Below are 111,511 nucleotides of genomic sequence, written 5' to 3' on the forward strand. Positions count from 1 at the left end.
TACAGCCAGCCCAGCCCCCCCCCCACCTCTGTCAGTAATAACGTAGCTTATAGTCATTTTAAGCTATTGGACATTTTATGACAGCCATAGTTATGATTGTAGACCAGGCAGCAGCAGCAGCACGGCCGAGCGCATAGAACAAGGTGAAGACTGACCCTGAACCAGCCCACGCCATTGGCTCAACCACGCAAGCAGAGGAAAGGTGGCCAGGCGCGCAGGCATGATTACGGCCGGAGATGTGCGAGTGTGTGGTTAATCTCAGGTGTTGTGAGCAGGTTTTAATATAGCTGGTCAGCGAGGATGTGATACGGGATAATTGCCTCTGGGGTTGTCACAGATGGTGCTGGTTGATCTGCTAACTATGGCCAGGCCACAGCTCTGTCAAGGACATTTTTACAGCTCTGATCTCCTTATCTCACCCTCACAATGTCAATCAGTAACATCCTTTAAAGGTAAGACTTTATGTGCTGTTCATTTCTTCCGTATTGGTTTGTTTGCTTGGAGGTTGTAGCGTCAAGTTAGCAATACTAAAAAAAAATCGAAATGTAAATAAAAAAAATATATATAAAACAAAACTACATGATTGTCTCAAGGGCTCTTACTAACTGCTATTATATCTATTAATCTGCCAATTGTTTTCTTGAATAATCTTTCTTACAGACAGACAGATAGATAAATAGCCTCAGTTTACTCATATCCATCATATCTGACAAAATGAGAAGCCATTGTACTTATAAAATTAATTTATTAACTGGTTATAAAAGCAAGTGTCTAAATTAATAAATTAATCAGTTAATTATAGCAGTTATTTAATTTTCTGCTTTCTGTACATTTGCAGTTTATTCTGAAAGTTTTTGAAGCTACAAAATTACCACAGCCATAAACTGGAATGAAAACCGTTTTAAAACCTTCATAAAGAAAAAATTGTGAGAGTGAAACGACAAATCCAGGTGTAGTTTTTTTTGTAGTGCGTCCAAACAAAACTACACATAGGTGTAAACTGCACACACCACATTTTACTGTAAAAAAGCTGGTAATGGTAAAACTAAGCCAATACATGAATTATCCTGATTGCAGCCAACGTACTGTATTAGATACAATGTGAGTCCTGTTTTTCTACTCACTGATGCAGCTTTTTTTTCCCGGATGCAATCGCACTTGAACAAAGACAACAAGCACAGAAACAAAGAGAGAAAGAAAGAGTGACAGGGAGCAGCAGCAGGATGATAGAGGTCTGCGCTCGCCTCTCATCAGAGCTATTCCAAGCGGCCGCCCTGTCAGAACACGCCCCAGATGAGGTCTCTCAAGGCGTAGAGTGAGCTGTCATAACAGGACGCCTGGAGGGCCGTTCGATCAGCCAGACAGCGCTGAGAGGTGTTAGACACACACACAGGACCTGTCGGCATGTGAGTGGTCCTGGTTATGGCCACGGCGTACAGCCCCGCTGACAGACAACCATCATTCAGGGCCCTTTATCTTACCTCCGCGTTCTCCCTCCCTTCTCTCTCGTTCTCTCCTCACCCCGAGAGAGGACTGGGAGTGAGGCAGCCCCACTGACAGGTTTACTTAAATATTTATGCTGACAGGGAAAAGACAAGAATGTTATCTCCAAAGACTGACTCAGCCACTCACATGAAACATTTGCTTCCTAACCCCCCCCTCCACCCCCATCTCCTCCTCCTCGTCCTCCTCCTTCTCCTTCTAGAGCTAGTTAAAAAGGTATGTGCAGAGAAAAGATTGAAAACCCAGATAAGACGGACCCAAACGTGCGTATAGCTGCTTTCATCAGGTTTTTACAAATGTTAATCTGCCTATGCAATAAAATGACTGCAAAAGTGTCAAGGCCGGAATCATGACACTAATAAAATGTTAAAACTCACCTCCCAGGCTCTGCCTCCGACCACGTGAACGCCCTCTCCTGTTGTTCATGCTCTGGTCGCCCACTTTCAAAACACAGATGGGCCAGTGCTGTTGCAGCGCTCCGGGCCCAGGGGATGTGTGCGCGAGGATGAGGCAGCGCTGCGCACAGACGCCACATCTCATGTGATGCACTTCCCATTAAAAGGAGGGAGGACAGCTTCTGCAATCAACAGATCAACTTTTCAAACAGCCCTTTGTTTCCTGACCCCTCAGCAGCTGGCAGCAATTAGCTGCCAGGACAGGACGCAGCCGTCCAGCTTGCCAGTCGCTCCATTAGGGCCGCGGGAAGCAGGCAGGGGAGCGCGATCGCAAACACTGGAGGGTATACATCTGAGCCGGGGCAGAAGTTGTGGAATCTCCGCTCCCCGTATCGTGCACAGCTAACTTTACGAGCTCTTGAGGGTGGTCATACACCAAGCAGCTCCGGACACATGCTCAGCCGACCACAGTGCCGTAGGGGATTTTGTGTGTCTTTCGCAGGATGGTTTTTGCTTTGTCAAGTTGGCACGACGGAGGCGATGAGTTAAGATCACCCAACAGACTGCCAAGTTTCCCCTTGAAAAGTCGTATTGCTGACAGCAATAATAAATTGCAATCTGACTAATCAATTGCAGACCAGCTTGAACCCCTTAAGTCCTTAAGAATGAGAGGCTGGGGAAAAAATCAATTTGCAATTTACATCAGGCTGATGAGTGTTGAAAAGACAGAGAAACAGACAGCTCCGAGTATAATTACATCGAAGCCAGTGCGGAGCTGTGGCCCTAACATCATCACAGGTTTGATAATCAATCAGGTACGGCGCAGGGGAAGTGATTTGTGTCGCATCAACGGGCAATAAGTGTGTGATGACAACCTCTTAGTGGCCCGTCTTCCTGGAGACATGGCTACCTGGCCGAAGCACAATGGGGCCGGCTGGAAGAGGACACCGCGGAGGTTAAGGAGCACACTGAGGCGGTACAGTGTCTCAGGTGCCAGAGGCTACTGCCGTGTTTTGTTGAAGCCAGTGGACTCACATGTGGTGAAATGAGATCTGTGGTAAGAGCGCTGGGCCGTGACGCTTTTATTTTATTCCTGCATGCAGACCGGGAAGAGGAGTGAAAAAGGGGAGTCATTTCCACCCACCGTCAATCTCTTCACTCGCCCTTCACAAACATACACGGCGCATAAAGAGGGGTTTTGACACGTTCATGCGGAGAGCACAGTGCACAGCCAGAGCTAAAAGTCATAATGAAAAACAGAAGCGGAGGGAGGTGAATGAATAGTCGCGGTTTCACCCGTGTTTTGTTTTCAAGTGGAGACAGAAAGAGAAGAGGCAGAAAAAGGAGCAGGCTCGGAGGGTTAAATGTTGGCAAAAAGCAGAGAGGGCACAAAAGGCCCATTGTAAGGGACAGAAGTGTCCCCGGAAAGGAGGGGAGAGAAAAGAAAGACACCACTGGCTGGTCCCCTGGACCCATTGTAAGCAAAGGGGAGTGCAGCCACGCATGACAGATGTCCCTGGCCATTGTTACCCCAGCAGCCTCCTCTCTGCCTCCTGCTCTGGCTCTGGAATTCCACGAGACGGCCTCCAACACGCCTCGTCTCTCGTAGCGCGTTCCCCATCCCCACCCCGGCTGTGCCGAACCAGAGGGTGTAAACATCGCCCCTCGTAGTGGGGACGGGGCGACACATCTCATGACGATTCCACAAGTCATACTTACAAGGCGCTGCTGTTTCCCGCCGGCCTTACCCGTGTGGCCGATCACTTGCCGAGACGTGCAAACATACTAACTACATGAGACACGGCAGCTCTGTGCGCGCAAAAAAAATAAATAAAAAATAGCAAGCTACCTAGAATACAACATGAAATCTGACATTCACCAACACAGAAATCAATAAACACAAGATCCATTGCATTTGTAATCCTCTGAATGGCTTCAAAAACCAACACACATTTGGCTTCGGGGCTGCGAGGCAAAAGCAATTACTAAAGTAAGCGTTAAGTGAAGCGCAGGTGAAAGCTTTCTGCAACATAAAGAGTTGAGGTAAGCTGTTTTTACAAAGCAGTGACGTTTTGCATTCCCCCATTCATCAGCCCACCATGTGGCAGACCTACAGAGGCGGCTTGTCGGCCTGTCAGTCACAGCAACAGTGTGCCAGTGGGAAGTGAACGCAACAATGGCCCTGTCTGGTTAATGGGTGAGAGAAATAGGCAGACAATCCTTCATTTCTATGTCTTACTACCACACTGTCTGCTCTCTGTCCCATTCTTCTAGCCCCTACCACATTATACCAACACTCGTTCAGTCGGGCTCCAATCAGCTGCCCCACCCCCTCCCGCCTGTTAACATTCAATTCAAACGCACCACACACACACACTTGCATTCCAATGCATACGCATGAGAGAGACAGAGAGAGAAAGATCTCTGAGCGTAGTGGAAAATCTGTTTGAAAGAAATGAATGTTTAGCGGGTGGATCAATGGCTGCCTGTTAAATCATTTGGTGAATTATAAGACTGCTGAGATTTAGCTTCTTCTTCTTCTTCTGCTGCTGCTGCTGCTGCTGCTGCTGCAACAACCCAGGAACTCTCCGGCGCATTGTCCGAAGCCCGATCGCGCTGACCCCAAAACAAACACCGCATCAGCAAAAAAGCGCCAACTTTGCCACCGGTGTGTGTGAGAGACACTTCCAGGTCATTATGAACACAGCTTGTTCCAGGTATAAGCAAAAAAAAATAATCTTTCCGCTGCATTTGCTGAGAGGTTCTCAACACCTAGGCACAATCTAAATTTGCACATATTATGCTTTGATTTCACAGCAACATGAGAGGACACCACAAGAGCAACGTGAGGTGCGACGCAGCGGTTTACTTCATTTAATGCAACGAGTCAAGCAGTTGCTCACCTGACTGAAAGGACATAATAAGGTGCATAGGGTATCAGTTATGGGCTGTATGTGACTCTTAAAACAAAACTTTTCATTCATTATATGTAGCTGCACATAGCCTTTAATTATATTGCTGAGACATCATCAGGAGGGTCTTCTGCACAATTGCTTGCAGCAAATTCCAATTCACGAGATAATCCTTGATAAAAGGTGATTTTATTTTTTCAAAACAGCTTTCTTGGCCCACCACACACATGACAGTTTGCATTTTCCCTCCTGTGTGATTGTGTGATGGTAGAATCCCTGCAGAAGTTATTTTTGTTGAACATTATTAGTTATTTTTGCGTGCAAGCCACTCTCTTGGCTTTTCACCTCTGCCCCACTTACTCAAAAACACATCTATTTATGTAACTTTTTTTTTTTTTTTATCCCTGCAGCTTTTTAGCGTGTTTTCGTCTCCATTCTTCACTGTCATTTGGCTGCCACGTGCCTGAAACTGTGAACGTACTATACTGTACTTTAATGACGCCAGAGAAGGACCATTAGCGCCACGCACGCTCCTTGAACTCACTCGCGTTAAGAGACGTGTCCATTGTCGCAGCTGAGAGCTTATAGCAAGTGAGGATCCGCCCACAAAGAGTATTTATTCTTCTTAACTAGCCTCCATAACCTGATGGTCTGACCTTCAGTCCAGCGGTGGAGAAAACCATAACATATGGCCTCGTCTGCCTGATCATGGGACGACCCCGGGCTGGGCCAGCAGACCCCTGAGTAAAGTTAAATGAATGCATGTAAACATTTAGCCCCCTGCGCACTGTGCCGTGATCCCCTGCATGGGCTTAGGTGACCCCAGTCAACATCAATCAGATACAATACAATGGGAAGAGGCACACAGGGGAAAAACTGGGGTCAACCGCACTTTTAATAAGCAGACGCGGATGGCATTGTGGAAGCAGAACGGTCCTGTTCTCCTGACCGTGGGTAAGCTGGGCACTCCTGCCCTCTAAACCGCAAGCTGCAATTATGAGGAGTCCTCAATGCATGAGCTTTAGAGATGAGTGGATAATCTACTTGGGCGGATTTAAGACTAATCTGCCATTTCTGCTCTCCAAACCGAAGCACAATGGGATACATATAGGGCTTATGCACTGATATGATGATTTCAAAGAGTGATGCACTGGATGACAGAGGGACAATTTGTAAGGATTTGGCAGAAATATGATATAACAACAAGATGAAATGCTTCTTTTCCAACCAAAAGTTTAGTACAAATTGTGCAATGACAGCCCACAACCTCTTTCTTACAAGTAAGCTCCACCGCTCAGGACATGCATCAAGCAAACAGACGGAGAAAGGCTGTTTTGAGAGCTGCAGGGGTAGTACTCCTCTGCCTCGAGAGATAAGAACCGCCAGTCGAGATGGAAATGCAGAAGATGGTCACGCCTTCTTCCCTGTTACAACATGCTGCAGATATGTTGTCATCCTGAGGTCTCTGTCCATCACGGCAGCACAAACCCACAGAGCTAATGACAGTTAGTAAACAGTCACTCATGGCGTCCTCTCTGGCTGTCTGACTGACAGCAAGGAGCAACGAGTCTCTGGAAGAAACGCATGTAATAATACGCATGCGTTCCTGCGTGCGTGAAAAAAAACATACACGGCGCTGTGCATCCTCCGTAGCTGCTGGCTGTCAGCCCCTCATTTCATTACAACTCCTCCACGCCAGGCACTTACAATCTCATTACATTTTACAGATCAGCTCTGGGCCGAGCCAGAGCTTCCCCACGCAGACAATAACACATTGATCAAACTTCTGAACCCGCAAAGAGCAAGGGCACAAGCAAACCTAGATTCACGGTTACACAATCAATATGGAAGGAAGGAATTGCCTAAGACTTCAAAACAAATCTGGAGGAGTTATAACAGTCAAATTTTTATCATCAAAGATTACCGGGGGATTTTACATAAGATTAAGTGCTTTCAACAGGCTGAAAAGATTATTGCAATATTTTGTTGTGATAGGGTGACTGACACAGAGTGAACTATTTCTAAGTCACTCTCTCGGCTCCAGTTGTGACAGGCTGTGTTTGAAATCCTGAAATTAAAATGACTAAGTCAAAAAACGACTCTGTAATAATCTTCTCTCGTTACCCTGAGGAAATAGCACGAGGCTATGAAAGGTTACGGGGCAATCACTTGGTGGCTGAGGTCTGAGACCACAGTTGTCCGCAAACATCCTCCAAAATAGAAAATAGACTTCCTCAGCTGCTCCACAACCACATTCACCAAAGGTGACTGCTTTCCAACCCCACCTCCCATTCCCCTGTGGAGAAGAGTCCTAAGTCCGTGCTGCAGAGCATTGTTCAGTACTTCAGATAATCCTATACAAGGCTGAAAGTCTTTTTTTTTTTTTTTTTTTCCTAACAGACTCATGTTTCGGTCTGAGAAAACACATGACTACTTTGCTTCCATTTTCATTTGCAGGGAAATTAAAAATGAGAGACAACAGATGGAGGAAAGGAAAAAATAATGGGAGGCAAGTGGAACATTTTGTGTGCATGGGAGCAAATAATCCACTGAGATAAAAAAAAAAACAGATAAATAAATAAAAAAATAAAAAAATAAATCACATCTAGCGATGCTGTGTTTTTGCAGGCTCCCTTTTGTTTCTCCCTTCTCCCCGCCCCCACTGCCAGCTCTGCCTCCTCCGAGGACCGTGGCCAAGCATCCATGCCCCGAGTGCGCTCGCTGGAGCACAAGGCGGCCCTCCCTGCAAGAATGAAGCCTATTCAACAGCCTGCCTCCAGATGCTCGCCAAAACAGTCCTCCAGGCTAAGGCAGGGAGCAGAGGAGGGGAGAGAGCAGGAAAGGGAGATAGGAATCTGATAGCCTCTCATTAACAGCCCAAATAAATTGAAGGGAGAATCTCAGGCTGAGCCACTGCCCTCAGTCATGATATGTATAAGTGATAGCCTGAATGTTTTGTCTCCTGTGGCGTTTCAAAGATCCGCTGTGCCCTGCCGGGGAAGGTGTTTGTTGTTGCTGATAAATTCTTTAATGTGTAGCATCCACTGTGATTCACACACATTTCCCTCAGACCCCAAGTGACGCACAGTCTATATAGAACCACTGAGTGGGAGGATCTCTTTAATGTAAACTACTCTGCGAATTTCCCTATTGTGGGATAAATAAAGGCTTATCTTACATCATCTCATCTTACTCATAGTAACATCCACCTCGACACTAGGCACATCCTTTTATGTTCTAATTCAGGTGTAGCTCGCATGTTCATATTAACCAGAAATGCACCATCTTCAAGTATGTACTCAGTCTTAATCTGAAACAAATAAATACGCACAATGAAGCACTAAACTGTGATAAAATCAATAGGAACTCAAATGGTGTATTAAGGACCTCCCCACTACCAAGATTTTATGTGATGCTTTGTAAAGAAGTGCCCCCGTGCAAGAGAAGGAGCAGATCAATGCAATATTAATGTATCAATCAGCACCACGTTATCAAGCTGCAGCTGAGAGAACAGCTTTGCAGCCCCTGTAAGCGTGATCCTCAGCTACATGATCCCTGCACTGAACTCCCTAGCTTCTTTTAATAATAATATATATTGAATATAGACTCGATCATTTATACCTTCTGTCGCAGAAGGAATACCAGCGAATCGTGAGAATAGTGAAGTTGAGCTGTGTGTATATTTCAACGAGGATCCAAGGAGTTCCTTGTCACCACTGTATTATTGCATCATCTTATCATATTTCCAGAGATTGTTTAATAGACCAAACGTATCATCAGTGCCTTTGTCTCATTTGGTCAGGCATCTAAACATCCTCTTTACAACCAAGATTTGAAAAACGTAGGTTGAATTTCTTAGTTCTGAAGTTTTGGAGCAACAGAGTTTGACTAAAATGCAGGGGGAAAAAAATTAAAATTGAGTCAAGTCAACCAGGATTCAGATTCTCAACATGGGAGCAGAAAGGAATCTGCTGGTTGCTGTTTCAAGCCTGACACCTGGTGGCCTGGACTAAGAAGTGCGTTGAATTCAGAAACCACAACAAATATTAAAAATATCCTTGTAAATATTCATAAACATAGAAGAAATAAATATCTTAAGCCAGACCATGATATCACCTGCTTGTGGGGTCATTTCAGTTAATCTACATCTACTTTATACTTTTATAACCTTAACTGAATAGGCTGTCTATCAAAAACAATACTGTGACAATATTTATTTTTAAAATCCAATACCAAATATGTAAACATGTGCTAGGTAACATGTAGATGTAGGGTATGAATCAGAATAGTTAACTTACACAGGTATGGAGATCTTCTGTACTGACCATCCTGATCAGTCCATGGAGGTCATGTCCCAAATAAACCACCATCCTTCACTGTGGTACAGGATGCAGATCAGAGGGAGTATGAGCTTGACCTGAAAAACAAAGCGACTGGTATCTAGTATCCACATTATTAAGAAAATGCTTCTAGTCAATACAATATACAGTAGTTTAAGATGAATCTGATTCAAATGATCAGCTTGCCATCAAGCTCTGCAGTTGTCTGATAAAAAGCCATTCATTTGAATCAGGTGTGTTGGAGGAGGGAAACATCGTAAACATGCAGGGCAGTGGGTCCCGAGGACTAGAACTGAGAAACACTGGTGTACATGCAGGAACCAATTTTACATTTTTGTTTTAATGTTTACATTAATCAATACTTTTCGTATACGTTAAACCAGGAGTGTCACATTGCTGTGGCAGGCTATTAGTAACAACAATTCCAGATTTGTTTTATTGCACAGAAGAGAATGTTTACATTTAACAAACAATCCTTCAGAAAAATGTATGTTTGACACCTTTGCATTAAACCATCAATCATCTAACCAATTAATCGACTATAAAAAAATAACAAAAAACAAAAACAAAACATGTGCAGGATAATGGTTTAACTTCTTCTAAGTTACATAGTTGAGGTACTTTGTTAGCTAAACATTTGCTACGGTAACTTCTAACGTCCCCGAATGACACTAAAGTGAGTTTGACACCGATGGTCTAGCTAACTAGCATAAATCGTAAACGCTTTAAAGGGCTTGACATGCGCGAGCGGCCTCAACAATGTCCCAAGATGGCGGCTCACGCTACAGGTACGCAGAAAAAAAGGCGCTAAGTTTCGTCAAACAATAAGATAGCATTTAATCACGATGAAAACAAAATAACTACTGAAACGACAAGTTTTGGGCACTCATGCTCCAGTCTACATAAAAAACAAACAAACAAAAAAGTCGATCTGTCAGAGTTTGACTTGAGTTTATTTTTAAACTCACTCTAATTTAGCTTATAATTAAAATATGACAATAGATACAAACCTTGTGGGCCACGTTTGAGGTTGTCAAGGCTTCAAACTAAACCTCTCCCTTGAAGCGTTTTACAGTTTAATATCTTTTTATATGTCAGGTTGTAGTTGTGTACAAGAAGAACACAAGCACCAAAAGTAGTTTCAAAATAAAACTCATCTGTTCAAAACAGGAAATGCAACAAGGCTGTGGTTTGTAGGACTCTTGTATTGTATTGTGTTGTGCTGTACTGATACATGTTTCTATTATTTTGACAACCCTATTTTAATCAGTGGGCTAGACTAAATAACAGAAAAACTTAAGTATTTAATCCAGTCCAGTTTAGCAGCACCACTAACTTTATCCTCTACAATGATCATTCAGTTGAGTTACCACCTTTCTGATACATAAACTGAGCATTATTTCATGTATATTAGTAGATCATCCTGTAATCCTTGAATTTATCCAACAGTATAATACTAGATTGCATCCATTTTCACTACTTATTGTTTTGTGAATTTATTGGGTTATGTACCTCAAAACAAAATTATGAGGATTCTGTTGCAAATTCCACCACTTAAAATTTTACATGTTTGAATGACAATATCCTTTAAGTCATTCTTTGTATATAAGAAAAATCCAATATATTACATAGAGTTCTATAAAGCTGCCATTATATTTGTTTTGCGGTGGTGGTCACGCTTAGAACTTGTATTTACCCTTATTCTTCATTTTAATACTTAACTGTGTGTTTTTATCTCCTGCTTGTTTATTATTACGTCTCAAACATTTCTTTGTGTGTGACTTTACAGATTTTGACCCGAGCTTTCATACTCAGCTTGTGATAGTTTTTTTTGCATTTTTTTCTTAAAAATTGTTCCTACTCTGCAAAGAATACCACAAATATCTACTTGGTAAAAGGTTCAACTGCAGCTAAACACACTCCGTAATATATATTGAGGTTTTAAAGAAGTGAGTTTTACAGGTTAGGAGTCGTGCTGTTGGCGTCAGACACTAGAGCGACGTTTCTTCGCACCTGCGACTGTCAGTGAGTGGGCTCTGACCATTGACCTTTGCGGAGAGTGCAGACGATTCGAGTTCAGCTCGGCTACGATCTGCAGCGTTGTAATGAGAAAGAGGGTCGTTAGCTGTGGCAGATGACCCGCGTGTCACACTGGGACACCTGCTGTTTTTATAAAATGACAGAGACAATCAGTAGGCGCAGTTTATCTTGAAGGTATTGTTTCGAGGCGTAACAGCACTTCTCCCTGGCTTCATCAACATTTTACTGCACGTGCACCAGGCAATTAACTACAGCACTTCACTGGAGACAGATTAAGTTTCCCCCAAGGTGAGTTTGATTATTCAAACCTAAACCTGAAACATAAAATTGTTTGTATGGCTATTTAAAATATATGTTGGTTGTGTTTTGTGTAGGTGATCTCAGGATGAACTTACTCCTGTGGTGTATGCTGATCTTTTTTCTTTGCTCAAGCACTAAAGAGATGGCCGTGGGTACACACAGACCATTAAAGTATTTATCTAGGTATGAAGAAAGGTTCACTCTACTTGTTTTGATTTTTTGGCAGCAATTATGAAATTTAATCCAAAAGATATGATTGAGAAAAAACAACTCCAAGAAATTTGTCATCTGTCATCTTAACGTATTCAGTGTAGCTATCTTTACAGGTAGTTGGCATTTATATACAGAGTATGTGAAACAATCTGTGGCACCCATGTCCGCTGTTTCACTTAGGTGGCATTCGTATCGGATGGCGAAAGGACAGAACATTATCCGAAACTTCAAAAGGCATTCAGATGGAACGTTCACCAGCGACCTGACCAACTATCTGGACAAGATGAAGGCTAAAGATTTTGTAGAGTGGTTGACCAGCACCAAACGAGAAGGGTGAGTCGAAGAGACATTTTTACAAACTACTACTTTTATTTGAAATGATGCTGAAGGTTTTAAATCGGTTTTAAATGCATTTTAGCCATCACGTTTGAAGTTTGACCATAATTCAAGCCAGAGATTAACTTAACCGTCTGTGACTGGAAGTCTTTTTTTTATTTTCCATTCAAAGTGAGAATTACTTGTGTCGTCAATATTAAAGTAGATGTATCTTGTAAGTAGTTACTCATATCTCTATACATGTTTTACAGATGTCGTGAAGAAGTGCTCCACATTGCAGCTGAAGTATAAGACACCACAGTTAAGATGTATGTTTGTCACTGCTTCATGCCATCTGGCAGCGTAAAAGACTCCTCTGCAACAACACAGACGATATCCATCAATTTATGTACTGAGAGGTATTCTTGGATAAAAGCTATAAGTGTGGTGTTTTTTGTTATTGTTGTTGTTGTTTTTGTAAGAAAAAAACAACAACACAGTATGTGATATTTTGAAATGTTCAAATTATTTTCTTTGAAACTGAACGTCAGCGACAGGTCTGTACAAGAAAATACTTTTTTTTAATACTGTTTTATTTATTTTTATTTATTTTCTTTGCCATATGAATAAACTCAGATGCACAATGAAAAAGTATATTTTGAAATAATCGATTTTGGGGTCTGAATGCATTGTGAATTCACCTACGAATGCCTTGGATAGTGTGTTGCACATGAATGTATTTTCAAATAACTTAAGATTGTAGAATAAAATCGTATAAAGCCGCCATGTTTTGGAGGTAGTTTCTAGTGGTCGGAGTGGGAAAAGGACACGTTTGATACATACACTGGGATGACCACGGGTGGGTGCTGTTGTTTGGCAAATCGAATGAATGAGACAACTCATGCTCTGCACAGCACTGATTTAGGGAGGGGGAAAAATAAATAAAGGATGTAAAGTACCATTTTTCTTGTGCAACGAAGCCTGTACATGGCATTTGATTCGTGCATGTGAATTGTGCACACGATTTAGCGGAAAAAAGGACAGGGACTTTATGTAGGTGGAGAAAAAATGTAGCCTGAACCTCATGATGGTGGTGTATTTATTTATTTATTTATTTATGTATTTATTATGTATATATTTATGTGTGTACTTTGGGAATGGATTGGGGGAAGGGAGCGGTTGTCCACTTCTTTATCATTGAGAAGTGGGTTGTACGAGGGTGCAGCTGTGGTGGGGGTGCTTGTCATCCGGTCACAGCCACGATGATGGAGAGCTTTTAGGGCTCTGTGCTCCCTCCTCCACGGTCTGGCTCTCTGGAGATAGAAGGAGACCGCGGGGGGAGGAGGAGGGGAGAAGGAGGGAAGGGGGGAGAGAGGGAGGAAATACCAGAAACACAACCCTCTGATCTGAGTCAAAGGGTTGAAATGGGATCAGATAGTAGGAAAACCCCCTTTTACTGCTGGCTATTCACACTTGGTATCTGACATTTACCAGCAGGGCTGCGGTGAAATGAGGCAGATGCACCGAAATAAACAGTGCAATGGATGACGAGTTCTCATTAGGGATTGATTTGTATAATAATATTCAACGCAGCCATCTAGAAAAAAAATCTATATATGTTTACCCGGAGATAAACCACATGATGTGAGAGGAGATGCGAGGAGGACGAGAGGGGAGTGTAGGTGTGGCTCTCTGTGAATTAGGTCGAGCTCCTCCGCACGCTCAACACATTTTATTTCGGGTTGAGTTCAGCTCTCGGCTGTCCTCCTGTGATCCGGCCCCACCCAGAGACCCTCGGAGCCGGGCAGAGGACGTCCGCGCTCCTGGTTCCACCTCCAGCACCAAGGACAGCTCCTCCGCGGAGCGCGCTCCGCCGCCGTCCGAGATTTTTCGGCTCTCACGTGTCGGAAACGAGACTAAATTTAGGGAACCGAAAATATTTCGGTGCGATTGTTTCGTGCGGGGGAGACGGTCTCCCGGGCCGCCGTGCACGGGCTCCAACCCACGGAGGCACTGGGCCAAACTGGGAGTGTGCTGCTGACTCAGCCTCGACTGCTGCATTAATTTATCTGCACTGCAGTGCTCCACCACCTCCCATCCCCTTCTCCTTTCCTTACCTCCCCCTCCCTTTCTACGCTCCCTCTCTGTCTCTCCCCTCACTCCAATCTCTCACATCCATTCCGTTACATGGCAGTGCAACGTTTCGAGAGACGGAGGGTGGATAGTCAATAAAGAGCAGGTTCTTTTCTTGCTTTTATGTGTGTATGAAACATAACGGAGAGACAGAGTTTAAGACATCATTAAAAAAATGTCCAGGGAGACAGGGGTAGGGCGGGGGAGGGGGAGGAGGAGGAGAGGCTGGGAGTCCACGTGACTTGAGGGGTGAGACAGGAAGTAGGGAGACAAAAATCTTTTAAGGTGACACAAAAATAACTAAATAAATAAATAAAAACTGATTAGCCTAAGAGACATAAGAGAGAAGAGACATAATTTGCATACACAAAAAAATAATTTGTCACCCTCCTCCTCCTCCTCCTTTTGGATAACACCAACAGATCAATACCTCCCATCATCTCGGCTTTGTTCACATCATGTGGACGTAATTTCATTCCTCTGGGCTATTTACTTTATGGTGAACCGCAAACAGGAGCATCCCAGGGCAGTTAGGCTACATAATAATGGGGCTGTAGTCCATCTCCCGCCAGCCAGGGGGAGGTTGACACGGGCCCCTTGACAAATTCAATAAGTCCATTACATCTGAAAGGCTGCCTTTCACGACCACTCTGCTCCGTCTCACTGGAGGTTTTTGTGATCCTCTCGCATCAATATACGCCACCACAAAAGTAACGAGATGCACACAAGACGGTTACCACTGCTTGAAGCCTGAAAGGAAGTTGAAAAGGGGGGAGTTTAAATCTCTTCAAACAGCAATAACAACAACAAAAAAACAACAACTCACACGTTGTAACTGGAAGGCTGCTTTATTGGTAATAAAAAGGTTCGTGCTCAAATGAAGACAATCTTTCATATATTCTTACCAAGAGTCCAAGTGGTTGTGCAACACACCATCATATTGTACTGTATATCCTCTTTTACCACGGTGTCAAATGATAACAACAGTTCGAAAAGCACTTTTTAATTTTTCAGCGAAAAAGAAAAAACGCCCATAGTAAACCATGCTAAAAAAAAAGAGAGATAGAGAGAGAGAGCGAGAGAATGAGTCCTCGAATCAAATATTGATACAAAAATAAATTTCAGATGGAAACAGAAATATCGAAAGAAACAAAATCAAAAGTATAGAAGGCAAGCTGCTTTTTCACAAGCCAAGTGGGTGACACACATAGCACTAAGAACAGGACATTTTTGAGTTAGCTGTTTTTCTGTTAACATCACACACTGTTGAATATTAAGATGAAGTGGGGTGTCTGGATGATCCTCTGGCAGTATTTCAGACTCGACGTCCCTGATTAATGCTGTGCTCACCCCCCAAACGCCCACCCTCCACAGTTTGGAAACATGTTTTGAAGTTCTTTTTTTTTTTTTTTTTCCATTTATGTCTCTTTTTTTTGTTAATCTTTTCAGTGTGGCATTGACATCCAAATTCGCAGAAAAAGCAGAAAAAAAGGCACATGCCATTGAGTGGAACACTAGAAACAAACCAGTCGACAAAAGAAAATGTGAGGTTGAGAAGCGAGTACATGATTGTTATGTGTGTGTTGAGCTGTAATGGCACTGATGTGTGAGCGGGGTGGAAAGAGTCCCTGGGGTGGGCAGCGTCTCAGGGCGCATGAGGCAGTCAGTCACACCAGCTGACGTCCTTCGGGGGAACAGATCACTGGTAAAGATGGAGGGCAGTGGTAGGAGAGTCACCTTTTGTGTGTTTGTGACGGTGGGTGTGTCCTGTATACTCCGAAGGTGAGAGATATGACAGTTAAGTGAGACATGTGCTGGTAACATTATCCTTTCGTCATGATCGGGCTACATCCAGTAACATCGCACATGAGCTATTCCCCAACATAGAAGGGTGCTGGAAACAACCAGTTTTAGACATCCACTGAACGTGTTGCACATAAATCAAATGTGACAAACAGTGTTCTTCTGTTTTATGTATATACATATAGACACATATGTATACATGTATATATCTTTTGTATTATATAATATCTATATTTCATTCAATTTCCGTCAACAAAGTGAAAAGTGTCTCAAAAAATCCAAAAGGTAACAAATGTGACAAAGGGCATAGCTGGAAGCCATTCTATATTATTGTTATTATTCATTTTTTGATTATTAGTAGTAACATTTTTAAAATTCCGTATTTACAAAAAAACACAACAAAGCATGCCGATAAAATAAAAGAATATAATACAATATTTATAGTTTCTCTCAAAAAGTTCGTTCTTTTTCAGCGATTGTGCCATTTACATCATAGCCTGCACTGTACATATATATGTTTTTGTGTTTTCTTTTTTTTGACTTTTTTTTGTTTGTTTTTTGTTTTTTTGTTTGTTTGTTTTTTTTTCAAGTGTGAATGTATCATTCTAAAACATTACATCCAAGATGGGCATGGGTAAATTGGATGACGTAACTCCTCCTGTGGTTCTCATTGGGAATGTATTTGGTTTTCGATGTGCAGCAGCCAAACTGATTCAGAGACCTCATATTGTAAACAGACCTCAGTTATTGTTGTACAGGGGATTCTGGTACAGGCAGTGTTAAGCACACCAAAAATGGCATTAGTGGTGTGACGGCAGATGCCAGATTCGTATCCTGTCATCCACTTATAAATAGGACCATCACTCCTTTGTAGAATAGAAATGGCACGACGTTATGGAGGCAGTTGTGTTTCATCTACCACTTCAAAAAGCCTCCTTTATTTTATGAAAAACACTCACAAAGCTTATTATACAACATAGCTGCGTCGATGTGAGGCCTGCTGATGCTTTTATTGTTTTTTTTGTTATTTTTTTTCCTTCCTCGACAAGTGTTAGCTTTTACCTCCGTCTCGGGCTAATTGTTTTCAAAGCAGGTGATGTGCATTTGAGAACCTGCGAGTATGTGAAGTTATGGTGTGAGCCTGGGTCCAACACCACACAGTGTTTAAGAGGTCCCACAAAAGCACAATGATACACTGACAGACATGGGACTTTCAGCACTCTGACTCAGACCAGCGCACTACTCCGCCTGCGTTTCTCTCTCATTATCATGGCAGTCAGACAAAAACCCTGAAGGGAGGACCTCTACCTATTTATTGGTCCACGTTTATGCTGTGTTATTCATCACCCTTACCCATTCACCTCCCTGAAATACCAGACAAAACCCATTTGATTCTACAGTCCAAACTACAAGCCCTTCATGGCCATCTACCCTCCACACATGCTAGGCACGACAAGGCATGTCCTTGTGATAATTCTCTGTTAACTCTACTGTATCAGATGGCCGGCGTCACTCTCGCTGATCAAAGCCTCTTCGGAGAATGATTGGATCACAAGGACATCAGAGAAGGACTTAAAGGCTTTTTTTTCTCTTTTCTTTTTTTTTTCTAAAGCTGGCACTCAAATTGTCTGAAAAGCACTGCCTAAGACATCCCTCGCCTGGGAAATTCTGATGTGGACCTGACAGAGTATAAAACAAATTAAACTAAAAAATTAGTCCCTAATGTATTCTCCTGCATTTAACACAGTTTTCAGTCCTTCCTTCCACTAGCAAAACACCAAAAAGAAAACCCGAACAAAAAGCTAAGACCATATTTCTGTCCCCTCTGCAGGGTCTACAGCAGTAGAGGGGCTAACTATCGACACTTGAGCTCGACGGACCCTCACGTATGGATTCCTTGGCGTGAAACATTACCTGCTCTCATGGTCGTAACGGGGGACCACAGGTAAGTAAGAAAAGTGACTGGAAGTGGATGGAAGTAAGCAAACAAAGAGATGTAAGCCCCAGATTTGGTTCAGGACTACTGACACGGCCTCTCCAAATCTGTGCATCCTCAACGTGAGGACGTCCTGCTTCCTAATACTCACACACTCCACACACTTTCTATGCTATTTAACATTCAGAGCAGCTAAAAAAAAATCCTCTCTTTCCGTTTTGCGTTGTTGGCTGATCCGACTCAGACGTTGCCTCTGAGAGCTTACATCTTTCGTTCACTTGGAATCTCGATTAAGGGTCGAATTAAAAGATCTGCCAGTCGAAAAAGCAAAACTAGTGAAGGGCAGGATCATACAAATATCATTCCACCAATATTCCTTATATCATTATCCACAATCTCCATTTTACTTTTATAGTTCTTTCCCCAGAGGACAGCCTCAAACCTATAGTCAAGCCACTGCAGTGGTCCGAGAACTAGTGTCTTGTGGACTATGATTACTCATGCATGATTCCTGATCAAAACATGCCTTCATGCAAGTCATTTCTATGCATTGGACGAGCACAATAATTATTATTTATCTGGAACTCGGTCTGAGCAAGTCTCCTTCAGCCCAAGTCAAAACAATGACTAGTGACCCCTACCCGGTCAGTGTGAAAGCCCATGTAGAAAACATCTTTTTTTTTAATGTCAGTATAACAAAGAGAAGATGAAAAGACCTGTGACATGGGCTAAATGTTATCTCCTTTTTTTTTTTTTTTTTTTCCTTTTTTGCTGCTCAAATAATGAAGTAAGATGCAAGTATACTCAGCACAAACAAACAGAAATAATCTTTGTCTGCGGTTGTGGGTTTCCCCCTGCCTTCATCGCTAAACTTGCTTGGTTGAACATTGTTTCCTTGTCGATAAAGATGATAAAGTTACAGACCCTCCTTTTAGACTGCTAATACAGTTCTATTGGGATCTGCGTGATCCGGTCCCGCAGCACTGGCGCTTTGCTGCGGGGTTCCACACTCGGTGGTAGCAGTGATTTTGCATTTCTCCAATCATCTAGCAGAGATTTCTGTGCCTCGGCACTTGGTCCCCAAAGTAATGTGTGCCACTGGCCAGCACATTTCGAGTTCACTGTTTTTCATTTTGTACTTGTACTCTTCATTTCTTTGAACTTGGTCTCTATGCAGCAAAAGTTCCTCGGTAAACTGATTGTGTTTGGTTCAGCTGTCTTTGACGACATAGGAAACCACATTGCCTCAGTAGTATTTGAGTATGTAAACATTTTTTTTTTGTTTGTTTTTGTTGTGTGTTTTTTTTTGTTAGTTTTTTTTTCTTACTTGCAAATGATCACTTTTTCTACATTTGTTGGGTTTGGACTCAGAGTCTCATCTCGCTGTGTTTTTATTGGATCACTGAATCCTAACACTTGGATTCCCACTCATCTTTTTGGTTTTTGTCCTTCTCTTTCCTGGCCCACTCCTCCTTGTTTTCATCCTGCTTCTCCTTGTCGGGTTTGGTCACGCTGTCGTAAGACGGCAGAGAGGCAGTGGATGGCGTGCTCTCCTTCTTCTCCTGGTTGGTCCCGCCGTTTTCGAGCTTATTGTTAGTAAAAGTGTGGCGTTTGAAGATGATGCCACGCTTGATAAGGTGAACGCGGTAGGCATTTTGGATAATCCTGGCAGAGACATCCTCCTGTTTGCGGCGGAGGGTGGTGGTGATGGGTTCATACGACACCTTGGAGGGGTTGGCTGCCACGAAGCGCTCCTCCATCTGCTGCCTCAGCATGTCCAACTCACCACTGTCACCCAGCACACGCTTAGTGAAGGCAAACAGGATGTCGAGGCAGTGAATGCGATCGCCACTCACCATGGGCATGTCCATGGCGATTAGTTCTATAGTGTTGGGCTTCGGCACGCGGAGCGGGTGCTCCAGTGCGTCGGCGAAGTCAGACAGCTTGGCGAAAGTGATGAACTGAGAGGCAGTGGGATCAAACTTCTCCCAGATCTCATAGAAGGTCTCAAAGTCATCCTCGCTGAGAGGATCGGCACTTTCCTCTGTGGCCACGCTGAAGTTCTCCAGGATGATGGCAATGTACATGTTAACCACAATCAGGAAAGAAATGATGATATACATGACAAAAAAGAAGATTCCCACTGAGGGGTTACCACAGTCGCCCTTCACTGATGTGCCAGGGTTCTCTAAGTTGGGATCGCAGTCTGGTGGGTAGTTGAGTATCGGCAGCAGCAAGCCGTCCCAGCCAGCCGACGTAGTGATCATGAACAGGATGATCATGCTGTTGCCAAAGGTCTCAAAGTTGTACAAGTCGTCAATGCCCGCCCCGTGTTTTACATAGCCAAAGTTGGACATGCCAAATATGGAGAAGATGAACATGACCAGGAAGAGCAGTAGGCCGATGTTGAAGAGAGCCGGCAGCGACATCATCAGAGCAAAGAGTAGAGTCCGGATGCCCTTAGCTCCTTTGATCAGACGAAGGATTCGACCAATACGAGCCAACCTGATCACCCTGAACAACGTAGGCGACACGAAGTACTTCTCAATGATGTCCGCCAAGAACATACCTGAGAGAAAGAGAAAGGGAAAAAGCATATATATAATCGGAGTAAACGGTGACACTCTCAAGTCACTGTCTTCCACTTCCGTTACTCACCAACAATAGACAGGATGACCACCACCACATCAAAGATATTCCAGCCATTGGTGAAGTAATAATGGCGAAGGGCAAAGAGCTTCAGCAAGAACTCTGTGGTGAACACTACGATAAAGATGAAGTTGACCCAGTAGAGGACGTTCTCGGTTTCATCCGACTGATCGTCGGTTTCCACCATCATGGTGACCATGTTGAGGCAGATGAGAATCATGATGGAAATGTCGAAGACTTGCTGCGTCACAAAGTCAAATACCATTCCTTGAATCTTGTTCTAGATGGTGAAAGGACACACAAAGGAATAGCATTATCGATTACTGAAGGTTTTTGTTCGACAATATAAACAGAAGCAGTAACCATAAAAAAGAAAAACATACCTGTGGTCGAGGAATAGGTTTTTGTGGCTTTTTGGACCCCAGTTTTTTCATGGCGTTGTAGTACTTCTTCTGTTCCTCTGTCATAAAGATATCCTGACCTCCAAAGTAAAGGGAAAAGCAGATATTTGGTTATAATCACATTCTAACTCTTTAAAAATAGCATCTCTCTGAGCAAAATACGGAATTAGGAGAAAGAACGTCTCTTATCTTTTTCTTCTGCTGGTTGAAATTGTCAATGATCACACCAATAAACAGGTTGAGGGTGAAGAAGGAGCCGAATATGATGAAGACGACGAAGTAGATGTACATGTAGATGTTGACTTCGTAGTCAGGCTGGTCTTCCACCTTAAAGGCAGTGTTGCATTTTAGTCACAATTAAAAAAATGTTTTCATCAAGAGATCACGCTCATCTCTGTGCAATAAAATGAATTACAATTCACCATTTTACATGGGGTCATGTAAAATAGTAACTGGGCCAGGAAATACTCTATTCTTTGTCCTAATCTATGTTACCTAGCTGCTGGCTTATATTTAGAAAGTCGAACTTTCCTAAAATGTTGAACGATTCCTTTAAGACATGCTTTCGCCAACTGGCATCGTGTGAGATAACATTCATCAAAAAAATCAATGCATATACCTCTCTGGAGTCCACAGCTGCATACATAATGTCCATCCAGCCTTTGAATGTGGCCTTTTTAAAAAAAAGAGACACGAGTAAACATGATTGTTTTAACCCAAAAACGACAGCAATCATACAAAGAAAATTATGAATTGAAATTATGGCAATCCTCAAAGAATACTCAAACTCAAACCGAAACTGACGCATGTCCCGTGGAACAGCTTGTGCATGGAAAGAAACACGTGGATGAAGAAAAGGACGGAGAAACACACGAATATGCACAGTGAGTGTGAACGACAGGCGTCATCATAGAACTGGGAAAGCAAATGGACGCAACGAGAGACCTTCGGTGAAGCTCAGAAAAGAAAAATGAGGAAAATAAGGAAAGTAAACAGGAAAGAAACCCAAGTTAGCGTGAAAGGAGAAATGGAGTCGAGAAGCAGGTTGCCGTCGGAGGCACGTTCTCACCACTTGCAGCAGGGCGAGGTAGCCGGCGCCCACGTTGTCAAAGTTGATTTTGACGTTCTTCCACCTGACCTCAGTAAAGTTTTGATGAATGAGTGCCAAACACTGGGTCTTGTTGTTGACCACGTCGACAGGAAAGTACTCCTCTGCCGTCTCATTGAAACAGAAGTAGTACTTGCCCGCAAACAGATTGACCCCCATGATACTGAAAATCAGCCAAAAGATGAGGCAAACCAGCAACACATTCATAATGGAAGGGATGGCACCCACCAAGGCGTTGACTACCACCTAGACCAGACCAGGGAAGACAGGATATGACAGTGTGAGAACCACGAAGCAAACTCAGGTCAGTCAACCCCCCCCTCTGACAAGACACTACATACTGTTATGGCATCCCACCAATTAAAAACGTTATACGCCGTTTATTACGGAGCAGCAGTTCAGTCGTACTACGACGTCGTGTCGATGTTGCTGTGCGTACTGAAGTGTGTGCAATCACTGGAATGGAGAGCTGTATCAGTCGCGGTTTAATTAGAGCAGCACTGATGTGACTCGGAGGTGTTCTTTGATCTGCTGAGGCATGTAGCTACGACTCACAAACACACACACACACATGAACACATGCTCCGAGGCAAACACCCCTACATTATCAATATGAATCACATTTTTTTTATTATTATTATTATTTAAATGTAATCAGTCTTCATACAGCTACTGCTTCGGACATGTTCTTAACGTGTAGGGAGAACTATATGACTCATATATGTCACGTATTTTAAAAGATCAAATGTACACTTTAAAAACTATACTATCCTGATATTTATTTAATTATAGGCCCACTCACACTCACATATATACACTCACACTTAGGTTTATCTGTTCAGCTGTTATTTCAAATTTACACACACATACACATATATATAAATTTAATATATATATATATATATAATGTAACGCATGATCGTATAAATATGAAATTATCACTTTGTGTGGCGTGTTTGCCATGCCAGTATGAAGTGTCCACTCTTACCACCCCAGCCTTAGAATACAAAACAATAATTTCTAATATAGCTGACTCTTTTACCATAATTAGCCCAACTTAAACAATATACATAACATTACATCATTATAATTCCCCCAAAATATACGCTTGTCTAGCCATCCTATCTGATGTCCCGTTGTTTATCGTTGCCAGTATAAAAAAAGCTCAGCACAGTGAACCGCTCACTACCAGTGTTAGGCAGGCCGACCAGCAGCTCTCAGGCAGACAGCTGAGCATGCATGTCTTTGGCAGACTCGTTTTGTGGAGCCATATTCCCTCCTCATTACAGACGGGCAGGAGGAGCTCTAGAGCAGGATTCTCTCAGTGTGTGCACGGCCTTCACAGGCCAACTCATGCCGAATGTGGATCCAGAAATTTCACATGCATCCCCACAGGGGCTGCTGGATTATAGCGCCAAATGTTTGTTTTAGGACTAAAAAAAGAAAGACATGTCGGCGTGAATGCACTCGCTGAGAGAATGACTCTTTGCTCGATCTGAGATAGAATTTAAATGCTTCCGAAAAGTCAGTGTTTTTTTAAAAAAAAAAAAATAATAAAGAATTAGGCCATGCTGTGTGGAAAGCATTCTCAGAAAGAGGGAAAATGGCTTTCAAAAATGCATAATGTGCATCGGCAGTTTTTTAATACATGCGTGTTACATGGCATTGTGCAATCTCAAGAACCGCTCAAATCAATACATAAATAAATAGAGAAATGTGTGGATAGAGAGATAGCGGCTAAAGAGATCATGAAGCTTTGCTTGCTTGTGTGTCAGACTAGCCATTCGATATTTAGTTTTTATGGGGGTGTCTGACAAATATCTACCTGTATCTACAATTTCATTAGCCTGCTCGCAGTGAAAACAGTCGATTAAAGTGACTGGGGTTCAGAGGTTACATCCAAAGCCCCCATTATATTATATCTAAAGCCTTCCATAGCCTGTAAAGCTAATATGATCATTTCCAATTCTTCAGCAGGTTCATCAGGAAAAAAAAGGGGATACATTGGGTAAAATGGCTAGAGGTGGTGTCATTCCTGTACAATGCATTGCTCAGAAAGCTAGGACTGAGATTACAAAGCAGCATTAAGAGAAAGAGAGAGCAAAGTAGAAAGTCAGAACAGCCCATAGTCATTGCATGTTAAGCAGTGCAATGTGTCCAATCGAAGCTGCACTGCTCGCTCGGGGGCGGCTGAGGTGCGTTGGGGACTTGGCGATGCTGTCGTGCTGTGGGGTCTCAACCAGCGAGGATGCAAAAGTTCTCATAGTTCTAACTCTCCAGAATCTCTTTCATTTGGTGTCATCTCTCCATTCATGTACTTCCCTATTCATTTATTTATTGCTTTGACCTCGAATTTTCCATTTACAGTCCAAACAAAATGATAACTCAATTGATGAACATAGACAATAGAGTAAAATAAACTGATACAGCAGGATCAAATTCCTGTTTTTTATTATTTTTTCTCGCTTTTTTTTTTTTTTTTCACCTTTGCATTACTGGGCCACCCTCGCCTCCCCTGCCACATACACCCAGTGAATGAGTTCATTCATAGGGGCATTGGTACTGGCATTAATACACACTACTGAAGCAAATGTTCGGCCTTTCAACCCCAAAAATGACAACATCGTATTACCAGGTCTAGCCCGAAGTCAACTCTTAAAATTTTAGTGAAACACCCATGACAACATCCATAAAGCCTATCCAGGGCCTAAAAGCATTGATGTCTGCTCGTGCGCAACGGCATCACATTTTAGTCGCTGGATATCTAGTATGAATGAGGCAAACTTGAAGGTTTCATTCATTTACAATCAATCCGCTCTGGTCTGTCATTTTTGGGACGTGCTAAAGAAGGGGCGAGACATCGTCTATTTAGGTTTGACAGCGTTGTCTAAACCCTGAAGCGCTTAGTGCTAACCTATGGGCCACTTTCCACCCAGAACTCTAAGTCTAAATCTAAATAGGCCCGTTGTTGCCTCCCAGTTTCACATCCCGTGGGAGTGGAAGGCAACAGGAAGCCAGGGCCTGCTGTATGCGCTACAGTATGTGGTGCCATGACATGACAGCAGAAATGCCTTGTGTGAAATGGCAGCCTAGCGTATTTGCTAAGCTTCTGCCTGCATTCCAAAAGGAAGGCGTGAAAACTGATTATAAGAGTTTAATGTGGACGATGTTGAGAAACTTCTACAGTTAAGAACCTGCCTCCAGAATGGAGCGGGCTAGCTGGTTAGAGGGCGCAACCCTAAAGAGCTGACACTGGCAGAAGCTTAACAAATACTGTCTTCCCAAAGCCACAACACTGAGAGTGTGTGTGGTTTCTGTCTCAGTCCCTGATGCAGAAAGATCCTGGACAAGCAGAAGAAGAGAGAGAGTGTGGCGACCCTGCAGCGGTCCGGCCCAGGCCGAACTGGGTCAAGGTGGGGTGAGTAGTGAGGAGGGACAGGAAAGGGGGAGGGAGTGCAGAGGAAGAGGGACAGGAGGGGGAGTAAGGGTGGGGTGAGTGCTGCACATGTGGGGGAGAGGAAGAGGGGGAGCATGAGGTGAAGCTCAAACTAGAAGACATGGCAACCAGTCCAAGAAGAGTGAGAGGTAAATGAGAGACGCAGAGAGTAAAGAAAGAGAAAGAGACAGAAGGGATCACGACTGACAACAACCAGGTGCAACCTAACGCTACCGCCAGTCACTGAAACGACCAATCAGATCTGGGTATTTAAGGGAGGGACGGCCGAAGCAACCAGAGGTCATTTCTGCTCTGTAAGCCACTGACTCTAAGAGATAAGACAGAGTCCTCTGAGCGGTTGTTTGGCAGCTGTCCTGTATGCAGAGTTTTACTGTGACTGGTCAGGCAGAGGTTTTGGTGTCCTGCAGCTCCCCGGTTCCTGCTGGTTGTTCTCGATGCTAGATGCACTGAGGGATGGTGTGAGCCGGGGGAGGGAGGGAGAGGAGGGAGGTTATGGGAGCAGGAGGGGGCATGTGGAAGGGAGGGTAAGGGGGGAGGGGGGCAGGTGGGGGTGAGGGGGAGGTAGGGGTATCAATTGAAAGCAGTGGTTGAGAATCAGGCCAAATGAACAGCTAACTGTTGATTTGAATGCTCTATGAGATGGCATGTAAGTTTGGTTAGCTTTGAATAAATTCACATACACTTCGGCCAATCAAGGAGAAACAAAGTAAAATGAAGTCATCAGAACTTGTAGTTGGTATCTTATGTGATGAGGCAGCTTTGTGAAATATTTCTGTTTCTGCTTGGGAATTTTTTTTCTTATTATCAAATCAAATTGTTTGTTTTTGTTAAGCAGAAGTTCAATTGAAATGTATTTTTTTATTCTGCTGGCAATACAACTTTACTGTTACTTTACTCAGTCTCCCAGCTGCATCATGACTTATTCTTTCGCTCTAACAAAGGCATGGTACAGGATTGCGCATGGAAAGGTGATTTTTTTTTTTTTTTTGGCTTTCATTTCCTGGTTTAAGAAAAAAAAACATCAATCCCCCATTATTTTGGAGTTATGTATATATATATATATATATTTTTTTTGTCCTCTTAGTTTGTTTTAGATCAGTTCTAGCATGCTTTAAACTGTTGAATGGGCATGCGGAAGGATCAGCTGCTTAGCTTTGGATCTTACCCTCATCCCTTCAAAACGTGACAAGGCTCTGAGGGGTCTCAAGGCCCTTAGTGTCCTGAGTGATTTAATGGGCCCTAGATCGGAGTAGCCCAGCGCATTAGCTACAAGGCTGACTATAGACACCTACACAAAAACAGAGAAGCAAAAGAGGTTCCAAACTGTTAGAAGTGAGAATATTCACTAGGGAAGAGAGACGGCCCTGGTATAGGCGGAGAGTTGCTTGACATACACACATAAATCTATGCATGTATATGCATGTATAATATTGCATTTATACATGTATATACACTGAGAGAGAAGGTCAGTGTTTAGTATAGGTTTTATGTGCGTAGTATTTTTTTTTTTTTTTTTTTTAGTAGTAGCAGTAGGCCATAGGGATTGTTTGTCTGTTATTTTGGGGCAGTTGACGAGATGTGAAAAGTCCTTTGTACCTGCAAAGAAATTAGTGGTTGAGAGAGACAGAGAGAGAGAGAGAGACAGAGAGAGAGAGAGGGAGAGAGAGGAGATAGAGACATAAGACTCAAATAAAGGGTAAATTAGGCAGAAAAGAGTGCTACATGATTTAGTAAAGATACAAGCGAAGGGACTGGGAGAGCAGAGGAAGAGGATTTGGGGAGGGAGGGAAGGAGAGAGGTTACCCTGTGGAAGCTGACAAAAAACCCAACAGACTTGAGAGCCTTACCCTTGCCCCTCTAACATTGTCTCTCCATGTCGCTCTCGGGCTGAGGCATAAAATCCCATATAATTTAAGACAGACAAACTAACGGAACCTAAGAGAAAGAATACAAGTAAACATGTACAAGTGTGTCATTTTGCCATTTTTTTTTTCTTTTTCTTTCTTCAACACATCAACTCAATTTGTCACACGGCATTTAAGAAGTCAAATAGGAGAGCCACAGTCACATGAAAACCACACACAAAGAAACGAGGGGATGGAGGTTAAGGGCACACCGGATATAGTTATTAGCACTGGATGGCACTGAAAGGACAGAAATACACGGAGTACAGTCGAGTTACACACAGTTAACCACGGTTAACAATAACAGCACACGACCTCAAAGGAACTGGTGCAGCCCCTCATCACGTCCGGCAGCAGCCGCCAAGGAACACTTCCTGGTCAGTTATCACTGGTTCAAACAAACTATGAATCCTTAGATAATGTGGAGCATTTTGAATCATAGATATAGAGGGTATGCATCGACGTCACGCCCGGGGCCACGCCCCCCCTGAGTGGCAAAAACACAGTGAAATGTAGCAGGAAAGTAAGACTGGAAAAAATGTGGATTATCACATGAAATTAAGGACAATTGGACAATGATCTATACAAAGAAGTATGGATTTCAAAAGGTGGAATAGCCTCAGTTTCAGTTAGTTTTAGGTCATTTGAGTTAAGTTCAGATAAATGTAGCTAAATAAAAAATGCTAACGCTAAGAGCTTTCCTGAGAAGTAATGCTAGCCATATAATACCGTAGCATCTGACAGGACGTTAAAAGGATGAGGAGGAGTGATTGCAAATATTCTGTTTATTGTTTAATTGTTATTTATTGTTGGAACTGAAATAGTTATTGTCGGCCGTAACTACGCCAAAGCAACAACATCGACAAACTCATCTGACAGCCCTCCAGAACACAACTAAGGTATGACTTCATCAAAAAATACCGCTTAAGTTAATATTACCTGACACTTAATGTGTAATCCAGTTGTTTCTTCGTAACCCATTTACTTCTCTTTACTTTGTCATTTGGGAGCCTGTGAAAATATACGTCTGACTGCTTTTCAAATCTACTGGTGCAGTCAATCGCATGACAGCTCCCTTTTATTTAGCTTTACAGTTTATTAAAGCCTATGACTCAAACTAATGCTGCTAATCTCCACGTTCAATTGTCACTTTTTGCCACTCAGTGGCCATAACCATGGAGACCTCGCTACCTGTGACGTCACGTGCACACCCTCTATACATCAATACAGTTCACATAGAGGGCTATTATTGTATTGTTGATGCTACTTATGTTTCTAGGCCATGTAGCTGATTTAAGCTGGACAAAGATACAGAGGCACATTATTAACCAAGGAGGAAATGGACAATGAGAATGTGGTCAATAAGCTGCACAATTGTTTCTAGAGGAGTGGTGAGAAGTGTAGGATCGACTTCGCCTTTAAAGAGCCCTGAATGGCTTTTAGAGGCTGTTCAGGAAGCTTTCGTTGGTCAAATGCACATTATTAAAGCTGCAAAATTACAAGTATAGATGGATAAATCAGTGAAATAGAGATGCATTTATCCACAGTCACAGGAACTGAATCATCAGGAAGTCATTTCTCATTCCTACACATCGTTATCTTGGTCTGGATGCTGGGAGGACCGAAACAAGGGGAGTGCCAGTTCCTTACAAATAATTAAAAAAAATATCAACAGTGAAGACGTGTGAAAGCACCTCCAACCAGCCACCGACACCAACCGGTCAAACTCACCGCAAGAATTACACAACATTCAAAGCTTACCAAAAATCACGGAGGGAGGTTTGTTACAGGCAAAATCTTCATTTTGACTGATGCCATTATCAAGACTACACAGACTACAAGAGGTGAACTGTTTAGACGTGGAGCCCGTCAAAACTGCACAACAGGACACGAGGAAACGTGTGAGCATTGATTTAAATTTACTTGAGAGTACTTACTTACACAGACCTTTTTTTTAAATCAATAACCTCGCCTCTTGAGGGAGTCAGTAGCTGCTCTGAAGGGGGAGACAGTAAAATAAAGATTTTGCCTTTGATCTACACTACAGTGTTTGGGGTAATTGTCACCTTCAGCCTGACCCCTTGGAGAGCCCCCCTTTGGGGTGCCTGCCTCTGGCCCCCCCGCTGGGCCAGCTGTGTGGTAGCGGCCTCAGTGTCTCAACGTCCTTCTCACAGAGCTCTGCAAGGCAAGGCCAATGACATCTGGGGCTGTGATCCCATGATGACGACAGCACATACCAAACAGAAATAAAAACAAACTAAAAACAAAAGAAAGGAAAAAACAAAACACAAAACAAAACAATGATAATAATCTGAGTGAAAAAGAAAGATGAGTGGAATATGACACCTAACAGCCTCACGCTCCTCAGTGCCGCCGCCAATCAAGAGCAGTCTAATTTAACAATAATTAAAAAGATGATTTCAAAATATAAAAGGATATTTATTCCCATTGAGTAAAAACATATCAAAACTATATTTATTTATTTAGATGTGTTTGAGTTATGAGACGCTAACACGATGCTAAACTCGCTAACAGCTCTGACGTAATAAAGACATAAAAACATTTTCATAACAAAAATCAGGAGGACACAAATCTAATGGAGAACAGAAAGATACGGTAACAGGGAAATGAGGAGGGACACTTTCACCCAAAGAGTCAGGCACATCCACACTCAGAGAAAAATAAATAAATAAATAAATAAATAAAGCAAACACAGGCCGGTCTAATGATGGTGCCCCCCCCACACACACGTTTCTGAGTCCATGGCAATGGTTTGACCCACAACACATGACACACTCAGGCCACAACACAGCCCAGACTCATCATCAAGCACAAGTATTAGTCTTGCCTTTTTTTTGTTTTTTTTTTTTTTTTGTGTTTGTTTGTTTGTTTTAAGGGGGAGCGCTAGTGAAGACCAAACTTACCGCCGGCCGCCTGTCACCCACCATCATTACATCTCAGCACAATATCACCACATTCCTGAGGTTACACTTCCAAGAGGGAACAAAGGGAGGACGGGGGGGAAAGAAGGGAGGGAAACATAGGGCTCCGCACTGCCCTGACAGGCAGGGAATATACAGTGGCAATAACCAGAATCAGCACAGCGTGCTATCATTATAATCAATACAAGGTCTGTGTGCGCTGCATGAGTGAAATCTAAAAGCGTGAGTTGAAAATAGCTGCGTAAATGCATGGGTGTGGAATTGATTTAAGTGTTCATTATGTGAAGAGTGTAATATGTGTGTGTCTGTTGTTGCAGGGGGGGGGATAAATAACAGGAGCTTATAATGACTCAAACTTCTGGCCATTGATAGGAGTCCATTCACAGGTATTGGCTGAGGTGTTGGACACTGCGGAGAGGTGGTTAGTTCAAGGAGAAAGTCAGAAGTCAGGGAAATTCTTATTCTATCCAACCATGCCACTCGGTTTAGATTAGTCCTTGCAAAATGCAAATGAAGCATTCAAAATTATCCCCTTTTTTCTTCCCAACATTACATTGAGGCTGAACTTTACACCAATCGGGCATAACATTATGACCACCTTCCTAATATTGTACAGGTCATTAAACATGGCCTTCTGAGGATGTGCTGTGGTGTCTGGCCTCACAGTGTTGTTAGTGGGGGGGCCTTTGGGTCCTGTGGGTTGAGGGGAGGGGCCTCTGTGCATCCTGCCGATACTTGATCAGCTTGGGATCTAGTGAATTTAGAGGCCAGGGCGACACCTTGTGCTGTTCTTTGTGTTTCTTTTGTTTTTTCTTGAGTTGTTCCTAAACCATTTTTGTGTGTGCCTGTGTCAGCCTGCATCCTGTTGGGGGATGGCGTGTCATTGCTTGGGGGTGGGGGCACATGTCTAAATAACATCCACACTAATGCCAGGTCTAAAAAATTTCCAAGAGGAGCATTGAATTGTCACAAGACGGTGAGTGATAATTATGTCCGCTATCAGTGGTTTTAATGTTATGGCTGATCGGTGTATATATCATATTAACTAAAATGAAATAGTGTTTTTTGTGTGTAGCTGCCCGAGAATAGAGTAAAGATTCCCTGTTCTGGACTTTCATACTTGACTGTCACAAGGAGCAGAGCAGTACACAGAGAGAGAGGACAAAGGCACATATCAAACATCTCAGAGGTCAGAAACACAGGCAGAGACAGCTGTACAGAAACATCCAGGACACATCCCCTGGCTCTGAGCACGGCTTGAACGTGGTGCTAATCGATACGTTCAGCTACTGATTGAATGATTCTATTTGTGCACGTAAACATTTATGTGTAAATGTTTCTTGCTTCTAGATCTCCCACACAAATAACGTTTAAATTCAGAGGAAGATATTTATTGTACACATTCAAGCGACTCAGAGAGATGATGGAGTTGTGAAAGGGGAGTGAGGCACATGTGCACTAGGCATGGACAGACTATAGTATAAATAGTCCTGTAAAACACTGTCCTTATAGCACGAGTAAAAGAAATAAACAAGCTTTTTTTTTTTTTATTAGCAACAACATGCCCCCTCACCTAATACAAGCCATGAAGCAGATATTCAATTAATAACCTGACCTTTCAAACCTAACCACACCCAAAAGGCAACAATAGGAGCAACACAGATATAGAATAATAAAAACATCATATGCTGTTCCTATAATGGACATAAAAGTGCATATAATGGGGTTCATGAAAATCTAGTAAATGAAGACAAATCGTTTGTGTTACAGTTAAAAATGGAGAAATTAGCGTTAGCTCAGCGGTTTAAGGGGATTTATGAATCGGTGTGTTGCTGTTGGACCAGGGTGTGATTGAGGACCAAGTAACTAGTCTGTTCTACAACACGTGATGGAGGACACAAGAGCTAGACTTACATCCACAATGAAGAAGTCCAGCCAGCACCAGGCGTTGGTGAAATACTTGACAAAGCCATAGGCCACCCACTTCAGCAACATCTCCAGGATGAAGATGTACGTGAACACCCTGTCGGCGTACTCCAGAATGATCCTGATGGTCTTCCTCTGCTCAATGTACACATCCTCGAAGGCCTGCGGGGGGGGGGGCAAACAGGGAAACAAGCCTCGGTTACAGCAAAGGGGGCGACGGTTCACGCGTGACATCCAGGATTTACGATTCCACTAATGAAATTGTTCACGGCGCCACAGCCCTGATCACCGCCGCTGATTTACAGGAAGGAAGAAGATGTGTTGTGCGTGAAAGATTTCTGCTCACTATGCCGGTAATATAGATTAGTGGCAGTCTTTACTCTTATTCGGGACCGTTTGACATGCTTGAGAAAAATGCACCTCCTCCACCCCAGGAAATAGATTCACAGTTTAATAAATGTTACAGTTCATTTATCACCTGCGCCCATGGCCCCTCTCTCCCAACACACAGCTGACTGCACCACTGATCAACTTGTTTGCCCTCCTCACTGTAATCTGTGAATTCTTATTTTATTCACTGAAATATTTTTTTTGTCCTAAATAATATATATATATATATATATTTTCAATTATTATTTGTTATTCTTACCAGGGCACCACTACTGAGAAGGATCATGAAGATAATGAGGGTCTCGAACCAGTTGTGCTCTACGATCAGGTAGCAGGTTTTTCTCAGGAACCACCAGCTCTTGCCCCAACCCATGGTGATGTCCACGTCACAGCACTTATACTTGGCCACACAAGCTGAGGATGAGGAAAAAAAGTGATTAACTGCAATATCATGTCTCTTTTTTCTATTTATCGCAAGTGGATTCCTTTATTTTTACACCTTTAAAGTCTGAATGTTGTTGTTTTGAGCATAATATGTAGTGTGTGTGTATCTGTATTCACTTTGGACGCCTAAAATGCCGTCTGACATAATATAGAAGGTAAGTGATATCTAATTTAGTTAATTTCCATTACCTTAACTGAAACGCTTCTCTTTAAATGCCGTGTACTTGTGCAAGCATCAGATATATGACAGACTGATAAGCACTCTCCACGGGTGAGTGATCTTTCATAATGAAACTATCCTTCGCCCTGCCTCCCTATAATTTCCACTCAGCCCAGGGGGAGTCTCTGTGTTGTGGAGTGGAGGTAATGGGTGCAGCGGGAGCAGCGCTCTCACCATCTGTCCAACATGGCTCAGGCTCCATGTACTCCTCCACCGGCTCCACCACCACCACCTCTTCCACGTCTGGCTTGATGTCGATGGTGCTGCCTTCTGACGAGCTGGTGTCGTCCAGCTGCAGGGAAAAACATGCAGGAACACACACACACACACACACACACACAGAAGCATGCAAGCATGAACACACATAAACACAGGCACGCAACAGCGACTCTGAAACTTTTCACTTCACGGCCGCTAACGAAGGGAAAAGTTGAACTCATTACGACTTCTGGGACCGGTCTGGAAATGGACGTTCTATGCCATTAGGAAATTGAATTGGCTCAATCTTTAAATGGAAAAAAAAAATGACCTTTGGTCACAGAGCTCTTTTTCCATTTTGAGATAGACATTGCAACAATCCTGAACGTGACACATCATCCACATGAACGCTGAAATGGAAGATCAAATGACAGCCCTCCTGCTCTGAAAGTCTTCTAAATGCATTTCAGCAAAATTATACATCAGTTGATAGCCATTGTTTCACACTGCCTGCCTGCTCTAGCCACTCTAGAGGGCTCTACTGAGTAATGGAGTTGTAGTTAGTGTCTGAGCGGTGCAGACAATCCAGCCACACCCACCGTTTTACTGTCCTGGAGAAGCTGAGCGTTATAAACAACGAAAACAACACCATGTGGAGCCGTATTATTTACGCAGCTGCTGCTTCAAAAAAACGTGCTTTACATTGTTAGGAATTCTTCTGTGTTACTGACCTCTTTGCTGTTCTCATTGTCCGACTCGCTGCTGAAGTCCTCCGTGTTGAGATTCTCAAAGTCAGACTCTCCCACAGCTATGGGCACGCAGACGGTCAGATTCGGGTTGTGGATGAACGACATGTGGTCCTCGTCGATCATGTACTTGCCCACGCTGCTGCCTATACCGCTGGTGGTGCCGTTACCATTCTTGGCATAGTCCAGGTCTCGGTTGATGTCCACCCCGGTGTGGTTAGCGATGCAGTTCAGCTTCTTGTCGTACATGTCGTCCAGCGGCTTCTGCTCGTCCTCCATCGGCGGTTTCTTCAGCAGGCTGGCCACCAGTATCCGCACCTTCGCCTTTATCCAGGCGATGCCTTTCTTGATGCGCATGACGGAAATCTGCAGGTTGTTGGGCTCGCCGTCGTCATCCGTAGCGGCCAAGTTGTCGGCGCTGAAGGAGCTCAGCAGCAAGGCAAGAAACAGGTTCAACACCTTTGAACACATAATGTTGAAAGGTTATGCCTTCGATCACTGACCACTTCACAACATTTTGAATGGAACCCTGCAGACTAGAACACTCACCACCAGGTTACCAATCACCATGACCATCATGAAGACGATGAGGCACATGCCCTGTCCCGCCACCTCCATGCAGTCCCACATGGTCTCGATCCACTCACCGCACAGCACCCGAAAGACGATCAGGAAGGAGTGGAAGAAGTCGTTCATGTGCCAGCGGGGCAGCTCGCAGTCAGCCGCGATCTTACACACACAGTCTTTGTAGCTCTTTCCGAACAGCTGCATGCCCACCACGGCAAAGATGAAGACGATGATGGCCAGCACCAGAGTCAAGTTCCCCAAGGCTCCCACTGAGTTGCCAATGATCTTGATCAGCATGTTGAGGGTGGGCCACGACTTGGCCAGCTTAAACACTCTCAGCTACAGATGCAGGGGTAGGAGGGAAGGGCAGAAGGATGTAATATACTCTCAATATCTTAACAGGTTTGAGACATAGTAACAGCTTTATAACAGAATGTGCATATGATACGAAGCTAACTCAGTATTTTATTTATTTTTTTCAGGAAGAAGCTAAAGGGACAGTTTACCAATCGGAATGACCGCAGCACAGACAGCCCCTCGACGTCAGCCAGAGCCAACTCCACCAAACTCAGCGTCACTATGAACCCGTCGAAGCAGTTCCAGGCCTCCTGGAAGTAGTAGTACGGATCCATGGCCACCAGCTTGAAAAGCATCTCTCCTGCAAAGATCCCCGTGAACACCTGGCAGGTGGGAAAGAGAACAGGTTTGACTAAAATAGATTTGGCTTGATGACATGTTTCATAGGAGACGTGTGCAGTAGTCGGCGGCGAAAGACTTTTATGATATTTGTTGTGCAGACTGAGGCAGACTATATATGTTGGAGAAAAGTCTATCATGTTATAAATGACAGTTATGGACGCTGCATTTCACCGGTAGGATAAATCTAATTATTTAAAGAGGCAGCGGCACATATAGTTAATGTCTGTAAGCGTGTGTGTGTGTGTGTGTTTCAGCTGCTCTGTAATCAGTAAGGATGAAATGGCACTTCTGTGGTCTCGTAACAGCTCAGATAAATTACTGATGGCTGTCCTCAATCATAGAGCTCACATAATGAATAAATACATAATGTAAGTGTGGGTGACTTTGTGTGTGTGTGTGTGTGTGTGTGAGAGGGAGAAAAAGAGAGGATGACTCATTTCATTTCGCTTCAAGGTGACCTAGAAATTTCCACCTGTAAAACACTTTGGCCTTTCCTGATAAATCATCCTGGGGCAGAAATGTGTCTGTCATTTGTGACTGATCTGATTTCACATGTACATCGATATCAAATGCCGAAAACTGTCACGTAGCAGTGCAAAGATTTACTCACTTTTCTAAAAATAAATACGTAAATAAATAAAATGTTTAAGTGAATGTAGCCCGGTTGAGTTATCTGAGCCATGATTCGGGCACCATTTTAGAGCAGCTCATCGATCAGGCACCATGAAATATTAATGCAGGCCTCCCAGCTGTCAGCCAGCCAGCAGAGAGTCGGCCTGGTCCCGCTGCAAACAAACAGCAGCTCCACTTAACCAGGGGAGAGGAAGAGGCAGAGGGAGGAGGAGATAAAAGGAACACGTGCGTGTGCACACGTGTGAAAGTTAGAAATCCACAGATGCAGGGGAAGGTTAGAGGTCAACACCCGTCTGTGAGCTGCTGGAAAGAATCTGAGAAAGTTTTAAGGTCAGATGAATCAGATAAAAACAAAAGAACACAAACGTCTCCACTCACCAGATTGCCTACAGACAGCATATCCTCAAAGTCAGTGGTCATGGGGTAGTGCTCCATGGCCATGAAGAGGGTGTTCAGCACAATACAGATGGTGATGGCCAAGTCCACGAAGGGATCCATGACTATCAAGTTCATAATCTCCTTGATCTTAATCCACATGGGGGAGCACTCCCAGATCAGGAATGTGTTAGAAAACTTATACCAGCATGGTGGACACTTTCGCTGAGACTCCTCCAGCTCTGAAGACATAGCGCGGATCACACATCAAAACCCAACATACTTGTGCACTTGAGCAGACAGCATGCAATGGTATAAATATGATAGAGAAAATTGTATGCATTGTATGTATCTGGTACTGTTGGATATGCAAAGCAGATAAGCAGGAAATTCATGTCAAACTAATCAACCAATGAGAGCAGCCCTAGTTAAAGAATAATGAGAGAGCAGGTTAAATAGCTGGGTTAAAGTGGCAGTACCCTCCACTAGTGTGTTGGTAATGACGCTCATGACACTGTTGGCCCGCTCTTTCCGCCCAAAGGAGGTATTGAGCTGGTCCACAGACACCATCAGGGAGCCCGACAGCTTCTTCTTCACCTCAACCTCAGTAGTTGGCTGTCAGGAGGAGAGGAAGAATCAAGCACCCATGGAGAGGACATGAACACCATCCCACATCACCACCGGTGGCCGGCGGAGGGAAGTGCACAACAGCATTGGCAGGAAAAAGTAGTTGAGGGTCAGATTTTGTTTGGAGGGATGGGGGGGGTGGGGAGGGGGTTGGGACAGGAAATGTTTCATTCTTTTCTATATCAATGCTGGTTTCAAGGAAGATGTGTGTGTGTGCTGTAGATGCATGCAGGTCTCAGCCAAAGTGGGAGCAGTGGTCTAGCGCTACTTGACCTAATTGTGTTTGAATGGAATTAGCTCATCCCAATTGGATAATAAATGGATTGTGAGATACTGTGCAAGGAGAACTGCTTCTGCATGAATGCATGTTCAGTCCTGTCATGCAGTAATGGAGGCTTTGCTGCTATTGCAATATAATCATTGGGGAAATTTAACAAAATGTCTCCCAAATCTGGCCATTTTTAATGTAACTTGCAAATTGATGCTACTGTATCTTCCTACTTTGAAACCATACAACTTATATTGCAACCATCAAGTCAAGAGCATTCTACAGAGATCGTATGGAGGCAGGTAGTTCAGATCCATCCAGTTGTCATGCATGGGCATGCTCCAAGTCAAAGAGAGGAAATTACAGACACCATAGCCATCGTTCTAGTTGTCTACAGTATGTCATGCTTGTTCTAGTTTAGGGTCTAAATCTACCATGCTAACTAGAATGAGACACAACTAGTTTACTAATGCTGACCAGGGAGAGTTTGGAGAACAGAGAAAGGTAAAGACAGACAAGGACAGCAGCCCTCCTTTGTGTCCTAAAGTTATTTATGAAGGCCTGATAGGATGGTGTGTGCTACTTATATCATAAGTATTATAGGTGAAGGGGGAATTGGGGATCCAGATCAAAAATGTTTGTGGCTCTACAGTGCTGGTTCCCTCTGTTTCCTACACCTGCTATTGTAGATCTACCCACACAGGCTAGCAGTGGACCTGGATGCCTGGAGGAACACATCAACACACTGGAGCCTGTTAATGCATCATTATATGCTGTTTGTTAACACAAATTCTTTTCTTTTTTTAAACTACAGTGCCTTTAACAGGAACTTGAAGCCAGTGTTAAAGTGTTTTTTTCTTTTTCTTTTTTAAATCTAACGGGCCAATGTTGAAGCAGTACAACGACAGAATTCTGTTCGATTCGTGTCTGTTCAATAAATAAAATCCATATCAGCATATTAAAGACATTCATCACTCAATTCAAACAACAAAATTTCCTGGAAGTCACTGATAGACCCAGTTTCTCTAACCTATGGATTTCACAGTTGGTTATGGTATATTTGCTCTAATCGTTTTCTTAAATTTCCATCCTTTGCCTATTGTCGGAGGGCAGCATACACTGCGGGGGCTGGGGGAGGGGAGGCGCGAGCGCTTAGCCAAGAGATACATACGGACTTGCAAAGATGACAGAGTAGAAAATAGAGAGCCAGAAAGAAACGTAACGGACGAGAGGGGGGCCATGCCTAGATAGGTCTACTCATTGACTTCCTTACACTGTCGTCAGTAGCTGCCTTATCTATTTTCACCTCAGGCAGAAGGCGTCCACCGGGCCCAGGGCCGATGAGCGACACCACGCCGTTGCAATCCACCGTGCTGTTCCTCTTTCCCTGGAAGCCGCTGTAGCTGCTCCGCCGGTAGGGGCTGAACAGGGAGCCGCGGCGCTCCTCGCACTCCTCCACCGTGCTGTGCTCGTCGTCGGCGAACTCATTCTCCGAGCCCACGTCCTTGCCGCGGCCCTTGAAGCTGAAGATGCTGCTCTTGCTGTTGTGGCGGGAGAGGAAAGGCGAGCCGGGGATGCTCAGGAGGGACTGGAGGAGAGGAGGTAGAGGAAAGAGATGCCCAGAGTGTCTCTCAACAACAATCGCTTGCACCGTCATTTTATGCTGTTTGTTATCAGTTATCATCTGCGGGAAATATAATACGACCGGGGCGCTTTCTGTGATTTAATAATAAGACAGAAAAAAATGGTCAAGCTCACACCTACACACAGGACAGAGATGCAGCCAACTGGAATAACACGCATGCAAACAGTATCACTGCACAAAGTATGCTAGCTGAAGTGTGAAATCACATCTTTTTTTAGAAAGGAAAATGGTCACCACTGCATATCACATGAGGGATTTTTCCAATTATGTTTGAAGTCTCACTTAAGGCCAGTGTGGCTTATAATGTTGTTTGGTGTATCTGAACTGAATGTAAAAACAAGTAGAGTCAAAGTGAGGCAGAGACAAAGCTGCAAAGCTTCCTCCCTCTGAAACATTCATGCAATCACTGAATAATTCAAGAGCTGGACATGTGCTTCTTTATCTCTGGCCACTATATGCTGCTCCCTACTTGAGATAGTGCAACAACACACTGTGCATTCTTAAACTGAAATTTTCCACATCAATCGACAGTCAAAAAAAAAAGAAAACAACGCCGTGCCCGCAGCTACATGATTCACTGACATCTACATTCTCTTCATACAGCCACAAATAGATCTGCTCTTGTTCTGTGACTTTTTGTCTTCCTCCACCCGAACACCTGGGCCGTTTTGTTGAGAAAAAATGACTGAACTGGTATTCTTCAGGCGGAGGGAATGTGGAGAAGTAGATCATGGACACATTTTCATGGCCATGTCATTTTATTCAGACCCTTTGGAAAGAGATCTTGGTTTTTAGCATCAGCGGCTGTCACAAAATCAGGACAAACACCTGGTGGGTGTTAACTAAAGATGATACCCATGTCTTAAAGTTACAAAAAAATGGCTCCAGAAAATGGCCAATCTGTTATTTTATTTTGACCTCTGTTCAGTTTTTGTTTGTTTTAGGTTAAAGTCTATTAGTCTTTTTTAAGTAGTATTCTCGAGGAATACATTTTCAGATTCAGGATCACGTCTAAACATTGCAATTATTATTTTCACATTATAAATCAATCTTTTTTTCTATTATCTCGCTGCAAATACTCTTAATTATGTTTAAAAGACGGACATTTTAAATTGTCTCGTGACAACTGAGATTGTTTTGTCTCACCTGGTTCATAATGGAAGACTTTCGACCCAGGCGGTTATCAGGGAAACGGAAGCGGCTCCTCTTGCTGCCGTCGTCCGACTCCGACTTGACAAATTTCTCGCTGTCGCCCTTCTCCTTCTCCTGCTCCTTCTGCCGCCACTTCTTCTTGCGGTTGCGCCGCTCTTTGGCACTCTTGGAGCTGAGCTTTGACATCTCGGAGGAACTGCAGGACAGGTGCCCTCCTCCGTCGTCTTCCACCGCATCCTCCGACACTGTGCCCGCAGAGGTTGCCATGGCAGCAGTCTGCAGAGAAACAAGCCCAAGAACAAAGTCAGAACAATGACACGGCGTGATTTGGGGAGCCTTTCGTCCTCCATCTTGCAGAGAACTTGACCTGGGCGTCCTCCTGCTGTTTCTTGAGCTGCTCCAGCATGGCCTTGAATTCTTCCTCCTTCTGCGCCGCCTCTTCCATGGTGGCCTGGTTCTGCTCCTCATAAGCCATGGCTACCACAGCCAGGATCAGATTCACCAGGTAGAACGAACCCACGAAGATCACCAAGACGAAGAAGATCATGTAGGTCTTCCCTGCCGCCCTCAGGGTCTGTTAAGAGGTCAGTGCATCAGAGGAAGAGGGGGGGCGAGAGGGAAACAGAAGAGACTCTCATGACATCTGATACACAACCTCAACCACTGACTCAAGCTCAGTGTCAACCTCATCTGCTCCTTATGGAAAAAAAGGACTCGTCAGAAATGAACACGGTCTACTGGTGGTGGGGGAAAACAGAACAGACAGATCGATCTGAGCATTTCTGGATGCAGGAGTCACCCCAGCAAAAATGTCTTTTGCTCCTTACTTCCACAAATATACAACTCAAACACTGTATATTTGCACAGTACAGAATTATCTCCCCGATCATCTAATATAGTCATGGGCGCAACAAAAATCTTTCTCTTGTTATGGTTGTAACATGTGTACATGTCAGGATAACATGCATGTTTGACCCAGCTTTCTAGCCAGTGCATAGACAAGAATGTCTTTTCATGTTGTCTGGTGAATAATTTGTAGTTTTATTCGCATACAAACGAGCCCTCATTCGACTTAAAATCACCAGCAGAACGACTTCCTTCGACAGAGGAGTGAAATTCACTCACACATGAATTATGAATGCAGCCGTGAAGTGTATGCAACACAACAAGAGCGGCGTAAGTTGATTACGAGGCCAAAACATTGCATTTTTTGTCTCACAGTCACAGATTGCCAAGCCTGGTGTCTACTGTAACAGGCCACGCCAGCGGGGGAAATATACAGAGTGCTGTATGACCAGCAGGGATGACATTTACTGATTTACTGCACATACGGCAGCAATTCCAAACACAGCATATACAGAAGACACGGGCAGCCTGCAGGTAGAAGCTGAATTTCAAAGATTTGTGTAAAAATAAGTTATGGGCTGGGATGCTGCCATCAGATCCCAATCAGGTCTCATCTCTCTCAGTGGCCGTACGGTGATCCTGAGCTGTTAATATTTCATGACGCTTCCTTCCTTCCCTCCCTCCTTACTTCCACTCAGCCTCTGCATGCAGAGGCAGGAGTCGCCACCATTTCAGGGAAGCTCGCTGTGGAGCAGCCCTGACAGAAGGACTGGATATCGGTATCCAGATGAGACAAGTGGATGCAGGGAAAACAAAAACACACAGAGGTGTACAGGAGCTAGAGGCACAGAAACCAGTGGCGGGTCATTGTCTATTTTGAAAACACTGTGGCAAACAAGTTTCTAAAGTGGGTCAGAGCATCACAGGATGTCCTGCTGCTTTAATGAGCATGGCAATTCTACAACACCATCACACCACAATATGATCTATAGTGTTTTGATGAATCAATGTGTAATTAAGCCTCTGAAATGCCACAAAAACTGTCATCACTACATCTTTGAGGGCTTTAGTTAGTTTGAATTAGTCTATAACTCGTCCAAAGTATAACTAGTATATATATATATAAATATTAGTATAACTAACTAATCTAATCCTCACATTTACGAGGATAAATGAAGCCAGTTTTACTGTCTGAATTATTTACAGTGACAATTTTTCAACTGATCAATGAGTCAATTAATCGTCTCAGCTTCTCTGTTGGTTGTGTATTGAATCAAACTGATGTTGTTGACGCATCTGTTTTACCAGCATGTAAAGGTTCTCCCAGAAGTCCTGTGTCATGAGTCGGAAGAGAGCCAGGAAGGCCCAGCCGAAGCTGTCAAAGCTGGTGTAGCCGTAGTTTGGATTCCTCCCAGCTTTCATGCATGTGTAGCCCTCTGGGCAGCGGCTGAGGGGGAGAGAGAGAGGGAGAGAGGGAGAGAGAACAGGGCATCCAGCCCGAAAATGACTCACCACTATTTACTTGCAATGTAATCTGACTATAGGGAGGTAGGAGAGCCACAGCAGGTCTATGGTAGGAGCAGCAGCATTTGGAGGAGGTATCTCACCCAGAGTCGGAGCTGTTCCCACACAACAGAGCGTCCAACTGGCCGGGCAGGAAGTAAAAATTGGCTGGAGAGAAAACAAGCAGCCACAATGAGTCATTCCCCACACATTCTGTCGCAGCCACACTTATTTTGCAATATTCTCTAAATTTCCAACTTCAGTTTGCTCACGTATTTCCATATTTTCCGTATTTAACATTTTTCATACATATATTTTAATTCCCCCCCCAAATTTAATTTTTTTTTTATTTTTTATTAACAACATATTTTAATAACGCATAAATTATCTTTCAGTCAGCGCTTCACTCATTCAGCGATGCAGGAGCTGTCTCAACAGTGCACCATTTCACACAGAGCGCCACCTGTCAATCTAAGCCTCTGTCCTCAGCAGGACCCGCCCCATATCGCTGCCGGTCCAATCACGAGGCCGCATATTACACGCCGTCAGGATCCCCATAATTGGCTGAGTGATTCACGGTGCCTACTACATTTATCTACGTTTAAATGAAAAGGTATGTATGTTTATGTCTGTTGTACATGTCTTAAATTTGAACATGTTATTATTTGATTAGCTTAATATTGATTCAAAATGATGAGAATAATGTTTATTTATAAATAGCACTAGGTCGAGCTCAACTGTACACATATAGTAGATAGGGAGTCCCTAATTAATCTCTAGATGACTTTGGGGGTCCTTGGCCTGAAAAACGTTGAAGACCCCTGTCCTAGGATGAGGGCTGACCCGTCTCGCCCGTCTACTCACTGTCGTTCATGATGTACTCGTCGAAGCTGAAGCCCTTGCTGCCGTTGGCCAGGTAAGTCTCGGTGCTGTTGACTGGCCAGATCACACACTTTTGGCGCAGGTTGCCCATGAAGAGCTGGAGACCAATGAGGGCAAAGACGCTCAAGCAGAAGACGGTCAGGATCATCACATCCGAAAGCTTCTTCACGGACTGGATCAGGGCGCCCACAATGGTCTTCAGGCCTGGGGGGCAGCCACAAACACACGCACATGTACACAAACCATTGCAGGAGATGCAGGTGCTGCTAATCTCTGGAGTGTCTACTTCTACTAATCTTTTTTTTCTATTGGTGGCAAATATCCAGAAACAAAATTTTGTAAAAATTTGGTATGAGGCAACATTACTGCCTTCATATTGAATTTAAAAGTAATTATTTTATGCATTAAATTTGCGAATTAGTAACAGAATTATATGACTTAATATTATTATCTGATATTGTATTGAATTTATATGAATAGCATGTTAACTGGGTCAAATGTGAAACCTAATTCTACATATGGGTAGTAATGCATTTGGGACAAATCAACTGACAGATTACATACATGTCTAGAACCAACAAACAGGAAATATTCAGGAGCCTTCCCACTCTTTTCAGGCTTATCCAGATAAATTAGTGTAGCGCAAATCAAATCAAAATGTCTGGCTCTCCGACAGGAGAGAAATTTGCATGTTTGATGCCAACGGTGGATTAAGTCGAAACGAGGGGGAAGACTGCAGAAAAGTGAGGAAATCCATAAGGAATAGAGCACAGCAGCACAACGAGGGGCCATGAGAGGGGGCACAGGCAAGGGGGCTGGAAACCGCATGCAGGTCATTTAAACTCCAAGGCTGAACAGGAGCAATTCAATGCCAGCGCCAGTGTGGGCACTTTCTTGAACTGTCTTGTGTAAGGTGACATTAAGAAAGCACTGACTCCCCGTACCGCGGACCCTGCAGTCTGTCTCAGCCACTGTTTCACTAAAAACAAAATCGCTTTACCTTCCAGACAGGCATCCTCTGGCAGCGTTCACATGGGTCCACGAGGAACACAAACATGGAAGCCGGATGACCCGCACCCCCTTTTTACTGTTCAGCCACTACAGGTACAGTGGACTTTACCAGCTGTACGTATAAAATATATTCTCATAATATAGGCGAGTTACAGCTTGATTAGCTTGGGAGAGCCACAGTCAATTAAGACAAAATAAAGAATTTAAATTAAAATAATTTTTCTCGTCTTGTAGTATGTGAGTAGATCCCATGGACAAATTTAAATGGTATATGAATTGTAGTGAGGAACTTATGTTTACAATGTCTTTTAATAAAAACAATCCTGCACTAAATTCAACTGTATGATCATTTTAGAGGATGTAGTTTGTGGTGCATTTAAACTTCTGTTATTTAGTCTACCCCAGCGACTAAAATGGAGTTGAGAAAATAATAGAAACACAATACAATTCACGAGGACTACAAACCACAGGCTCAGAAATTAAAACACAGCTATCTCAGGTATCATAAACAAATGCTACGTACCATAATCTTGAAGCTAAGATTTAGTGCGGGACTGTTGCATCAGAATGGACTCATTTTCACCAGTGTACCTAATTAAGTGGCAATAATTCTATTAATTTTACATGAGCTACATGTTTGTCACTCTAGACCTGGGGGTATTAAATGTAGTTCAGTATTTTGGGAAACACAGTTAGATGAGAAGATCACTACTTCCTGTATTCTAAATGCTAAGCTAACAGTTAGCTGAGCATAAAGAGAAACAACTAGCCTGGTTGTTTCTGGCAGTAACATAATCTGCCCTCAAGTATTTCTAAAGCTGATCTAAACATCTAAACAAATATATTTCCCAAATGTCAAATTACATAACTCATAATACATTTTATTCTAAATATTATAGTTTTTTTTTGCCCCTGAAATTGACTTCCTTCTTCAAATTACACCGTGAACGTGCTATTTTCCTTTAAAGTCATCCACGTAGTAGCTCTTTGTGGTAAATACGACATCTGCTCAACATCCTTTATCAATAGATGAACAGATGAGTGGTCAGTGTCACTCAGAGAGGTCAATAGGCCATCAACCATCCCATCTGCGTCCCCAACCTCTGTAATGCGAGCACTTTTTTTTCTCCCTCTGTGTAGTATATCATTCAAGTAGGTCGTAAAAAAAAAAAAAAAAAAAAAAAAAATAGAGAAAGAAAAATCAATACTCAAACTAAAAGACAAAAGAGGGCAAATCAAACTTTCAATGCCATTTGTCAGCCAAGCTCTTGTTAGGCTAATATTATAAAAGCAAGTGACCGAAAAGCATCATGCAGCATAAGAGATATGTTCACAAACTAGGCTTGGCAGTCTTCATACATAAATAATGGGTGTATTCTGTGGGATCTCTCTAAGAGCTATGTCATTTCTCATATCGTACAACTTAAGACCAGGATTGTGGAGGTTTTTGGACCCCAGTAAGTGGAATCCTCTCTTTCCAAATCAGTCACTAGCTATACATGTGCAACTAAACACATTTCTTTTTATGATAGAACAAGTATGAGGATTTGTGGATAATTTGAGACGCTATGATGTATTTTTATATGATAAATACTTTGTATAAACACCTGATTTTCGACATTTAGGATGGGCATATTCTACCAATATAACAATACGGGTGTTATAAGCTAGGGAAAGTAGTGGGCTAAAGCTATTAGGAGAAACACAGCTGCCTTTGAAACTTGCCTCATAATGAGAGCAATACTGGGGCAGAAGAGAGTGCAGACACTTTGGAGGGCCCTAGAGGAGACTGCAAAGCCTATCAAAAATGTATTAGTACCATTTTTGATAATTTTGGAGGAAAAATAAATCAAAAAATGGTTGTCTCCAATTCTTTTGTTGTTGCTTAAATCATAATTGTAATCATAATAGTGAGTAGAAAAGAAAGGGTGAGAGGATCAGCCTTAGTGTTTAAACTGAGTCTCACCTGGAATGACAGAGATAGTTTTCAATGCTCGGAGAACTCTGAATGTTCTCAGCGCAGATACATTGCCCAGGTCCACAAACTCTGTTATATATCTGAAATAGGGGAAGGATCACACACAGAACAAACACGATGACAAAAACCACACACGCCAAGAGCACAACACCACCGAACCAGGAGGAAACGACGCCACTCACAGAGCCTGTCCACTGAGGAGAAGGGTGGAAGGTAAAAGGAAAGAAAGACACATACACCTAACACCGACCCCGCCCCACCGTCCCCCACCCCATCCTGTCTTACCTGGAATTACAGAAATAGTTTTCAATGCCCTCAACACCCTGAACGTGCGCAGAGCTGAGACATTGCCTAGGTTTACAAACTCTGTTATATACCTGCAGGATCAAACCACAGTTACAACAGCTTGTTATTTGCACGCAGGTACGAGGTGGAAAGGTAAAGTCACACAGAGATGGGATTTGTGTCGTCTCCACAAACAGGGAAATGTTGTAATTTACACGATGCTGATAATTTCTATTTGCTGGTAGCTATAAACTACGAGGTGAAGTATAGTCGACAAGGGAGATACCGGGGCCTTAAATTGGATGTTGTAGACTCTGGAAGATTGAGAGAGAATAGGTGAATGTGACAGAGAGTTAGATGACAGGAGGGAGATAAATTGGATGAATGGGACTGAGGCGTGGGTGTTGTCAGGGAGGCCGCAGTGTGTCGGATGGAGACCTTCAATTCCCAAAGAGAAAGACCAGAGGAGTCTCAGATCAATGGAGGAATCGCGGAAGATGGGTTATCAGACAGAAAAGAAGGAACAAAAACGCATCAGCTTCAATGCCCACCCTCTGAAATAAACTAACAGTATTTGCGCGCAATTTTCATTTCATTATCCACAGGACCACAGGAAAAAAAATAAATACTCACGCCATCGAGATGACCATGAAATCCAGCCAGTTCCATGGATCTCTTAGGAATGTAAACCCATCTATACAGAATCCTCGCGCAGTGATTTTTACAAGAGACTCAAACGTATAAATTCCTGTGAATGTGTACCTGAAAGACAAAAGCGTTGACAGAATCAGTTCATGGATCAAAGCCAGCTCACTTCTTACTGTTAGCATCCTCGTTAGCTGTTCAAACGCCCAGGACGTGCTAAGGTTAGTGTGGGGCACAAGATAAATTTAGAATTACTCAATCAGATAAAACTGTTTTTACACCGACATGTTTGAGAAACAATTTGTTTCAGCAGGTTTACTTTATTGTATTCACTGTCTAAATTTAGCACGTCAACATGCTAACAAGATAGAAACTGCAATGCTACCAACTGCTCATGTTGTCAGGTTTATTTTACTCTATCCAGCTGTATAATTACTCATCTTTTTGTAACAATTAAGCTACTTGTGGATCATTAAAGTTTGTATAAGTTTAAGTAAGTCTAAGTCTATCCATATTTAGCTCCTAGGCTAACAACGACCATTTTAACAGGCTTAGTAGCATGCTAATAGGCTAGCACTAACTAAGCTAATGGCCTGCTAATGTTAGCTAGTATGTTTTACATCAGCTTTTGGTCGTATCTGAAGAACCAATTTGTATGTTATCAAATTAACAGGTTACTAATATTTTCCCCCTTTGAATTTCCATTCATTACAAATTCGTATTTAACTTGGGTAATAAAAACATACAATGTACTGGATATTGTATTGATAATTGTGCATTTATATTTTTTATTCAGATGGTCACAGGAGACGTCAAGGACTCTGCAGCTATTTTTAGGTGAGTTTTTAAATAATAAACAAGTATATTTTTCCACATAGAAACTGTGTGCTAGCTCTGTAGCTCAAACATGATGTTAAAATACAGGCTATAATTCTTAGTGTGCATTCATAAAACAGTGAGTATATAAAAAAAAAATGTACTTACTCTACTTGTTTCGACCACTCGGGAGGATCACTAAAGGTCATGAATATACAGTTGGTCAAAATAGTACACATAATGATCATGCTGAAAAGAGTGAGGAGCAGGTTAAGGAAAATATGGGCTATAGAGGGGATTATGTGCATCATCAAACTTCAATGAAAAGGTAAAACACAGCAATAAAAAAAAACAGCACCTACAGTAATGTGATTTCTGGGGTGCAGTCAATCTTAACAGCCTCTTAACATGTGAAGGGTTAATGCCATAAACCAACTCCAAGCACTCAAAGCAAGGTGGTTACGTGGGTCTACTGCCTCAAAGGCCATTATTTTACCCATTAAATATTTAAATGGTATATATTTAGTGGAAATACAATGGCATGATGAAACTATGGTGCATTTTAAAGGTGCAAGGCTTTCAGTACGGGGAGGTGAACACTCAAAGGAACCAAGCAAAACCTCAGAATTAGCTTTAAAGGCAACTGAGGTCGGTAACAGCCGCGGCCAAAAAATGAGGGCATTTTTGTTTTGTTTCAGAAATGAAACCGTTAATATTCTCATTTTATTCTCATGTGTTGTTTAAAGCAGAAGTGAGTAGGATTTACGAGGGGATCTAGTAGCAGCAGAAATGTAATAAAGTATTCATAACAGTATGTTTTCATTAGTGTAACTATGAGTCATTTGGCTAACTTAGAGCCCTTCATTCATACAAAGAGGGCACGTCCTCTGTGTTGCCCTGCTGTATTTCTACAGTAGTCATATACAGCTTCATGTTTTAGGGGCAGACACTCAAATGGCAGTTCATTAGGTACACAAGTAAAAACAAATATATATTAATGTAACAGTCCTGCACTGAATCTTATCTTCATGAGTTTTATTATATTCAGCATTAGTTTTAAGTAAGATAGAGGACTGTGTTTTCATCTTGGAGGCTGTGGTTTATAGCACTTTTGAATTGTATTGTGTTGCACTGACACATTTTAGTGCCATTTTAGTCAGTGGACTAGGCAAGATAAACCACATGTTTAATTCTCCAGTTTAACAGCACCACAGATGACATCCTCCAGAACTATCATGAAGTTGAATCACCACCGTTATGATGCCGTTTCAACATCAACTAAACATGATAACGGTCACGGAGCTCAGGTTTAGCGAAGGACTGTTACGTTGGCGTGGGCTCGTTTTTGATAGTGTACCTAATGAACCGGCAAGCGGATGTCGGTTCAGGTGCATTCAATTGGTTGCAACCTGCAGTCACATCTCTAGATGCCACTTAAAATCACAAGAACTGATCCTTTAAATCACTCAATTAATCTCTCAAGTAGTTTTCCTGTTTTACCAAAGTGGTTATAAGTCTAGTGTAGGACTCTCCAAGGCATGAACCCGACCGAAGCTCGTAGCTGTGATCTTTGGTGCGTAAACTACAGAGAGTCGACTTCAGCATCTGCATCCATGGTCAAATAAAGACGAGAACATGCAGCTAAGGTAAGACTCGAATAGGTCACCACACAATTTATATGTGTGGCAGTTACTGTGCATATAGTAAAGTGTGTTTGAGGCAGTGAAAGTTCACATAGATAAAAAGTATAATTAGGAAAGAACTACTTTCTCTAAAATTAGAAAACCTTAAATTCAATTCTGAGTAGACTTGTTTCTCTGTAATGCAGCCTCTCGTAACTGGATAGTTTCCTGCATCAATCAGGGGTCCAATTCTCTGTGGGTTTTATCGTGTGGTCAATAAATTGGCTTGGGCTTTGGAAGGGCAGCTCTGATCAGCTGCACAGCTTGATGCCCAAAAAACGATTTCTCTCCGCCTCTCGAGTCATTGACCGTCCTCTAAATAAAGAGGGGTACAACCTTCAGGGTGCTCAGGGTGCTGAGACGGATGGCACAGATAATGGGCTCACTGAGAAGGTCTGGCTTGGTTTACTGTTAAGGGTGACTCATCATTTGTGCCTCTCCCTTCAATGATGCTAAAATGGCTACTGTCTTCTGACTGTAACATACCAATCCTCTCCCGCGGCACCAGTCACAGGAAACATCAGCAGCAGTGCGAGCAAAAAGACGGAACACGCCACCATGAATAATACACGTGAACAGGAAACCCTTTTGTCGCTGATGTTCAGACACCATTTCAAAGGATATGAATGTATCAAAATTTTAATAGCTATTCGCCTAACCAGATTTAAAGGACTTATGAAGTACAAGGCAGGTGTGGCACTAAAACGGAAGATTGTCTTCCCTTTATTTATCACTATAAATGTCTGTGGAGAGAACAGAAAGACAGAGAGAGAGGGAGAGAATTAATTAGACAGAATACTTAGAGAACAATAGCATGAAAAACAACAAGCAGAGTATTCTTCTGGATACACATCTCAAAACATACATATGTAGAGAATATATAAAAGATGTGCATCTGCCCGTAAAGTATCATGCCATTCATTTTGTGTTACACATGTAAAAACAGTTAAAAAGGAGCTGGCAGGATGCCTGTACTGTTTGTGTGTTGTCCCAGTCTCTCAGCGTCGCCTGGCCCGCCACTGCAGTTTTAAGCAGAGGAGACGAGCAAAACCGAGAGGAGCTGGCAAGCCATTTTCTGTGGATAACCCCATAATCGTTTAAATAAAACATGGCGATTTGCATGAAACTTTAATGGAACTGTGCATTTGCACAAGTGATATGGGCCCTTGTGCTTTTAACAAGGCCTCCCTCACTACATTAAGCCCTGCAGAGCCACCAACAGCGCAGTCAAGGATGGGGGGGGGGGGGGGGGGGGGGGGTTGTTAAGATGTACGGTGAAAGGCCTCATGGTGGTGTCACATGACACTTCCAAAATCAGGCACGTGTGTGAAATGTTGCAAAAGAGAAACAGAAACTGCAAAAAAAACAACAACAACAACAACAAATAAACATTTCTGCCCAGACAAGAGTTGACCTCACTGATGTTAATTTGACTAAAACCAAGAGAGACGTCAGGTCCAGCCTGCACTGTTAAACACGATTAGATCATCTCACTCTCTTGTTGCTATTGTAGGTCAGCATTAATACTCTCATACGTACTGTAAACAGTTCCCAGTATGGTCAGATATAATGACACACTTGGAAATGTCCTAGATACCAGTAGCTTGACATTTCTATTAATTACGAGCATTACGCACATGAGCACGACCGAGACACACAAACTGATTCACAAACACACGCATTAAGTGACATTTGCTCACAGGCCAGCACGCACCGAAATGAGTAAACAATACTGTCATCCCCGCACACATGAGTGCACGTATACGTAGGGAGACGCTTTTTTTTTCTTTTCTTTGCAACGCATGACTACACAGCTGCACAGCTACTGAAAATTTCATAATCCAGAGCTGAGCAAAGAGGAGAGCCGAGAAGGAGGAAGGACGGAAAAACAGGGGAGATGGAGAGCAATTCAAGCAGGCAGGCAGGCAACAACTGTAGCAGCAGCAGGCTGAGGAGAAGCAGGGCGGAGAGAGCCAGAGCGAGGGAGCTGGGCAGAAGACGGTGAAGAGGAGGGGAGGAGGCGGAGGGGGGGAGGGGGAGGGGCGGGAGACAAGAGAGAAAGCGGCTTCGACACCGAAGCTGGAGGCAGCAGGCAGGGCTGCAGCATCTGCATCCGTGAGGGCCGCAGCATCCATTCAGCGAGCACCCTTCTTCCAACCCATGTGGTAAATTGTAAATGGGCTGCAATTTCATGGTGCCTTTGCCAGTGCAGCCTCACATTCACAGGCGCGTCAACAGAACAATGGCGCACGGCTAAACTGCTGTGTTGCGTTGTAGATGCTAACCGGCTCGCTTGTTCTCTGGTACTGCCATTTTGCATCCAAAAAAGAAAGTAAGATTTCCCACAACTCTGGAGACATGCTGATGTCTTCCTTATGCTGTGATCTGAACGTCATGTAAATTTAATGTAACGTTCAGCTTTCTGCGATGTTTGAGGTCATATTACTGTAAATATTCCTATTTAATTAATACAGAAGAGGACAAACAAGCAGACTCCGCCTCTTCTTTAATAAACACACAGATGTGGCATTTATCTCACCGACAGGGCTGATTTCAAACTTCAAACTAAAATCTTAGAGCATCTGGAGAAGCCCGATAGTATTTAAAAAGTGTTCCCGGCAGAACACGTTTCAGCGATTCTGGCTGCTGCAAGAAGGAGAGCAAGTGTGCTCATGCATCCTCGCACATGTCGTCCATTTCATCCCTGTCCTCACTTTATCTCTCCCTCCCTCCATCTCATTCTTCCTTTCCCCTGTCCTTCAAAATGACGCTTCACTGGCCTTCTACGGTGACGTCGAGCTCGACCTGGCCTGGCCTGGCCTGGCCTGGCCTGGCCTGGTCGGGTCGGGCCCAGCATGGCCCAGCCCTGCTCCAGCCACTAACCCGGTAGGGAGGGCTGGATGCTGCGTCATCACCCAGCCAGCCTGCCAGCCCGCCAGCCCTCTGCCTCCGCTATGACCCAATCTAAAAAGAGTCACAATTTAAGATTTGCCGTGAAGAAGATGGACAGCCTTACTCCTCCGCATCTTCCCCCCCCTCCTTCCTGCGAGGATCATATCAAGACCCAGTGCCGGCCCCCACCGCCCACCGCTCCCTTGACAAAGACATACAGAGCAATGTTGTCCCATCAAGGTCACCACCTGATCTGACGTCACGGCATCCGCCCGGGCTGCTACACCCATATAGCAGCATCAGTTCCCTTTGGCATAAGGAGACTAGATTGAGGGCCATAATTAGTTTTGCCCGAAGCCGCTGTGAGCTGGGGCCTGAGCTGAGATCTGCACAGCTCGCATGCGTTTGTGAAAGTAATGCATGGACAAACCGAAGTGCGCGTTAGCCAGTGGAAAATCAACAGCCGGACATGTTTGCCACGTGTCATCCAAATCGTGCCTCCTCCTTGTGCACCGGACTGGTGCATTACATAACAAATCAGCGTGCACTGTGTAAAAACAGGGAGGAATAAGACAGAGACAGACGGAGAGTGAAAGAAACCCACCTAAACACACACACATCTGAACGCACTGCGTTTGGCCAACGGTAACGACTAAACCGATTATCACCACCTTGTTGTTGTTAGTTAGGAATATCTTGTTATCTTGTACAACGTATTTATTAAAATGCAGCAGGATTTCAATGACTGTGTGATTGGAGGAGACCATTTTGAATCAAAACACCAATTTCGTTACATAATTCTTTGTTAAAAATAGACAACAAACGGCGTTACCATGGCAGAAGCTTTTAGCCTCGCTGCTCAGTCCTGTTATAAACACAGCCTCCTTAAACTCCCCACAGCACACTGTACTCGTCGGCGAATGTAAATGCAAAGCACAGCCATTTTACGACCAACTATTCCTGCAATTTGACACAAGTAATGAAAGCGCTCACGTTGTGGCCCTCTGTCTGAAAACAGGGGCGCTACAGTGCATTATGGAGGCGAGATCTTCCTAAACGAATGCAAATTTTAGGGACATTTCAACTCTTTTTAAGATCCACAAGTGACGGCGTCAGCACCTCGGTGCAGCAAGAGTAAGAAAATGAACGTGGAGCCGATGCGACCTCCTTCAACAGGTTCGGTTGACAGGTACACATGGTGGTGATATTCAGAGACCGTCAAGGTCACCTGGCTGTCCTCACACTGAGCGTCAGACATGACAGAAACCCCAGAGAGACACGTGTCTCCTCTCAGACAACCAGCCTCCCGCTGCTGCCGCCTGTCTCTCCTGCCTCAGATTTAATTTTTGAACAATTAGGCAGGTCTGTCATGTGGAACAACACTCTTTCAACGGTAACCGCTTCTGACCTTCTCCCCAAAGCCCTGTGAGCACCTCGGAGGCGCGGCAGCAACCAACCCAACGGCTCGAGAGACCGACCTTCACACTCCCCACGGGTCTCCACGGACAAAAACGTAATTGCATTCTGCAACCTAATTATACAAACTACAATGACTGTAAACACAGCACACCTGGAAGTCAGCCATCGCAAACCGCGCAGAGTCTGTCTGAGTAAACTCATGTATGAGCCACATTACGTCATGAAGCCTCTCATCTACTGACCGATGTGCTTTTTTTCGTTAAGGGTAAACAACTAAACTGAAAGTCTCCTAATCATTAAGGAGTAACAGTTTGAAAAGCACCAGAAGAAGATGAAATGAAATAATGCAAAAACAAAAATGCTTTTAAAAAATAAAATACTGAATGAATTACATTGGCTCACAGTGATGTAATGCTGTTGTATTTTGCATTACCAGGCTTAATATTCGAGTTTTTGGCAGGACATGTGTTCATAATTTGAGCTTTTGGAAGCCTGAGAGAGAGGGACAAACACCATCTGAATAACGTGACTATGTGTGGATGGCTTCTTTGTGAACTCACTTTCTGAGTGTTCAGGTAGTATGGGTCCAGATCCTCCAGTGGTACCGCCACCATTCCTTTAGGGACGTCCCCATAGATGTAGGGCAGACTCTTCCCAGCCTCCAGGTCGCTGTTGGGTTTGGGCTTGTTCTCGTCATCGTCGTCTCGGTAGCTGCTGTCCTGCTTGGGTGGCTTCTTTTTCTTCTCCTCATTGATGCGCTGCTCAAGGACCGCCAATGATTCCAAAGTAAACTTCTTGAAGCTATCAGGTCCCGGCGGTGCAATAAGGGGTGCAGCCATGTTTTCATCCTGCAGCTACTTGGGCTTTAGGTTTGTACCATCCACAGTAGCAGCTCTGCCAGAGAAAAGAGATTACTAAAAGGCATGAAGCACTACAAAAAAAAAAAAAAAACAACTGCCTGAATCGTGCATCCTCGCCACATTATTTATTTACAACGTTCGTGTTGACAATCTGCAGATTCTTTTTACAACTGATGGAAAAAAAAGAAAACACTACAACTGTTTGAGAGCAGAGGACTAGAACCAATGGGAGTTTTATCTCGTGCTACGTATCTTTATTTGCGTAGATTGGGTATATGTCCTTGCGTCTTGACATTACAATGTTCAGATAGGAACTAAAATATAAAAAGCTACAGTTTATAGGAGATTTCTCTGTCTTAATCTCAGCTTAATCTCAGGTTTGCATAAATAAAGAGACTAGTTAAGATTGAGATTATACCCATGTGATAGCCATGTGGTACCTCAAGGTGCCAAAGATGATGACATTTGGTGTTTCACCTTCAGAAATCTACCCCAGCAAGCTCAGAGTAGCGTGAATTGCTTTATTCTATCATTAGAAATTGAAAAGAAATAAATGTCTGATGTTTTGGGGTTCATCATATCTGGAGAAGCTACTTAGATGTGCAATGGAACACCAACAAGTCAAACTACCTTAGTTTGTTTTTTTGGACATAACATGACCTGGGTTACAGAGAACATTCATTAAAAACCTTTATATTTGGTCATTTCCTAAATCTGAGATGCTGCTACAAGATACTGTTCTAAAATAATGGTCTGTTTTTTCTCCTGTTTTATATAAGAGTGCACAGACCACAAAATAAAAACAGAAATAAGCTAATTCACATGTTTAACAGACATTCAACTATGCATCCATGCAACACCAACAGTAAACGAAAAAGATGCCACATTAATGAAAGAAAGGAAGATCAACACAGCACAGTTAATGGCTGCAAGACTCTCTCCAACACGCTTGGATGTAAAAGGGCCTAATGACAAGCGTTTAAGCTGCAGGACACCATCGGGGTCAATGTACTAATCTGAGGCACGGGCTGAAGGAAGGAGGATGGGGGGCTGAGAGGAGAGTACAGCCCAGCCACACCTGAAATTGGTTTATTTTTAGATATCATCACTATATTAAACCCGTTATTCGAGGTAAGAATCTCTTTTTTCAGCAGGGAGAGGCGGCTGCAGCCTAAACAGGACAATGTGTGAATCACAAGGCCTGTCCCTTCCCTGCTTGCCCTCTTGCATAACACAGTCTAATTGCGAATGTATTTCTGGTATCGCGCAGGAAGCACTCGTCTCTATCTGTCCTGAAAATCATGCAGCCCGTGAGCCAAGACGTCTGTTTTAAAATGGACCCCGGAACCTCGCAGTCGCTGAGCCTTCTGCCGCTCCGCCGGCGCTGTCCGCTTCAGCACCGCACGGACGCGCACGAAGGCACGCATGCACGCGTGAATACACGCATACAGAGGAGGGGGAAAATCCTAACCGATCCGTCTGGGTACTGAAAAAAATAAATAAAAATAAATAAACATTTTGCTCGGTACCGGGCCTTCTCGTTGAGCCTGCAGTTTATCCTTCATTTCTCTCCGGTGTCATTAATGTCACGATGACAGCACCCGTCTTGTTGTGTCTCAGCCTCACTGCTTGGCAGCGCGTACAGCACATTCTGGCATCTTCTAGCTCATTTCCACGGGCGCAGTAACAAACCTACACGTAAAGCCTTTAATTAAGAAGAGGGGCTTTTTTTTTTATTTTAATGCAGCTTATTAAATAAAAAGCCTCGGCTCGGGATCGGAGACACGCTGGGGGTTATACTGCGCACAGACGTGGCCCGCTACGACCAAATTGGCCAGGGCAATATTGCTGCAGTGGGTGGTTTGTATGTTGAAAATGTCACGCTGAGGTAAACGCAACCGTGGATTCATCAAAGTCACGAACGCGATGTTGATGTATCAAAAATAAATCAGTGTGTTACATCCGTGTTGGCATCCAGCGCAAACTGACGCCGTTTTGTATGTGTCGTTTTTTTTTTTCCTGTGCGTTTTTGCGCGTTTGTCTTGAAGGATCTGCACCACACCCGTGGAGCCATGTCGACTGCCAGATCAATAAGGGCTCAATCTGTGCACAAGATAGCCCAGTGAATTAAGCTAAAAACAACACACAGCCTCCGACGTGAGGCGAAACACAACAAATACGACGTTTTTTGCGACCAGTCACGGTGATGCCACACCAAAATCACCTGGAGGAATGTAAAAAAAAAATGCCTTGGCTATTGATGATGTGAGGCAGATCGGGCTACTTACATAGCATCAGCCACTCTTTCGAAGCCTTACGATGATTCAAGAGTATCATCATGAAGTCCACGGGGTGAAAATATCAAAAATAAAACCAAAACTTCGAAAAATGATTCGATGTTTTCCAAAATATTTTTTTTTCCTCTTTTTTTGACGTCGGAGCAGTCAGACGGCGCCCTACCTGAAGCCAAACCTATGAGCCATTTTCTCTCTCAAATGTCTTAATCAATGGCTCGGTTGCTCGACGAAACGCTTAATCCGACCAGTCTCTTGCATTCGACACCAACTGATTGATAAATACGTGTGTCCCTGCGCTGGTTGAGCATTTAGACGCTCAGCAGGCGCAGACACCCTCGTCCATCCCGCTCCCAAAAAAAAGATGCGGGGCTGTGTGCAGCTCTGCGACATTTAGGCTACGCAAGGATACCGACAGGGAGGACAATCTAGCCTCACCTACCAACATATGCACGCTCCCTCCAAACGATTATAAACGAAGGACACTCACCTTGTCGTCGTTACAGTGAATCCAGAGAGCCGTTGCAGGACTGCAGATGTGGAAAAGATTGGGGAGAAACTGCGGTTGTCGCCATATTGTTGCTGCTATCTTCCCCCTCAGTGCGAGCAGTTTCCCTGCATAATTGATGACTCTCAGCAGAATGTAAGGGAGTGTCGGCAAGTGCCGTTTCGTAAAATCGTAAAGGTCATTTAGGCCTGCAGCCTCTAAACCCCCGGCGTGCGCCTTTCACGGGGCAGGCTGGACGAGATTGTGCACAAGCAGAAAACACGCGCAAGGCTTTTTCTGACAAAAGGCATTGGCTCACAGTGTGGTGAGTTTGTAGTGCAGGAATTTATTGGCTGCAGGCAGGATGTTAGAGTCAGCCTGAAGGCCACTGCATGTCTCAGACAGGAGAAGAAAAAAAAAAAAACATTTTAGATGCGTTTAAGTACAACCATGTGGGTACATATAGTGCGGAAATAATAATAATAATAAACATTTTCTTTGCCACACACTCACTTGCCAGTGTATGAATGAATTAAGGAGTTACTAAAGTTTCTCTGTTATTTAGCCTAACCCACCGACTTACCTTCATTAACATAACCTTTAGTGCAGGATTGTTACATTAGAATGCGTGCAATGCATGTGAGTGTAATATTAGTGTAATATTACACTCACATCTATCTATCTATCTATCTATCTATCTATCTATCTATCTATCTATCTATCTAGATAGATAGATAGAAGATATATATATATATATATATATATATATATATATAGAGAGAGAGAGAGAGAGAGAGAGAGAGAGAGAGAGAGAGAGAGAGACTATTATTATTGTTGCGCATCACAAATTAATATGGAAATAGGCAGCTCCTAATCTGGCAACCTGCCCCCTGTCCTCGGTTGATAGGTAATATCTGTGTGTATTAATAGAAAATCTTTAAAATCATTATGTATTTTAAATTTACATAAGGAATAGATCAACCAAACCACAACAACATACTTTTATATTGTTTTTTTTTTATTAGTAGTATTTTTACTTTCGACGCAGCGCAAACGTGAACGTGCACCTGACGTCACTGGCCGGAAGGAATTGTTTTTGTTTGCGGTTAAAAAAAGTGGAGCCAGAGATGTAAATGGAGTCCAAGTCTTTCCTGCTGTTTGCGAGTGTGTTGTGTTTGACTGCACTCAGCTCAGCTCAGGACAGTGAGTATACAGGCAGAGACAGGAACTTTAGATTACATCCATACATTTTGCTTTTCTATTTTCACAATTAACTAACTACCAAAGCGGGGATAGCCTACTAGAGTGTGCATATTTTAATTGTGAGGCCTACCTTGTTGTATTACTTCTCTTTCTTTTTTTTGAAGAAAATCCATTTTCTTTCCATATTAGTAAAATTTAAACAGACACTTGGCAGCATTTTAAGAACCTACACATTCTTTAAGTGTTAATTATTATTATTATTATTTTTAATTGTTAGCAAGTTCAATACACTCAGAGGCTGTATGTAGCATGTGCTAATGTCAACTTACTTTAGTAGATGTTATTAACCATCTAACCTTCATGACTCTCTACTAATGCTAGTGTGAAGCTGAGGAATTTAACTGATGATCATTTTCAGTGGTGGTAACACTAAAGTTAAATAAAGTGTGCTGTTGTCCCCATGTAAGTTCTCAATGAACGTTTCCTAACTTCCTGAAAAAGGAAAACATGCTCCTGCAGTTTACTAAAAATTGTTTCATTATTTGTTTTTTGCTACATCACCTCATCTTGTATTACTTTGTCTTTATGAATCAAACATCCATTGAAATTCTCAGTCATCCAGGTCCACGTGTATCGAAAAACAACAGAGCTGAAACAAACAAAGGCAGCCACACTTGTTGGGTGTCTTGAAGACGTTTCTTAGCTTCTTCAGGAGAAGCTTCTTGGGTGAGTAACAAACTCCCTTTAAGATGCTCAACAAGTTCATTTCTTTTGTTTCAGCTCTGTTGTTTGGTCCTGAAACAAAAAATATAGATACTCAGGAATCTTTCCTTCTTTTACAGCCGACATGTTGACTTGGGTGTATTAATCACGGCTCCATTAATGTGTTGGTTTTGTGTTTGCTGGGTAACTATCATGTCTTGCACTCTTAATGGAACCAGCATTAATTCATTCAACTTTCTGCCTGTGAAACATTATCAGCATTTAGAGCATTGCTGTAAACCTATGGTTATATTTGTTACACTGCATTTTTAAAGATTTTTTTAAACATTCACTTGCTGTAATCACACTACATATTTAACATTTAACACCCTGACAAAATAAACCACAAGATGTCAGAATTCACGTGAAATCTCTGCTTGTCTGTGTCGATGAGGTTGTGGGCAGCGGCCCCTGGTCGGCCCCCCGGGTGCATCTCGGATAGTGGGCGGCAGGGAGGCTCCCGAGGGGGCGTGGCCCTGGCACGTCAGCATCCAGATCCTGTCCGTTCATCACTGCGCCGGCACGATCCTCGACCGCCTCTGGGTCCTCACCGCCTCACACTGCTTCCATAACTACCTGTGAGTAACGCCCACACATCGGGTCTGAGTCGCACGTACCCGCTCACATGCCACTCTACGTTTGCGTACAGGAGGTAGACAAAGGGGGACTGTCAATTCAATTCAGTTCAATTTTATTTATATAGCGTCAATAATAATACAATTCTCCCAAGACGCTTTACAAAAAACAACCTTAAACCTCCAGAGTGATGGTGGCAAGGAAAAACTCCCTTGAGCAGAACCCAGCTCATATGGAGGGACCTAGCTGGGTAGAAACAGAGAAGCCAAAGAGTTAAAGAAGAGTGGGAGAAACAAGATAAACAAACTTCTGTCATAAATAGATACGTCGGACTGAAGGAAACACGTAGAAACTAATAATACAAGATATAACTCAAGTCATGGGCAGGTTGGAGTATTGTTCATCCAGGTAGGAGTTAAAAACTGCAGGAGGCCATGAAGACTGGGGCAGACCACGACAACAGATGTAGCTTATGGAGCTCCACAGGTCAGATATCCTCCAGGCCAGAGACCCTCACAAGAAGATGGAAGGGGATAGGAGCAGAGGGGTTAGAGGACAGGAGCTTGGTGCCAGACAAGAGAAAGTAGAGGACATGTTCTCAGTGCACCGTCCCTCAGCAGCATAGGCCTTTAGCAGCATAACTAAGGGATGGTTAAGTCCAGCCCTAACTATAAGCTTTGACAAAAAGGAAAGTTTTAAGTCTGACCTTAAAAACAGAGACGCTGTCTGCTTGGGATAATATGGTACTGTGAGGTCTTTCAGATATGACTGAGCTAAGCCTTTAAGGGCCTTGTACGTAAGGAGGAGGATTTTAAATTCAATTCTAGATTTTAAAGGGAGCCAATGAAGAGAAGATAAAACTGGGGTAATATGATCTTTCTTGCTAATTCCTGTCAGTGACCTTGCTGCAGCGTTTTGATTCAATTGGAGACTTTTTAAAGGGCTATTTGGACACCGAGACAATAAGGAGTTACAATAATCCAGCCTGGAAGACACAAATGCATGAACTAGTTTTTCAGCATCACTTGATTTATGTGAGAATTAAAGGGCATATCCTGGTCAAATATAACACCAAGGTTTTATACAGTAGTACTGGAGGCCACGGTAATGCCATCCAACGAAACCAAGAGTTTAGATAATGAATCGCTGACATGTTTAGGGCCAAATACAGTAATTTCTGAGTTTAAAATTAGAAATTTGCAGGTCATCCAAGCTTTTATGTCTTTAAGGCATGCTTGGATGCTGATTAGTTTCATCTGGTTTCATGGATAAATATAGCTGGGTATCATCTGCGTAGCAGTGGACGTTTATGCCATGCTTTCTAATAATATTACCTAAGGGAAGCATGTATAATGTGAATAATATTGGTCCTAGCACAGAACCCTGAGGGACTCCATAGCTTACTTTGGTACATATAAAAGAATCATTGTTTACATGGACAAACTGGCATCTGTCTGACAGATTCAATCCACTCTAATGCAGTTCCTGTGATCACACTTAAAATCTCTGTAGTAGAATACTGTGATCAATATGTGAAGGTTACAACAACTTACAAATGCTACAACTCTACAAATAAAAGTCATCAAGGTCTAAGACTCATCACGTGTACAAATTGAAAACTTATTTTTCAAAAGCAAAAGCTACTGTATGAAGCAGCATTAACAAACTAGTGTTACATGATGCACAGTTTTGATGCCTTTGAAAAGACACTGGGAGCCAAAAAAACATCCATGAGTTCAGACTGGAAAATGCTGCTGACTCCAGCTTTGTGATTATGTTCATTCTCATTCTACCGTACATGTACACTTCACAGGAGCTGAAGTTATCAACCTCTGTGTGCCGTTAAAGATGGGAGAGCGTACACCTGGCTTCTGCTGTACAGAGACGAGGGCTGGTGGAAGAGACGAGGAAATGAGCAAACACAGCCGTGAGTCAAACTTGATTTATTTGTTTTGTGTCCAGATGGATCAGCAGAAGACATTTTCGCGTGGTGGCAGGACTGCACACGCTGTCGGCTCTGGGAGATCACGCTCAGATCCGCTCCATCAGCAAAGTCAAAATGCACGAGGACTACGACGACGTCACGTCTGACAACGACGTGACGCTGGTGCTGCTCGGCTCCCCGTTCGACTTCACGGACCACGTCCGGGCCGTCTGCGCGCCTCACAATGTCACCCACGAGCTCGCCCTCAACTTCAGCCACTGCTTCGTCACCGGATGGGGGAGCTCCTATTTCAGAGGTCGGTGCAGAAACTGGATAATTGTGAAAGATGACTTCATGCTCCAGTGACGGCTTCAGATTCACTATCGTTTTAAATCTAAAATCTCTTCTTTGATGGAGGCCTGAGCTGTAATGTTTAAATTATTGATTTATGTTTGGCTATTTTGTGCAGATCAGTGATGACAAGTTAAATATCAATTAAATGGGATTGACATCTGGTCCACAGATATTTTATTCATAACTCAATAACATTTAAAGGCTTCAACGTTGATGGATGATTTTTAGAATGAAAATCTCCTTTTATTTTTTCATAACTGTAGATCACCATCGCAGTGGGGAAAAGTATTAAATGACAGATGTTTCTGTGTGATTCAGCGGTGTAGTGAATAAGATATCTGATTCTAAGTTATGGCGACATGCAGTAGGCTGCTCTCGTAATGAGCAACAGACAAGTAGGTTCATAGTCATAGCGCGTTGTTTAGGACGTCCATATTAATGTGTGAAACAACTCATTTGTCCAACTATAATTAACAGTTATTTCACTTATATTTCAGGGTCAGATGTTTGCATACACTCAGTTGACTGTGCCTTTAAATAAATTAAGATTACAGAGTCTTTAAGAAGCATCTGATTGGCTGATTCAAATCATTTTAGTCAACTAAAAGTATTTTAAAATATTTTATTTTTATTTCAAAAGACGTTTTCTGTTTCTGTCTTTGTTTAATGATTTCTAGTTATTTCCATTTTCTTTTCTTTCTTTTTTTTAAAAACTTTAACATTAACATTAACATTATTAAATATATGTTACCTGTAGTTTTGGGACATTTTTTAAACCCATTCACTTTTGACAAAACTTGTATTGTGTTGTAGATTTAATTTAAATGAATCAAAATGTTGAGCTTCGTTAAAAATTAATAAATAGTCTGAATATGTAAATCTTTACATGTTTTCATTTTGTCCACAGGGTAACATCAATTTTATACGATTACAACCGTCTTTAATTATATTTGCTGTATTCATTCTATCAATTAAGCATTTAAATGTTTGCATGCTGCTTCTGGATGCTTCTCACTGTAACATATGAATGAATATCTGATCATGAATCATGAAGTGACTGGAGAGCATTCAAACTAAAGTCCCGTGTGTGCTGCAGGTCCACTGTTGAACAGCTTGCAGGAGACTGAGGTGGAGCTCATTGACAGGAGGACATGTAACCTGATCAGCTGGTACGGCGGCCTCATCACCGACAACATGATCTGCGCTGGACTGGAGAGCGGAGGCAATGATGCCTGTCAGGTGAGGTGATATGTTTTTTTTTTGTTTTTTTTTATATACAGGTGTGACATCAGTAACACTTTGCTGCTGTTGGTGTTCAGGGTGACAGCGGGGGTCCCCTGCAGTGCTACAGCGACAACGAGGAGAGGTTCTACGTGGTCGGGGTGACGAGCTCCGGAGAGGGATGCGGGCTTCCTCGCAGGCCCGGGGTGTACGCGCAAACCAGCAGCTTTTCAGGTTGGCTGAAGGCGAATCAGGAAGCGGCGTCTCCCGCTCTACGACCGGACACGAGACTCCTCGCAGCTCTGCTCAGCTCAGCTCTGCTGCTGCTGCTCTGAAACATCTGGCCAATGAATGTCGCTGCTGAACTGCAGCCTCCAGTGAGTTTCTGTTTGTTCTTTTCACACACAGACGTCTGGATCATGAAGAGATGAATGTACAAGACACACACACACACACACACATATATATATAGTTCATTAGAGCTGGTTTAAAGGCTTCATCCCATATTGTTTCATGCCAAAACATTATATACACTATCATGGATATGATCTGCTTCATGTAGTTTGTGGTGCTGTTAAACAGCTGTTGTAATACAGTATATTAAACTGATCAGGCATAACATTATGACCACTTTCCTCATACTTTGTAGTTCTGGTCTAGATTGGTGGTACACGACTAAGTAACAACCGCACAAATGTCAGGTCCAGAAGTTTCCCAGAGGAACGTTGAATTGGTCCAGATGGTCAAAGTTATTTACGTCTCCTGTCTGTGGTTTTAATGTTGTGGCTGATCGGTACAAAGGGTGTGGGGTGGGGGTTAATAGTAATAAGAAAAGCAGCAACTCCCCGTCCACCTTGAATAGCAACTTGTTATCAATTTTTCCTTTTTCTCTTAATAATCTATTACATCCACAGTCACACACGTTTTAAGGATTCTTATCCAACTCTTTATTGTAGCCGCCATGTTAATTTATTCTATTGATAATTTTTTAACTAATTTTTAACTTTACTTGTTTAATTTGCAGTTGGTGGTACATTAGCTGTACATTATGCACGTGCGACAAGTAAGAACCTTAAGCAGACTGAAAGTAGACAGTGACGTTATGACCTCACATGATGCTGCTGCTGCTGCTGCTTCATTTTTGAAGCAGAAACAGAGACACCTGCTGGAGGGAAGCCGACGTTTTCATCTGTAGCAGATTCCTGAAGCTTCCAGAGACACGACACGAAACGAAAACAAGAACTCTGACAAAGCATTTATTTACTTATTTATTTTTTTATTTGACATGAAACACATCCAATGACAGTGTGACAGTGTTTTTGTCAAGTAAGACATGTTTGTTAGAAGTTCTCGCACCATTAGACTAGATCAGAATGTCTCTGCTGCAGCTCGACGATGCATAGTGAACAGACAGTTGTTGAGGTATACATTGCGGGGCCCTTGAGTTTTTGTTTTTCCTCTTTATTTTTGTGTGAAAGATCCCAATTTCATTTACCTCACGTGTACATTTTGTGCTTAGAATAACTTTGGAGGTTTGAAACATCTCCTCACATACACAGCTTGAAAGTAAATACTGAGATGGGAATGGAGGATGCGTCCGGGTCGGGAGACTGTTCCACAGGTTTATTACGGAGCAGTGAGTGAAATGAGATGATGGAATAATAATAATCATAATAATAATAAAAAACAAGGATTTGTTTTCACATAAACAAAAGGGAAAAACCCTTTTTTTTTGTAATGACATTGGAGGACAGAAAAAAAATAAAAACTCTTTCCTTTGTTGAATAGCACCAATGTCTATTGAAAAGGCTTGAAGGCCAACATGAAATTATAAAACTTTATTAAAAGCGACAAAGCATTTATCACACAGCAGCTCAAGAAGCTTCACTTCGTTTTTCAGGAGTAAATGAAAAGTGGTTTATTTTTTTTTGTACTGCTCCTAAATCCAACCAGCTGTTTGCAGAAGATCCAAATAAAAGCTTGCATCAGGAACATTATCGATGAAACCCCTTATAAAATATATTAAACTCCAATTCTGGATGGAAACAGTAAAAATACAGTGGAGACGACATTAAAAAAAAATAATAAAATAAAATAAAAAAAAAGGAAAAAAAAGAGTTATCAATATTTTGGGATAAATTTCTTACAAAAGACAAACCTTGTTGCACCATAAAGCCAAATATCCACTAACACACTCTCACACACACACACACACACTTCCTCATAGACACATAAAATGATAACTGGAAAAGTGCACATTGTTCCTGCCCAAATAATTGGAAAACTTTTTTTTTTGTCTCTTGTTGCGATGCGATGTTGTTTAAATGCAGAAAAAATGCTGTCAAGTATGAAAGATCAGTCAAGTTTGTTGTTTCTTTTTTATCTACAGAAGTCATTTCAATGTACACATGAACACCAGTAATACAGTATTTGACCTCTAATACAGTATACAGACATCTTCACCCTCATTTTGTTACTTCACTTTTTCTTCTTTTAAAGGAGGATACTGCCTTTTTTTTTTTTTTTACTTTTATCTTTAAATCACAGGTTGCTTACGGGTTGTTGCTCGTTTATTCATTTATTATTATTTTTTTCAGTGTTAAAGACATTCAGAAAGAATTGGTTTAATTAAATAATGATGTTGAAATCAGAAAGGCATGACCACAAACTTAAAAACAAAACAAAATAAAACAAACTACAGACAACTCCCTCTTCCTCTAAAAATATGCGATATGATTTTAAACTGGTTCCTCGTGTAGATTTGGTGGAAGTCACAATAAAGGAAGTTCCACAGGTTTAGTAAGGCAACGTCTCCTTCTTGATATTTTTTCTTTTTTATCTTTTTTTTTTTTTTTTAGAAACTCAATAGTTTATAATCAGAAATGTCCCCATGATAAAAAGGCACTGAGTTGCCTTCTGATGATTTATCTTATCGACATTAAGTGAGAGGTTGACTTCAGGTGGACAACTACGCACCAGCAGCTCAGTTCAAACCAGGAAGCAGTCAAATAAAATCACCTCAAGGTTACTTGCATTTTACTTTCAACCGTTTTAACGAGAGGACGTTCACCTCTGAACTCGTACGGGAACTTTTCAGAGTATATTTTTGTTTGTCATTGCTCAAATCAAGGATGTCGACAAACAGTTTGTGGCTCTTGTCTATTGTTACCGATACATTCATAAGCATCAGATTTTCTGGAAAATAAAAAACCCAGAAAGCTCTGAATAATCCAGACGGTCTGTGAACACAACACATACTGATGTTCTGAGGGTATTTACAGAAATTAAAAATAGTTAGCGTGCTGCAAAACAAAGAACTATTTCAAAGATTATATATTTAAAAAAATAAAATAAAATATCACAGTTCAATAATTTTTTTTTTTGCAGCATTTTTCTCCATCTTTACATTTGAATACAACATAACATGCTTTTATTTCACGTCTTAATAAGTGAAAACTGCTTAAAATGTTTTTGTTTTTCTGTCATGCAACAAATTTAAAAAAAATAAAATCATTGAAAAGATTAGAAATACCCCAAGAACAACAGTAAATGTTATTAAAAACTCTTCTTTGTGTTTAAAATAAGGTCAGGTATTTATTTCTTAAGGAAATAAAGGATGTTGAGGGCTGTGACGGTGAATGTGATTTAATTGGAGTCTCAATATTCAACGCAGGCAAAAAAACTAACCAACCCATCGCTCTGACACTCCCTGGCTTGTTTTTGTTTTTTTATTTTCCTGCATGTAGACGTCGATTTCACTCTCAGTTTGCATGCTCACCTAAACACCAGGTACAGCCCCAAAAACCTGCTCTGAAAATGGATGTTTTTTTGTTTTTTTCTTTAAAAAAAAAAAAAAAAGGGATTATTAGTACTTATCACAATCATACGAACTACCTAACTCTCCTAACTCTTACTGAAAACGAAGAATCTGTTTCATCTTTACTATCCAGCCTTTCTTTTCCCACACCAACAATTCAAGTGTATTTGTTATAGACTCTTTGCTGTGAGTGAATGCCGACGCCGCGTCTGCTGCGATGCGATGGGGGAGGTGAGAGCCACGGAGCACCAGGTGGGAAGGTGACGCGTCGCGGCCGCCGCTTGCTGGTGGCACTTTTTTTTTTTTTTTTTTTTTTTTTTTTTAATACTGATGCGGATTTTGCTCTTCGGGAAAGCAGCCGACACGAAAGCGAGTCTCCCTTCAGGCGGGCGAGACGGGAAGTGGACTCCGAGGGGGTGGGGGGGGCGCGAGGACGTAAAGTGCAAAGGGGGAAAGTTCCAGTCCCGCCTTCAAGAACAGAGAGAAATAAAAAAACAACAAGGGTGTGTGGGTACAAACACAGGAATGGAATGAGGAAGGGTTTCTTTCTTTCTTTGATGAAAGTATGTAACTAAAATGTCTTAAAAACATGAACTGGACCGATGAGGGAGAAGAGGGACGCGGACAGATCCGATTCCTTCCAGTTGACAGATGTGTCTACTATGAAGAGGAGACGAGAGGAGAGTCGCCCCCCCCCCCCCCTCCCCTAGTAGGAACCAGTGAACCTGGACTGCAGCGATCAAACAGGTGGAAGCAAAGAAGGAACAGTTTCTGAGAGGGAAGCATGTTGTCGTGACACTGTTCTGGCTTTCCCACATCGTTTGGTGTGTGTGTGTGTGCGTGTGTGTGTGTGTGTGCGTGTGTGTGTGTGTGTGTGTGTGCGTCTGAGGTTTTTAACGCTGGGGTGGCCACCGTTTTCCAACCCCAGGTCCTTCTCCCTCACGTCTGTTCTCAGCGCCGGGCTCGGTTTCCCGTGTCGGTCGGCGGAGGGCGTTCACATGTTGTAGGCCACGTAGATGGGGTCCAGTTGGTCGGCCAGGAAGGAGTCTCGCAGGTGCATCCTCTGCTTCTCTCCCCTGGAGTTGATGGGGATCACCCCGGGGTCCACGATCACCACCACCCCGACGATGAGGTGGTGCTCCTCCAGGACCACGTTGGTGACGAGGGGCACCAGGTCCAGGGCCTCCTGCTCCGAGCCGCTCAGCTCCGCCACCACCACCAGCAGGTTGGTCCACGTGAACACGGCGCTGCAGGGAGAGAGAGAGAGAGCACAGAGCCATTAGGGTGAACTGCGTGATGAACGCGAACGGGTGAGGTTTGGCGACGCGGGCGGGAGGCGAGGGGGGGGGACTCACCTCTCTGCTATGCTGCGATGGGCTCGGGACACGGACGTCTCGATGTCGATGGGGTGATAGCGCAGACCCCTCAGCTCCAAGGTCTCATCGAGGGAACCCACCACAAACAAGGCATCATGGCGATCTGTGGGAGGGGAAAACACACAAACACTTTCATACATATTCATACTGGAAATCAATGAACAAAACCGATATAAGGAACTACTGCATCTCTGCATCTTTTTGGTTTTCATTTGACTTGAATAAGCAAAAATTCTCCTTTTGATATCACTAAATACAGTTACATATACAGCGATCAGCCATAACATTATGACCTGGCCATGGCTCTGTCAGATCTGGAGGACGTATCAAGGAGCAAGTTTATTAATTTTTTGTCCTAAAAGTTGATGTTAGAAGCAGTTAGAATATACGAGTGGAAAGATTTGAGAGAGTTTAACAAGGGACGAATTGTAATATTATACGACTGCATCCAAAACTACAGCTGTTGTTTGGTGTTAGCACAGAAAGCGCCTACAAAGGACCATGGAACAATGGAAGGAGGAGGCGCCACCCGGCCTGATGGATGGACTGGTGTTTGCACGGCTTATCTGGGGAACACATGGCACCATGAGACAAGGGTCGCCTCCGTGCTGTTGTCACGGTGATCGTGATCGTGATGTATCACCATGTAACAACAACAACATTGTTGCAAAACAAACAAACAAAAAAAAAACAGGACTGCATTTTCCTAGAACGAGATCTCCAGTGTTATCCTCTTCGCAGGTCGATGGTTTTAATGTTGTGGCTGATCGTTGTGTGATAAAAATAGGAAATCACATTATAGCCGCTGAATTAGTTCAGCTGTTCTAACGCGTCCTCTCACCTCCGCTCGCATCCAGCAGCTCTGTTCTCTTGATGAAGCCCAGGTATCCCGTCCTGGCCCACAGAGTCTGGGGCTCCCCAAAACTGAGTCTGGTGTTGAAATGATCCGCCTGCAGGCTCTCCTCCCCGTAGATGGTGTAGTAGCCGCTAGCACTGTGAGGGCTGTTCACCCAGATCTGCACAAAACAGGAAAATAAAGGGATTTGTGAATGAGTTTGACCTCTGAAATAAGAACCGACCCACCTCCCTCCCAGAGAATAACACGATAAAAACACTCGTCTCATCGCGTCCATTTGACTTGGTGCCGGTTGAAACCACTCAATATGTGGTGGAAGACAATGACCAAAAAAAAAAAAAAAATCGTAAAGCGTCCGCTTCCCATAATCCTCTCTGCCCACTCACCTCCCCGAGATGCGAGTCTCCCAGTGGGCCTCTGGTCTCAGGGTTCACGATGATGACCCTCACCCCCGGCAGGATCTTAGAGGAGAACACAGGAGGAGAGGTTAGTCCTAAGGACGGCACGACCACTTCTATTTCCTCTCTGCCTCTGCGGCCACACTGAGCTTCACCCAAATGAGTTTCACCGGTCGATAATCAATACTCACAGTGCCCGACTCCATGAGTGGAAGACTCTGCGGCGCTCCTCGTTCCACTAGCCTCACCCTGGGGAACAACACACGTCCTGTCAGTCACTGCTCAGCAAAGCATTTTGCCTGTAGCTGCTTCCGAGTCTCCAGTCTTACCTGTCGTGACGCAGAGACTTCATGTCAACATAGACGGTGGAGGGGTCCGGTCCAGCGGTGCCCTGGTGATACAAGAGGAGCATATTCGTCAGTAAAACTAATGAAAAAAATCCTTTGGTTAAATTAAAGAAAAAACATTGTGCGCGTGCCCCCGACCTGCAGGCCGATGGCCAGGTTGACCCTGGAGCCGAAGGCGGTGCTGACGGCGCGCGGCGACAGGCCGAGGTCTTTGAAGAGCTTGGAGAAGGACTGAGAGAGAGCGAGGCGAGGACGCTCCTCGGCGATCACCACGCAGCTGCGCACGCACGACAGATTGAGACCCCGCGCCTGCAGAGGGACAGACGGCTGGAGGTTATTCAGGTTATTATAGACGGACCATGATCGTGAACTCAGCTTTGGTGAAACAGATATAGAGGGCATGCATTGACGTCACTGTCCCCCTGCGAGACTGGGAAAAATGTAGAATATCAGATTAAAGACAGCTGGACTCGAAAATGATCCATACGAAATAGTATGGATATTGAACAGTCGATTAGCCTCAGTGTCAGTTAGTTTTAGTCCATTTCTTATGATAAATGTAGCTAAAAAAAAAGATGCTAACGCTAAGAGCTTTACTGAGAAGCAACGTTAGCCACATAATACTGTAGCGTCTGACCAGACACTAAAAGGATGATGAGGAGTGATCGCAAATATTATGTAACTTGAGCTGTGAATTCACCAAAAAATACAGCATAAATGAATATTACCTGACTCTAAATGTGAACCACAGCACCAGGTTCGGCGCCTGGATTTGAGTTGTTTCTCAGTAATGCAGCAGTCCATTTACTTCTCTTTTCTTTGGCAGTCGGAGAAACATTTTCACAGGTATCTCTGACTCTTTTATCAGATCTGTTGGTAAAGTCAATCGCACAACAGCTCTTCCCCATTTTTTTAATTATTTTTTACAATTTAGACGCTATTAAAGCCCATGACTCAAACTAATGCTGCTAATCTCCACGTTCAACTGTCACTTTTTGCCACTCACTCAGTGGCCGTAACCATGGAGACTTGGCTGGCTGTGACATCACATGCATACCCTCCATAGAGCAGATTTATGACTTAGATGTAAGCTTCTATACACTCACACATCTATTTGATAAAGCAGCAAACATTTCAAATGTATGGTACGTTCTGACGATGCTTCACAGTCTACATTTGTCCTTTGAGGTCCGTTACATAAAAGGTTATCTGGTGCGTGTACTTATTACTCACTCGCTCCGACTGAGCACACTCTAATTTCACCTTAACAAAATATTCTCTAAATGATCCGACAGGTGTTTATTAGTCACCTCCGCAGCAGCTATTATCCCTGACATAAACTAATTCATCTCCGCGTTTGTTATTAGAGTGTTGGGAGGTGACGGGGCAGAACCACGTGTGGCAGATTGTGTGACTGTGACCTTCAAAATATCCGTCTGCGTGCCCAGGCCTTTGGTGCAGAGCTCCATGACCGAGTACGAGCAGAACGTGTCTCTGATCTTATTGCTGCTGAGCGTGTTCAGCCACACGGACAGCGAACTCTCCAGCTCCAGAGGAGGGATAAGGATGGACTGGTGACCTGAGTAAACGCTGGAGACAGACAGAAAGAGGCTCAGTAGAGCAACAAGGCAACACGGGAGGTAAGTGTTTTACATGGTGGATGATGGTCTGCGTTGGGGGTTACCTGGAGAGGCACCACAGGACGAAACCCAGGCCACAGTACGGGTCCAGGCAGATGGCTACTTGGCGAGAGGAGTAGAGCTCACACTGCAGCTTGATGGAGCGGCACAGAGTGCTGACTGCAGCATGGGACATCTGAGGACATTTAAAAACTCTTAATGTCTACGGTATCATCATTTCATTTTTACCACTTTTAGTTTTAAGTTCAAATACTGACCCATTAAAGCCAAACTTTAAACGGTTTTATTTTTTACCTTGACTCCGGTCAACATGCCGGTGGTGGACACGCTGAAGTCCAGGTAGGCCAGCATCTCGGCTGTAGGAGGTTTATAGATGTGTGGAGGCCGCTTTCTGGGAAGATCATCTGGACGGAGACGGAAGTGGAGTTATTTCTCTACTGGACAAAATAAATCACACGTCCTCCCACGATCTGACTCTAACCTGATAATTACTCAGTCGTTCTGTCGCATCACTTCAAACGTGAATGTGCTGCTTCTATGTCAAACTGGTTAAGTAAAAGGGACTTTTATAGATTTATTACATTTATATATTTACTGACGCTTAGGATTCAGGAAGCACTAAAGGTCTCAGAGGTAATATTTGCTCTTGAAGAGGATGTGCCTTCCCAGTGCTCTGTGTTGTGGTGCTAAACCAAAATCTTCTATATCGATTCAATGTCCATTTGTAGGCGAGGGATAATTGAATTTGAGATTTGTCCACAAGATTGGTGTGTGCTACCTCCCTACGAATGGTCTCCTAAGTAAATTATAGCCTGTTATCACATTACTGAATGAGGACATGACATGTTATCTTAAAGATAGACCAGGAAAGAGGAAATTGTGATAAATGAGGACATATGGCCGAATGCCTGGACGCAGTCTTTTTTCACCAAATCCAGGACCTGAAGAGATTCTAGTTCAGAATTTATATTTGTTATTTCATCGTGAGCAGAACATTCACATCCCTCTTTCTTGGACAAATAAATACCAGATGAGCCAAAAAATGGCATCATTAAAAACTGGGCTCAGATAAACTGCCTTGAACAAAAAACTGTGTGCTTTTTTAGCTAATGAGACAGATATTGTCTAAGTTTTGGTATTAACTCTGTATTTCTGCCTGTTTGCTTGTATTTTGGCATCATTTCAAAAAAATTTAATTTTAAACAAAGTGCAGATTATGGAAAGGTACAAATTTAGTTTAGACTAATTTGACCCACACCAACAATTAAAGTTAGAAGTGCAAGCAGGACACCTAGTGGCCAAAAGAGGAACTTCCCTTTTGCTCACTGAATCCACAGACGTGTCATAAAGGCAACAAAAAACAAAATAAAATGATTAAAACATCTGGATTGAGTCATTCCACTTAAAGGTCTAATGCCTCACAGCTGCTTTGGTTTGAGCAGATCTCAACATACCTGTGTCAATGATCGTGGGCCATGTTTTGACGTTGACGCTGGTCGCTGCCTCCCTGGACCGCAGGGTCCTCATGAGAGGCTGAGTGGTGAGGATGCAGGCAGCTTTGCTCACCTGTGACACACAAAGAACAACAACAGAGGCATTTAAGGACACCAACTACTAGTGACATCTGAAAAAATAAATAAATAAATAACCTAAAAAAATAAAAAAATCCATTTAATTATTGATACTTTATTGATCCCCTGAGGTAAAGTTCAGTTTTATTTGCTTCTCTCCAGGGAAATCAGTTACAGGGGTCAACAGCAGGAGTATTTCACCTTATTAGTGAAGAGCTATTCATTATTTATGATAAATCTCTCAAGGGGTGCAACGAAAGTGAAAGGTTCACATTCATATCGCAGTATTTGTTTATTTTTATTTAAACCAGTGTTATAATTCATAGAGTGAGGTTGAGTGAAATTTGACTCTACTAGAGAATAAGTACGCTCTGATCCTTTGAAGGGTTTTCCAAGATTGAATGAATGCAAAGATAGTTTGTGTCCTATTTGTAGTACTTTAAGGTCTTTAACAGGGGTGTGGAGGTACTGTACGGTGAGAATTTTTATACATTTTTGTAATTTCCACCCTCAGATTTAAATTTCTTTAAATAAATATCGACATAAATCCAGCATATTTTAGTAAAGGGATAGCCTAATATAATATTAATGTATATGTATAAATAGCACTAGCCCGAATTTAATATAGAGAATATTTACTTAATCTCTAGATCACGTTGATGACCCCTACTATAACATAATACTCACATCGATGATCATGCGGACAGTGGGGAGCGTAGCAGCCAGGTTCTGTGGGTGTGGAGGCCTCACTGTAACAGGGATGACCCCCGCGTAGAGACAGCCATAAAAGGCAGCTATCAGGTCAATACCTGCGGAGGAACGAGACGGGCTCACTCACCAAAATACTCAAGAGCAGCACCTTTTCATTTTTAGTTTCAAAGTAAGTCAACATGAAACAATTAGGCATGTTTGTGTGCTTACCGGGAGGATATAGCAGCACCACGTTGTCTCCTGTGTTGAGGCCTCCTCTCTCCATCAGAGTCGCTGTGATTTTCTCCGCTCTCTTGTGCAGCTGACTGCAAGTTGCTGTGCACACTGGTAACCCCTGGAGGAGAAACAGTGGAAGCACAGATTAACTCATGTAGAGCAAAATTTATCACCGTTTTCACTTTAAAAGTAAAAAAAATATTTGTATCAGTATCTATTAATGTCTGTGATTGTGTGTCTGTGTTTAATCTACCTTTGCATTGAGCAGCACGTACAGAACGTGGTCGGGGTCGGTTTGGGCTCTCCACTGCAGAGCTTCAGACAAGAACTGGTGCTGAAATGTCACAGGGAGGGTTGAGTAAACATCGAGGACGGACTTAATGAAACATTTCCATGTTTGAGTTGCGTCTTTAGCAAATAATAATGTGTCAAAAAGGACCGACAGATAGAAACACTTAAAAGCTGCCCTGAAAAACTAAAAAAAAAAGACATCAATACTCTTTAGAGTTTATCAGAAATATTCTGGGACACACTCCCATGAAAACACACAGATGATTTAATCTGGCAAATTGGAGCAGGTCAAAAACTAACCTTCAAAAAAAAAAAAACAAAAGGGGTCATGGAAACTTGAATAATTTTTCTGCTGAACTTAAATAAAGTAACGCAGAGGGAACAATTCACCGGCTACTGATTGGCTCCGGGAGCATGTATGTATTTATGTTACAGCTGAAATAAACAAACACGTAAAAACATGACTAAACATGTCTGTAAATACTTTATAGAACAAAGAAAACATTCATTTTATTCAAGTAGAATAAGTAATTTATTGTACAATAGAGTAATTTATTATTTGTCAAGCTATACACCAAAGAGCTATTCATAAGGATATTTATTTATTTTTTTAAATTCTTTAAAACTTTATCATTATTTATTTTCCACAGCGATGAAGTCTCTACTAAAAACTAATCTTAATACAACACAGAGCATTGATTTTGAAGCTTATTGTGCTTAAAACACATAATATATACATATTATTTAAGAGAACACAAGTAAAAAATAAAAAATCACGCCTCTCTGGGGTTGATTTGTCTGCACTCCTAATGCTACCTCCTTCATTCGTACTTATTTTATACATTATTTTTACTTTTCATTTCTTAGTATTATGTACTTATACATTGTTTGCACTGCCACCTTGCACTTTAATGGGTCACGTTTCTCATTAATAGTATTTTTTATAATTTTATTGTGATTATTGTGTTCTGTTGATGTCATTTGATGTTGTCCTCTGGGTCATCAATAAATCTGAACTGAACACATCTACAAAATATTTGTGAAGGGAAGGTTGATCTGGAACCACTCTGTTAGGAACTGATGACACGCTGGCTAAGATCTGCTGAGATAATTAAACGGTTTGGGAGGAATCTGAATGGTGATTGGTTACAGGACTGCTGAATATTATGTGACCGGATCTGGGCCAAACAAAAACTTGGGACATGCCTAAAACAAAGTGTAATAAATGCACCACCAGCTTGTTGATCCCTTGTGGCAATCAGCTTAGGAAGTGGCCAGCGCACAGGACAGAACAGGACAGGACGTGAAAGCAACGAATTCTTTTAAAGGCAGTGAACATTAGGCAGCACAGAGAAAATAAATGTTCTCCAGACACACAGACATAGTAATCAGCAGTGCCATATTAAAGTCACAGGTCCGAGTCACCCTGTGTGCCACCCACACTCTCTCTCTCTCAGTCAGAAAACACGTCGTGCTTGTTGTCAACAGTGAATCAGGAGTCACATCATGCAGACCAGCTGCCCCGACCACTCATCAAGCCATGCTACAGGTGGGAGGGTCATAGTGGACACAGCGAGCAGAGGTGCACACCAAAACGCTCCTAATTATAACAAGACACACTATAACACGTCATAGCAGATAATTAAAAGGTCTATTTTGGTCATGTTTTGGTAAAACTCTGTTATTAACTGATTAAAGCTTACACTCGCTTAGAAAAGATGAATTTACTTCAATGGATTATTGTGTTTTTGCTTTAACAAAGCTAGCAGCATTCCTAAAAAACGACAGCACAAAGAGTTATTAAGTTCATTTTTACGTTAAGCTTTAAAACGTGTGGACCCCTGCTGGCCGAGGAGCCGGCCTGGACAGTCACCGTGTCAGACCAAGCTGTTGCTGGCGGTCGTCGGGCTATCAAAAAGCACGTGTGACTGACAGAAGCAGCGTTAAGCAAGAGACGGGTGGAGGGGGAGGGGGGCCAGACTAGAGCCTTACCATCATGGTGGGCCACATACAGAGCTAAAGCCCAACCAGAGCAAAGTAAAAGGCAGAACAACAACAACAGAGATTTAGGATAAGACATCAGCATCATCCATTTTCCATGACAGATACAGGGTCATCCTGAAGCTGTCAAACACATTCAGTTCAGTTTGTATAGTTGTAGAATAACATATGAAGTGGAGATAATTAGTTAAGCTTATTTCTGAATTAATTACTTTTCTAGTTAGTGTCTTGTTCTTCTCACAACAAGCAAAATATAAAAATCGTTAATTAAAGGTCCCTCATAAAGAGTGGTCCGTTGTCATGACACCAGCGAAAATGATGCTACATCCATTACGTTATGTGTATATAAGAGTTAGATGTGTGGTGGTAACAGTGCCGGTACCTTTCGAATGAGATCCTGGTCCTCCACCACACCCAGCTCTCTGCCTGTAGCCTGAGCGATCCGCTTCCCAGCCACCAAGTTACCGACCAGCATGGAAGCTGGACCCACGTCCACTGTACAGATCAGAGACAATAATTTATACGATGAATTCAATGCAACAAAAAAAAAAAAAAAAGGGCCACATTTCTGACTCTCGTCCTCTGCTGGGGCGTTAAACACGCTTTGCAGTGATATAAGTCGGCTGATCGTGTCCGAGTCGGCCCACCTGGCTGCTTCTGTCGCGGCTTGGGCATGTTTGTGACGCAGGTGTGCGGGCACATGAGGATGTTGCAGGGGTGCAGGTTTCCTTCCAGAAAGTTCTGCTTGGTTTCACAGATGTGGATGCCTCCCAGTGGGGTCTTCGGGAGGGTGTTGGCTGGGACGAGCGCGAGGCAGTACAACCCAACCTGATGGATGCTGTCGATGGCCTGTAGACGGAAATACAGATCAAGATATATAGTTTACTCAACTCACTATATTAACAAGATAAAAAGCAGTTTATTATCTTTCTGTTTGTACATGTTAAGTATTCACTGACGTCACTGCTGCCAGTAAATACAGTAAATACAGTGAGACTGGGAAAAATGTGGATTATCAGATCAAATTAAGGACATCTGGACTCGACAATGATCCACACGAACTACCAGAAAACAAATGGTCCATGTGGCCAGAAATCAGTTATCCTGATGTTTATGTGGACCTGATTTCTACGCCAGGAAATACTCTACTTATACTAAACTATGACCTGTTGGTATTTTATACAACACAGCTGTGTAAAAGTGGATTAGCCTCAGTGTCAGTTAGTTTAAGTTTGTTTTAGGTCATTTCAGTTATGATAAATGTGGCTAAATAAAAGATGCTAACGCTAAGGGCTGTTTAATTGTTTAATTGGTATTTATTGCTGGAACTGAAATAGTTACTGTCGGCCGTAGCTACGCCAAAACAACAACATCTACAAACTTATCTGACGGCCCTCCAGAACGTAACTTAAGGTATGACTCCATCAAAAAAAAAAAAATACAGCATAAATGAATGTTACCCGACACTAAATGTGAACCACAACACCGGGTTTCTGTGCCTGGATTCTAGGTTTTCTTAACAATTAACCATTTACTTCTCTTTTCTTTGTTGGATATGTCTTTTTACAGATATATTCACCTATTTACAGTTCTTCACCTTGTTTTTTTAAATTCATTTTACAATTTAGACACTATTAAAGCCTATGATTCAAACTAATGCGGCTAATCTCTTTACTCAAATGTCGCTTTTTTTGTAACCACAGAGACTTCGCTGGCTGTGAAGTCACGTGCACACCCTCTATTAACTGCGAATGCATTTAACACTTTTAAAGTAACTTAAGACACAAAAGGTAGAGATGTCTGTAAATGAGGAACAATCTGTATGCACCTGAATAAAGTGCAGAAATTATATTTAGTGTGATTGATTTAGGGGCGATATAAGTGGACGTCTTTTAAGTCATCCAGGTCATGGTATGTTTACAATAAAGGTAAAATAAAGGCCCTCATCCAAGTGACTTGAGTTTGACTTGAGGTTTTTATTTGGTACCCACTTGAAAGTCACATGACTATGGCCTCTACAAGACCCCAGATTTCACCTGCATTAGAGGAATCTCTTCCAATTAGTTGCTCTCCAGGAGTGAGTGGAAGTCAAACCTTTCGGGGACCGTGTCGTAAAGAAGCGTATGTACCTGCAGTACGCGGCTCATCCACTGGAAGCTGTCTTCTTCACTGGCATCGGGCCTCTGCTCTGCCACGATCACTATCCTCTCATCATAAAACACCGTGACCGAGAACACAGCGATCCTGCAGAGGTGACAACAAAGCACTGAGCACAAACATGCCCTCTGGACAGACGTAATGGGACAGGCCCAAGGAGGTATTTATTTACAGGTGACATGCTACAACCGGTCGTTCTGGTTAGAAATATGACACATATCAATTAATAAGTGCTTCTATAGGTGCATGTATCCATTGACTCCAGGCTCAGAGGGGCCAGTCAGTGTCTCACCTCCCCCTGTAAACGGTTTTGACGGGCTCCACTGCCAGCGCCGTGGCCACCAGGTCGTCAGCGTTGTGTCGTCGCCCACTCACCATCAGGAGCCCCTCATTCTTCCCCACAACAAACACCAGACTCCCCTGTGGAGAAAGACGTCTACAACTCAGTGCGGACGAAGCAACATCACCACCTTCATGCGATGTTCATAGATGTTTACAGTCGTATCCATTATGTGATCCCATCAGGAAAAAAGCCGTAACAGAACCGTAAAAAGAACAAAGTGCAATGCACTGTAACTACAGTGATTTTGTATATGTCGTCGTACCGGTCCCACAAATCCAAGCAGACCAGTCCGAGTGAAGGGAATTTCTCCGATGGGTGCTCCGGCTTGGTTGACAGGGATCACCTGCAAATCAGCAGAGACACTGGATTCAGTATTCAACAATAAAAATCACACGGTTTCAAGTGTACGTCAGGTTCAGTTTTGCATGTACACCTGTACAGATATTCTAAGAAAGAGGAGGATATTTTCTACTTCAGTAAAATGACTGAATTAAATCTGTGGTTTAATTCATCCTTTCACATCCTAACACTTGTACTATTCTTCCTCTTTGTGGTGAACTTCATAAAGGGGCTGTTCCCTTTGGTGTTCAAGTCAACCTTTCACCGAATTAGCACTAAATGTTCTTATGCATAGCTCAACCGCAATCCTGTCAATCAGACTTCAGACTGTGCCGCACTATTTCTGAACCATTACACATTAAACATGTGTCTCAGACAGACCTCGAACGTGTTCTTAGTGACACCGGGGAGGCCGTAGTACATGGTGCCACCAGCCCGAGAGTTGATCACAATCTCCCCGATCTCATCCGTCTTACACAGCTGAGGGGGCCCGTCTGGTTTCACAATGCACATCAGAGCTGCAACGCACAAGCAAGTCACAACACAGTCATAAGATCAGATCAGAGAAAGTAGGTGGACTGTAAATTCAACGGTGCAGCTGAAAGGGAGGGCGGGGTGCGGTGACTAACCTCCAGGCATGATGTGGCCCACATCCTGTACGGTGAGAGCGGAGTTCTTGTCTTCTGTGTTCACCCTGATCACTCCGTGGCTCAGCCCGCCCATGGACAGGATGGCCCGGGCTGGTAGTGGAGCTCCTCGAGCTCCAGGCCTGTGGAGAAGACACAACTTAATGCTCAAGTCGTGTTTAATTCAAGAATGCTTTGGACATTTCATTTGTAGAGATTCTTGTCGTTCCTATACGGAAGAGTTGAACTTTTATTTTCATTCTGTAGATGCACAATCTCAATAAATGTCATTGAATTTAATACAAAATGTGGACGTTGTAAGCAGTGAAAAGTTTGACTTTGGATAAAAGATGTTGAGCAGACATGAGTTTACTTTAGATTAAAATCAAGAGTCACGCAAGCCGGTGACAAAACCACAAAAACAGTTTGTTTATCACTGGTTGTTCCTCTTGGTCGCTCTGTCTCAGCCTTCCTGTTTGTGTTGGATAATCAGTCGCACAAGGAATAAAAAACTAATTTGACGAAGTTATGTCCCCTAATTTTTCATACACATTAATTCTAAACTGTGAATATGAGTTTTTAATGCCCAATCTGAGGCTGAACTAAACTCACCAGCCACCAACTCAAAGCTAATTCAACCAACTTCTGTCGTGATCAAGATAATTTACTCGACTTATTCTTACACCGAGTATCTCTAACACACATTAAAGTCACCTGTTTACAGACAAATACTACACCAGAACATGTGGATGTGGTACCTGCGTATGGCCACCGTCAGGGCCTCGGGGGAGGTGGCACACGGACAAATGACCTCTGGCTTCAGACCATGTGACTGGAACACATTCAGGAAGGCATCACACGAGGATACGGACCCTGATGGATGAAAACATCACATTAAAAAACAGTAAAAAATATTAAAACAACCATATGTAGTAGTAGTAGTAGTAGTAGTAAGGCTGGGCGGTATACTGGTTCATACCGAGAAACGGTATTTTTTTGTCCGTTACAAGTGAATTTTTAGTATACCGCCATACCAGTGTATTTTATATTACACAGCATTCAGAACAGTGTGTCAGACTGGACCATTTTTCAGTGTATCACTTCTAAACACGCATGGTGTGATGGAATGGTCCAAAAAATGAAAATGTGTCAGTTGTTTGTTGTTTTTGTTTTTTTAGGGTGACCAGACGTCCCTGATTACTGGGGACAGTCCCAGTTTTGGATGATCTGTCCCCCAGTTAAAGCCGTCCCCAAAAATGTCCCCAATTGTAGCTTTTTATCAGTGAGGGAAAAAAATGTTGCGCACAGACTACAGTTATTACGGTAGCCGGTCGCGCTGCTATTGACATTACAGACATAGCAATTTATATATGTTTGAATGTGAATAAATAGTAGAAATAAATGAATTTGTCTGTTTCTTCATTATTATTATTATTTATTTATTTTTTATCTCAGAGCTGTAAATGTCCCCAGATTTCCCATCAGCAGGCAGTGCTAACCCAGGGCCATGCAAACCTGTTTTACTACTAGTGTGGGATTATTCTATGACATTTACTCATCATCACAGTAAAACAGTCCAGCCTTAGTCAGTCTAGTGCATTAGTTCGTCTCTCAACCACTAGAAAATGTTGTGAACACGTGCATGAATGAAAATAAAATGCCGAAAAATACTGTGATATACATTTTAGTTTAGTTACAAAGCGTCAGTGTTTGTGGAGGAAGAGGGACTCACATGGATTCGCACCATCAGCCACTATAAGCATTCGTATAGAGGACAAGTTTGTGTCCTTCTGCTCCTTGTGGGCCATCATGGCCCAGTGGAGGTCACGGCATTTCACCAAGGCCACACGTGCTACGAGAGCATAAGAGGAACACGTTATATATAGTACAGTTAGTAAGTAGTTCGTTTCATCCCTTAAGTATACATTTTAGTTCTCTATCCAGTTCATCCTTGACCCATTTTTAAGCCATTTTCTAATTTTATTCATACGGTGGTTTTCATTGTGCTGAGATCAGTCTAAATATACGATGTGAACCGGTGAAAGTGCACAAACGTGGAATATGAACATTGACTGAACCTTTGTGGATGTGGACCCTCTGCACCCAGGACATGGGACAGGCTTTCATGACAGCATATGGCACAGTGATGGTGTGAATTCTGTTCATGACACTCTGCAGGGAAAAGAAAACACACATTGTCAATGTCCTACTGTGCGTCAAACCAAAGTCGCACAGGGGGATTGGATGCATCGTGTAGTCACCGTTAAGACGCCATGCCACATGCCCATGTCCTTCTTGCAGTCCAGCACATTGACCAGTGTCTCCCCTAAGACAGAAAACACAAAGACTTATAAGGCAAGCTGCCACATAAAAAGAGAAGAAGAGATGAGAGGCTATTGACACATGAGTTACACGAAGAGCGGAACTCTGACCTTCACAGTAGTTACAGGCTTGGGTCAGGGCTTGACAGTGTGTCAGCATCGAGATCTTGGATACAGCTACTCCCATCACCGTTCCCTCCTTACTGGCTTTATACTATGGCAGGAAAAAGAAACACACAAGCAAAATGTTGCTGAGATTTATGAAGAACACAGAGGAAATCCAGATATAAACCAAAAATAGCCATAAATATGTGTATATATATACACACAATCCTTAGGATGGGAGAGGAACTTAAAAAGATGCACCAGAACAAGGAAGTACAATTTATACAAGACGGTGGCGTGCACAAATCCTTTGTGTGGACAAACACAAAGACACAACGGTTACTAAGCCAGAGGCATATCTGCGCTGAATCTTGCTTAACTTTGCACACATTGAGAGGAAGTGATTTCGCAATAACGTAAAATGCCATGTGTGAGTTATTTTTGTGTGTTTAGTTTTGCACGGAGCTGTTTGCACAGACACGACTGCACGGCCATAGTTCCATTACACACATTATTCACACTATGAGTTCTACACATTATATATTATTTTCTATTAATTTAACATGGTAAGATATAAAATAATAAACAATAAAAATGTGTTTGTAATAGTAAGCCACTAATTAAATGTCTTGATCATCTTTCATAGTTTCGTGGCAGTGCAGAATAATAAAAAAAAAAGTTTAATAGTCTATTTATTTATTTAATAGATAAACTGGGAGCCACACATAACATGAATTTATTAAAGCTCCCTAAAATAAACAAAGAAAAAATCATTTGATAACTGAAACAGTCCTGCATTTAAGTGTGACTTAAAGTTGTACCTCTATGTAGGCGGTGTCTGTGTTGGCCGTGGGGATGTGAGGCTGCCAGTCTTTGGATGGTTTGGTCAGGTACTTGGTGTCCGTCACAACCCATTTCATCCGTGGCCATCCTAGAGACCACAAAAAAAATACATTTTAGCTGACACAAATAAAAAAATAATAATAAAAAAAAAGTATTGCACTCATTAAAAGATGCACTAAATTGACAATATTCACCTTGCAACCTCCAGGTTTCAAGGCCAAAGGTGAACAGTCAATACTATATGTAAACAGGGAGACAACGAGCCCCCACCTCACCAAGTCTACATTGAACATTATATTGCACATTCCCTATAATGAGTCCGTCTAATGGCTCCCAAAGAGACTGAGCTGAGTCTGCAGCGCTGGTGAAGACGGTTTAAGTTTGCTGACCTTTGAACTGGATGATCTCTCCATTTGGTGTCTTTGGCAGCCCTTTGAGGCACACCTCACTGGTCAGCGCCAAACTCACACCACAGCTGCCCAATAGGAAGCCGATCTGCTGGCTGCCAGCGTCCTACGGAGAGAGACGAGGGTCAAGAGGCTTATGACATGTTGAGAAAGGTTACTCTGCTGAGTTTGACAATTAAAAAAAACACACGTATACACTCGAACTGTCAATACATCGGTCATATAATAAACACGTTTGTTTATATTATATTTACCTGTCGGGACAGAGGAACCTCAATGGGCACAGGGATGACCTCAGCTAACAGGCAGCCATAGAAAGCCACCCAGAACATGCCAGGGTCACTGTTCGGATACACCAACGCCACCTAAGAAGCACAAAGACTTATTTCACATAACAGGCTCTATTATATTATTCATATCAATGGGCGAAAAGAATGGGAGAAACTCTTACTCGATCTCCAGGCTGTAGCACAGGCTCGGTCTTGGTGCCTAACTTATTCAACAGCGTGTAGGCCAGCTTCAGACTGCGACTCCACAGTTTGCCTGTGGGGGAAGAACAAAAAAAAAAAAAATTGTTGCCTGTTAAATTGTGATTTATTAATGTTGTGTAACTGTTCCAGGACTGTTCAATTCTCCAACCCACTGGAGCTCCAGAAGGAAACGTACTGTAGGTGTTCTCCTGCTCGGGCCAGAAAATATTTATTCATTGGATCCAGCTCACAGGCAGGAAACATAACTCACGTTTACATTAGCCGGGCGGTGACAAATAAAAACTTCACTTTTTGTGCATCAACAACGCTGCGTATTGCTCACCATATGTGAGTGTGTAGAGGGGTTTGCCGGTGATATCCAGAGCGGTGAGGGCGGGGCTCTTGGCTTGCGTGGCCCCCCAGCGGGCCAGGGCGGCCTGCAGAGCGGGAGGCCAGTTACTGACCACTCCCAGGGGCTCCCCCTTCACCGGGATGATCTGACGCCCCTCTGGCTTCGGGGTGTTGGGGTCTGGCTGAGGAACTGGACGTGAAAAATTGGCACGAGTAGGAGAAGCAATGAATAAGGGTGTAGCCCTGCAATAACACTGTCAGCAACAGAACGGATGTGCTACAAGAAATTTGGTGAACTGGAAAAAAAAAAAAAAAAGAAAACATCTGTGGGCCATGAATAAGTTTGTCATGTGCTATTTGACAGCCAAGATGATTTCTAAGCTGCATTAAATCCTAACCAGTATGTCTCTCATGCCAGTGAAAACGCAAGATAAGTTAATTATGGGTATTTTTTTTGATCCTACTGAGCCTCCATAAATCCTAAATAAACAGCATTTCTCAGTCATGTTTGTTCATACATGTTTAAATAGTCTGGAAATTATACTAACGCCACCCACAGTCTGAATGAGTCATGCCCCCCAACAAACTGTGAGATACATGTTTAAAAGACTATTTGCGGCGGTGAAATTCGACCACGCTGAATGCGCTTTTTGTGAATGGATGCACATTTTGTGTCCCACCTTCTACGATCTCCTCAGAGTCATCCAGGAAGAATTCGCTGAGCGGTGGTCTCTTGGGGCGTTTCAGAGTGTTCAACAGCTGCTGGATCTTAGTGGACACCCTGCTATTGACAGGCACGCCTGGACAAACACCGAGAACAGCCACCGTCACAAACACATGGAAACAAACAAAAACACTCCCACACCCGCACATGCACCTCGACTCTAACACAGATCTCTACTTGGTCGCGCACTAGCACAGTCAGGATCAGAATCGGCAGCAGGAAGGAGTCGAAAAAGGGAAATTTTTGTAATTAAAGAGACACAGAGTGGACGATTTTGTTTTTTTAGGGAAAAATCAAACACAGGAAGTTCTCTACTTCTAGACCTAGGACACGAGACAAAGACAGATAGACATCAGGCTGGAAAGCAAGCGGATTTGGGCCTCTTCAGCATCCCTCCCCTTCCCCAGATTCGATGTATATTACCTTTTCTTTTTCCTTTTTTAATTGAAAGGCAAGACAGGGACAGGATTAATGGACCCAAAAGAAAGAACACAAAAGATCTGTCATTAGCAGCATCCACCACACAGTGAAATGAGGATGAATTTGAAGGTGATCGAGGGTGAATCTGGGTATATTGTTTTGATTGATTTGAACACATTCAATCAGATTTGTCACCGCAACGCTGAAAAAACAGAAACATGTCAGGGAATGTCACAATTAAAAGAGCCGAACCGCCCAATCTGAAGAAAGAACCAGAGTTCCACGTACTCATGGGAAGAGAAGATTAATTTTTCCACCACAACGTGACATAAACTTACACCCTCGCAGACATTTGCACCCTCAAGAGACATTTATACACATCCTGTCATGTACCGTCTGCAGTGTCCAGCATGCTGGAGCGGCTCTGTCCACGACTCATGCCCCTGACTGCTGGGGGGAGGTCCACCCTGGATCCTCTCTCCTGTGGAGTGGAGGACGTCACATCTGGGGGGACGCTGTTCTCTGTTAGGGGAGAAAAATTAAGCCTCGTGATTGACTAATACATTATCGCCGGGACATATCGGTTATAATACATCTCTCTCCTTCTGTAAAGTTTACCTATACGTGTGTGGGCCAGAACGTCGGCTAACAGGGAAGCAGCAGGCGGGGGCTGAAGCTGGGGCTGGGGCTGGGTCTTGGGCTCTCCATGGGAGAGGGTGGAGGACGCAGATGAGGACGTGGAAGAGCTTTGGACGGAGCGGTTTATCCAGTAATCGGGGCTCTGCAGGGTCTGGGCTAGCACCGCGCTGAGAGCCGTCTTTCTGCGCAGCGAGCCTTCATCCTCTGATGCAGAAGATGTGTCTGAAAGTAAAACGTTGGGTGTAGGTCAGACATCTTTAATTCACTACAGTCTCTTATTCCACCCCGAAGGATTTATGCCCTGCATTTATCAAGGACACGGTGTCTTACTCTGGGGTATTTCAGCAGGTGACTCACTGTTTTTGCAGGATTTGGCCATAATCATACCCAACAACCTGCTCGTTGAGTGTAAGGAGCTAAGTTTACCTGGAGGTGTGCAAGTATCTATGGGAGACTGGACAAAGGCTGATCGTCTCTTGGTGGGCATGGGAAGTGCCATCTTCTCTTCTTTGTGTTTGGCCAGAGCTGCCTGCACAGCTTCTGTGTGAATGTCTACGAAAAAAATTTAAAAATTAAAAAAACAGAAGAAACCAAGTGAGACAACCACTGGAAAAATAGCACCGCTGGATGGTGTGTTACCGAGAGTTGAGTTACCAAGATGGCCGCCTCATATGTAAACAGTAGTTAGAAGTTGCTGTAATATTCCATTTATTAGCACTTCTGATTAGTTTTTGTTGCATAAAATCGGTCGTACAGACAGTATTTGTCCACATACACATGTTGAAATGTTGTTTTAAGTGTATTTAAGTTTTTCATGTGTTCTATGGGAACTACAAGCCCATTTAGCGCCAACAATGGCTAAAAACAAAAGCCTGGTAAAACTAAAACAGAGCCAAACACACTCGTGGCAAACTGTTTAAATTAAACAAATTTCTGCCTCATGTGGTCTTGTAGATTTCATCAGTGTAAAAACTCATGAGTTGGTTCAAGTTATATGTTCCATTTAAAATTTGTGTAACTTAAATAGCCTAAATTTCATTTATTATAGCAATAATATTAGTTCATATCAAAAAATATTATATATTAATATAATATATTCTTCACTCTGCACTTAAATAATGTAAATACTGAACACACCACGTTATATTCAGACAAGGCAAAAGCTTTCATGGAAGCGGCCATCTTGTTTTCTGACTTCTGTAAGTAGAACGCCGATAACTCGTCATTCTCAGCTCCGACCTCTGAACTCTGAGGTAAATGGAACCATTATTTTACGTGTCCCATGCCTACCTGATCTGTAGCGCTCATCCCTGGCCCCTCCACTGCGGTGTGCGCGGTGGTGTCGGGAGGCTGAAGAGGTGGAGGGGCCCGGGGCCTCAGGACTCGGGCTGGGGTCGGCACTGTGGCTTGGGGAAAGCTGCACATCTGGCAGAGACAGACCCGCATCTACGGAGCAGAGTCACGCATGGGCACAGTCAACACAAACATGTGTAGGGCCGGCATTAATAAAACAAAACAAACATTTAGGAAAGTCACGTGATCTCGCTTCACGTAATTGGAGCGACACAACGGCATCAATATTTCATGATACTCCAAGAAGCTCTCTAAATTTAGCCTCAGTCCATGAAGTGGAATAAGGACAACTACTTGACTGATGCAACTTATACTGTTAGCAGAGCACACGAAACTGGGTTAGATTCCAGCAAATATATTTTTAGTCAACGGTCTTTTTTTTTTTCCCCAGAGGGCTAGGCAACAGAGTCCCTGTGGAGGAGATGGATTTCAGAGATAAAGGAATTTAAGGAGATGGGTGCAGAAGCATGTGATCACATTTGGGACTTCCTGTTACATTTAAAGTAAGCTGACCATAACACACACACACACACACACACACACACACACACACACACACACACACACACACACACACACAAAAAAGCCTCTGGACAATTATGGGAATTTTACTCAAGTATTAAATATGGAACATTTGTGTATTCCTTTTAAATTTCACAAGTAAAAACAAGCCACGGTTGTTTGGAACTGCTCTTTGCAATTATCCAACAATGACGCATCAAGGAGGATTTTTTTTCATGCCGCTGCTAATGTGGTGCAATTTTTCCTGAGGAAACACCACACCCTTATGTGAGGCAGCTGAGAGGAAAAGAAAATATCAGACAAATCGACTCTCCAGCGAGTACAGAGGTGACTGACTCCAGTGACACACTCACTGTTACTTCCCTATAATGAAGAGCTGACGCTGTTTTGAGAAAACGGTGTTGAATTCATTGAAAAACTATATCTTTCGTAACTGTGGGGCTGTGCCGGAGCAGTGGAATAATTACATGAGAAGTTGAATGTTAAATGCTTGGTTACCAAATGTGCAATTCACATTTTGACCACTAGAGTGCCACAAAAAGCCACAATTGAACATCTCGGACAAAGAGAAGTGAAGTTGATAATCAAACTGTTATTTCAGTGCACTTCTCATTACAGATGGAAAATAAGCATCAGCTGCTACTTTGAGAATGGAGAAATCCTGACTCCTCTGAGGCAACTACTCGCGTCGCTTAGTGAATCACGACAACAATGCCGACAAGGAGGAGGTGACAATCGTTCGAGAGTAGAAAGAAGGAGGGCTTGGACGTGAGATGAGGAAGCACAAAGAGCAGAGTCGGTCTTACTTGGCAAATGGGGGATGTAGGAGGCCAGCAGCTTGGCTCTCTTCTTCTCATAGCCCTTCTGTGTGATGTCACCTAGGAGAGAGGACAGAAACACCACACCGTTATGTTAGTCACAATTACCACACAAACACCAGGCAACTGTGCATACACATGAAGCACACAACACACATTCCGCTTTAGCTAATACATTTGAAGGGGTTGAGTCATAATAATAATAATCCTCTTTAGAGCAGATCTACCGAACCCCACATGTCGACAGCTAAGTCCATTTGCAACTACACAAAGAGATAACACCATTGTTTGGCCTTACATTAGCCCCAGTGGACAAACATGACGAGCACACAAAACCCTGCTGCAGGCTATGAAGCCCAAATATGACTCCAGCAACCAGCAGATAAGTGCGTTAAGCGGAGGACCATGACTACACTGAAGGCTATTTGGGATAAGTTGGGATGGTAAGGAGGGAGCCATGTGAGTCAGATTCACATGGGACTCCAACATTCACCCCCACCGCCCTTTTCCCACCGCACGCCCAGCGCCACCCCTTCCTCGCTCGGCCTCGGACTGGCAGGACGCCCATCAGGGTTTGGTTGAGAGCGACGGAGCCGTGACAAAGTCCACTTAACTGGGACCACCCCCCCCCCCCAAAAAACACACGGTTTGTTTGTACAGCAAACACACATGCAAAACAGGCCCCCACTCAGTTAACCAACACGCGCGCATAGCTCCCCTTTTATACACACAAACAATACCAACGCCACAATCTCCCACACTCGTTCTGCGGCCAGTGATAACACTGTGCGCCGTGTCAAGTGCAACGAGCCAAAAGGCTGCTTAGCCTCAATCCCCTGACACCTACTTAACGGCGATGGCAACGACAAGAAGACCTCCATCTAACGTAATATTAAGGGACAGCAGAGAGTGAGGGGGGGGGGGGGGGTAAATACAGAAGAGAAAGGATATGTGGTCTGGTGTGTGTATGAAGCAACAATAGAAAGAAAATGAGTCTGAGCCAAAGTTCAACAGGGAGATCGGAGAGAGAGGAGGGGGCGGCTGGATAAGCCGACGCTGGGTGGGGAATCCCATGTGTAACTCAAATATTGTGTGTTGTGTCTTAAAGCTTTCTCACACTCTGGTCACTATCTAGTGGAGTGTGGGATTTGGCTGGATAAACACCAGTTTCCCTTAGGACTGAATATGTAGATTGCCAGTACGGAGCTGAGTAATGCAGACTCTTATTTCTGATCCCTCCCATGCATGCAGAAGAAAAGTCTCGGGGGGGTTTCACAGCACTGGAAGTTATGTGAAACTGGGGGGATGAGGGAGTTTGCAGAGACAGAACCAGTAAAAAAAAAAAAAAAAAAAGTCAGACAGTTTTACAGTGAGAGGGAGTGTACGATTGACTGCTTTGTCAATGGGGTGGCCAGCATTCAGCTCAGGGTTCATGCCTGGGTACACACGCTGGCCTCAAACTTACTCAGGGTAAAAAAAAATAAAATTTTTAAAAAAAGACGGCAACAAATGAGCTTTTTCTTTTGTTCCTCCTCCTCTAAGGCATGCTACAAAGCTTGTTTGTGAGGAGGAAAACACTCCCAGACAGACATGCAAGCAAAGTAATCAGCAGCAAATTGATTGTAGCGGACTGGAGCGTCATTGTTTGTCGGGAGACAGAGGTTATGCCAGGGCCCGGTCCCGGTGTCCAAGTGGTGCCGGGAGGCATGAAGAGGGGAATGGAAAGATGGAGGGAGGACGGTCATTAACGCGGACAGAGGAGAGTCTGTGTTGGTGTCGGGCTTAACAACGAGCAGGGGACTGGCACGACCGTGACTCCGCGGTTGGCAGTGGGCAGAAAGACACTGAGGGGCCTCGGGTTGAAAGACCGACTGTGACAGCTGGTACGAAACAGAGGAAAAGCTGTGAGTTTGAAGAGCAAGAATGTGGAGTTTGGAGTGTGAGCAAAACAGTACAGTAACTGTGCGAGTGTGTAATCTGAGGTCAGGGGACAGGATATGAGCGTTACCCCACCCTGCGTGTGCGCTGCCAAAAATCGTCTCCCTGCGTCTGTCTAGAGAAAGAGGAATGTGCTGATTGGAAAACGCCGTGCTAAGTGAGAGAGAGGGGCCAACTGGACAGGAGAGCGAGCTCAGCGGCCAAAAAGTCCCCTGAGGTGCAGGAAGCTAATGTGTCCGTGTGTGTGTGTGTGTGTACACAGCTGGTGCAGGTTAAAGGGTGCTACAGTGCACAGAGGAACGAATGCCGGTGGAGCCTGGAGCAGGGGTGGCATTACCACAGGGATGTGTGTCAGTATGTCAAACCTGGACGGAGGGTTTTTGTCCAGGCACGGCCAGAGGTTGCTCAACGCGTGGTGGGGGTTAGAGGGCGTGGCGTCAGAGTGGGTGTGTTGCATCTTATTTCTATGCGATCATCCTTCTTGCTCGTCATCCAAGCTTGTGTTTATCACGCTGGTTGTGAAAACAGGCCGGGGGAACTCTGGGTTCATTCGGAGACAAGATGCCAGTGACCCTTTGACCAGTGCTTTGAACTGCCGCCGCAGACCTCTGACCTCAGGAAGAGCCAGACGGAGATCTGATGCCGTCACAGCCGACAGCACAAGGTCACAGAGGGGATAAACACACACACACACACAGCCAGTAGTACCAGTTACACCAGGAACTACAGGGAGTTCATTCTGGCAGATATTTAACAAACCGTGTTTGCAAATCATCCCATCACGTTACTGTTTACACTTCACCTGCCACTTCATTAGGTACACGCGTAACGAATGCTTCCTAATAGAACAGTCCTGCACTAAATGTTCTCTTCCCGAATGTTATGGCACTCAGTATTTGTTTGAAATAACTATAACTACTCAGAGCTGTTGATTAAACTGTGTCTTCATCTTGGAAGTAGTTTGCAGTACTATTGTGTTGAATAGTGCTGTACCGACAAATACTTTGGCACCCCTATTCATGTCAGAGGGCTAGTCTAAATAACAGAAACACTTTAATGTTTAACTGAATCCTGTTTAACAGCACCATAAACAACATCCTCCTCCAAAATGATCATATTGTTTAAACATACTGCAACAGTCATGAAGGAAGAGAGCAGGGCTATTATATGAGAGTGTATTTGTTCCGACCAGTGTACATAACGAACTGGCGAGTGAGTGCATGAGAGGCATGATGGTGTATAAAGTCAACACGGACCTGTAGCCGTGTGTTGTGAACATCAGGAGGAATCATTGTGACCCATGACTACTTCTGACAATCTAATTAAAACTAAGAGCGGCCATATGATACCACAGGCTTCGTTCTAAATATTTGTTTCGATGGGTTTTTCCCCCCAGCGGCTGAACAGTTGAATCATCTGACTGACTGTGGCCGATACATTTAAAGCTGCTAATTATAAGGAATAGATGAGCCTTAGGAGGAACAGCAACACCGCATCAACGGGGAATAATTGATGAGTAATGAACTTACAGCGCGCAAAAAGAGTGTGGTGGAAGAAATACACAGAAACACAAATGAACTGGGACAGTACTTCAACACCTAAAATCTTCGCGCAAGCCTCCAGGTCACTCGACAGTGGGCGAAATTATTGTTGAAAGCAGTTTAATTCCAGCCGCCACCATCAACAGAGAGCACTTAGCACCAGACGTTTACATAAATCCACAGCAACAGAGCCGGTGTGCTCCCCAGCTATTCCTTCAATCAGCTGGCACCTGCTGCCAACGTCTACACTACGACTTTCCTTCTCAACTGATCCCACTTAAAAAAACAACAACAACAACACACTTTTATGTCTTTGCAGCCACAACAACAGACTTTTATAACCGTTAAAGTCCAGCCCTTGAAGATGAACTAAGAGCTAACGGGAGGGAGTCTGGAGCAGACAGTTAACACAACCTGTGACACACACACACACACACACACACACACACACACACACACAATCACATCAGCGTCAGCGGAGTACATTGGAGTTTTGCGGTGAGGGGACCGAATGGCTTAAGAATCAGCTGATCGGCCTTCTGAGATTCACATGTTCAAGTTATATGAACAAAGGGCGTTCAGTCAGTTGTTCTCTTGTCGACGATGTCGCAACAATGCGAAATGTCTCCTCAACGAACGCCGTTTGCGTTGCTTTCGCTTGCAACAGCAAACCCTGTGTACAGATTACTGAGACCCTCCCCTACTTATACATACGGTATGTATTTATCCCCCCCCACCCCAACAGAGAGAGCTCTGTAATTACTGTAGGAAGATTAGCAAGTGGCATGACTGACACCCATAATTTACACTTGCCTCACTCTGTCGCTTGGCAGGTTCCTTGCCAACACATAACTGTACACAAACATACACTCATAAAAGGACAACTACCTCAATTACAAAGGTAGCGGTCCATAAAGCTTCCCTTTCACACACAGAGAAAACCATCCAGCGTTGGCATCATGGGACTAATCTGTAATCGGAGATTACATCCAACAGATTACTGTACATCTCCCGGTCTGGACATTTGTGCGGTTTTGTCAAAAGTGCGAACCGAGGCTAGCCTCTAACCCCGCAGCGTAAGAATGTCGTGTAACCCTCTTAAGTCATGGCCAGGCTCCCAGCCAACGGCGCCGGTTTCATCTGCACAAAGATGGTCTTTGTGTGTCAGCGTTTTACAATCTGCGACAAACACGGCGCTTTACACACAACGATTATATCACAAGAAACTGATACCAACACAAAAACCCTTCCCTCCTCGAGGGTCTTTTTGAGCAAATGACAGCGCGAAAGACACGCAACCCAACCACACACACACACACACAAAGAAGTCGCTCGCACAAACAGTCACGGTACGCACATTGACATGTAAATACACACATAAACACAGGGGCTGAGAGAGGAGGAACTAACGTCACCCACAAGAGCTTATTTATAGAGACACTGAGCAGAAACACAAAAACAATGGGCAGACTGTGCTGAGAACACGGCTAAACAGCACTTGGCAGGAAATGCAAATGAATGAGTCTGACACCAAGGCCATTTAATGGCACCTGGTCATTAGTTAAAGTCCATGTAAGAAGCTTATAGTGCACGCTCTAAAATGGAAGCTGTTACACAAGAACAAACACAAAACTAGTCTGCTTTTTCATTTTTTTTTTCCTGCTGATTCATTTTTCAGTTTTCAGTGCCATCTATTAATGGATGAGTCAACTGATGGAAAAATAAGACCTTAAGTTACTTAAAGACTTTGAGGGAGGATTTGCTTCTATTCTATCTAAATTAAATATTTGTTATGGAATCATCAATGTTGGACCTTGTGAAATTATAATAAACATTTTTACGTTTTATTTACGTGCATACAGACGTTGGTTTTCATGGGGATCTGAGCGAAGGACTGTGTAGACTTCTTAGATCTATGTCTGCGTGAATCAGCACCGACCGCGTCTCCACTCAGGGGGTTTTCTGTTCATATCTGGAGAGCCGTTCAGACATTCGTACATAAAACCTCCCACCTCCAGGACCAATGTTTTCCTCCTCTGGGACCCAGCGAGCCCATGTGGGGGTTTTTCAGGCAAACAGGGAGGATGAAGTGGCCTCTGGATCGCTGGAGAAGTCTGCCGGCCAAGCTGAGACAAAAAGCTGGGGGAGTGTAATTTCTCTTGGCAGAATCTCCATTAGAGACTGGATCCAGTTTATGTTTGGTTGCTTGGAGGACGGAACCAGCGGGCCTCGATAGTTAACTGGCCCGCCCAGTCACGACTGACTCACGACTGAGTAAGAGTGGCTAAAATGTGGCAAGCCATCATTCATAACAGATTCGTAATGACAGATTTTCTGAATGCAATTCTTGTAATGAATGACATAGAAAAGATAAAAAGAGGATTTTGTAGGTCTGCTGCATTAGCCCCGCTTTAAGCATGACTAACGAACCGGTAACAGAGTGTATATAAAGTAACTAAGGTGCTGCTTAAATGAAGCGTTGCAGCGTGCAGATTGCCTCTGAGCATGTTAGAGACGAGGAGATTAACAGCTCAAACTATAGCGAGGATGTGAATATTCACAGAAACACCGAACGGGAACAGTTCAAGATGACTTAAATTTACTATTCAGCTGGACAGGATGTCACAAAGGTCAACAAGAGTCCGTCACGGACTGATGCATGCAGTGATTAAAAATGCTTTTGTTTTACTGTGTGCATTACACTGTGGGGAATGACAGTTTATACGTTTTGCTGTGAAGCCATTTTCTACTGTGGATTGAGGTCACATTTCCACAGGACTGAGGTTATTACTCTTGAAAAAATGTGAATGAGATATTTCAAATGAAGAGGAAGCCGACGGAGGCACGCATGTGTGCACCGACGTCCTCAAATGGGTTTTTTACAGCTTACAGTTACAAGGGTGTGCGACACCTGCGTTTGACAGTGTACGGTAGGTAATAACTGTAGAGTCTCAAAGGGCGTAAGCCGCACAGAGGATGTAATGGAAGGCGTGATTGCCCCCGAAAACTAGAAGTGAAACTATGTGCAAGGCATTACAGGAAACTGCAGAAAGAACGCGGCTAAAAACAAAGACGTAGCGGCTCACAATGCAAAATGCGCATATACATCAAAGCCACTGTGTTAGTAGATGGACTGTGAGGCATTCACTCACTCCCCTCATCTGTTTTAAACACCCAAGAAAAGAGTGTATATTCAACCCTACCACGAATAAAGCAGGGAATCGTCTTCCTTTATGGGATAAAAACGCTTCAGTTCAATTGTCCCTGCTTAGATGAAAAAATAAAATAAGATCAGACCTCGTATAAAGTGTAAGAAACAATCCTTCTTATTTGACAGTCAGCATTCTGCCAAAGAAATCAAACTAATGCGTCGTCCGAGCTTTAAAAGCATTTGCATTTGGCTGGAGTGCACAGGGACTATTGCTCGACTTCCTCCATCACTTATATTACATTGTGCATTTCACACAGACAGACGCAGCACTGTTGAGCCAGCAGGGTGAGTACAGGGGAGGTTTAAGACAGGGGCGCCGTTGCAAAACTGTTTTCACCTTTGCATCTACATGAAAAAGCCTCGGTGAAGAAGATAATCCCCACTGTACTGGTCCCAGACTAATGTTTACTCTGCGCTGACACTTAACAAAGTTTTGTTAAATACACTTCAACATAGCGAGTTGTGCAACCTCGACAGCGATGAGCTGTGGTTTAGATAAATTCACATGTCATTTCCTGCATGATAAGAGAAAGTTGCGGCAGAGCAGCGTCAGACGTCCATGGGGCGGTCGTGTGTGAGTAAGCAGAACAAGTTACTGTTGTGTGTCCCCGTGTCAGGCCGCCCTAAAGCACAATACAAGCGCAACAGGCTTTTAGCCAACAGTCTCTGACATTAGCTGCGCAGATGAATGAGATCACACGGGGCAAGAGGCCAAATCCCAGATAGATATCTTGTCAGATTATTTTATTAACCTGCCATGAACTGTGTTCTCTGCAGCAGGGATTATCTGTCACCTACGGCTAACAGACAACTAGATTATTACTTAGCGGGAATAAATCAGCGCTATCACAGCAATCTGACCATTTCTCACATCAGGCACTTTGGGTTATCACGGTCACTTTAGCGCAACAGACAAAACACAACACAAAATGACACCAGCACATTTTTGTAGTGCTGCTGTGACTATGATCTGCTAACAACTGAACTAAAGTTGTTAGGAGTCGGCACAACACGTGCAGATTACGAGACCGCGCTGGAGAGATAACATTTTTGCAGGATAATAATGACAAATATAGTGTATGTGTGTTTTCTGTGACATGAGCATTGTCGAGGACCCTCTATGTGCTACAGCGAGAGGAAGTCTTGTCACTTCTGGCGGAACACAAAGTGATTTTATTTTGGTAATGACGATATGCAGGAAGATTAATAATATTCTTGATCCTGTTTAAATTGCGTGAGAATTACATACGTCATGTCGGTCAGTTTTAAATATATTGTTGCGTGTCAAGAAAGTCACGGTTTGATGTCGACCTGTTAAAGTATTGGACAGTTACTGGAAAAACTGAGTGAAGTTGTCATAATCTTCTGTCTCCACAGGTTACGCAGAGCCAGTGAGTAACTAGATACGTCAATACATAGACAGAAAAACAGACTTTTCTTGACAAAATTATCTTTTAAATTGATAAAAAGCCGTACGTATACTTCAAGGCGCAATTTATTTCCGTACCATACATATCTCTTCAAAACTAAAACCAAATACGTGTCCTCTAATGCTATTAGTAATCTCCTACAGCGAGAGGTTAAAACATTTGCAGGATTATAAACTGACCTGACCTAATTCAGCACACTATTTAAAAAAGGCAAAACATTGTCAAAGCGTATTTAGACAGAAGCAAGCTGCAAGCTGCATGACAGACCGGTGCCTCAGCATTGCTGGGTAACCACGGCGCACTGACCGGCGAGAGTGAACGAGAGGAATCGGGTTTCACTGCAGTAATGCTGTAGTTAAGACACACTGGGGTCAGAAGGGTGGGACGGAGCTGACCTGACGCTCGCTGAGCCCTGTACATCAGCCGAGGTGTCATCTGTTTCCCCCGACAGATGGGGGCACATATTCAGCAGGAGATGAAACACGTGCCATAAACTGAGCTAAGCAATATACAGCTCTCTCCTTCTTCATGACGTACGCACAGATGATGGTCCTTGACTGTGCGTAGTTGCTCAGAGGTTAAAGGAGGACATTGATGTAGAAGGAGGAATGTTAACCAGGCAGCTGACTCATTAAATCAATACGATAAGCTCATAACAAGGCATGAGTGGCCTTTGAGAAACACTTAGATTCTGGGTGTTGAGTGTTCAGCTGACACTGAAAACCACAGACCTTATTGCCTACGTTCCAGGCCCTGGACAGCTCATGGTCCTGACCTCATACCACCCACTGCTCATTAAACAGCCTGTCATCGAGACGGGGATCTATTGCCGCTCCGACAGTGACGGCTCTGAACCCGCGGAGACACTCATACAAGGTGAAACACTAGAGGGGCGCGTAAAAAGTGAAATGCACTGCGGTGAGATCCAGGTTGTATAAACGCCCGTCAAGCTCTGACATAAACAAACAAATCAGTCGAAACATTTCACTTCGTGCAGAGCGGAGGAGTTGACGTCGGAGGGGAGTGGCTGTGGAGGCTTTGTCGTGTCTGAGGGAAAGAACAGCAACCGAAGCTCGTTTTACTCTGATACAAATTAATGATGCCGCCGGAGCTCAGCTGTCGAAAACAGACTGTGTGGACACCTACATGGATCGGGCATAACATTATGACCACCTGCCTAATAGTGTGTAGGTCTCCCTCGTGCCTCCAAACAGTTTTGACTGATCAGAGAATGGACATGGGCCTTCTGAGGGTTTCCTGTGGCGTCTGGCAACAGGATGTTATCAGTGGCGGTCGTCTGGGCCCTATGGGTTGAAGGGAGGGGCCTCCGTGGACCAGTCTCGTTCCAGTGCATCCCACAGACGCTTGATCAGTTTGGGATCTAGTGAATTTGGAGGCCAGCTTAACACCTTGTGCTGTTGTTTATGTTGATTGAGTTGTTCCTAAACCATTGTTGCTGTATTCAAAGCACAACTTTGAATTTTCACAAGATGGTCAATGTTATTTACTTCTCCTGTCACTGGTCATAATACTGTGGCTGAATCGTTGCATCTGAAGCCTATTAAAGAAACTGATGTAGCCAAAAATGACTTCAAGCTGCTTTAAGTGTCTGGGGGAGGTCATGTATATAATAGAGATTTTTGGCATGTTAGCATGTCTGACTTTACAAAATGGCCACAACAACTGAACATGTGCATTAGCGTGGACCTAAAGCCAGACATGACGTGCGTACGTGATGACAAACATCTGGCAAAAGCGTCTAACATCTACCTCGTGTGTCTCAGGATGTTTACACACGCGGCCTGAGTCACAGTGAGAAGTTTTATTGGATATTCTTAAGATGCATCTTAAACTCCAGTGACTGTTTCATCGCAATCGCAGCCAAAGAGATTTTGGTTTCATCCAGACAACTGTCATCAGGGTCTCGTCACTGTCTGTGGGAGTATATAACACATGACACAAGGCTACTTTACAGCGAGGCCCTCCTACTGATAAAAAACAAAAGGTGTGGAAGAATACCGATCAGCCATAACATTATGGTTATCCTATTATCATGGCACCTGCCTCTGGGTGGGATATAAGGATTTGGGTGAATATCCAGGGTTAAACTGTGATGGCTAGATGACTGGGTCAGAGCATCTCCAAAACTTTAGATCTAGCCGAGGGCAGAGTAATGTACCCCACCAAAAAAAATTGCAGGCTTCCAGATTCACCCTAATGTCAATCCAATCCAGCATCTATGGGAAGTCAGATTCCATTGAGGCCCCTGATGAGAACTTGCAGGATTTCATCTTGGTGTCTAATGGTGCATAATGTTATGACTGATTGGTGTGTGTACACTGACACTACTTGCAGTCACTTGTGCAATATCTTCCCCTTTATACACCAAGATTATATATATATATATATATATATAGTCCAATAATAGTTAGATCTTCGCAACACAGACCACGGTCAGTGGAAAAACAACCAGTTTTAGCTCATCTACAGGAAATGACAGCGTTGCCACAAATGTCGTCGAATCTTGCGAGCGTCAAAATGAAAAAAATAACGCAATGCTTCTATTCAAGACATGCAATACAGCACTCGTCCTCTGCACAAAGACCAGCGCTACTGACAGTCAGGGATTAAGAAGCTGAAGCCACACCCACTCTATGTGTTTTCGAGGCCTTTGTTTCAGCTCTTTCTCTGGAGATTTGAATTAAAGGGGTCCATGACTACAAGCCAAGCTCCAGCACAATGTGCTCTGAGGGGCCAAGAAGGGAGATATGCATCAGCTAGTTGAAGGGGTTTCCTGAGGACTTCTACTCACGGAGGATTTCAGATAACCCTCTGGCACCGCACAAGAATTAGGAAGGAGACGGTTCAAGTGCAAAGCACGAGTCCACAAGAAAAAAGAAAAAAAGAATTAAATAAAAGGAACAAATGAAATAGCCAAATGAGTGACTCACAGAACGCAGCTGACCTTTTGGAGGCTTTCATTGTACATTAACAGCGGGGGCCGCTTTAACCCTGATCTCTGGTTTCCCATGAGCACTTCCCGTGACGCAGGACTGTGGTTTCAGATATAGAAACTGACCAGCAGCTGAGAAAATACCTTGTGTTCCTCACACCCGCATCGGAGGTGGTAACGGTCAGCTTTAATTGATCAGCTGAAGAGTCAATGACCATCAAAGAGAGGAAGACAATAACAGAATTTACCGCCGAGGCAGAGCTGTGGTCACGCTTCATCCCGTTGTGCAGTTTGACATTAATGTGCGACCAAACGCCACATTACGTTAATAACGTTAGTCTACACACAAAACCTGCCCGTGAAGTAAAAGAAAACCATTTAAACACCGTGACCTACCATGACCCATCTCGACTATCGCCCCCTTCAAATATCAGAAGTGACCCTCCCATATGGTGAACCACGTACTCTTTTCAACCACATAACTATTTCTGAGAAGCTATGTGGCTAGCCCGCTACATAACCTGCAAGATGACATCAGTGAATGCACTGTGTCGTGCATCTTGCTGAGTACAGGTTAAATGTAGTTTAAAACAAAAACGCCACAAAATAATAACACGCGCAAAGTCGTCATTACCCTTTAGAGCAGACTGATATCTAATGACACGAGCAAAACAACTGTAGAAAACTGACTGGTTTTTCATGACGCGTTCAAGGAAGCTTTGACATGTGTTGTGTGCAGGTCAGGTGCCAAAATGCTTGCACCGACAACCTATGAGGTGCTCACGGCTAAACTCATGCTAACATGCGAAGAAAAAAATTTTAAACCACTGGTCCGCCGCTTTAACAATTAGCACGCATATAACAACTTTCTCATGGGGTCAGACGGCAGGCCGACTGACCCAAGAAGGGCAGTTCCAAACAGGCTGAGGTATTTCACACACAACCCATGGGCGTAACACTGACCCATATGTAGCAGCCAGTTTAGTCTGCGGTGGATGTGTTTTACCACTGGCTGCTGCCGCTGCCGCCGCTGCCTACTGACCAGGAACATTAGCCTCTGCGAGGAAGACGCGTACACACAATTAGAACTGACTCCGTAGGACTTTGGAGAGGGTGGCCTCCACTGCAATAATGGTGGAGCCTTTGTGTCAAAGAGATGCTTGTTTTCTCCTCCTCGGGCATGAAAGCGAATTTGTCTTGCCAGCCAGGTCTATTTATATTCACAAGAGCATTCTTGAGCATTAGCACAGTCACGTGGCGCCCAGGGTAGTGGGTATATACTAGCAATAGATTGGAGGGGCTCCGCATCGACTCCTATACTGACAACAACACAACATGATTACACCCGATGTTTAACCACTGAGACACACACTTATTGCTGGTTCATTAGGTACACTAGTGAAAATGAATACATTCTGATATAATACGCCTTCACTAAATCTCAGCTTAATGAAGTCATTATTTAACATTAGTTTAAACCGGTGCTTCTCAATTCCGGCGCTCTGGACCCACTGCCCTGCACGTCTTCGATGTTTCCCTCCTCCACCACACCTGATTCAAATGATCAGCTCGTCATCAGGCTCCGCAGTGGCCCGATAAGGAGCCATTCATTTGAATCAGGTGTGGAGTTGAGAAACGTCGGTTTAAAATAACTGAGAGAGATGTTGATTGAACTCTGTTTTTATTTCAGATGCTGTGGTTTGTAGCGTAATTGAACTGTATTGTGTTGTACTGACGCATATTTTGATTATTTTGTTAGTCAGATGTCTAGACTAAACAACACTTTTAATTCGGCCTAGTTTAACAGCACCACAAGCTACATCCTGATGATCAAACGGTTGAATCACTAGTGTACCTAACATTTTGACAGATCAGTCAACACCGTGTGGTGTGTCACCCCCTCAGCGTAAATGACTACTTGACTGCAGGGCACGAATGCACGTAGAGGACAGACTGTCGCCCTCAGACCAGGTGAGACGACAGGTTGATCGTGTGGTGAACGAAGGTGGAAGAGCTCTGTTTACAAGCGATACCAGGTTTAAGGTGGGCGTTGTGCAGACAGAGAAAGGGTCTGATACCGTAAAACAAAATCCCCATTCAATATCCTCTCATCATTAGTCACAGTTTGCGTCACGCCTTCAAACTCAGAGGCCGAAACTGGTTCTCTCACTTTGCGGTGGATGGATGTGCCCTGGAGAAGAAGACACACCTTACTGAAGTGACTCACAGTTCTATGACAAGTCAGGGGTTTATAAACACGTCCTGTTTCTAAGTACTACTTACTTTTACTGGAGATACATAAACAAGTCGATCAATGAGCGGACGCCAATTTAATGTGAACCTTCAGTCACATGCCGTCCTGTTCTGCTTCTGACGAGCAGCTTTCAGACACAGGTGCTTCAACCACTGTGCTTAATGGCACTCTGCACACACTATACAACCTTTCCACGGCTTTTATGTGTCCTCTTAGACTTCCACACCTGAGCCCTGGCAGTGGGTTTTGGCACTCGCTCGACATGACCCTTACAACGTGGACAGAGACTGTCTTTTGGGTTTCGTTTGCATCACACAGCAGTAACGGCATCTAATTTCTTGCATGATTCTGTGCATATCGGACCTTTTTAATGTTGAAACTGATAGAGAGACCACACTAACTCGAGCTACCTGAAATCACACGTGTGCTCACTCAACAAGTTAAGCATCTTCCACTGTAAAAAGTCAGCTTTGCACACCAGATACATGCAAATGCTGAGTGGGATGTCAGTATAGCTCCTGGCACAAATTCAACGAAATCAGGTTGTTTTCCTTTTATTGCATGCCTCAACTTGCACCTGGGGAACTTAAGGAGTCACGCTCACCCGCCACACACGCCAACACACACACACACCCACGCCCCTGTGTGAGGGTGTCCTGGTATTTAATGAGAGCATGTGAATAATTCAGCCTACTACAGGCCCGGAGGAGGGAAAGGGGACGACAGCCATCATTAACTATTCACAGAAACGGTATTATGTCGAATGTGCATGCGCAAACATACTGTATACATAGCATAGCGAAACTTTTGCCAAAAGTTCCCGGCCATCTGCCGGCCCTGGCCCCGAGGCTACAAAGAAGGCAATTCGTGCTTTTTTGCATTTCGACCTATTGGGTGCTTTGCATAAACCCAACAGTTTCAACAAAACACTGCACCATCCATCTAAACTCTGTGGGCCGCTCAAATATGATTTTAATGAGCGAGTGGAGAGAAAAAAAGTGGAGAAATGTTCCAAAGATGTCCTGCAAGCAAGGCTGCGCGATAAATCATGTTTAATGTTTACCACTCCTCCTTATAATCACATTGTTTTAAAGTGCTCATGCTGGTGCATTATAGTTCACAGCTGCTACGTCTGAATAAAAAAAATAACTGAAGTTCGGCCAAGATATGCCACAGACAATCTGCGAATGAGCTCTAAGAACACACATTTTTGGAAAATTATAGCGTTGCGTTACGTTAAAAAAAATACTCGAAACCTGGATAAACATGGGTTTCACTTTTTTGAAATTCCTCGTGCGTTACTGTAAATAGAGTTGCGCAAAGTAGTCCAGTGACCTGTAATTACATGTTCCCGGTTACTTCAGCTGGGGACATTTGTTGCATATCATTACTGCCTCCCTCTCTGCCCTTGTTTCATGTTTCTCTAGACAGATGACCGCACAATAACTGTAAAACTACCATATAATAGCCTTGTGACTAAATGTAAATGTTACCATGTAATGAGGTAACGCTGCGACAATAATAACAAAACCACTTTTACATCATTTTCCCCAGCTGTTCGTGCCAACATTGGTAAATATATGAAATACAGAAAGACTCCCACAACAGTGAAAAAGTGTGACTTTTTATTTTACCAGGGTAAAAGTACATCTTAACCTTCTACGAGGCCCAATTCCCCTTTTTGGTCCACCTCAATAACGCAAGCGTGGGACATGCACTTGACAAGTTTGAGGAAGTGTCTATCACATGTCGGTAATCTGACTCAAAATAAGACTTCTGTCTGCCAAAAATAAACCGTTTATACTGCAAAACGTTCACAAATAATCCAGCTGCGTGAGATGTTTTCACAGAACAGAGAGTCATCCTCGAGGATCCGTCAGGCTCCGTCCTACACGCCGACGATGATGACTGGGGTCAGAAAAATGGACGGCTAACGCGGTCCATATTAGAGTCGTCATCCTCTGCTGAGCACCCTCTCCCTTTATACACAAATGAACACAGCCTACTGCTGCTGCATTTGAATGATTGACCTAGAAAAGAAGCCACTGGCAGTCATCGGGACGCTCAGCCTCCACACACTGATCGGAGAAGCAAACAGACAGTAGCTCCACACACATAATAAATAAGAATAAGAAGACGGTAGGAGCAAACTGGCAGGAAATGCCAATCATTTTAAGTCCTATTATGATTTATAAATAGCACCTTGGCCTGAAACCACTAGGTGCTGACACACTGATGAAAAACTCAGTCGTGCAGAACTCCGCTTGTGTCAGCAACTTTTCAGTTTGTTCCCAACACACCTAGCAGATGGTGCATGATGTCAGCCAGGTAGACTGGTTACGGAGAAGAAGAACCAGACATGACCCCTCATCCCCTGGCGCTGCGGCACACGGCGCATGTCATATTCACGAGTATGACCAATCACCGGGCCCTCCCTTCTCTTCGTACGGAGGCAGCTCATTCCGACACGCACGCACAAAGACTGGGTTCATTTGAATGGCCTAAATGGCAGCGGAGCTCCTGGCCACGGCGGCTCAGACCAGCTGAATGGTCCTCATTGTGTCCCTGTGGTCACAGGGGGCTAGCAGAACTGAGTTGTTTTTTAAGAGACCATTTGGCAGGCCCGCGTCCTTATCCGAGCAACGCAGGGACAGGCATTTCCACTTGGTTCAGACGACGGCTTGTTGTGAACTCAAGAAGAAAGACGGCATATAAGGTAGTGACAGGAGGCATGCAGCCCATCACATGGAAGAAACTCAAAATCTGCGGGACAATATTCAATCCACCTTTTTCCACCACGTTCATTTCCTTAGAGCTGCAGCCTACAAAGTGATGCATTAACAAGCCGTGTGGTCAGACAACCAAGCGCTGAAGATTGGCAAAGAACAAACATAAACAACAGTATAATGTGAATTCAGCAGCTTCCTCTGGTCTCATGTTTGTCACAAGCTCTTAAACGCAACAGCAAGACACTAGTCTTAAAACCAGTTCCTGTTCACAGCTCCGTCACAATTCGAGGCAAACCAAAAATAAAGGTGGCATGTCTTACACCGGAAAGAATCACCACAAGCAAGTTTCACGAGTCCAAAAAAGTGCACAAACTCTTTGTAGTTTCATTATGAAAAGACACGGCCAAACACATTATAACATGGATTAACAATCTGTTAATAACTTGCATCAGTGTAAGAAAAAATAACACCCAGGTGTATAGTGCTGTACACTGTTGTACAGATCATGGACAATTTAATGTCATTATGTGAGGACATAATGAAAATTTGGGCAGTAGCTCCTGGCTTAATTAGTGCAAATCTGAAAATATTAGAATAAGCACTATAAAATAATAAATAAACAATAGATTTATTTACACCAAAACACATCTGATCTTCGCTTTGTAACACTGCCCAAAACGCGCCCTGAGATACTTAAGGAGTAGTTTACACAGTGTAAACTAGTCTCCTATGATCTAATGTAGGTATATCCTGTTTGTGATTAACAGGCTAAACCATTCAAGGTTTAGTAGGTCAGGCCACCCCACTAAATACATTAACAAAAGAGGTCAGTCATCTTTTCAAACACCACCTGCAAATAGACGAATAGTAGTAACATCGTTCTCAGCTCTAAAAGTAATAGACTATTGAAGGCGTTATTGTATTTTTATTACACTGGGTCAAATCATTCAACTGTCCAATAACATAATGAGTCGTTTTATAGAGAGAGTGTCCCTTTTAAGGCTTAAATAATGGAATGAGATAAGATAAGAAGTATCTTTACTGAACGCCCCACACTCTCTGGAAAGAAAATACTAACTCAACTATCAAGTTGTTAAATCCGAGGGATCTGTGAACACACAACAGGTCTAACCTTGAAGAGGACGGGCGACAACAACAAGACTAAGAACAGAAAACTGGGGCTACAATTCGCTCACCAAAATCTGACAACAGAAGACTGAAAAATGGTCCGCCACTCAGGTGGTAGGGTCAGAATTTCTTCTTCTACAACGTAAATGCACCCTGCCTTGTATGTGTGATTCAAATCGGTGGTGGTGGTGTAATGTTGTGGGGGAGACATTCTCGACACGCATTTTGCTCCATAGTATTAAACGACTTTGGTTTCAATGCCGCAATCTATCCGCGTACTGTTGCCGGCCGTATGCATCCCTTTATGACCACAGCGCACCCATCTCCTGGCCATTTCCAGCAGGACAACGTCTCAAACCGGACATAACGATGAGTTCGCTGTACTCAAATGCCCACCACAGCCACTAGATCTCAATCCAATATCACATGTGGGATGCATTGGAACGGGAGATTCTCATCACAGACGTCCAGCTGATGAATCCGCAGCAACTAAGCGATGCGATCGCGCAGCTTCCGAAGACAAAAGAAGGTGTCCGAGCCGGTAGCCAGTATTAGCTAATAAAGTGGCCAGCGAGTGTACGTGCAAGCATATATATGGCGTAAGTGTACAATGGCTGTGGAAGGACAGCTGAAATGAGAGCTTAAAATACATTGTCACTGGCTGGATTCGGCTGTATGCATGCGGCCTTAAAGGTGCCATGTAGCAGGGGGAACTGTCAGAGATGTGTGACGGTGTGTGTTATCGGTGGTGTAGCGGGGATAACAGCTGCTCTGGGGGGAGGGGTTGATTAGGACTAGGCTTTTCATGAATGAATGGTAGAATAAAACCATCACACACACACCTGCCTACACCTGACAAAAGAGCCAATAGGGTTAGTTGACAGTAAGATTGTGGGGGGGGGGGTTAGTGGACCAAGCCATGAGGAGCACAGGTAGGCGAACCTTTAACTCCAGAAATGGCAGGTGTATAATGGTGTCCACCTTTTCTTCATTAAGCTCATAGAAGGGAACCCGCTAGCTTCAAGCAGATCGGTCCATTCATAGGAGACGCTCAAGAAGGGGATTTTATTTTGTTGTTGTTGTTGTCGTTGTCAGGCTCTGGGTTCTGTAAAGTGTCTTGAGCCGATCTGGATTGTTATGACTGCATAAAGTGAATGTCAATAGAGGTCACAATATAATCACTGGTACTCATTCCTGACAGATTGTATCTTGATGTGACAGCAGAGCGGATGATGACTATAGGCCTGGTCATTAGATTTCAACACCACTCACAGTGACTCACAGTTTTACAGCAATGGAAAAAAAAAAAATATGTATTTTACAACCTGAAACCTGGAGACTGACGCCAATGTTAGAGGAAGGTGGAAGGCGTTCAATCAAACACACGTAGAAGTACAGATGAGAGAGAGGAGGAAAGAGGAAGGGGTCAAGCCATGATGGCCAGACCTCGCCTGAGGCCATCTCCCCCACCACCACCCACCACCACCACCACCACCCTCCAGACTGTCAGCCCGGCTTTGACTTTCAAACACACACGTTACAGAGGAGACAAGACAAAGAAAACACACCTTTAAATGAACGCTAGGTTTAAAATGAGCCGGGACAAAGAGGAGAAGACGAAGAAGAAAAAAAAAAAGCCTTTCTCTTTCTCCGGTGCTACGGTGCTTGTCATGCATTGCTAGCTCCTGAGCACACATCCTGGTTTAGCACAGACTGAGCCTTTCTCGTTCAAGGCATTATCAAAGAAACGTGGGAGAATTAAAACTACTGGTATAATCGACACCGGCTAACACAGACAGCCCGGACACACACATAGCTGGCTTCAAAAAAATATACATATATACATATATATATATATATAAATATATATGCTCGAGCATCCCTCCACCAGCACCACCTCATGAGTCCCCTCCCCTCCTTTTACCTTCAGACAGCTCCAGATCCAACTCCGCCAACTGGTCTCTAACCTCTTTTGGCAGGGCGGACAAATCCACGCCGCGGTCTGCCATGACTTCGCCGATAAACACGAGTGTAGTCTGGTTGAGAATGAACCAGGCTGTGGCTGTGGGATGTGTAAAAAAAAAAACAAAAATGACAAAATAAAATAAAATAATAATGGTAAAATTAAAAAAAAAAAAAACTAAAAAAGAACAACCCCTCCCTCAAGACACAAAACAAGCCTCGGAGTGGGAGAGACAGTCCATCCGCACGGCTGGCCCTTCCGCCATAATGGGAAAAACTCACCGACGGCGACGAGCAGCTGTCACGTGACCCGAACGTGAGTTGATTCATCGCGTCTGAGCCGCTGCCGCTGCTCCCTCTAGTGGACGAAAACAAACACACATTCTTAACTTGAACCCTCCCTCCCTCCCTCCCTCACATCACCGGGGCAGAGGGAGCACACAATTTCACCAGCAACACGTCCAACATCAGACAAAGCGAGTTTTTAAGATTCAAAATACTTTATTAATACGAATTAATTAATTAATGATTCAATAACGCTGATGTTTATTCTGTTTAACACATTTTTTTTCATGCAATATGCACAAAATGTGCAATACCGGTAAAAACACTTGTTTTTATATTAAAATTTTATATTTCCAATTCTCTGTAAATGGTACATTTGCACTATTTTGTATATATTTTGCGTTTGCACTGATAAGGAGAAGCTCTCCAATTGTTATACACATGTATTGTTATACAATTTATAATAACAATAAAGGACTTTCTATTCTATTTTGTTTTAGAATGATTTTGCTGCAGTCTTACAGAAGCAGTACTTCACATCATCATCACAATAAAACATCATCTTCCTAAAATAAAGGCTTAAGTTTTTTGCCTAAATCATCTCCTCGTGATACTGGCCACCTCTGGTAAAATTTGTCTACATCCATGTTTATTTATTTATTTATTCATTGCTGACATGAAAGTGGACAACAGAATTTGTACATACAGTAAATGCACACTACATTTTCAAATCAACACCTCCATGATTGGGAAGGACCAGCAAGAAGAAAATGTTTCTTACTTGAACAGTTAAACCTGACATCAGATCATATGATTCTACCCCTGTAGTAAACTCCAGACTGCAAGAATCAACCCATCGCCTTACCGTCTGAAGGCACCCAAGCATGACGAGATCTTTCTCCATTAGCATCAGACCAGGTTAAAAAAGCTGGAGATCCAACTATGCATGACCTGCAGGCTCTGCAGTTTAACAGCGAGGTCCATTTCAGGCCGTCCTTCTCGGAGGGCTGGCAAGCACTGCCACCGAGGGCACAGGTGCCAAAGGAGCCGATAGCCTGGATGAGAATGTTTCCGTGTGCTCTGCCAGTCAAGGAGGGAAAGTTCCAGGACCTCCAGTCAATGAAACGCGTCATGCCGGTCGAGCGTCATCGAAGTCAGGAGATGCAAATGCCTCCTCTGCATTTGGTTAGTTCACAGGTTATGCTTTATTGTTGACAGAGTTGAAGGTTTAAAATAAGTCATGTTAAAAAATCATCAATCACTCAAAGTAATTTATTTCTCCTATGTTACATGATTGACAGACACCTTTTTGAGTGAAACTAATAATAAATATCATATATTTAACATTTGGTTTAGTTTTTTGTGTTTTCTGAAAAATGGGACATTATTTTGAGAGGGTGTCAAAAAACAACAAGCAGTCCATTCAGCACATTATACATAAGAATACATAAATAAGTTGAAATAAATAAGCAGTATTAGGAATAAAAACAATTGGGATAAAAAAAAAAAGCCTGGTGGCTGCAGGCTGCAGGCAGAACAGACCTCCTGTCTTTCTATTCTGTGCTTTGGTGGGATGAGCCTCTTTAAATGAGCGGCTGTCAAGTTAAAATGTATTAAATACTGAGATGAATGCGTTCGGGTGTCTCACCTGTACACTCCGAGCTAGCAGAAAACAGAGGCGGGGAATGTGCCAGGATATATTGTATATATTACAAGTGGCTCGTGTGGGATTGTTTGATTCATTGTACTCGTCTAAGTAAATCTAAGCTTACACAAGCGCTTATACAAACAAACACACCCAACAAATCTAAGGTTAGTATAGCCGGGTTGAGTTTATGTTGACTGCAAAGACGCAACGACAGGCTCAATTAGTCTGATAATTGTTTCCTGAATTAATGTTTTAGTTTACACAGGATTTTAAAAAACGTACTCTCATTTTACAGTGATATAAAGCAGATAAATAGTGAGCATACTGATCAGCCAATACATTATGACCACCTACAGGAAATAACACTGGCCATCACATTGACCAATATAACGCTCTGCCGGGAAACTTTTGGACCCGGCATTAATGTGGATGTTACTCAGACGTGTACCACCCACCTAGACCAGACCTGGGACCCCCACCCCATAGCAGTGACACTCATTGATGGCAGCAGACACCTCCAGCAGGATGCACGAAAACGGTTTAGGAACAACTCGAAAACAAAAACATGAAAAACTGCACAAGATGTTGACCTGGTCCCCAAATTCACTAGATCCCAAACTGATCAAGTATCTGTGGGATGCACCGAAACAAACCAGTTCCACAGACCCCACGCCTCCACCCATAGGACCCAAACACCCACGTTTAACAACATCCTGTTGCCAGACGCCACAGAACTACACAGTATTAGGAAGGTGGTCATAATGTTATGCCAGATTGGTGTATGTGTGAGCTGTGGAGAAGGTTGGAGGTTTTGTCCAATGCTTGTTAACCCAGAAAAATATATGCAAATATTTCCGCTGAAAACTGCTCGAGTTACGTTCCTTCAACA

The 111,511-nt window shown here is 43.3% G+C and overlaps 4 protein-coding genes across 16 annotated transcripts; 2 read left to right on the forward strand and 2 right to left on the reverse strand.

Annotated features, from left to right (window-relative positions):
• The first annotated feature begins 9,898 nt into the window (after positions 1-9,898).
• LOC125020813 (exendin-3-like) lies at positions 9,899-12,804 on the forward strand. Of its 2 annotated transcripts, XR_007114273.1 has the most exons (5): positions 9,899-9,938; positions 11,113-11,478; positions 11,565-11,673; positions 11,884-12,036; positions 12,291-12,804. XR_007114273.1 is itself a non-coding variant. In XM_047606334.1 (4 exons), the coding sequence occupies exons 1-4, from the start codon at positions 9,920-9,922 to the stop codon at positions 12,328-12,330; spliced, it is 321 nt and encodes a 106-aa protein (XP_047462290.1). In that variant the 5' UTR covers positions 9,909-9,919; the 3' UTR covers positions 12,331-12,804. The 2 variants fall into 2 exon arrangements, 1 of the variants encoding a protein (XP_047462290.1); XM_047606334.1 differs by lacking the exon at positions 11,113-11,478 and having other exon boundaries at positions 9,909-9,938.
• Positions 12,805-14,980: 2,176 nt separating this feature from the next.
• Positions 14,981-58,122, reverse strand: scn8aa (sodium channel, voltage gated, type VIII, alpha subunit a). 8 transcript variants are annotated; one of them, XM_047594078.1, is made up of 27 exons: positions 57,845-58,122; positions 54,761-55,094; positions 50,514-50,632; positions 48,376-48,465; positions 47,380-47,508; positions 46,450-46,541; positions 43,455-43,676; positions 42,695-42,758; positions 42,393-42,534; positions 40,609-40,815; positions 40,236-40,517; positions 38,718-39,032; positions 37,029-37,164; positions 36,553-36,791; positions 35,349-35,522; positions 34,825-35,181; positions 34,261-34,734; positions 33,506-33,623; positions 32,927-33,081; positions 32,266-32,439; positions 26,671-26,793; positions 22,010-22,294; positions 21,560-21,613; positions 21,130-21,267; positions 20,923-21,027; positions 20,549-20,819; positions 14,981-20,459 (listed from the first exon to the last, which is right to left on the reverse strand). In XM_047594078.1, the coding sequence occupies exons 2-27, from the start codon at positions 55,037-55,039 to the stop codon at positions 19,300-19,302; spliced, it is 5,904 nt and encodes a 1,967-aa protein (XP_047450034.1). In that variant the 5' UTR covers positions 55,040-55,094; positions 57,845-58,122; the 3' UTR covers positions 14,981-19,299. The 8 variants fall into 8 exon arrangements, with proteins under 8 accessions (XP_047450034.1, XP_047450042.1, XP_047450060.1 ...); XM_047594086.1 differs by lacking the exon at positions 46,450-46,541 and adding an exon at positions 46,747-46,838; XM_047594104.1 differs by having other exon boundaries at positions 38,751-39,032; positions 57,845-58,121.
• Positions 58,123-58,919: 797 nt separating this feature from the next.
• On the forward strand, positions 58,920-64,383 carry LOC125006130 (transmembrane protease serine 11D). The gene is made up of 5 exons (XM_047581890.1): positions 58,920-59,044; positions 60,201-60,384; positions 62,345-62,622; positions 63,757-63,899; positions 63,980-64,383. Exons 1-5 carry the CDS (start codon positions 58,975-58,977, stop codon positions 64,214-64,216), a joined length of 912 nt encoding a protein of 303 aa, XP_047437846.1. The 5' UTR covers positions 58,920-58,974; the 3' UTR covers positions 64,217-64,383.
• A 753-nt stretch (positions 64,384-65,136) lies between these two features.
• On the reverse strand, positions 65,137-110,042 carry dip2ba (disco-interacting protein 2 homolog Ba). 5 transcript variants are annotated; one of them, XM_047581852.1, is made up of 42 exons: positions 109,840-110,042; positions 108,972-109,047; positions 108,652-108,789; positions 89,532-89,603; positions 88,141-88,296; positions 87,277-87,402; positions 86,830-87,072; positions 86,605-86,733; positions 86,215-86,226; positions 85,748-85,867; positions 85,060-85,257; positions 84,698-84,789; positions 84,501-84,611; positions 84,229-84,352; positions 83,818-83,927; positions 83,003-83,105; positions 82,832-82,896; positions 82,649-82,742; positions 82,303-82,422; positions 81,329-81,443; positions 80,574-80,713; positions 80,326-80,462; positions 79,868-79,948; positions 79,555-79,682; positions 79,235-79,349; positions 77,753-77,954; positions 77,488-77,600; positions 77,097-77,120; positions 75,067-75,147; positions 74,808-74,931; positions 74,574-74,695; positions 73,770-73,881; positions 72,610-72,719; positions 72,360-72,490; positions 72,097-72,265; positions 70,814-70,984; positions 70,658-70,719; positions 70,520-70,577; positions 70,317-70,391; positions 69,916-70,090; positions 69,054-69,177; positions 65,137-68,945 (listed from the first exon to the last, which is right to left on the reverse strand). In XM_047581852.1, exons 3-42 carry the CDS (start codon positions 108,734-108,736, stop codon positions 68,693-68,695), a joined length of 4,782 nt encoding a protein of 1,593 aa, XP_047437808.1. In that variant the 5' UTR covers positions 108,737-108,789; positions 108,972-109,047; positions 109,840-110,042; the 3' UTR covers positions 65,137-68,692. The 5 variants fall into 5 exon arrangements, with proteins under 5 accessions (XP_047437808.1, XP_047437800.1, XP_047437816.1 ...); XM_047581844.1 differs by lacking the exons at positions 108,972-109,047; positions 109,840-110,042 and having other exon boundaries at positions 108,652-108,965; XM_047581860.1 differs by lacking the exons at positions 86,215-86,226; positions 108,972-109,047; positions 109,840-110,042 and having other exon boundaries at positions 108,652-108,965.
• Between the last annotated feature and the right edge of the window lie 1,469 nt (positions 110,043-111,511).

Source organism: Mugil cephalus, chromosome 1 (genome assembly GCF_022458985.1).
Source record: "Mugil cephalus isolate CIBA_MC_2020 chromosome 1, CIBA_Mcephalus_1.1, whole genome shotgun sequence".
Taxonomy (NCBI): Eukaryota; Metazoa; Chordata; class Actinopteri; order Mugiliformes; family Mugilidae; genus Mugil; species Mugil cephalus.

What these genes read in the sequence shown, in the direction of transcription:
- LOC125020813 (XM_047606334.1), top strand. An exon ending in CCATTAAAGTATTTATCTAG is followed by an intron (nt 11,674 to 11,883) that starts GTATGAAGAAAG and finishes TGTTTCACTTAG; the next exon opens with GTGGCATTCGTATCGGATGG. An exon ending in ACCAGCACCAAACGAGAAGG is followed by an intron (nt 12,037 to 12,290) that starts GTGAGTCGAAGA and finishes CATGTTTTACAG; the next exon opens with ATGTCGTGAAGAAGTGCTCC.
- scn8aa (XM_047594078.1), bottom strand. Translation starts at nt 55,039, where the DNA reads ATGGCTGCACCCCTTATTGCACCGCCGGGACCTGATAGCTTCAAGAAG. An exon ending in AGGCAGCTACTGACGACAGT is followed by an intron (nt 37,165 to 38,717) that starts GTAAGGAAGTCA and finishes TCCTCCTGACAG; the next exon opens with CCAACTACTGAGGTTGAGGT. An exon ending in TCAACCAGCAGAAGAAAAAG is followed by an intron (nt 21,028 to 21,129) that starts ATAAGAGACGTT and finishes TTTTCCCTTTAC; the next exon opens with TTTGGAGGTCAGGATATCTT.
- LOC125006130 (XM_047581890.1), top strand. Translation starts at nt 58,975, where the DNA reads ATGGAGTCCAAGTCTTTCCTGCTGTTTGCGAGTGTGTTGTGTTTGACT. An exon ending in ACTCAGCTCAGCTCAGGACA is followed by an intron (nt 59,045 to 60,200) that starts GTGAGTATACAG and finishes TGTGTCGATGAG; the next exon opens with GTTGTGGGCAGCGGCCCCTG. An exon ending in CACTGCTTCCATAACTACCT is followed by an intron (nt 60,385 to 62,344) that starts GTGAGTAACGCC and finishes TTTTGTGTCCAG; the next exon opens with ATGGATCAGCAGAAGACATT.
- dip2ba (XM_047581852.1), bottom strand. Translation starts at nt 108,736, where the DNA reads ATGGCAGACCGCGGCGTGGATTTGTCCGCCCTGCCAAAAGAGGTTAGA. An exon ending in ACGTGCTGCTCAATGCAAAG is followed by an intron (nt 74,932 to 75,066) that starts GTAGATTAAACA and finishes TTTCTCCTCCAG; the next exon opens with GGGTTACCAGTGTGCACAGC. An exon ending in CGCAGACGGATATTTTGAAG is followed by an intron (nt 70,985 to 72,096) that starts GTCACAGTCACA and finishes GTCCCTCTGCAG; the next exon opens with GCGCGGGGTCTCAATCTGTC.